Source organism: Zootoca vivipara, chromosome 3 (assembly GCF_963506605.1).
Source record: "Zootoca vivipara chromosome 3, rZooViv1.1, whole genome shotgun sequence".
Classification (NCBI taxonomy): Eukaryota; Metazoa; Chordata; class Lepidosauria; order Squamata; family Lacertidae; genus Zootoca; species Zootoca vivipara.
The window spans coordinates 27,349,707-27,487,409 of NC_083278.1; the positions used below are offsets into that span (position 1 = coordinate 27,349,707).

The following is a 137,703-nucleotide window of genomic DNA, read 5'->3' on the forward strand; positions in this document are numbered from 1 at the left end:
GCAACTTTTTATTATTATTCTTTTCTTCCTGCCTGTCAGCCAACACAGAGGGAAATCCATAGACGGTGCATAAAAGGCACTAGGCTATGTGAATATTATTTGATGTTAAATATGATACCTAGCATCACTCATGACACAATGGGATCTTTCAGCAGATTTGCATGTAAGCTATGAGCTGCCCTGATGTTTTCTAATATTTGTGTGATACACGGTAAGGAAAGTCAACTGTGAATGAAACTGTTGTCTGTTGCCTGCCTGATCCTGTGTGGAAACCAGCTGAAACAGAGAACACTGCAATATGTTTTCGAGGTTTTGGCATGCTTTATTTTATTTGGGGTGTCCAAGGTGGCTCGGATTTATGTAATCCATAAACACAGCAATGCAACCAGTTTGGTTTGATTGTGAGTGAAGTGGCTGATCTGGTGTGTATTATTGAGACCTGGGGTTTCTGACCTTCCCAGTTGTACCCACCTAAGTATTCAGTGCAGCAGCAGTCAAGGTCAGAATCATTCTCACCAGGAGGCCAGTCCATCAGGATGCTGAATTCAAGGGTTTATACTTGGTGTTGGGAGGCAGGGACAGAACCAAGACATAGCTGTCAACCCTCCCTTTTTTGCGGGAAACTCCCTTATTCCAGTGCCGTTTCCTGCTGCTATCCTGGATTGTTAGATATACCGTAGACCAGGCATGTCAAACCTGCGGCCCTCCAGATGTTTTGGACTACAATTCCCATCTTCCCCAACCACTGGTCCTGCTAGCTAGGGATCATGGGAGTTGTAGGCCGAAACATCTGGAGGGCCGCATGTTTGACATGCCTGCCGTAGACTGTTCCTGGGACAGGTGAGGCTGCTGATCCCTTATTTTCAAATCCGAAAGTTGACAGCTATGAACCAAGATCTTGTTAGTGTACTGTCCATACTGCTGCCCAACCACCTCCCTGACTGAGCTGGCAGAGATGGTCTCTGCTATGGTGTTGGAGAATCCCAGGACTGAATTTGAAGAGATTCTTTATTCTTTTCTACCTTTCTATTAGGCTGTAAGGGATGCCGTATCTCCAACTATATGAAACTAGTACAGTGGTACCTCGGGTTAAGAACTTAATTCTTTCCGGAGGTCTGTTCTTAACCTGAAACTGTTCTTAACCTGAGGTACCACTTTAGCTAATGGGCTGCGCCACCGCCACGCAATTTCTGTTCTCATCCTGAAGCAAAGTTCTTAAACCGAGGTACTATTTATGGGTTAGCGGAGTCTGTAACCTGAAGCATCTGTAACCCGAGGTACCACTGTATATGAAACTATATGTAACAGTGTACCCCCTGCTGCGCCGTCTCGCCTTGGTGCCACTCAGTGTGGGTGAACCAGTCATGCTCCCCTAAATCCAACTCTGGGCTGGAGGAAATCAAATTATTTTGCTGATGATGTCACAATGCTTTGTCTGGCATGTTGAAGTCATGGACCAGAAGGTCCCCAACTATCAATGAGGGCAAAGAAGATGAAAAATGGCAGGATCCAGGGAAGCAAAGGGGCACCAACTGGCACTGGAACAAAGCAAGTGTTCGGTGCTGTGGATTTCTTCTCATAATTGGTTGGGCTGCATCAAAGATGCCACTTTTGAAGTGAAAGTCAAAACGCAAAAAAGATTGGCACAGCCTACAACCGGTAGATCTCACACAGCTCTCAGTTCAATTTCCTAATCTCTGTCTACCTTGCATTTCCTCTGCCGTCACATATTTGGCCCTTCGGCTCTTCATATCTCCTAACTTTCTATTACATGTTTGATTGTTTATGGTATTCACACACTACTTTGCAGGCAAACCTCACAAAGTAGTTAACATAAGGTTATTATAACAATAAGCACTATATATATATATATATATATATATATATATATATATATATATATATATACACACACACACACACACACACACACACACACACACACACAATAAAATGAGAAAGACCACTGCAATTGCTTCTTCTCCATCCTCTCAGAAACCCTTGTAGTGATAGTTGGAAGACATTTGGAGGAGGAGGAGGAGGAGGAGGAGGAGGAGGAAGAGGAGGGATAAAGCCCAGCAGCCATTGCCGTAAGGCATATAAACAGGTCTCAAAAAAAAATCCAATGCTGGAAGCTAAGAATGTTTACTCCCCTTCCCCCCCCCATCCACCTCACATTTCTGCACTGGGTTTCTGCTAGTTATGGATTCCTGTTACCCCTCCAAGTAGGCATGGCCTCAAGGCCTCCAAAAATAGGAGCAGCCATTTCAGGGAGAAGGGGCCAAAACCCTTCCACCCACCCCTCTGGTCGCATCTTTTTATAAAATGATTTAGAAGAGAAAGAAAGAGGAAGCTGCCTCCTACCAACATTACTCTGGATAAGGCACCCTCCAATCCCAAGCCTTGGGACAAAAACAAACAAACCAAATGGCTAACCCAGTTTGTCACCTGCAAGCAGAGGCAGCCATTTCAGACGTGCGTCCCTACAGAAATAATTTGGAGGGCAGGGGTTCTGAAGTAGTTGAAAACATCCACAGCTAAGCAAATAAAAACAGCTCTGCTTCTTTGCTTTCTTTCTCTAGCAACCTTATGCATATCACTTTCAGGGCCGGCCCTACGGCCAGGCTGGGTGGCGCAGGGTGCCAGGGTGCCCGCCGCCAGTGGGGCGCTGCGCAGCTGTGCAGCTGTGCACCCCCGGCAGCCGCGCTGTGCGTCGCGCCCGCCCGCCGGCCCAGCTCCGGCCACGCAGCTCCGCCCAGGAAACAGGGCAGGGCAGGGGAGCCGGAGGATCCGTCGCGCCAGGGCGCCAAATATACTTAAGACGGCCCTGATCACTTTGTGCCTTTCTTTCAACCATTCAAAACAGAAGCAGTAAGCTTCTACTGCTCAACAAAAAGGATTTTCGCTACCCCTTTTCTGAGAGCCTCGTCAGCACTTTTGGTTTCTTTTCTGCTGGGTTACTTTTGGCTTCTACTCTTGGCCGCCACTCACCCGGACCTCATAAGAAGAGAAGAAGAGGAGTTTGGATTTGATATCCCGCTTTATCACTACCGGAAGGAATCTCAAAGCAGCTAACATTCTCCTTTCCCTTCTTCCCCCACAACAAACACTCTGTGAGGTGAGTGGGGCTGAGAGACTTCAAAGAAGTGTTACTAGCCCAAGGTCCCCCTGCAGCTGCATGTGGAAGAGCGGAGACACGAACCCAATTACGAGTCTACCGCTCTTAACACTACACCACACTGGTTCTCATAAAGCAGGGCTGGTCCTGCAGCAGCTTGAAGCTCCTCACCTGATCACCAAGAGCCAGCACAACTCCTTTGTTTATATCATTTGAACATTTGCAGAAGCAGCATCATTAGATCAGAAGCAGTGGCTTACATCTCAGCTCCTCGCTGGCCCAGGAAGGCTTTTCTCCAGAAAAATGGCACCGGCTCTCAATAGAAGTGGTCTCAGAGCTCACTCTAAACCTCTTGTTGGCTGGCTGTAAGTGTGTGTATCTCTGTGTTTATATACGATCCCAGTGAGGCAGGGCTGGTGCCCTCTGTTGCCCATTCCCCCTGCTCATGATTTCAGGTTAGCTCAAGTTTATACCTACAAACTGGAGAATGGAGCCCAGCAATGCTATTTTGTTTCCAGACCTGCTTATGAGTGAATTGGAATGGCAACGTCAAAGCATTACTCAGCACCAATGGTTTTATCAGAATGTGTTTGTTGTGTTACCTTACGAAAACCCTTAGGGATGTGCATACTTTCTATTTTAGATACTGTCACAATTTCTTTTCACTGAACTGAAAAGCATTTTTCTTTTCTTTTTTGTGTAACCAACTTTATGGCTTGGTCTTATCATATATTCATACTTCCGCATGGCAGTGTCCCCCGGGGCACTTTCACACAAAAGTCAGGACTGAAATGCAACCTATTTTCTTTGTCTAGCTGTGCAAGTTCATATCTCACGTGTGTCATGCTGGATGCATGAAAAAAATACACAACGGTGGCTATTCTGAGAACTTTGGGAGGGAAATGAGGCAGGCAGACATTCTCGGCAACTGTGCACTATAAAGCATTACCACGAACACTGTATTTTTTGACTGGCAATCTTTTACATTGTGGATAATGTGGAGTTGACTGAAAACATTACGTCTTAGCATAGATCCGGTAACATTTCGTGAATCCTCACAGAATCTTTGGGAGTTTGCAGAGATGTGCTTCAGGTATGAAACAATAATAAGACCCATTGAGACTCTACTGTTAACTAATTCACTATCATGCATATTTAACCTGTCATGAGAAGCAGCTGGTTTTCTGGGGGAGGAGAAATAAACACAACACATCTGCTCCTGTAACCAGATCTTAAACATATTCAATTGTAAGCAAGCCCCATTCATTTCAGTGGAATTTACACCCAAACAACATGCTTGTCTCTGCTTGCAAATGGAAATTTTGAACTAAATAAAATAAAAATAAAAAAGTCCCAGTAGCTGTTTCTCATCTGCTGTCAAACAAATGATTATTCAGAAATCCCGCCTGCCTTTAGCTTAACTGATAAACTACAAAATAAAAAACTTCCTTCCAGTAGCACCTTAGAGACCAACTAAGTTTGTCATTGGTATAGAGCTTTCGTGTGCATGCACACTTCTTCAGATACCTGAACAAAGTTAGAACTTAGTTGGTCTCTAAGGTGCTACTGGAACGAAGTTTTTTATTTTGTTTCGACTACGCCAGATCAACACGGCTACCTACCTGTGATAAACTACAGCTAGACACCAATTCTTGCACTAAACTAACATTTGCTGTCTGATCAAAAAAATCCACATAATGCAACTAGCATCTCAAAGACCTATTTATGTACACTCTAATTTCTAAGCCCAGGTTAGCAATCCGGAGGGATCAGGAAGTGCTGAAGAGCTGAACTGAAATGGGCAAAGGTTCAAGTATCAGCATCTGCTACCGTAGCAGCAAATGTCAGGCATTTTTGTTAATTTACAATGAATACCCATCTAGTTCTATTATTTCAGGAAAATATTGCCCCGCAGAAGAAAATGGTGCTTTTAGGACAGACTTTATTGAGATTTCCCCAAATACCAGCATTAAAGATGAATGCTTTTGACTTCATTGCACTAAAAATGGGTTGATTACCTCAACTGGTGATGCTGATTGTCATGCATTTAAAGTCTCCCAGAGTATCTTCCTTTAAGAATTTTGCATGAGCAATCTGAAAGTAGGAAGAATGATCATTGCAGATCAGACGGTAGTAATGACGATGTGATTAAAAAGTGGCAACCCCCCACCAAAAAAAATGCAAACCATTTCATTCTTCATGACGTGAAAACCCAGGTTTGCTGCTAACTGTACAGTTTAGCAGGAAACCACAATCTACACCAGTTGCCAAATAATGTACAATACACATGCTTGAAAACACATTCATGTTTTTATGTATACTGCACATTTCTTAAAAAGCAGCTTGGCCCTCTTATTTAAATGAAGCATACCTAGGATGACCCCTGCACTGTAATTATTTTGGTGAATACAGGAGGACCAGTCGGTTCACATGCTTGGAGCCAACGGACCAGTGCACATGGAAGAGGTGGCTGACTCAGTTAAAGCATAGTGACTCCTTCAGTTCGCAACTGAATTAGCTGGTCAATCAAATAAAAGGGGCAGAGCGCTATAGAGATTTGGAATTAGAGGGACTCCCCAAAACATATTATTTCCTGCACTCTGTATGGCAATGCTCAAACAGAAACTGGATTATGTGTAACTCTTCTATATCTGTGGTTCATTCCATGTGTCGCCCCACGGACACATGCACTTCCACTTCAAACTTTACAGTGTTTACCATGGAAACAGTGGTTGACACATGATCAATGGATGCAGCATGTGGGTGTGATAGATCACCATCTATGGATTCAAGAAGAAATCCCTTTTCCTTACACACATCAACTAGCCTGTGTGTGTGTGTGTGAGAGAGAGAGAGAGAGAGAGAGAGAGAGAGGTGTGTGTGTGATGTGTGTGTTTGTGTTTGCCTTCCCTTGTTCTGTAAGAATTCAGAAAAGGACATGCAGGATCAAACAAACAAGAAGGAAAAGCCAAAATACATGCATTTTACATTACTAATAACAACAAGAACTAGCAATAGATCCAGTTACAGGTAGGTAGCCATGTTGGTCTGACACAGTCAAAATAAAAATAAAAAATCCTTCCAGTAGCACCTTAGAGACCAACCAAGTTTGTCATAGGTATGAGCTTTCATGTGCATGCACGAAATACGTGTGCATGTATTTGAAGGTATGAGCTTTCGTGTGCATTCACGAAATACGTGTGCATGTATCTGAAGAAGTGTGCATGCACACGAAAGCTCATACCTATGACAAACTTAGTTGGTCTCTAAGGTTCTACTGGTAGCAATAGATCCAAGAGTCTTTAACCAAAAAGCATGCTCTTCTAGTGACTAAATCCAACCTCCATTTGTTTATACAACAAAATTCTATTAATATTACCATTGTAGAGAAACACACGGGCAAACATCCATTCATGGAGAGGTCCCTGCTGGCTAATTTGTCAGATCTTATCCTGGCTTGCCAACAGCTTCAACTCACAACTCTAGAAGAAATATAACAAGAAGGTATTGGAACAAAACTTAGAGAAGGTGGCCAGTTTCTTTTTCTCTGTAGCTACTACAGTAAGGTTATATAATGATCTTCTCTTTTAAATACATGACTTTCCTCTGATTTGGTGTATACTTATTTTAAAATAAGCCCTGATGGGTTCAGTGGAGCTTACTCCATAGGATTAGGTTTCATTTCTGGTATCTCTCTTTTCTACACTTTCAAAAAAATAATAATCTGATGGTTACACAATAAGAAGAGAAGAAGAAGAGTTTGGATTTGATATCCTGCTTTATCACTACCCGAAGGAGTCTCAAAGCGGCTAACATTCTCCTTTCCCTTCCTCCCCCACAACAAACTCTCTGTGAGGTGAGAGGGGCTGAGAGACTTCAAAGAAGTGTGACTAGCCCAAGGTCACCCAGCAGCTGCATGTGGAGGAGCGGAGATGCGAACCCGGTTCACCAGATTACAAGGCCACCGCTCTTAACCACTACACCACACTGGCTCTCCTATATATTCATTACAGTATAATCAAACCAGGCTCCATAACCTCCATTTCCCCCCTTCCTCTGCCCTGGCTCTTGATGGTATACGGCCAAACAGTTCTCCTTTTCAAGATTAGTCTTGGCATAATTCCTCTTAGCTATAGCTACTTTTGCCAAATAATCACAATATTAGTACCGAGTGCTCTTGATTATATACAACAGTTTAGATTGCTCTAATTTTAGAAAATGAGGGATAGTGCAGATGTTTGGCTTGTGATTCTTTGATAGTCGCATGTATGCTCCACATGCCAAATTATTTTGCAAGAGGGCATTAATTTGCAAGAAGACACTTTTCAATTAAGGGTTGCATTCAGGCTAATTTTTAAGAATTGCATTAACCTTAGTCGTGCCTATTAACTTCGTTGGGTCTACTCTGAGTGCCACTAGTATAGGATTTGTAGGGGGGGAAATTTGCACAAGAAAATTTTCTGATACTGGGATTATCGAGGTGCATATAAACAACTGAAAGCAAACATCCCCTTCTGAGAAGTGGTCTTAACAAATGTCAGGTTTTAGATAAAATTTGTTTCTGACAGAAGTTTCATTAGATGATTTCATGCCTTATATTTCAAGGTGCACCCGAAGCACCGCAGACCTGTGCAAAGTCCCCTCAAGTTCTCTTTCTGTCCATACAACAGCTATAATAAATTGTAGGTTGTGGTGCTGCCAGAGAGGAGAGCCAGCAATGTGTGCAGGGTGAAGGGGCACGAATCATACCATATTTCTTTCTGAGTGCTGCTTCCTAGATAAGTATAGATAGGACTGCTACTGACCTGCCTTACAAGATGATTGCAATTCCAAAGCACAACTGAGGGCTGTGAGGCAAGGAAGTGTACAGGCCTTCACAACAAGCCTGCGTATATGATGCTGAGTTAGCTTGTAGACAACCTGTTTATTGAACATTCATCATTTGCACAAGTTTATGGGAAGGTTACCTGTTTAGTGAACATTTATTCTGATTTGTTTGTAGGGGAGCTAGCTGTATGACATTGTATCAAGCAATTGTTATCCCACACTTTCCCATCACTTTCCTTAGTGCAAAAAAGTCTGATTTTGGCCGGGGTGGGGGTCGGGGAGAGTGGGTCTGTTATACAGGCGCACCATATCCTTTTTAATTAAGCAATGTGAATTTGCTAGTACCGTAGGTAAAGCTAAAAGGTAAATGACCCTGGACGGTTGAGTCCATTCAAAGGCAACTATGGGCTTGCGGCGCTTATCTACCTATGGGACCGCCTCTCCTGGTATGCCCCGCGGAGGACCTTAAGGTCCACAAATACCAGTAACAATATTTTGGAGATCCCGAGCCATAAGGTGGCTAGATTGGCCTCAACTAGGGCTAGGGCCTTTTCAGTATTGGCCTTGACTTGGTGGAACACTCTCTCACAGGAGACCAGGGCCCTGCGGGATTTGACATCTTTCCGCAGGGCCTGCAAGACGGAGCTGTTCCGCCTGGCCTTTGGGCTGGACTCAGTCTGACCACTATGTTTTTCCTCCCTTATGGTTTTGATTTGGACCATTTTAAAACGAGGCTGCATTTTTTTAAAATAAAAATAAATTGGGATTGTATTTTAATCCGCATTCTAATCGATTGTTTTTCTTTCTTTTACATTTTGTTGTGATCTTGTTGATGTCAGCCGCCCTGAGCCCGGTTCTCGCTGTGGAGGGCGGGGTATAAATAAAAATTTATTATTATTATTATTATTATCTCGCTTTCAGGCCGAGGGAGCCGGCACTTGTCCACAGACAGCCTTCCGGGTTGTGTGGCCAGCATGACTAAACCGCTTCTGGCGCAACAGGACACCGTGACGGAAACCAAAGTGCACAGAGACACCGTGTACCTTCCTGCCAGAGCGGTACCTATTTACCGGTATCTACTTGAACTGACATGCTTTCAAACTGCTAGGTTGGCAGAAGCTGGGACGGAGATATGGGAGCTCACCCTGTTGCGGGGATTCCAACCACGAACCTTCCGATTGGCAACCCCAAGAGCAGGCATCCCCAAACTTCGGCCCTCCAGATGTTTTGGACTACAATTCCCATCTTCCCTGACCACTGGTCCTGCTAGCTAGGGATCATGGGAGTTGTAGGCCAAAACATCTGGAGGGCCGCAGTTTGGGGATGCCTGCCCAAGAGGCCCAGTGGTTTAACCCACAGCGCCACCCGTGTCTGCTAGTATGCGAGCGGGAGACAGAGGAAATGTGTCACTGTTAATTCTCCTTTACCTCTCAGCAGCTTTTGATACTATTGCCCAAGGTGTCCTTCTGGAGCAGCTGTCCAAGTTAGGGGTGGGTGGCGCCGCTTTGTGGAGGTTCCAGTCCTACTTGGATGGACATTTCAAAAGGGTGATGCTTGGGGGGGGGGAGGGTGCTTTGCAGCCTAACGGCGCCTTCAATGTGGGGTTCCTCGGGGTGATAAGAGAAACATTTTTGCCTGGTGCCTAAATATATGCTGGCTCCAGTGACTGAACTGGTCAAGCAGATCTATATCTATATCTGTATATCTAAATAGTAATGTGATCCTTCAAGTAAACTAGTTCCGAGCTGTTGAGGGCTTTTATATACGGTACTAACAGTAACACCTTAAATTTGGCCCTGTAACAAAACTGTCAGCTAGTGCAGATGGCTGATTTACGCAGTCAGGCGGTAAGGTGTCTATTCTTTGATTCAGTGTTCTTGGCATTAAATTGCCAGCCTGCTTGTGCCCATAATTTAATCCAGATTTACCCTTTCCAGGAAAAATACAGTTAAGGGTGCTTCCAGGTGACCTGTTTATTCATTCTGATTTGTTTGCAGGGAGCTTAAATGCTGTGGCTATTTAATTCCTTCTGATTCGTTTGCAGGATAATGTGTCAAAGCAGGTATGACCTCACACTTTCTAGTGCAGTTATAACAAGTCTGATCTGTTGGGAAAGCGAGTTCGTTGCACGAGACCTCCCAATTGACTACAATTGCAGAACCTGACTTTGCCAGTGTATTACCAAATCCCACCCCAAAAGAGTGACAGTCTGGAAGCACCCTAAGTTGAGAAAAAGACCTGTTGCCAACCACCCATTTTCAATATCTGACCAACCCTTTTACAATATTAAGCCCCCTTCTGGAAGCCCCATAAGGGTATTGCTTAACAACTAGGGAGATCTGAGTTCTGATCCTCAGCTAAACTTAAGACAGCTTTTGGACAGGAGCTTAATATTTTAAGGGAAGTCTGGATACCACAGGCAAGTGGTTGGCCAAAGGTTTATTTATTTATGAGATTTTCCCCAGGGGAATTGTAAGTCTAGGGATTAAACTGGGTGGGCAGAAATACTGCATCTGACTGTTAATCAGAAGGTTGGTGCTTGGGAGTCCACCCAGAGATGGTTGTGGACAGGATCCCTGTTATCGCAGAGTGTTGGACTGGATGACCCTCAGGGTCCCTTCCAATTCTACAGTTCTACAATTCTAAGACTCTGCAAAAATATATAAAATAAAATGTGCATGCAGGAAGAACCCACACCCCACAATAAGCACCCTGTAAACCCCAGTGTTCCAAGACTACCTGCCATGCTAGTCTTCATTCTGATGTGTTTCCACTTCCGCAGGGTTAGGGTTGGGAACAATAAGTGCTCCACTGAATTGAAATTTCAGCCTTCACGGCATAGGAAAACAGCCAAGTAAACAGCTATTTTTGTGGAGGAGAGTCAAGATATTAATTGACATGCATGAAATTTCATATATAGCTATATAATCCCTAGTGTAGTACGATAAGACCTTTGGAGCAGGCTTTTTTTTAAAAAAAGTTTTTTTTACGAACCACCCTAGTAGGGCAGTAATTGTTCCTTGATCATTTGTCACCCACCTCCAGGATGGCACCTGGGGTGACCCCCATCCCCCCTTCCTATGCTCCTGGTTTTCTTCGGGTAGCAAAACAGGACACAGTGCCCTTGCATAACTTATCATTTCCCTTTTGTTGTTTGGCTGCTTCTTTTTTTTCAAAAAAGGAAGGTGAAACACGTGGAGCAGAGTGGGAAGTAAACATGTAAACCAGGGATGGGGAACAATCTTCATCAACTGTATGTATTATTGCCTGTGGTACCTTCCCCAACCTGGTGCCCTGGCAGCCCTGCAGATGTTGTTGGATTACTACAGCTCCCATCATTCTTGACCTTTGGCCATGGTAGCTGGATCTGATAGAGCATAGCTGCCAAGTTATCCCTTTTTTAAAGGGATTTTCCCTTATGCTGAATAGGCTTCCTCGCGAGAAAAGGGAAAACTTGGCAGCTATGTGATGGAGTGGAGAGTTAAAAACATGGAGGGAGGGGAAAGGAATGACGACAACAGATTTCCCATCCTTATAAACAACTGAGGGTGTGATGTTGCTCGTGAGCTGCAATAGAAAGGCTAACAGCTACTGCACTACAGAACCGTTTCTGTTTTAATTGCCGTGCAGAAATGTTAACTTGAAACCGTCGTCCTTACACAGAACGGGAACAGCTCAATAAAGAAGCATCATTAATCCTTCCCCATTCAAGTAGGAGAGTAACAGGGCATGGGCTGACATAGAATCATAGAACAGTAAAGCTGGAAGGGACCCTAAGGATCATCCAGTCCAACCCCTGCAATGCAGGAGTAAGCGGCTATCCCATAATACGAGATCAAACCTGCAACCTCGGCGCTATCAGCACTGTGCTCTAACAAACTGAGCTATCCAGCTGGCAACCTTAACGAGCGAGGGAGCTACAGCCGTTGCACTGGGACTCCGAGGCAACGCAGCTGCCTCTGCACGGAGTCGAAAACAGCCGGGCTAGTTCCTGGGCGCGAGCCGAGCTCACATTGTCGCCCCCTCCGCCCTTGCCCGGCCGCTTCCTTGCACATTTTTTCGCCACGCGGGCACCGGCGCACAAACTCCCCTCCACTCGAGCGGCGGCAGCGAGTCACTTTTGTTTTTCTCGGGACTTCCTCGCAACTTCCTCCCCGCCGTCGGGCAGGGCAGCGTGGTATCTGCGGGGCGTGGAGGGCGATACCAAGCGCGGCGCAGCAGCGGGAGGCGCCAACTCGCTCCAAGCCCGAGCCCGGCCGCTTGGCAGAGCCGCGCTTCCCGTTCCTGTAGGCGAGCCCACCCGCCGCCCTCCACGGCGGAGGAGACACGGAGGGCAGGTGAGGAAAAGGCGACGGGGAGCGGGCGCGTGGGAGCCGAGAGCCGCCTTGCTAAGCCGGTACCCCTCCCGGGGCGCGCGTGGTCCGCCCCCTAATCCAATATGAGCGCGGCTTCCTTTCTCCGCCGGGCGTAAACCAGCGCGGAGGCTGCGAGCGGCTCCCGGGGGCTCGGCGCGTGGTAGTGCTTGGCTGTGCGCGCTATGGGGAAGTGAGCGCTGCTGGGCGCACGGCCCTTTTTACGCGCCTGGCAACTTCTGCCTCACACACGCACTTTTCTTTCTTTCTATCTTCCTCCGCTTCCTCCTCCCCTCCCTCGGCCGCTCGTTTCCTTTCAGGCTGCATTTGCTGCCGCTGCCTCCTCGCCCTTCCCGCTCTCCCTCGCTCGGCTCCCTTCCTCGCCGACGCCGAGGCGCGGCTGCAGCTGCGAGGGAGCAGAAGCGAGCCAGCGAGAGAAAGGCGGACTCGCCCGTCGCAATCAACTCCCATCTTCCCGGTCGGTCTCGGAGCCCCACCGCGCACCGCGCCCTGCGAAGAGTGAGGAGGAAGAGCGCGAGTCCGGTAAGGGGGCTTTGGAGCGGGCTAGCGGGGTCTTCGTCATCTCTCAGCTCGGTTGTTTTCTGGACCAACCTCTCCCTCGCCAAAGCGACTCTTAGAATCGAGTGGGGAACTTTCCTTGGTTTTGCAGCCATGTCACGGGACTCGAACCGGAGGCATTGCATTTTTGCAGGTATCCTCGTGCAAAAAAGAGAGAGAGAGAGATGCCCAGACACGTAAGACGAGGCGGGGTTGACCGCTATGGAGCGAGGTGTGTGTTTTTTCACACGCCTCTGGGCCAACTTGAATAAATGTGAGTGAGCAGTTCGGGGAGAAAAGAGTTTTACACCCTTCTCAGGCTGCCTTCCAGGATTCCTGGCTGCAGCCCCGGTGTGTGCTTGGTTTCATTTCATTTTGAAACAGCGCTGTGGTGATTTTGTTTTTGGCTGCTGCTTCGAGATTCGTGGTTGTTGAGGCAAACTCTTACATTTCTCTCGTGCCTGAGAAAGAGAGAGACTTGGTTCACTGGGGAGAGAAACGGCTCTTCCAACTCCCTCCTGCACCCGGGGTAGAGGGAAACCTGTGGCCCTCCCGATGTTATTGGGATTACAACTCCCATCACTCCTGACCGTTGACCGTGCTGGCTGGAGCGAGTTGGAGAGGCATATAGGTTCCCCACTCCTTTCCCTTATAGACTCCAGGACTTGCATGCACTTCCTCTTACCTTTCTAAAAGGTGACAGTACTTTGCTTTGGGCTGTAGGAAATAGAAATGTGTGGTGTTTTTGTGACTGCGAGCATGCAAGCTGTCCAGTGCCGCAAAAGAATACTAGCATTAAAGTTATTCAGTACCCACAAGGCTTGTGTTAAGGGTAGTTAATATTTGACTTGCCAATGCACAAATGCATAAATATTAAGCTGCTACTAACTTCAAAACAAAGACTCCTAGCTGCTATTCTCCAAACTGTCCTGTCAAAACCTCTTGTTCCCTCCCTTTCTCTTAAAACACAGAATCTGACTTCTTCCAGATGTGTATATTGATAAGAGAGACAGTTATAAATCTAGGGTTTGAGAGGAAATTTCAATGAACCCTTGTAAACTGTTTCTGGTTGAATTGGCTATATAGTTTATGGAGACAACATACCTGAGCTCCTGAAAAGATCTTTGACATTTGGAGTTTCTTAGGGAATGACGTGTAAAATAATCCCCTTGTCCTTTTCAAACAACTTTCCATACAAACAGATTTAACAACAGAATAAGCAGCAAAATGTAGCCTGTCGGCATCTGAAATAACACTCTCCTCTCCTCGTGAGTTCAGATAACAGATAGATGACTTTGCATCTCTCTTGAGGATATATCTCTAGCTTGAACTCATCTGCTTCTTATAAGTAGCACTAATTTCAGTGGAAACTGTTTGAACATATCTGTACTTAGGATCATAGCCATCAAGACTTGTTTGTTTGTTTTAAATGATTTCTATGCAGCTTTTTATTTACACACAAAAAAAAGTGCCACGGTGCTTCACATTATTTAAAAAAGAAAACAATCCATCAGTAGTTGAGTAATTTTACTCAGTAGTAAGTCCTGCTCAGGTCAGTGGAGCCTGCTGGCAAGTCTGTGTTTATAGCATTGTTATCCATAATACGTGTTCAGGAAATATTGGCAGCAGCAACAAAAAAGCTTTCAATGGGCATGTCAGGCAGCGCAAATGCTTCTTGCAATGAAAGGGACTGGGGGGAGCGCACCACTCCAGTCCTTACATTAGCAACACATTCTGCAAGTTAAGGCGCCATCTTGAGCTCGAACCTCCCAGTGTTTGAATTTAAGCTACAGTATAGTGTTGGGAGCACAGGGAATGTTCTTTAAACCATTATTGTGATAAAGCTTGCCTTGCATGGGTTCTTGCCAATGTCCCGTCAGTGCTTCCTGCTGCCACTAAAAAAGAAAAGCCGGTGGCAACAGTTAATCTGCTATGACTTTGAAGTGCCCTGCCTATTGGTCTTTGAGAACAGCTTTCTGGCTTGTATGACTGACTGACCCATGCCTGTGGCATGTGTGTGTGTGTGTGTGTGCTTTTGCAAGCTCCAGACTGTCTGGGTGCAAGCCAATCCAAAAATGGCTTTAACTGACTGAGTAGTCAACATCCTCCTTTTATCAGGGAAAATCCAACCTAGGCTTGTCCCACCTGCCCCTCAGTTGTCTGGATGTCTCTCCCCCCCCTCATGGCACCTGTTCCTCATAAATTCTCAGATCTTGGTCTAGTTCTAGTCTTCATGTAGATTGTGAAGCCTTCCGGGGAAGGGTCTCTGTCGCGTGTGAGTTTTGTATAGTATAACTGGCTCTAAACAATTCTTTTGCAGGAGAGACACGAAGAGGACCCTGAGATTCTCAATTTTAGTGTGTTGATAATTCGGTCTGTCAGTTGCCTTTTGCACTTAGTGGTTGTGGTGCTTCTGTGCATCTCGTACAAGCAAATTTAAAAATGACTTGAGTCCTCTTCTATCAAGGGGGACATGATTCAGTGGAAAGGGAATGTTCTAGAAAAGTAGACCTGAGCTATAAGAAAGAAATTAGTTTGCATCACATTTTTTTTTCTGACAGAGGCAGAAATGCTAGTTAAGAAGTATTTGACTCATATTAATGTGATGCTGACAAGCATTTCCAATACTTGGAAAATTGTTTTTAACTGCAGGAAAGTAACCATTTGAGTTTAATGTGACAGAATATCTCAAAGCATTGCTTATGGATTTGTAATTTACTTGCTGAAATAAGATGATTTATCCTAAAGCAAAGTCAGTTAAAGGAGAAAATAGTTTAGTGTCAGTTCTTTCCAGCAAGGGAAACGCTTGCTGATTATAGCCCAACAAACCTGGAAAGTACCTATTTTGGGAGAGAATCAGTAGTTACATTGCCCATCCTCCCAGTAGTTACATTGCCCCCCCATTAAATACTGTTGTAATTTTCTAACTTTGGAATACTTTGAAAAACTCTTTGTAATAGTGCAGTCCTATGCATGTCCACTCAGGAATAAGACCAAATACTGTAAGTTCAATGAGACTTACTCCCAGGTGAATGTGTATTCGCTTTGTAGCCTCAAAGTGTATTTGTAAGCATGTGTGCTCGGCAGCAAGTTGCATTGAATTCAGTTCCGTTTACTCACATGCAAGTAGGGTTAGTGTCTGCTTAATGTGGTTTTTATATCCCTATGATCTTGCTTAATTTTACAAAGGCTATAAATGAAAGCCTTGCATTCTGCTCTGTTCACTTACTCCCACTGAAACAAGTTTGGGTTTCTGGTATATACGGTAACTGATTATAGAATTCCAGCTTGCAGAAAGTATTAATGCCTTAAGAAAGAAGATTTTGAATGTTCTGGGAAGTTGTGGTGTATTATGGGTGTTAATTCATAGTAATTGGAATTGTTTCTCATTACTGGATTGAAAGATAAACTATTTTGTTGTTACCCGGCAAGCTTTTAAGTTTCTGATATTTAATAATACTTTATCTTGAGTCAATATATATATATATATACCTTTAGGGCATATGAGGCAATGAGTTGCTAGGGAGCTTAACCCTCAGTGGAGTTAATTTCTGCTGGCAAGATGTCATTTATCTCTTGCTCAGGTTGACCGTATTAGTAAGGTAATGTTGGCTACCCCTGGTGGCTGAGCTATAAATTCTTTACCAATGCAAAAAGGCTTTTGCTTGCAGAAACCCATCAATTAAACTTCAATGAGTATTGCATGTTTCAAGTTAATTCTGGATTTTTCAGTATTCTGCCTGTTTGCAATCGAACAAATGTGCAAGACAACAAATAATCCGAACTCTAGCAGCTTATTGCTAATTGCAAATCTCTGTTGTCATATTGATTTTACATGTGCTTGCTTGCTTTGATTGATGTAGTCCAAAGTCTTTCTCCAGTTGTCATCTTCCATACCCTGTTTCTCATATTTTAAGACATACCCATAAAATAAGCCATAGCAGGATTTTAAGCATTCAAGGAATATAAGCCATACCCCGAAAATAAGACATAGTGATAGGCGCAGCAGCAATGCCGGCCGCGGCAGGAGGAGGAGGAAAAAAATAAGACATCCCTTGAAAATAAGCCATAGTGTGTTTTTTTGAGGAAAAAATAAATATAAGACATGTCTTATAATATGAGAAACACGGTACTTCAGAGAAAAAGCGAAAGAAAAAATTGTGAAAGAATATTAATGGGGGTGGAATGCTTTCCTCCCCTCTTTCCAAGAGTAAAGAAAAAAGCAAACTCTAAAAAGTAATGGGAGGGAGAACTATTGATTGATTGCTACACATGGGACATGAAACCTTCAGGTGCCTACTAATTTTGGCTGAACGTGCTTCTTTGTGATCTCTGAATTCATTAGTGCTGTGGCATTCATGTCTGAAAACTAAGTAGCTTTTTTCATAGGGGAAGTACATTAATTCCCCCAGAGTGCACTATCTAGGGCAGGTAGTTCCAGCTAAAATATTACGTATTACTCATAATTGGAAAAATGAGGCCTGTCAGTCTTACAGGAAGCCAGACTGCCTACCACAATGTGGGATAGCACAGTCGGTAGAGCAGAAGACTTTTAATCGCAGGGTCTTGTGTCCAAGCCCCATGTTGGGCAAAAGATTCCTGCATCACGGGGGGGTTGGGCTGCTAAATGGCCCTTGTGGTCCCTTCCAACTCTACAATTCTGTGGGCTCTGATTTCTAACAAACAGAATACTTTGTTTTCTAGACAAAAACGGGCCCCTTCCCGGTCAATTCACTCATCCTCTAGAGGCAGGGTAGGAAACCTGTGGTTATTCAGATTTTGCTGGATTAAAACTCCATTCATCATGACCATTGACCGTCCTGGCTGGGGCTAATGGGAGTTGGAGCATTTGAAACTTCCTTACAAATGAATTGTACTGAGGAAAACACATTCTCCCCTACAGTGTGGTGTAGTGGTTAAGAGCGGTAGACTCGTAATCTGGTGAACCGGGTTCGCTTCCCCGCTCCTCCACATGCAGCTGCTGGGTTAACCTTGGGCTAGTCACACTTCTTTGAAGTCTCTCAGCCCCCCCTCACCTCAGAGTGTTTTTTGTGGGGGAGGAAGGGAAAGGAGAATGTTAGCTGCTTTGAGACTCCTTCGGGTAGTGATAAAGCGGGATATCAAATCCAAACCCTTCTTCTTCAAATGACTATGGTGGTGTTGGGAACCATTCTGGTTGACCAACAGACTCTCCAGTCATGGAACCACTGTCATGTGACTTTTAAACACACAAGAGTATGAGTAACCTACTTTACTTGACCACTCAGTTCTAACTGCTTCACTCCAGTTATAATAGTAGAATATACTTTATTTTAATTATAGTAGCTTTAAGAAATAATGCTAGGGTTCTGTGCACATTCCTCGGTTACTCTAGGTGGCTTTCCAAACCACTTGAGCTGTGACCCTTTTTCTCTGTCATATTGGAAATAATACATAAATAGCTCAAAAGGGAAATGTATACAAGCAACAAAAGACTTTGCAGGAATCTGAGTTCTGAATAACTCTGGTCCAAATTTTTTAAAAAAATACTGGGGGGGGGAATATTTATTTCAGAAAACCAGGGCACAAATTAAAGGCATAGTTGAAAGTTTGACACACACACACACTCCTGCAGTTTCACACTGTCCTATTTTAGACATCAAAGGCTGGAAAATAAGGCAGACAAATACACAAGTTTGCAACATTCTTCCTTGGCTCACGATAAAAAGATATGGGGTTTGCCTTTGCTTCTCAAACTTAAGGGGTTTGGAAGTACATTCATCTGATGGGTGTAAAAAAAGCAACAATATTGACCAAAGCAGGAGCTGTGCAAACCTCTGTGCTTAAAATAAGATGAGATTAAAGGGGCTGCTTTAATCTTTGTGGTCTTGCGTCCTAATTGGAGTATATCCATCCACAAGAAATTGTTTGACAAGTCTTCCTAATCACAACAAGTTACATCTTATTTAGACAAATTAGATAGGAGATTAGGTAGAAGAAGGTGCCGCCACTGTAATGGGCAGGAAGGCATACCACTGTATTTCATAAGAGGGAGGAAATCTTCCACTGTGGCTTTAAAGTGATTTCATAATCAAGATAAATATTTTTAAGTAGTATAAGTGCATGCCACAATTGTTTGCTGATAAAGAATTCAAATTAAAGCCAAATGCGTTGTGTACCAAGTGCAGCATCCTTAGTTGCCAGAGCAACACCCTGTGGTGTACTTTGTGAGTTGGAAAAAATTAGAACCAATAACCCAAGAAAGTTTGGGGAGAGGCACTTTTAAAATGCCGTATCCTATCTTTGGAACATCTGGTGCTTGGTTAGCCTGGGATTTCAGCCTTCCGTGTAAATATACAGCAAGCAGGCCAGAACATGAATTGGATTTGTCTTCAAGATGGCAGTAGGTTTGCTTAATGCAGTATAATAACAATATGTTTAGATATTCAATGTGTGTGTGAAGACTTCTGGGAGTGACTGATAGGAATTTCAACAGTAAGTTGAAAAGTTGTGTGCAAAGAATAAGCTGAAATTCGCTAGAAAAGTTGAAAAATGGGAGACTTCTGTATCTAATGGTCAAAATGCACAGCAGACTCTTAAGTAATAGTGCACGCCACACGTGCAACATTGAACGAACCAAACCATATGGAACACAAAATGCCTCAGACTTTAGTAGCAACCCAAACACCTAGATTTTAAGACTGTCAGTAATATTTTCTAGTACTGTATATTCCGCCGTATAAGACGACTGGGCATATAAGATGACCCCCAACTTTTCCAGTTAAAATATAGAGTTTGGGATATACTCGCCGTATAAGAAATACGACCCGGCATATAAGACGACCCCCGACTTTTGAGAAGGTTTTCCTGGGTTAAAAAGTAGTCTTATACGCAGGAATATACAGTAGTTCTCTATATCAGTGCATGCACTGTTGCAAGCACATCCTTTAAAAGGGGGTGGGGGGGAAGGAGCCGTATTATGAGCAGACCTGAATAAGATTCTCTTCACACATTACGCAGAGCTGTGGGGCCATGTGGTTGCTCAGCTCCCTCTTACCCATTACATGTTGAGTAATTTCTGAACTGAGGAGCATTTTCTATTCCTGTAGGCTCGCTGTGTGATTTAGGACCCTGTTTGAGGATTCTAAACATTTCACTGATAGAAAAAGCTTCCTGCTTCAGAAGCTATCCTTCAGCCCTGGAGGGGGATATTGAGAAGGTGTGCAACCTCAGGGGCAGAACTAAATGTCCAGACTTATTGCCCCTTATAATCTGTGTTGCCCGTTCACTCAAATAACACACCAATGTGTAGACAACAGCATGGGAATGAAGAGAAAGGGAAATCTTGCTGGGAGAGAGATTACCTGTATGCTACTGTTGGGTAGAGTGAGGCAGCTGAGAATAGAGGAGAGAGACGTGCATGTTCCACGCATAGCCTGGCCTGCATCTGATGCCATGAGATGTAGTAGATGTCTCTCTCCCATTAGCTGTGCTCTCTGCATCAAGGCAAGGCCTGACCCTGACTGGGGTATTGGGACAAGGTTCCTTACTGGAGGCAAGGTAGGGCTCAGGCTGTGCTCTAGGGAAGCGAGGAACAAACTGAAACTGAACCCTGATACTGAGCGGTAGAAGTAACAGTAGCAGCAGTCACCTGTTTGTTGGCAGCATTTATGCTGTAAGCTGCTGCTCTGTATATGCGGGACCCAGCCTTCTCCTACTGCAGGTCTTCCTGGGTCGTCTTAAGGTCCTCCGTTCGAGTCCTATGATTCAGAGGATGGTGGTGCCGCATCTCCCTACCAGCGGGACACTCGCCCCACAGGTTCATCCAGGGGTCTGGAGCTGCATGCCCTCCCGGTTCCAAGGCATAGCTGCCAACCCTCCCTTTTTTTGCGGGAAACTCCCTTATTCCAAGCCACAGCTGTCAACTTTACCTTTTTTTTTTGCTGGAAATTCCCTTATTCCAGCACAGTTTCCCGCTGCTATCCTGGATTGTTAGATATACCGCGTAGACTGTCCCCGGGACAGGTGAGGCTGCTGATCCCTTATCTTCAAATCCGAAAGTGGACAGCTATGTTCCAGGGTCATGACACCATGACCAGCGTTGAAATAAGATTCACAGTGGTGCCTCGCTAGACAAATTTAATTCGTTCTACGGGTCTATTCTTATAACGAAAAATTCGTCTAGCGAATCCCATAGGAATGCATTGATTTTTTTTTGCCCATAGGAATGCATTCATTGAATTTCAATGCATTCCTATGGGAAACCGTGATTCGCTAGACGAATTTTTCATAAAATGAATTCGTCTAGCGAGGCAACCTCCGTTCGTTAAGTGAGGCACCACTGTATCTGCCAGGCTGGTCAGATTCTGCACATGGAACTGGGTGGTGGGCAGCACCATTTCACCCTTTGCCTCAGCAGGCAAAATTTATTGGGCTGTCCCTGATTAAATTTAGCACACATTACAACAGGCTTCAGTTTTCGTCTCGGCGGTGGTGCTTCCACATTTGTATTGAATATGATGGGACATACGACCAGAGGAGCTTCTTGCAGTTTCAGTACACTGCTTCAGTGTTAAACTTGAGCAATGGGAAGCAATGCCTGTGAACAGGAAGCAGTCCATGGGACGAGGTGTTGCACAACCACCTTCTGTTTGGGGTGTGACACCCATACTGCCCTGGCAGTTTTTCTGGGCTGCTATATAGACGGGGAGGTGGCATGTGTGAGTTGCATCAGATCTGCATGTCAGGTCCTGCTGAACCCTCTGCAAATGAGCTGTAATGTCTGATCTCTTCTAAGAAACAAAAAAACAAAAACTTTTTTGCTGCAAGCCATCTTGGCAGCTAGATTTCTGTCAAAATAACAGATACTATTTTTCAGAGATCTAGGGAATGGCCAAGGTAAGGAAATGCATTTTGCCGAGGTCATTCATTTTTGGCATGTATATTGCATAAGCTTCATTTGGAGTTTTTGGTTGGGAATATGGGCAGAGGCAGGGAGGAAAGCATCTTCTTGAACCACAAATCAGCTATGTGGGTGGAAAGCAAAGTCAGCCTGGCCTTCCATGATTTTTAAGTTCATTTTGGGCATGAGCATTCATTCTGCTTTACTCCCTTTATTTCAGTTTTACATAAGTGTGTTAAATATAATTCATTTGCTTACTGTTCACATGTGTGAAAGAACCCTGGTTGGTTTCCAGCTGCTATACTGTAATATCTGCAATCAGTCTTAACTTCACTCAGCTGGCTATGTTGTTGTTATTTTGTCCCTTTAAGTAACCTTTCTGTAATAGTGTATTATTAGAATTTGCTTCTGCATCTTGTTGTTGGCATTGCATTTTATATCTCTGCACGGTAAAAAGCAGCTGTTTCCACTTGGTCTCCTTTGGAGTTCCGGTTCACTGTCTTGTGTATGCGTGAGGGATGCCCACCATTTCACCCTCTTGTTCATTGCATCTTCTCTGGCCTTCTTCTATAGCTACATTGTGGCAGCCTATCCCATCCACATAATCCCAGCTTTTCAGTTTAGTCTACCCGAAGCCTTTGTCTGTACAGCTTTCCATGCCTCCCAGGGCTCCTAAGATGTGCGCTAAATTCACCGTAGGTTACAGAATGATTTGGAATGTGAGAGCGTATAGTAGAGCAGTCTTCAACCTTTTTATACCCAGGACTCAGTTCTAATCCAAAACTGGTTTTAACCCAAACATGCGTTTGGGGGCCCCCCCCTTTCTGAATCTTTCCCCATATATCTGCATTGTCACAGTGTTCCTCTTGCAACCCACCTTTAGATCAGGCCATGGCTTAGCAGTGTATCCTGACCTACCAGTTGAAGACCAGTGAATTAATATTTTTTTAAAATTGCAATATATTAAATCTATGAATGCACACCCACTTTCCCCACTGAGGATTCCATAGCATCACAAAACCTTGCCGTGACATGGACATCACAGAATAGGAAGGGAAGTGAAAGACGGGTGGGAAATTGAGAGGAGCAGGCTCCTAGAACTCTGCTTGCACTGCAATCCCATGATATTTACTCATAAGTAAGTCTTGCTGGGTATAGTGGAGCTTACTTACAGATAAACGTGAATAGGATTATAGCCCTGATAGATAAATAGGTAACAAAATGTGACATTCACCATTTTCACCTCTCCTGTTCTAATTTTCTGCAATTGGAGCTTGTGTGTGCTTTTTTTTTTTTTTTAAAAAGGAGGCAATGGAACACGAGCATATGTTTTCCTAAAAGCCACAAATTACAGTATTTGTAGTGTATACAGTATCTGGGTTTGTATGTAATGAAGATAATTAAGCAATAGCACCCCTTTCTGGCACCCCCTTCTCTGATGGTGATAACACTGTTAAAGAGTATGAATGGAAAGAGCACAAAAATCAACTGCCTTGCAAAACAATCCATGTTGAACTGCTGAAAATGAGTGGATTGAGAACTGTGGACTTGGTATGCTGTGACTTCAACATAATGGCCTCCTCCACATACCCACGATGTTGAACAAAACACTCTTTATAATGATCTGGGTTCTCTTTGCTACTACCTCCTAAATGTGTAGGCATGTAAAATCTTAAATGTCTACACTAGATGATTTAGTTGTTGAGACAGTATTTTCAGAGCACCGGAGCCAAGAGCTAACTGCTTGGCTGTCTTCCACATGATATTCTTGCAGAGAAGCTGGTAAAATTTGGTCTGGGTGTGGTAACTGGTAGGTGTGTTTGTAGCTTCTTCCTTTTTAACATGCAAGATGTACTTGCATGTAATCATGAGGGATGCATCCTTCTAGGCCAGTGATGGCCAAACATGGCCCTCCAGATGTTTTGGGACTACAGTTCCCATCATCCCTGACCACTGGACCTGTTAGCTAGGGATGATGGGAGTTGTAGACCCAAAACAGCTGGAGGGCCAAGTTTGGCCATCACTGTTCTAGGCGGTTCAGGCAGTTGCGACTCACATTTATGTATGTGAGTTCTTTGTCCGCACAGAAGTATTTGCTAGGGGGAAGGGACAAATCTCAGTGTGGTTTGCATGCAAAAGGTATTGCATTCAGTCACTGGCCTCTCTGGGTAGGGTTGGGAAAGACCTTTGTCTGAAATCCCGGAGAGAGCTTCCAGTCACTGTAAGCAATACTAAGCTAGAAAGTCTACTGGTCTGACTTGGCTTAAGGCAGGCACCCCTAAACTGTGGCCCTCCAGATGTTTTGGCCTACCACTCCCATGATCCCTAGCTAACAGGACCAGTGGCTGGGGAAGATGGGAATTGTAGTCCAAAACATCTGGAGGGCCGAAGTTTGAGGATGCTTGGCTTAAGAGAAAGCTTCCTGTGTTCCAAATATTGTTGGGGGGGGAATGTGGCTGATAGGCCCCTGTGTTTCCACAGCATATACTTTTTATTGTCATGTGTAAAATGGTCCCATGGTTCAGTATTAGATTCATTTTCACCCCTTGTGCTATGCAGTGTTCTGCCTAGAATTGCAATATGCTGTTTATTTCAAGCAATTTCTCCTTATTTTGGGGTCTGTTCCTTATTTAAGAGTGGCATCAGACATGTCTGTTCAAATTAAATTTGAAATCATCAATTTCATAGGGCAATCTGAATTTGGGATAGGCGACGCAGGATAGGGTTGTCCAAAGTTCTTACTGGTTAAGCTGAAAACGTAGCAATGGAAGCTGTTGAAATATTTAGTCTTATTTGTTTTAAAGTTAGTTTCGGCCGCAACCTTAAGGGTCATGCTACTTGGCATCCTGGAGCAGAAACTGTCCCAGTGGCCTGGAACATTTTACAGCAGCTGAGTTAAGTGACATGTGTAAATATTTCAGCATGTGAAAAGTTGGAAGGCTACTCCTGACCCAGTTAATGGCTGTTTTAGAAAAGTTCTTGGAATTGGCAGGCTCTTGCCGTCGATCCTATGCCTCTTAGACGCAAGCACCATGTAAAATGGGATTTGCTCCTAATTAATAGTGGTTGCTTGGGATGAAAGCATTTTTAGTGCAGAAGCCAGAAAAGAAAACGTGGCTGGAAAGGCGTATGGGAATATTTTTCCCAAAAGAAAAAAGGCAGAAGAAAGCCAGAATCATTGTTTTGGGTGTCAATATTCATTTACGGTATTAGTATCTGACTTTAAAGACAGTACAAATGCTACTATATTGCCAAGTAATAGTGAATTAAGTCAGACCTCAAGGAGGAAGAGTAACCTTTTTTTCTTGCCATGTAATAGGAAAATTGTGGTACCAGAAGGTAATGAAATGTATTTGTGCTTTAAATTAGGAACTAATTAATTCCTCCTTCCCTGGCCTTGGAGAAAAAATTGTTTTTCCTCAGAGTGATTTTAAAAAATGCCCTGGACAAGTGTGACCTGCTTATTCACCTTATTCCAGTTCAGTACATTGGGTTGCAATAGAACAGGTATGGCTAACCTGTGCCCTCCCAGGTGCTTATGGCCTACTCCTCCCATCATCCCTGACCATCAGCCATGTTGTCTGGGGCTGATGGGAGTTGGAGTTCAAGAGCACCTGTGAGGCCGCAGGTTTCCCCATCCCTTCCATAAAACTCCGTGGAGACTTTCTGGGACGGATGCAGTCCCCGCAACCCCTTTCCCCTCCTTTCTCCCTTGTTTGGGATTTACCGCACAGACAGAGAAGAGAGGACTCCAATTCTGAAGTTTTTGACGTGGGAACCCTAAGCATTGTGCTTCCACCTCTTCTTGTCCCTCTTGCCATGCTTCATAGATTATTCCCCAACTTGGGTAAAAAGTATAATCCAGGGGTCCCCAGACTTACCGGGCTTCGGGCCGGAGGGCAGGGGAGTGCGCGCGCAGCGGGCCGGAGGGCGGGGGAGTGCGCGCCCGTGCACATGCGCACACGCACACGGTCGGGGAAAAAATCGCCGAAAATCGCTTGTGCGCATGCGTATGGGCCTCCCCCGACCCGGAAGTGCACCGAAAATGACCTCTTCTGGGTCGGGAGAGGCCCATACGCATGCGCACAAAGGATTTTCGGCGATTTCCCCCCGATTTTGATGATCGCCGCCGCGCCGCGCGCCGTAAGAGCGGGCGGCGGCAGCGGGCGGCGGGGGTCATCGCGGGCCGGATTGGGAGGCCAATTGGGCCGCATCCGGCCCGGGGGCCGTAGTCTGGGGACCCCTGGTATAATCCATGTACGGAAAGCCTGCATGTTTGCTGCAGTGTAGATTTTGTATGGGAAGTGGCTTTTGCAATGCTAGTACTGACCAGCTATTGCACTCTGATTGAAAACTGTTTTGCTGCATGCCTTGTTAACAGTATATTTGGGTTTGCTTATTTCTCTTCTCTGCCTCATCCCATTTCATCTTCCATTTATCTTTCTCCTTCAACCTGCTTTTCTTCAGTGATGGACAAGTACCTTCCGCCGTCAAAAATATCAGTTCTGGAATTGGCTTCAGTATTTTAAAATGAAGAGCTATTATTTCAGAGCCTCTAGGGAATTTCATGGTCCTGTTTCTCCTGATTGATAGCAAGGCCTGATTGATGAAAGGACGTGGCCCCATCAACCCAGTGCTTCAGAAGGGCTGCACCGCTCTTTCCTTTCCCTTAAAACTTCCATGGCACTGAGGACAGCAGAGTCTCGCAATAAGGAGGGCTGACCCAGAGCCTCCATTATGTCATAGAATGCTGCTGCTGGTGCTGCAGCAGCATCCCAAATGTTAGGACCTCTGGGAAGTGTAATGAATTATATATTGTTTTAAATTGTGCTGTTTTCTGTAACCCTGCCCTGGGACCATTTGGTGAAGGGAGGATAGTAAGCATAACTTGTATATAAAATAAATAAAGGGCACCCTAGCTTCTTTCCCAAAGGGCAAAGGGATACACACACACACACACACACACACAAAAGGGACAGCTGTAGATTATACCTTAAAGGCTTATATTGATGAGCTTCTCAAAACAAACAATTCACTGCTTGGATCAGCCCCAATGTGGTTGAATTTAATAGAGCCAAATAAAGCTGTTCAGCCAAATAAACTGGCCTGAAGGGTGTAGCACAAAGGGTTTTGGCTCTTACGCACTCAGGTTTGGCCAGAAGGCTGGTGCAATGTGATATTACAAATGCGGAATGAGAGTGCTACAGAAAGGTCAAGTCTTATACAGTATAGGCAGAAGCTGCGGGAACTTCCTCTCACAGAGGTAGCTGTTTCTACCGGTAGCTCTTTTCTCCTTTCTTTGGGGTTTGTTTGTTTTTTAAAGATGTGCCCATAGCAGCTGCTGAACCTGACACAGCATGCAGGGGCATGCAGCCTGCTCTTCACTGAGCAATCCTGACGATGTCTTAACCCCCCCCCCCGGGTGTAATACAGTGGTACCTCGACTTACGAACGTCTCGACAACAGAATTTTTTGACTTACGAATGGGGCTAATGGCCGCGCGCTTACGAATGTCTCGACATCCGAAAGGAAACCATGACGGTTTTAGATAGGGATTTTTCAGCTTACGAATTTTTAGATAGGGTTGCTTCGACTTACGAATTTTTCCGTTTCCAATGCATTCCTGTGGGAAATCATGTTTCCAATGGCATTTTTCAACTTACGAATTTTTCGACCTACGAAGGTGCCTTTGGAACGGATTAAATTCGTAAGTCGAGGCACCACTGTAATGTTATCCATTTCTTGGCTTTTCAGACCTCCCATCATCACCCCTGTCTGCTTTTGGTTTCCACAGCAGTCTTAGAAGTTCAATTGTGAAATGCATGTTCCGACTAATTGTCGGAAGGATTTGAGAGAAATAATTCTACAGTGGAAGATTTGGGGCGCCTTTATGAACTGGTGCCCAAACAATTCCCCGAAACATTTTCTGCTTTGGAGCAGAAAAATACCAGTAGAGGCAGAGCTGCCCATTTGTACCATACACAATGTATGGTAGTGAGAGCTGGACCATAAAGAAGGCTGATCGCCAAAGAATTGATGCTTTTGAATTCTGGTGCTGGAGGAGACTCTTAAGAGTCCCATGGACTGCAAGAAGATCAAACCTATCCATTCTGAAGGAAATCAGCCCTGAGTGTTCACTGGAAGGACAGATCGTGAAGCTGAGGCTCCAATACTTTGGCCACCTCATGAGAAGAGAAGACTCCCTGGAAAAGACCCTGATGTTGGATAAGATTGAGGGCACAAGGAGAAGGGGACGACAGAGGACGAGATGGTTGGACAGTGTTCTCGAAGCTACGAACATGAGTTTGACCAAACTGCGGGAGGCAGTGCAAGACAGGAGTGCCTGGCGTGCTATGGTCCATGGGGTCACGAAGAGTCGGACACGACTAAACGACTAAACAACAACAAACAACAACAACAATCATACACAAACCCTTCCTAGACAGTAGAGCAGTGTTTCCCAAACTTGGGTCTCCAGCTGTTTTTGGACTACAGGTCCCATCATTCCTGACCGCTGGTGCTGCTAACTAGGGATGATGGGAGATGAGACCCAAGTTTGGGAAACACTGCAGTAGAGGGTCCACCTAACTGGAAGACCTGGTTAACAAATCGTCAATTTTATTACAAATACACTTTCCTCCCTAAAAATTTCACTTAACGCCACAAAACCTTTAGTAATACTGTGTCTCCTTAGTACAGCATCAGTGATACAGATATTGTGTGATAGCATTCTGCTGCTGCTTCCTCAGTCTCTTCCTTCCACGAAATGCCCCCACTAATCACACAAACCATGCTGACACCAAATTGCCCTTTTCTGCAGATTCAGCCAGGACCCTCTGACCAGTGTCCTACATGTCTGTAGTTTCCAGATCGCTGGCCTATAGCTGTGAGCCAAGGGAGTGTCCATTAAGTGGCCTATCAGCACTTGACCTTTGGAATTTTCCTGTCTAGAATGTAAGCCGATAGGTTGGACTGTAAACCAGTAAGGCCTGCAATAGCTTCCTTATAACTGTAGCAACTGATCATTAGCAGGCCACATACAAAGTAACAGCCAGGCTTCAGCTACAGGAAATGTTTTTGCCTCTCACTTTTGTCAACAATATCACATTCGTAACATTCATTGTCATGCAGCTGCTGAGATTATTCTCACCCATCTCTGCAGGTTCAGGGTTAAGAGAGTACAAGAGTTCACAGAAATAGTTGATACACTTGAAATACGCTGAACCGCACCTGCATTTCTACAGAGTTGGACGCTACTGTCTTACAGCCATACAAGTTTTGTTTAAGAAGAGAATTCCGTGATAAAATCAAGATTGTAGAGCACAGTGCCATTAATTGCACAATCATTACAGTTAGCACTGTGGAGTACTTTAATATATGTTTATAAATGCATGCGTGCTATTATACTGCAGGTGAATAACATGCCACAAACATTTTCTAAAATCATCTTCTGTTCAGCAGTTCTCATCTGAAATGTTCTCTCTGGTTATTTTTAAATCTGTTGCTTTCCAGATGTTCCAAGCTATGAAATGGCTGTCTTTTTTATGACTTACCTATTCATGTTAACAGAAATTCATTTATACATTTCAATCTAATTTTCAAATGCTATTTAATTGAGATACTACTTGGAAAATTCTCACTGGTCTTTGACTGTATTAAAGATTTATTATTATTACTTGGAAAATTTTATGGTAGCAGATTAATTTCCTCCTTTCCCTCAATTTCTCCCTCCCCACAAAGCTGTTACTACATTTTGTCTGCTGAAGAAATAACTGTGGCAGTTAGGTTCCTGGACAACTGGAAGTGCAGTTGATTGGGAAATGATAAACTTCCTGAGTAATTAATGTGCATAGATATAATTGTGTTAACTTTATTGGAAATGCTTTAACATTAAAAAATGGAAAATCAAATTAATGGGCACAGTTCTATTGTATGCTGCGTATTTACTCTCCCACTGCCCCCACCTCCCCCCTTTCTTCCTTGGTAGTTGATCTACCGTATTTAACAGAATTTGAATTTACTTTAAATAAAACCTCTGAATGGTTCACGAGGAACTACAGTATGCTGCCAACTGCCAACTAAACAAATATATTGTAGCCTTAGTAGAGAAAGAAGGAAAATAATAAATCTCATGTGTGATCTTCAAAAGTTGAAGGAAGTATTAAGTTCAGTATATTCTACTTGGTGTAGTAAGTGGCTTATACATTTATATTTTATGTAAACCTCTTACTACACCGAGTAGTAAGTGTATAGTGGCTTATACATTTATATTTTATGTAAACCTCTTAGAAGTTTTGGTGATTAAGGGTTACAGAAACATTGTTAAACGCAAAAGTGGAGGGTTACCATAAAATATATTGAATCAGTTTTCACATAGTAAAACAGGCATAGAAAGGTTCTTGGTAGTTACTGCTAAATATTTAGAGACCAACGAGAAAGGTTGGTAGGAAATGAGGTTTTTTTTTTTAGTTGGTGGTAGTATTAACATATGTTTACTCCTTCTTGAATTATGGTGCTGGAGGAGACTCTTGAGAGTCCCATGGACTGCAAGAAGATCAAACCTATCCATTCTTAAGGAAATCAGCCCTGAGTGCTCCCTGGAAGGACAGATCCTGAAGCTGAGGCTCCAATACTTTGGCCACCTCATGAGAAGAGAAGAATCCTTGGAAAAGACCCTGATGTTGGGAAAGATTGAGGGCACTAGGAGAAGGGGACGACAGAGGACAAGATGGTTGGACAGTGTTCTTGAAGCTACGAACATGAGTTTGACCAAACTGCGGGAGGCAGTGCAAGACAGGAGTGCCTGGCGTGCTATGGTCCATGGGGTCACGAAGAGTCGGACACGACTAAACGACTAAACAACAACAACTCCTTCTGTAGCTCTGCTTGACATATGAATAGATGAAGTGGGCTTACTCCAAGTCAGACAGTTGGTTGAGCAAGCCCCAGTGCTGTCTACTCTGTCAGCAGCTCTCTAAAGTCTCATTCAGAGAGATCTTTCCCTGCACTGTTCCCTGAGATGCTGGGGATTGTACCTGCATTTATATATGCAGTGCTTGTGCTCTACATCATTGAGCTAAGTGCCCAAGAAGCACCTGTTTTCCCCCAATGAACATGTTTGAAGACTATGCAATCTATGTAATTCATTCCATTGGCCGAGTTTGCTAACCATGGTGGTATTGCACAATGTTTGAACCACGCCAGTTAATGTATAAGCAAGTTCAACTTACGTGGAGGGCTCCTCATTCCCAAGGAGTTTACATTCTAAACAATAGGGAAACAAGTGGGGTTGGGAGGAAGAGATAGACAAGGATAGACAAGGGCAGGAAAACGTGCAAATTCCATTACATGTAGTTGAAACATGTCCCTAAAGATTAGAAAGATAAGCTAAAAGTCACACAAAAAATGTGGTTTTGAGGAGGAATTTGAAGGAAGCGGGAGAGGTTGACAGAGCTTGATTCCTCCTGAATCTCCTGAATATTTCTTTTTTTAAAATGTATTTATTAAAGGTTTTTTTAACAAACAACAAAAACATACAAAAATACAAAGCACAAAAAGAAAATACAAAACACAAAAAATACAAAATACAAAAAATACAAAAGCAAAAGTTCTAACTTACAACCCTTATTTCTAATCTATTGACTTTCTCATTCCACCTCCTTCTGCGTTTCTTTACAGATCATCCTTAGTAAACTCTAAATCTTATATAAAGTCTAATTATTACTTTAATATTACCCTATTTCTCTATCTTTTATATCTTATCCTTTTACACTCTGTATCTTACCTCGTAATTAAATTATAATTATCTTCTAACAATACTTATTTCATACCATTATATTATCTACAACCTCTTTGTATCTCCCTCACTTCCATTAATTCTAATCTATTGAATCTCCTAAATATTTCATCTTGCTGTGATGATGAATTGAGAGCAGCACAGAATTTCATTACGTAATGCAGGGTTGAGGAACCCATGGCCCTGTAGGTGCTGGACTCAAACTCCCATCAGCGCTTGCTAGCATGACCAGGGGTCAAGGATGCTGCTGCAGCCAAGCAACATCTAGAATGCGTCAGGTTCCCTCCCCTCCTCTTGTGGGGTAATATCAGTTCCATGGTAAACAACAAGTCAGCCTACCCTTCTGTAGCATAAGAAAACTGTATATGATGTCAGAGCATGTCTATTTAAAATGCTGCTGTGGAATGTCTGATTATACAATTCAACAGTCATGAGTTATGCAGTGACTAAAGCTTGCCTAAATCCACATGTCTGTCTTAAAGGATTTGTTGCTGTTTCTTATGGGAGTAGTTCCATAAAGCTGTGTAATCCTATGAATGCACTCTTCAAAGAGCACTCCAATAAATCCTTGGGCCATACTTCCAAATAAATGTTTCCCACGGGATTTTTGTAATTGGTAAACATTTTAATAACATGCTCATTTAAAAATGGGTGGTTTTTCCTAAGTATGAAATGTTAATTTTAGACTGGGGGCTAAATGCCCTGTACAACAAATATTTTCCCTGGGTGGCTGTAACACATTGAGCATAAAAGGGCGGTTACGTGCTAACCTTTTCTTCTTCTTAAAGCATCTGTTAGTAGTGTTGAATCAAGTTAGTAGTGTTGACTCAAGTTATCTTAGAGTAGCTTAAAGAAGCAATCCTCCCCTTGTAACTTGAAGGGCTTCCTGCCCAAGTTCATGAAGCTAAATGTGGATAAGCATCAATATGGCACTTAATTTGAGCCTGACCAATCAGGAATGTTGCTAGTACAGTGGTACCTCTACTTACAAATAACTCTACTTATGAATTTTTCTACTTACAAACGGAGCTCCGTCCGCCATCTTGGATGCAGTTTAGATAGGATTTTTTCTACTTACGAATTTTTAGATAGGGTTGCTTCGACTTACAATTTTTTTCTCCCAATGCATTCCTATGGGATTCGACTTACAATTTTTTTCGACTTACAAATGTGTGTTCGGAACACATTAAATTCGTAAGTAGAGGTACCACTACTTCTCTTTGAAGCCATCCCTCTTTTCCTTTTAGCTGCATGTTGTATGAACTTGTCAAAGATGGGGAAGGTTCTGTGTTTTTATAGCAGTATTTAGAAGTACAATTGAAAGCCAAGGCTTGTTTCATTTTTAGCAATGTTTGGTTGACCATTGATTTACAGTATTTTAGTATTGTTAGCTAAGAAGACACCACAATGTCTTATTAGCAAAAATCGAAAGCTAAAGACAAAATAAAATTGCAAATGGCCGTGCACTAAAACAAAAAAAAAGTTAAGCTCCACAATCTCAGCGTGATCACTATAAAAATAACAGTGCCAGAAAATGGCCTCAAAGTTGCAGCAATAAAATAAACAATTAAATGCCTGAGAGAAGGTATTGATGCTGGTGCTGAGATAGTGGCAAAGATGGTGCCAGGCCAGGCCTCCTTGGGAAAAACTTTCCACATCCAAGGAGCCCCCTCTTGTGTCCTCAAGAGCGGCACTTCTCTGGAGGGAACATTTTTGCAGTAAGGGTCTTAGTCTAATTATTAAACTTCCTGTGTACTATGACTAGCTTTTGATATTTTCTTAGAGCCTCTGCAACCTGGAGCATTTGCTTGCAGCCTCGAGACAGTTCATGAATCATTTTCAGAAGCTTTGGTTTAAAATTCATTAACACTGTACTTTTGCTTTCGAAGAGCAAACAGACTTGAATGAGGTATATTAGATAGGACATTTAAAAACAAGATTTGGTGTTGCTGAAATACTGTGTGAATCATACTGTTGTCTGTCTTTAAGCATGTGCACACAGAGAGAAATATAAAATAGTCATATGCCTGATACCTTTTAGATTTCCTCTTCTACACAACTGTCAAAAACTACAGAAAAATTACTCATTGGTTATGGGAATATTGTATATTCCAAAGGTGCATTGGTGGACTCTGTACCCAAGCCTTAATAGTTGGTTTATCTTACTGGAAGCCAGTGAAATACTAACACTACCATTTTCAAGAAGTTTTGTTTTCCTCTATGGCATCTGCTCTGGAGAAATAACAAGCATGCAAATTGGTTCTGCCATCTGATGTTAACTAATAATTTTATAGGAACAAATTGTATCACTTGCATTATTTGTTGCTGTTGGGAAGACTGTGTTTTCTTGATTTTGTGTGTCCCATGATGAATTGGTTAAAATTGTATTGCACTTGTACACATGAGATATGTGTGTTGTGCCTTCATATCCCTCTGATTTCAAGAACAATATACTTAGTTCATTGATACTGATATCTAAAGTAAAAGGTTTACCTTCCCACCACAGTGGTATGTATTTATCTACTTGAACTGGTATGCTTTCGAACTGCTAGGTTGGCAGAAGCTGGGAAATAGCAACGGGAGCTCACCCTGTCACATGGATTCGAACTGCCGACCTTCTGATCAGCAACTCCAAGAGGCTGAGTGGTTTAGACCAGGCATCCCCAAACTTCGGCCCTCCAGATGTTTTGGACTACAATTCCCATCTTCCCTGACCACTGGTCCTGCTAGCTAGGGATCATGGGAGTTGTAGGCCAAAACATCTGGAGGGCCGCAGTTTGGGGATGCCTGGTTTAGACTAAGGTTACCAGACTTCCTCATTTCCCAGGGACAGTCCCCGGATTTACAAATCAGTCCCCTGACAAAATCCATTGAAGTGTCCCCGGATTCATTGAAAGTAATCTGGTAACCTTAGTTTAGACCACAGTGCCACCTGTGTCCCCATTGATATTTATGTCCATGGAGGTGGGTTAAAAATACCAGAATTTATTTAATTCCCTGGCAGTGAAGTGTGTTAATAGGACATACTTTTCTGTGAAGGTTGTTATTGTTCTGTTGTATTTATTCTGTGTATTTGATTTTAAATGGTTGACATGCTGTTTGGTATTTTATATATTTGTGTTGCTTTGAGGCATGTTACGTAGAAAGCAATCACTAAATGCAATTAGTAATAATTGGGGGTGGGGTGGGGGGTCAGTGAAACTGACAAGTACACTGTTGTAATGTAACATGAATATGGCTTGTTAAATATTAGGTTATAGGAATTTAACAGCCTTACAGAGTTTTTAGCCAACTTATTTGTTTTGTTTTGTTTATGCTATTCATGTTTACACAGTCATGCCTGACAAATTGTTTTGTAGTGTCCTAGATTATTGCATTTTAAAATAATACATAATGAAGCTTTTGTGGCTAAGAGATTTCTTCCCTACATCATTCTTTGCGGGTTTTCTTTGTATAGCTGGCTGCAAACAAGAAGTGCAATTAGAGTGTGCCCTTTGGGTATTTGTAATGTGTTTCAGGGAAGCACTTTGTAGTGTCATTCATTCAGGTAGCAAGCACATAATAATGCTCAGCCATTGCAATAAGCAAGTAATGTGAAATGGTATGAGTAGATTGGAGAGAGGGGAATTTGAGGGGACCAGAACAAGCAGCATAAGGTAATGATAAAAACTGACATGGGTTTTTAAAAAGTCTACAACATCTCAGTTGTCACTGTGATGAGAAATAAGTATCAAGATGGCTTTTAAGCTGCTCTGCAGGTTTACGCTTGGCTCTTGAAATAGTTTGTATTTGAGACTACTGCCAACAGGGTAGATGAGTAGGCTGACAAGCAAAAACTAAAGTAAGTATTAGAAATAATAGAAATAACTTGGAAACTTGGGATATGTGAACAAAGTTGAAGGCTTGGAAAAGAGAGGAGAGTTTTTGGGGTTGGTTTGTTGGTGTTTTTTTCAAAAACCCTGAAGAATTTTCATACGTGGGAAATCGGACTGGCCGGGTTGTAGAAAGAGAAATTCATTATAATGAGAAGCAGTGTCTTACAAGTAACAAATAGTTGAAGAAACCCGAGGCCTGTTGTTTAAAAGTGAGATAGAGCATGTAATAACCTGAACTGTGTGAGATCCTCTGCATCATAACAAGATTCTGTTTTGAACCAGGTGACTTCATCTGGGTGTAGATAGCTTAATATGTCAGAGATAAAGTACTTAGGTGGGCACCATGTCTGTGAAGATTGTAGAGCCCAACTTAAGTAAGGCATTGGGTGTGGGGAATGCTGCAGGGGTAAGATCTGTGCTGCCTTGGAACCATGTATCTTGAGCTAGTTGTGACTCACATTGCCTAAATTTCCTATGGAATTTTATATAGCAATGGAAAAGGGGGTGTAAAGTATGATGAACCATTGCACTGTCATTTAATGAATCCTTGGAGGTTACAGGATTTCAGGTATTTTTACTAGATTTTTATACAAAAATGAGACTTGAGCTTTGAGTGCTCTGTCCCACCCTTTCTTCCATGGATAGAGATTGTAAATTCTACTTTGCATTAATAATAGTTCCCTGTTGTACTGTATCTGAACTTGAACTTAGGGAATTTAGATGGTGGTTCTAATGATGGTTAGTTTTAAAGAGACCTGGATATTAAACCAGAGGTTTGCTTGTTCAGGAACATGGATGCAAAAAATAGAAAATATAAATAGGCTTTAAAAACAAGTCCACTCCATTCTTAATCTTTGTGAAGCTGTATCTGTGCAAAGTTGTACGTGTGTGTGTGTGTAGATGCTTGGAGAGGAGTTGGAGACATTGCCACTAATTCTCCATCACTTTTTTTTTTACTTTTCTACCATTGTACAGTATTAGCATTCCCAAGTGTATTTATGACTGAGTACTTATGCATTGCAAAGAACAGGATGTGATGGACAGGCTCTCCTGGTGATCCAGCAACCTATGAGATCTGGTGAGACCATCAGCCCAAACGGGAGAGGGTGTGGAATTTAAGTTAGCTGCTGACGGTTTAACAGTGGGATAGGAACTTTGTTTGGGTGGTCTGGCTATCTGAGTGGGATCAAATATGGACTTCCTGTCTTGAGACAGTGTAGGCAGGGGTTGTCTGTGGGTTAGCCAGGGAGCTGGGATCAGAAAGTGATTGGCTCTGTTACAGATAAGGATTGCCTGTGGGCAGGCCAAGTTTTGATTACCTGAGTGGGGTTAGCTAGGCAGGGCAACCAGGTTTTGATTCCCAGTGGAGAGGTTAAATCCTAGAAGGGGCTGGGTGGGTGTTGCTGGTTAGAACACAGATAACCCGTGAGAAAAGTCTACCTGAGACTTGGTTTGATAAAGTGCACTGTTTAAAAACTTACCTGTTTTTAACAAAGTTTTGAGCCTTACTTATGAAACCATCAAGCGTCATTAAATAAACATACAGTTCTGTTCCAGAAGTGCCTCCTCATACTTTGAACCTCTGGCTGGGGGAGTGGATGCTGGGCATCCTTCACAGAAGTTTAGAATATTTCTGCTGTGAAATCGTACTTGCTACCACAAACAGTTAAATGAACTCTGCTTTGTGAATATAGGGGAAGTTTTATCTATTAACACACCCAAAATATTGGCCAGCACCCATCTTCAGTGAGGGATGTCTGTCCCACAAGGGCTTATGTTGTAACAGGGAAGTATGGCGAGGAAAGACCATGGTTGATTGCTATTGACCATCTTTGATTGCTATTCTACAGGATGATTTCTAGCTTCAATTTTAGCTTTTTATGTTTGGGGTCCTCAAGCGCATGCATAATGGCTGTTTCATCACATTGCTGCATTAGGAACTGTGGCACAGAATAATAGAATTGCAAAGGTGGAAGGGACCCTGAGGGTCATCTCATCTAACTCCTGCTATGCAGGAATTGGCAGTTAGGGTGTTGGAATGCTACTTTTCTTTCATGTGCACTTTTTATTATTTAGCATTACCTGGCATTTTCAAAAAGGTAAAATTAAAATTCTTTGCTTTTCCGAAAGGAGTTTATAAATCTTGCCCAGTCACAAAAATAATAGCAGATCTGAATTTCTCACATCTAAAAACGTATTTTTAAAGACCCCTCCTCCCTGAAGAAATGTGTAAAAATTAAATTTTGCCCCCCAAAATAAGGTGACTCACTGCAGCAAAGTTTGGAAGCCTGTGCTTTTTACACAACTCACCTGTCGCAATTCTTGTTTGCTGCTCTACCCGTCTGCATATCATTTATGCACAAGTTTCAGTGGTGGGTTTATGTCTGTAGAGCATTTTCATGGTTTATTATTAGTGAACACTGCTAACAGTACTTCTTAAAATAGGGCTAATATAGCAACTAAATATAGACCTCTGAAGACTTGAGAGTCTCCTTTCCACTTAACCCCAGTTACTCAAAGATAGTTGCAAAAGAAAAGATTGGACCATTCCACTTCCTAGAAATGCATGTCTGGTCTTTTCCCAGGTGGAAGCAATTCCCTAACTGCAAGTTTAGAAACGTGAATATTAAAAAGGGGCTCCTGGCACATTATGGAGATGGCAGCAAGTCATAGAGTAGATAGCAGTTTCTTAAGTCCTATAGATTCTGAGCTATTCAGGGTGTCTGTAGAGCAAAACCTGCACTTTCCCCAGCATCCTTAGTCTTATGGATCTCATGCATACCATACAACACAGTGGTACCTCGGTTTAAGTACACAATTGGTTCCGGAAGTCTGTACTTAACCTGAAGCGTTCTTAACCTGAAGCGAATTTTCCCATTGGAAGTAATGGAAAGTGGATTAATCCGTTCCAGACGGGTCCACGGAGTACTCAACTTGTGTTGAGTGTACTTAACCCGAAGTATGAGTGTAATTGGTTCTGGAAGTCCGTACTTAACCTGAAGTGTACTTAACCTGAGGCAAACTTTCCCATTGAAATTAATGGAAAGTGGATTAATCCGTTCCAGACGTGTCCGCGGAGTACTTAAGCTGAAAGTACTCAAACCGAAGCGTACTTAAACCGAGGTATGACTGTAAAGGGTAGCTGACGCTCCAGTGCATTTATTATATTCAAACTTCCTGGAATCAACATTTACGACCAGTTCCATTGTGATTTTTCAGCCCCTCTGAGGTTTCAAAATAAAGGAAAGTAATATAGTGGATAAATAGAGCAATTTGTACATGTTTTAATTGCAGCATCTTTTATATTGGTAGTTTTGTATTTACCCAGCTTGTTTTTTTTCGTGTGTGTTTAAATGTTGCATCCTTTTATAGGCAATTTTGTACTTACCCAGATTGCCAGAAAGTCCATAATTTTATTGACTTTTTCTGGTCTCCAAAGTTAATTGTGCAATAAATATATCACAAATTGCTTTGGAAAGTCTCAGAGTTTCAAAAAGCAGTTTTCCATGTGAGAGTGGGAGCTACTGTTTCAGAATGTAGCCCAAAGTTCCCTTGTAGGCACAGAAATACTTGTGGGATTCTCAGGATCATTGTCATTATAAAAACAGAGCATTTATTGTGCTCACAATGTATTTCAGGTTCTCTAATTTCTCTCCAAATTCCCCCCTTTTAAAAGGCATTATTTCATATAACTTGAACATTTCTGAGGAAATATTACATCTCTTGGACACTGTGTTGTTTTTCAGGAGACGTTTACAAGCAAAGGTGACACAACTTAGGCTTTGGAATCTTTGAATCAACATATTTGTGTATATAGAAGTTTTCTAGCTATTATCCTAAAATTGTCTACTTGAAAGCAGTTCCCATTGCTCCTCGTGGGAATAGTTTAAAATAAAAATAAAGGCTGTTTAGAACATAAACTTCTGGTTGTTCACTCTTGTTATAAATGCTCTAAGTTTGGCAAAAACCAAACATATGGGATTGCCTTTTGCCATATACTGATCATTTTCAAAACTGAGCATATGAGATGGAAGAAAAGGATGAACTCTGTCTTCCTGCAGCCTTTGCTGCTGTTTCACTGCTATTACAATGCTCATCCTTTAATAGCATGGGATTACACAGTATTATCATCTTCAGATTGACTCAGGTGGCACTATTTTTATTTAATCTGTATTAAGGTATCGCTGGGCATCTTTGGTCTTGCAGTGTAGTGGTAATGCGATTTGCTATTTTTATAAAAGTGAACATGGCTGAATAAATCCAGCCACTACCAAGAACTGAAAAGATTATAGGCATGAACGTAGGGCTTTCGGTTTCTTTCTGTTGGTGAGAAGTTGCACAGTCTCAGAACAGTCTAATCCCTTTATGAAACTGTGGTGCCGCATTTCCTCCTACCGGAAGTGAAAACTCCTTAAGATACCCAAACAAGTGTATATAATTTTTGAAATACATGAAAATGAAAATTTTCTTAGCATTGCATAGATATAAATGCATGGTTTTTAGGCAGTGCAAAACTGCTTAACATCCATTGCAAGTATTCATTTGTTTGCATTAAGTAAAGAGAGGTAAGTTACTTGTGCATGTCCTTGCAGCGTGACAGCCTTAACTGACCTCTTGAACTGTATCCTTTAAGTATAGGTTTGCATTGTGTTAAATGTTTCATCAGTCTTTATTTCTTGCTTAAATGAACTCTGAGCAAGAAAAAAGGATAATGTAAACCCTCTGGTTATAAGACTCCAAGGGCTTTCCTACATGGATATCTTTTTCAGTGTATTAAAGTTTAAATTGTATGTACCCAAGATTGAAATGGATCTAAATAATCCAAGAGAAATTGCTGTTGATCCACTTTATCACCTTGCTCGTGAATGAAATGTTTTGAGCCTAGCATTTAATTTCCAATATCTTACAGAAAATCCAAGGAGGGTTTCTTCAAACTGGGTTTTGTTTCTGCTTCTGCTACTGTTTATTTATAAGCCGCCTTTCCACCAAAAAGACCCCCAAGGCACAAAGGATAAACACACAATCAAATACAAATGATACAGATTTTAGAAAATTCAAGCTAAGCTTCCTTAACTGTGGGGCCACCCCTTCACTGAGCCTTCTCTTGGCTTGTTAGTACTGAATGGCTTGTACAAGGGCCTAAAACAAAGATTGTGGATTGGCAAGCTGCATCAATTGAAACTCAAGCAGTTTTAATAGAACGATGCCATTGACACCCAGTTTGATGCTACTTAATAATTATCATGAAAAAAATAATAAGAATAAAGAAAAAGCATGTTATTATTAATAAGCACAGTATCAAAATCAGAATGGATTTTAACAATTTTATCCATGTGTCCTAAAATGGAATGGAATCTGTCTGTCTGTCCCCAGTCCTACACTAAAAATTTGTACTGAATTCTGGCCCAAACGTTTATCGTTCACAATAACTGAAACTTGATGACATAGCATCACTCATCAGGCTATGGTGAAGAGGTATTTTCTGGGACAGAAACTGTCTAGAAATTGGTGCCGGAGTTTTGATTTTGTTTGTCCTCTTTCCTCGTTCCTTTTCCCCTGTGTGTTGTGGTTTTTAGATTGTAAGCCTGTGGGTAAGGAGTGGCTTGTTTTGATTTAATGTGAGCTGCTCTGAGACCCCTCTTGGCTGAAGACTGGGGTACGAATTCTGTCAGTAGGTAAATGTCTACCCTTAAGGAAGGCGTAAATATAACAATGGTTTGTTATATTTGGTTTTCCCAGTAGTGATGTATGGAAGTGAGAGCTGGACCATAAAGAAGGCTGATCGCCGAAGAATTGATGCTTTTGAATTATGGTGCTGGAGGAGACTCTTGAGAGTCCCATGGACTGCAGGAAGATCAAACCTATCCATTCTGAAGGAAATCATCCCTGAGTGCTCACTGGAAGGACAGATCCTGAAGCTGAGGCCACCAGTACTTTGGCCACCTCATGAGAAGAGAAGACTCCCTGGAAAAGACCCTGATGCTGGGAAAGATTGACGGCACAAGGAGAAGGGGACGACACAGGATGAGATGGTTGGACAGTGTGTTCTTGAAGCTACGAACATGAGTTTGACCAAACTGCGGGAGGCAGTGGAAGACAGGAGTGCCTGGTGTGCTCTGGTCCATGGGGTCACGAAGAGTCGGGCACGACTGAACAACTAAACAACAAATTATAACAATGCTGTTTTTCTCCCATGGTACTATTGAAAGGGTCCTGGATCTGAGTGGATCCATGCTGGAGAGATTTCAACAACCTGATGCATATTTTTAAAAGTCTCTTCGAGCTTAAGTGGAAGCAGTATTTCATTAACAATTCAAAGCATGCTTGCACATTTGTTGCTAGTTATACTGAGCTATGTTCTGCCAAGTTGTCTGCCTTTGCACCTGCCAGTTCAAGGGGTGCTCACTCCTCCTCTGGTGTATGATAGTGGGAACAGCAGTGCCAAGTGGATTGTAAGTTGCTCTCATAATCTATTCATTTTGTCTGTTAATGCTGCTCCTCACCCCAGTTAAGATTGCTTTATGTTTGTATATTAAGTAAAAATGCTGCTTTTATTCCCCTCCGCCCCCAATATTTTAAGTGCGGCAGAATAGTTAATTCACAAAGGAAACTCGGATTTGAGCATTCTAATGAGAACTGAGTTGCTTTCAACCAATCCCCTTGCAAGTGTTTGGGTTCCATTGTTTATTAACAGCATTTAAGAAATGAAATGCACACCTGGTAAAACCTGGGAATAGTTTTTTGAAGTATACCTGAGAAGGGCCCATAGTTCAGTAGAACATCTGCTTTGCATGCAGAATGTCTCTTTCTCATCCTGTATATATCCAGGTAGAGCTGGGGAAAACTCCCATCTGAAACCCTGGTAAATCATTAGCATTCAGTGTAGACAATGCTGAGCTAGATGAACCAATAACTTCACTCAATAAAGACAGCTTCCTGTGTTCCTATGCACAATGCTTTCATGTACAACGATGGCTTAGGAGTGGGTGGTAGTATGTCTCCAATCCATCTTGTATGTCCTACCTTAATATGCCAGCTGAGATTCAGGCTTCACTTTGCTAGGTAATAGACAGGGAATATGGATTAGAGAAGGGGCATTGCTGAGTGTCATTGACTAGCTGGGCACTGAGGAATGGTGGGGGACACCAGCTGGGCAACCTCCAAAGGAAGAATGCCTAGAGCCTGGGAGTTAGTGGTGCGACAATGCTGAGTAGTCTGAGGGAGGAGGAGGAGCCTCAGAGGAGGAGGTGTCAGAAGCTGAAGAGGGTTTAGTGAGCAAGGAGAGTCTATGGCACAGAGAAGTCCAGAATCAGAAGCTGAAGCAGGAGAGGAGGGAGGCCAAGAGGCAGAGATGAGTCAGGCTGGTGAGGGTGTCTTCCCCTCCTGCTGTGACAAGCTCCCCTCTACTCTGGTCTCCCGGGACCAGGAGATGTATGAAGAGAGAGTAGCAGAGATTGGCATGTTGGCATAGTCTCAGATTGCTTGAGAAGGTCCCAAGGGAGAAGGAGATTTAGACAACTCTGGGAAGGCAGGGATCTTCAGCCTCCATAACTGTCTCATAGGGATTTTAGAGTAGGTTATATTGAATATAGTGCAATGCTCCTGATAATTTTTGTCAGTGGTTCTTTCTCCTCTCTCCAAGTGATATATGGAAATGTACATTAGTATTGCAGCACTTGAATGAACACATGACAGGATTCATCCCAGTTGTATGCCAACAAGCATTCTTCCAGGAATACCCTATCGAAGCTTCATTTTAAGGAACTTTTAGTCAATAAGTAAAATGGCAATAGAACAATAATTTAATTCCTCTACCACCGATGATTTCCAGAAGGTACTACATTATAAGGAATGCCCCATGCGCACGTTATGCTGGAATACAAATAATCCAGCTATGGGAACTTCCTTCTGCCACTCAGCACCATTTCACAACATGCATTTGGATCATTCAAACGTTGCTCATGTGGACTTCTTGGGGTGATACTCTTGATCTGTTGATCAAGAAGAAATAATAAATATTGTAAAAAAAATAGATATAAAAAGACAGTTCTCTTTCTTAGCTCAATAGACTCAGTCCTCCAGGACACCTGAATTTCACAGGAGTTGGAGCTATTGAACCTACAACTCTTGTGGGAGTTCGCTTTGAAGTGTTTGAAGTTTTGTGGCCTGGGGCCTTGAGCGTGTTTCAAAGTCTTGTAAATAGGCTGATCAAATTCATAAAGTCTTGATAATTGATAAGATTTGGTTGCGTCCTGAAACCCCTGGATGATGAAGGCAGTAATAATATATCTTACAACATTCCTCTTTCTTTCTTTTTTGCATTGATATTCTCTGTCCTCCAAAAAATGTTCCCTAGAGTATCTTACTTGGAAGAGATGAGGAAATGTGATGTCCTGTACTACTTCAAAGGGGGCGGGGAGACACCCCCCCCCCAGTCACGTGCCAATCTTTCAGTTCTGCATAAAAAATCTGTAGATTTTTATATGAATTCTGTGAATTAAGAAAACCTATTCATTTAGTGAATCTGCTTTAAATTATAAGGGAGAACACTGTATTAAGTCCTGATTTCCATCTCACAATCTGAAGAAGTTCTGCTTAAACTTTGCTCTGGTTCCCATACATTTTTAAACCTGTGTCTCTGTGCAGTGATGGGGGGGCTGAGATATTGTATTTTATATGCTAGATTGTCTGCCCAAAATAAAACACCATGCTTGTGCGGTACAACAGGGCAGAATGAACATGGCCATGAAAAAAGACTTTCAGTGTGATGATGCCCAGAGTTCTATGAGCTCTGACCATTGAAGAATGAATCCAGCACTTGTAGCACAATTTCAGATTGCCATGGATGCAGTATATCAGGCATGTCCAACCAATCGATTTTTTTTGGTCCATCCTCCACCCAAAAAGTGCAACAACTCTGGTCCATCCTTCCCCAAAAGAGCTAGTGGGGGGGGGGAGGTGATGCACTGAAGAATGCTCGTTCTAAAAATATTTAGAAGGGATCAAAGCATTGTCAGTCATCTTGCAGGCGTTCAGTGGGAGGTGCCCATGACATTCATGCAGCCACATTCTACATAGCACTCAAAAGTACTATTCCCTCAAACAAAATATTGTGGTTTGGGTACTGGGGGAATATGATGTTGCCGCAGCAGGAATATTTTTAGGGAAGGATGTTTCAATCACCCCCTCCTTGATGAATGAGTAACTGATGCACAATTACCACACAGCAAAGTTAACAGGTATGTTTCAACAGATGGTTGATCTTTTGTGTTGAACTAGAATTTAATTTTAGCGCATGAGGCATGATCTGAAAAAGAATAGTCATCAATCTCATTTACTGTAAATATTCTGCTCTTCTGGGGACCTTGCCCTAGATTTTTTTGTTGCCTTATTAATTTTGCCTGGAAACAACCCCACCACATTGGCTTCTAGAAATCTTCAGTGAAAATAACCTGGATGTTTGTTGATGGGCCCTGATAGCATGGATGAAGGAAACTTTTAAAAGGGAAGGTTTTTGTGTGTGGTTGTAATATGCTGTTGTTGGCATCCATCTGTCTTGGGAGACAATGGAGGAGTCTTTGGGGGTGAAGTAAAACCACTGGAGACTTACAGCACCTGCTGTGGCTGTAGAGACCGATATGGGAGTGACATGTTTTGTTGAGCTGGGGCAGATGAAAGCATCCAGCCTTCATGTCATGTTTGCAAACATGCACCATTCAGACACCACTTCCTTTCATCACCTATTCCCGCCGTCTCATATTGCCACCTTGCTGTGTGACAGAGCCTGTCTGTTTCGATCTCCAAAGACCTTAAGAAACTTATCTGATTGAAGCACCCATGGTTTTTCCAATCAAGAACAAGCTGCAAGATCTCCCTCTCTTGCTCGATGCCCTCCAATTGTTGCTGCTGTTGTTAGGTTTCAATTTCCATCTGCCCCAGTAAGCATGTCCAATAGCCAGGGGTCATGTTAGTTGTAGTTCCATATAACATGTGGAGGGCACCAGGTTGGGGAAGGCTGGCATAAATTAACAATTGCATCTAAGGACATCTTGGGGTCAGTTCCCCCTTATTATCTCCATAGCTCAATTTGACACTGAGCATTGACTCGTTTGTGAGTGAGCTTACAGATCAAACACAGCAAGCAGGGCTTTCGAAGCCCCCTGGGAGTTCCTCAAACACTTCATTAATTAAATTAATAAAATTTATACACCGCTTTATTGTAGTAGTAGTAGTAATAATAATAATAATAATAATAATACATCAAAGTGCTTTACTGAAAGGTAAAATACAGAACACAGAAAAATTCACAGCCTTACCTTAAAACACACGAAAATTAAAATGCTAAAACAAATTAACATTACTTCAACTTTGTAAGCACCTGGGTAAACTTGTCTGAACAAGAATGCTTAAGGAGGTGCCAAAAAGAGTACAGTGAGGGTGCCTGCTTGATTTCAGAGGTTGGGGAATTCCAAAGCGCTAGTGCTGCCACACGAAACAATCAAATTCTTACAAATGCGGAATGGGTATGGTACCTGTAGGTAGTGCCAATTCTGCTGATCAAAGTGGTTGTGTGGGCCCATGCAGGGTGGGTAGCCACTTTCCTTGAGCCTTGGAGGGCTAAGCTTGCTGGGGAAGTCACCAGTTACCTGCCAGACCTCTGCAGTGTGGCCTGGTCAAGACTCCTGCCCCAGGCCTCAGGCAAACTCTACGTGGGCCTGGATGAAGCAATCTTATAAGTAAACTGGTCCCAAGTTGTCAAGGGCTTTACATGCTAATAGTAACACCTTGAAGCATATCGGCCACCAGTGCAGATCTCTGAGCGCAGGTGTTACCTGTTGACCAGGCCTCACTCCCGACAGTTGTGCTGCAGTATTCTGCACTAACTGCAGCTTCTGGATCAAGCACAAGGGAACCAGTTCACATGCCCACCTGCAAGTTTGCAATTGCCAAGGTGCTGAGGGATGTTCACCTGTGTGTCAGTTTCAGGTTCCAAGACCCAACTGTTCCATTGTTAGGTGTACGTGATGCATTAAAAACAAATTATGTAATGACACATCTGTTTGTAATATATGGCTTAGCGCCGCAAATAAAACAATACTAATTTGTTTACCTTCCTTCTCAACCAAAGAAATAAGTTAATACACAACCATTAAATAGTTACTTTATAACATTTACAATTGCCAGTTCAGCCAACTTTCCAGTTGTGTGCAATAAGTCTCCATAAGTTAAGTTTCCAGTCAGCAACTGGGAAGTCAACAGGCGTTTTAAAAGAGAGATTATATGTATTTACATTTTTTTAATCAGATAGTTAAAAGTGCACCTAAATAGCTCTAAATAGCATCCTTCAGCATTGCTGTTTAAAGAAAAAAAAATCCTACCTTCTATGTTAAAATACAGCCCTATTATTCCATAGGCTTGGAGGGAATTTAAATAGGATCAGATCCAATATCAAAGGAGAACCAATTCTCTCTCCAAGATGTGCCCTTTATGGTATGAAATATATTTTCAGCATTTGTCAGTGTTGGAAGAACACGTTGAGACAGCTAAGCCTATAGCATTATTACTTTCCATTGAAACTAAGATGACAAATTCTATTTCTACTAACAATATATATACTTTGAGCATGCAGCGCATTACTGAAGTGCATAGAGCATGCAGCACATTTGAAAACAGGGTGTGGCACAATAATATCTACTGGTTTAGGTTATTCTTGCTATTTTTACACTATTTGGGCTAAAATAATGTTAGAAAAAGAAATGCATTCAAAGTCTTCAGTTTTGTTTGTTTGTGAGGAGGTATGATGACGTTGCATCTAGTCTACCTATTTCATTGGTACAAATAAGAACATACTGAACAAAGGTATAATTTAAATTGAGAACTGGCAAAATTTGAAAATTTAGTAAGGAAAGGGGAAGAAAATGTTTTCTAAACTCTACAAAAGAATAACAAACAGAGGAAAAAAATAATCTGCAGAGATTACAAAAAAATTGTAATAAAGAGCATCAAACAATCAGAAGAGGTATTGGGTAATCTTTTTACTGTAGGATCCACCTTTTCTAAATCAACCAATTTTAAAGAAAACTATAAAAATGGCTTTCCAGTGCTTGCCCTGGAAGAAAAAGAGGAAGGTTGGAGATGGGGAATGTTGGTTTTGTGAAGCTACAAAGAGAGTTCTTCCATTTATGGTATGGGTGAATTAAAGCAAAGTGTTTTGGAACTGTGTACAGTAGCTGAAATGATAAGAAAAAGCTTGCAAATTGATCTCCTGTTAAGTCCCCTAGTCTGCTTATAAAATTTTGCAAAACGACAGTCCCAATATTTATATAAGATCCAGAATCTACATGTTTTGACTGTTGCAAGGCTGTTACATGCCAAAGCATGGCATGCAACCAACAAAGCAGAATATCATCAAAAATATCTGGGAGCAGCTGAGCTTGATTAAATTGTCAGCAATTTTAAAGTACGCAGTTAATTAGCAAGAAGAATTAAATAAATGGAGTCAGCTAGCTACTTATGTAAAAAGAGAATTGGGTATTTCCTGTGTTGGAGTGGACTGCTTGATTTTATAAAAATATATAGAGCAAGGCAAGGATAGGAACAATCACAATGTTAGCATTTGAGATGTATTTGATAGTAACTTGTTATATTATAAAAAAGATTTCCCTCTTTGTTGTATATATTTTATTTGTTAATAAAGTTTTAATTAAATGAGAGAGAAAGGATAAACAAAGAATTGTGTTTCAGTGGAAAGGATTTGAGGAAGTGTTTTTTCCAGCCCTACAGAATTGACAGGTGGGAGTCTGGTTTTCTGTATAGCTAATTTGCTTGAACTATGTTGAATTGCAGCTTGTTCACTCAAATATTTCTTTAGGAGCAAAATAGCTCCTAAGCACAGATGGATGTGTTTTAAAAAGAAAGAACCCTGTTGAGTTAAATATGCTTTGTAGCAACCATGCCAAAGATGCTTAAACTACTGCAGTGTGTGGATTTAGCATATTGGTACACCAGCTAATTATGAATGGAGATAATCCTTTCATTAAAGAAAATATTCTGTTGGATCTATATAATTCATTCACAGAGCCATTCACTGGAGACCAAACTTTGCTAAAAGTATTGTGATGTTCTTCATAAAGAACCTTATCAGGCTACAGAGCCGAAGAGGGCAGGGCAGGGAACATCTTTGCAGTACTGTACTACAATAAAAGCATGTATGCAACATGCTTAATTGTTTGAATTGTATTCTATTCTATTCCAGCTGGTATTCTGTACCAGTTAGTTTGCTTTATAAAATAATTGGCTAATGTACAACCATGTATAACTCTAGTGACAGAGGTTGCATGTCTTTCAAAGAGTTGATCAGTCATCGTAGTAGACAGAGCATGTCTGCAAATAAAACCTTTAAACCCATGTGAAGGGATTACCACTGAGAAAAGCCCCCACAATAGTTCCAGGAAGGTGGTGTGGCATACAGTTTCTCTGCATTGTGCCATTCAACTGATTAGCCTCTTAATATACGGTCAACGACCATTTTGTATGGGGGTTCTGTTCCTGGCCCCTGTGTGCATCAGGGAACACATATAAGTGTGCCCTGCCCTGTTACGCCCCCGTTACACCCTTTTTGTGATGTGTTGAGTGTAGGGTTGCCAGACTCAATAGAGGACAGGACTTCTGTGCCTTTAATTGCCCTGCTCTCTTTTGAGTCTGGAAACCTTAAAGAGAAACCAGCAGACCCTTTGTTTAATTTCCAAGCAAAGGGTCTGCTGGTTTCTCTTTAAGGTTTCTAGACTCAAAAGAGAGCAGAGCTATTAAAGGCACAGAAGACCTGTCCTCTATTGAGTCTGGCAACCCTAGTTGAGTGACTTTTTGGTCAATTCTGAGTTTAGCACCATGCCCACGTGCGTCATCAATTGTCTTTCAGACATGCATTAATTGGTTGTTGCCTGTATGTCATGACATCTTGGGTGGAGGCGTTGCCATACAGAAGTGTGTGTGTGTGTTTTGTAATGTATATACCACTACCACAGTGCACGAAGCAGCCTTAATTCTCCAACCACAAATCATTTAATATTTAATGAATATATTATCACTAATGTTCTCTGTAGGGTGCTGATTTTATCTCGCCCTTTTGGTTTGTCTTGGTGTATTTATACCATGCCTACTAACTAGAGTTCTTGAGTTGGCTTGCAATCTCTATAAAATCCAACAAAACAGAGAACAGTTAATTGGGAAGGGGAAAATGTGATCACAGGTTTACCTCCAGTCCTCAGATGTCCCCAGGTACTGAATATCTAGTCCTGCAAGAAATATTCCCAGCCCAGAAATGGCTGTCGATTTGACACTGTAATGTTGAGTGAGTGGAAATTAGAGGAATAAAGAGTTGGTGTAGTAATTCAGTTATGCAAGTATTTTGTCTCTAGCATAAATTCACTCGATGGCCTTAAGAAGCTGCAGCTAACCGTCTGCAATATGGCGATGATAATGATGTTGGCTTACTTCAGAGGGAGTGCTCTGAACTTTCTAAAGCACTATATAATTCTCGATTTATTAATTAATTAAATTGTTTTTTAATTACTCTATGTTTAGGCCATAGTTTCAGTCCATATATTGCTCAAGTTTCCCACTATTTCTCTTTATGTGAAACTGTAAGAGTAATATAAATGTTCCTGGCATGCAAGGTCCAAGGGACACTGGTTAGATTGTTTTGTTGTCTTAAGTCCTGAAGAAAAGTATGCTTAATAAGAAACAAATATTGGATCCTATTAGCCTATTGGGGAAAGAGGTTCCAGGAAAGCAATAAGGCTCAAGAGTTCCTGTTTCTTCTCTTATGTGCAAGAGCAGAGAACCTTATTGCTTCCTTGAAGCAGGCTGGAATCAAGGTGAGGATTCTCACCATCATGCTATCCTTTACTGTACTGTTTTTTAAAGGGTGCTTTATGTTTTATTGAATGCACATTGTTGTACACCACCGTGATATTTTCTGACATGGCAGTATACAAATACTTTTTAAAATGAACATTGAGCTTCTTGTGTCTCCTAATAGTCCCTAGTTGAAAGACTACTTAATTCCTGTACCTTCTTGTCTTATTTATAAAAAAATAATACTTGTTTTGAGGGGCGGTATGACTCATTGGCCTTCCTGGAGCATGAGTTCACTTAGTATACAATACAGATAATTTCATTATCAGTCAGAAAAGTGCTGCTGTGCTGAAGTGGCGTGTAAATGGCATGGCATTCGCCTGCCTCGTTTCCTTCCTTGAACAGAGGCCAACCTGAAATCTGCTGTAACTGGTTTGGGCTACCTAGCAAATCCTATTATGTCTGAAGCGTCTTTAATACAATGTGTATAAAACTTCAGTTCAGATGGGTCTATTTTTAGCCCTGGTTTAAGAGTATTGCAGACACACAGCTTCCCCTTATATACACCTACGCGGCCTAGGGCATTTGGAGTCTTGTCCTTTTAACAAGTCTGGGTTTGGGCTACCTCTAACGTGATTTGTGAACTATAATGAAGGTAGTGGATGTACTCTGCAAAAAAATCGGGGGGGGGGGAGCAATTGTTCTTACTAATTTCGAACATCATAAATGTGTGCTTTGCATTTTAAAGCATAAAACCTTATATTTTGCATGGGTTTTCAAAGAACACAGAGTATTTAAAAGAATGAGCTAGTATAATTAAAAGTCAAGGAGAAACTATAAATGGAAGGAGTCAATAAGCATTGATACAAAGGTAGCCACACCAGCTGAACTCAGCAAGCCTTCCCAGATAACTTCTCGCTTCTGAAGGTTGATAAAGAATATGCAAATAATTCCAACACACATGCCTCCATATCTAGTAACATTCCACTTTAATATTTTTAAGGCTGATATTTTGATGGCAGCTTTCTCTGAAATACAGTGTTACCTCAGAAGTCAAACGGAATCCGTTTCGGAACTCCATTCAACTTCCAAAACATTCAGAAGCCACGGAAGTCACGTCAGATGTTCGGGTTCCAAATAAAGTTTGCAAACTGAAACACTCACTTCCGGGTTTGTGGTGTTCGGGAGCCAAAACGTTTTTCTCGCAAGGCGTTCGGGATCCAAGGTACGACTGTACCGCACAAGAGTCCATACTCACACAGCAAACTTAATGGACAAGGAAATCATCATATCATCATATCCCTAAATGGAAAAACCCTAGAAGTGATCATTGAAAACAGATATTAAGAGCCAAGTCCTTTGTCCTTCTCTTTGATATGTTGATATGAAGTACGGGGAGCCAGCATCTCTCATAGGTTGTGCATGTCCATGGAGCTGCCGTGGGGGTAACTTGGGGAAGCGTGGGGAACCAAGAGATGCATTCCCTTTTGTGCAACCTCCTAAGCTCCACATGCCAGCGGTGGGTGGGGCTGGACACAGAAGTGGGCAGAGCAACAAATGTGAAATTTTACCTAAGCGCAATAGGCTAGTTTCCACGCACACTCACAACCCCATTGGTACCCTTTATCCGGAAACATCCAGCCAGGCAAAAATGTGCAAGGAGGTTGCAAAGCAGGGCCAGGAATGGCTGTGACCTAGAGAGGATCTCCAGGGGGAAAATACTGACACCCAGGCCTGAGGTTCACTTTCCGGGCCATCTTCCGAACTCCTCCTCTTCCACTGCTGTCACGAAGGTAGTGCAGCAAAGCACCCGAATGATGCAGCAGATGGATCATCTGCTTCAGCTGTAATAAGCTATAATAAAAATGGTGCTAATAATGTAAATATAGTGCACAGCTTTATCAAAAGAGGATATAGAGACCAAAAGGAAACCTTTCTGAATGCCAGTGTTTAGCAGTCTTCCCACCACACACACAGAGTTCAACATGGAAGCAAGATGTGTGTAAACTTCCTCCTTCCACAGAATCTGCAGCATGCAGATAGTATGTCCATTTCCTCATTCTTGTAATCTCAATTCTGAAAGTCATGCCCTTTCTTTTTTTAAAAAAAAAAAATTCAACTGTATATTGCCATCTGTGGCAGCAATTATCTTCTTCCTAAGGAGTTCACTTTTGGGTCAGTAGCATAGCAGGAGCGGCTGTGAGAAGAGAGACACTTTCTACAAATTGCTTTCTGCCTAAAAGGGTGCCTTGCGGTTTTAAAGTTTGTAGACATCTCTACAAACAATAGTGTTGTTCTTACTTTTGAAACACTACTGGAAACTTGAGGAAATTACTGCTGTGATTGAACGGGGAGAACTTCTTTCTTTCCCTTCATGTTGCTTCATTGTGATAAAAGGAGGAGGGAGATTTTCTTATGGCAACCTTCTCAAACATTTGCTGAATTATCCAGAGTGTTGCGCTTCATGAAGAGACTTTGTACTACTGGTGGGCATGCCTAGTCAAAGTTCTAAAGTTTTGTGGAGTCTCCCATAAAGCTTCCTCCATGGGAGGTGGTGGAAGAGTAGCAGTAGCCCCATTGGGGCTGAATGTGAGAAAGACCCAGTCGGAACAAACGTGTTATTTTCTACAAATTTTGTGATTTTCGTTTTGAATTACTTCCCAGGAATTGACAGTTTAAACCCACTTTTGAGTTTTGATGGATGTAGAGTTCTGCCTTTTCTTAGCTCTGTTAAATAATATTGGAAATAGTGAAAAAGTTTTTTTCTGACATTGACTTGCCATGTGTGGCCTGGGGCAAGTCACTTTTTCCTCTCAGTGTCAATTCCTCATCTGTACATGAGAATAATAATTTCCAGGGTGTTTTTAGGGGGGCAGCAGGACGACCGAAACTGGAGGGAGAACAATTTGGTTGTGAAGGCATTGCTTTTATTTTGAACACTGGGTTGTATGTAACAGCGCTACATCCAAGATTCTGTCAGGGCAAGGGTTTCCTCTTGTACAACAGATTGTCTTTTCATTATCCTCCCACACATTCCTCCTAAATCTGTTCTGGGGGATTCCCCCAAACCTTGGGATCAGATTTGGGAATGGCATAGGGCACACATTGGGGGAAGAGAGATGGGAAGTCTTTGGACTGGCCTGGGTGCTGCTTCTGTTTAGATAAAACCGAGTATAATTAGGATTACAGTCATAAATATACTGATCAGAAAACCAGTCACTCTAAATTTGTTTGCACCGGGCAGTCAAAACTGGGAGTGTAGTCGGTGGTGGGGAGAGGGACTGTTTAATGCTTTCCCCCACCCATTGCCCTCCTCCAATGTTTGGGGCTGAAGAAAGGGGGACTATCCCAGGCATCCCCAAACTTCGGCCCTCCAGATGTTTTGGACTACAATTCCCATCTAGGGATCATGGGAGTTGTAGGCCAAAACATCTGGAGGGCTGCAGTTTGGGGATGCCTGGACTATCCACTTGGCAACTGAGAGTTGTTAGTCTGAAAATAGAGTTGCTGTTTCTCTTTCAGCTTAAAGCAGAACGGCGAGTGGGTGTTGCCAAAAAGCCATGTATGGATGCATCCCGTGTGGGATATATTCCTGGGGCAAAATAATTAGGATCAAGGTGTTAAGTGAATTGCTTTACTGGTGTATTTGCCAGGTCTAAATAGTTGAAAGCATTTCTACTTACACAATTTGTTTACATGGCCTTTTCACTACAAAAATGCCAAAGAGTTGTGTGAAAGTATGTTGGGAGCCAACTGTTCTTGCTGAAGGGCATTGAGTGTGCTCAATATTAACTCTGGTTTGTGTCCTCTCACAAGGTTTGCCTCCTGGGTAAAGGTCTCTTAACTGGCTATAAATATAAATATAAAAGTTAAATAGCATTACTTCTTTGAAGTTTACTGCCATGATAGTATTACGTATTTCACTTTTTATATAAAAGATAGGGCACATACAGAAACCTGATTAGTTCATGCATACAATTTGGCATGAAGTGAATGGTGCTGGAGGTAGGAAGCTTCTTCCCGCACCCACTTAGCCTAACTAGCCACATATGCCGATTTGCCTCCCTCCTAGCTTGCTTGTGGTAAAAACCAACTCTAGCTTCATATTTTAAAATGTTTATGGCTGGCAATATCCCTTGCATTTTATTTCTGCTTCTAACTCAGTGTCTAGGGCAGGGAGAGGGAACCTGCCTCACACTAGATATTGCTGGACTACACCTCCAGTCAACTGCAACCAGCATTACCAGCGGGAACTGTAGCGCAGCAACCTGTTGAGAGAGACAGGCTCCCCATTCCCAGGCCAGGGTTTCAGAACACCAGGAGGTCCTAGTTGTGGGATAGATAATATATCACCTATGTGGGACAATAAAAGAACTGACTGAATCCGTAGATCCTAAGTGTAGGGCTAAAAATGCTCTTCACCCAGTAGAGCCCCCGGCAGAGTTTGAAAGTACAGAACCATGCAGCACAGTGAAGCCCAAGGAATATAGGTCGTTAGACCTTTTAAATATCCCATTCTGGCAGTGACCCCACCATCATAGCAGCTGCACTTTATGAGCATTCTTGAGAAACCAGCATTGCCAAATAATAGACACACCCTGTTTAGTCGGTGAACTGGATGCTTCCGTCCCTTTTCCTTGCTGTGTAATATCTCAAGGTAGAGTAGAAGGTCTTTCAAAGACATCAGTCCATCCAGTTTCAAAATATTCAAGAGTGGCATGCAGCTTAGTTGTTTACCTAGGAGAACACATCTCACCATTTTTTTGTGTCTTGCATTCAGGGAAAGTTCCATAATCCATGCTTCTCTTGTCAGATTGCCACATAAAGTTGTCACTAATTGACACCTGAAAAATCTAGATCCCCTCCATTTCAGAATTACGCCTATGATTTCGTTCCAGGAGGGCATAAGAATCAATCTGTCAGTCACCCAAGGAAAAGTTCCTGGGGTTGTGGTGGATAGTTCACTCACTTAAATGCTAATAACCAGTAGCAATAAAAAAGGCAAACTGCATGTCAGAAGTTATTAGGGATAGGATTGATAATAAAATTTCCAGTATCATAATCCTTTTCCTATTACTTAGAGCACAGACACATTTGGAATACTGTGTACAATTCCGGTCACCTCATCTCCAAAAGGATAAAAGGGCTACAGTAAAGAACAGAAAACAATTCATTGGTTGGAACATCTTCTCTTATGGGAAAAGGTTAAAGCTTTGGGGGGACATGATGGAGTTTTATAAAATTATTAAAAGGATAGTTTTTTATATTAAAAAAAATATCCTCCTTATAAAGCTAGAAACTAAGAGTTATCCCATAAAATTGTTTGGCACTGGATTCAGGATAGATAATAATATAGAATTGATTCACACAAGACATACTGTAATTAAATATGTTTCCTGACAGTATTGGTATTAGGAGCGAAGTATCTACTTGCAGCCCTGCATGATGGTAGATATGTTACAAAATAATCTGTTATAGCCAAACAAGCTGTTTCTTTCTTGCTTTTCTATACACACACAAGCTGTTTCTTTCTTGCTATTCTATACACACACACACACACACACACACAGAGAGAGAGAGAGAGAGAGAGAGAGAGAGAGAGAGAGAGAGAGAGAGAGAGAGAGAGAGAGTTTTATCTCTTCTGCATATCTGTCCTATGTACTTTTACCTTTTACCTATCTAATTTTCTTTCTGTATATCTAAAAAGACTTCCTGGCAGTTCATTCTGTAGTAAAAGGGCAAATGGCTCAGGTATGAGAGGTCACAAGAACTGCCCTTCTCGTGCTTAGCTGCATACTTTTTCCTAGTAAACTAGCAATGACCTTTCCTGGCAGAGGACTCATCCAAAGCAGAGTTTAATGTGGATTTGCAGTTGCTGGTTTCTCAAAATACACAAAATATTTCAGCCAGGTTGCTGACTTGGGGCTAGGTGTCCAGAACATACTGCACCAATTTGCTCTCTCCACACTGCCTGACAATTCGTGTCCAGGCTCAATTCAAGGTGCTGGCTTTAAGTGATAGGTCCTGAATGGTTGAGAGCTGGGTATTCAAAGGCCACTTTCTTAACATACGTTTCTCCCTGCATAATGTGTTTAGCACCTGAAGTCTTACTCCGGGTTCCACAGCTTAACAAGATAGAGTGGGTACCCACCATAAGTAGGATAGTTTGGGTAGTAGCCTTACTTTAGTGGAATGCCCTCCTAATTGTTTTGCATATCTTGCCCAAACATGTGTGTACCAGAAGGCTTTTAGTTTATTGTTCTCTTGGCTTTGTTGTTCTAGTTTTGTTCCTCCATAATTCATGTTTCGCTTGGGCTTTTTTGTCATGTTTCTGGGGTATGGCTTTATGTACAGTAGTTATGTTTAAGCTATAAACCTTGTTGAGTTCACTTTTGAAAAAAAGGTAGGGTATTAAGTTTTTTAAACAAGTAGCCACATGACTCATCTTTGGAAACTGATTGCTCAGTAGTCCCCATGTTATTAGTCTTTTTCAGGAGAGAGTGAGAAGGCAAGTTCAGTAATCTTGGTAAGCAGTTCAGTAATCTTTACTTTCCAGCTAATAATCTTGATTCACAGGGCTGATTCACAAACTTTTTTTTTATTAGTTGGCTTACTGACGCTGGCTTCCCACTCATTTGAGTGAAGACTGTTGTTGTTGGACTACAACACCCACCCATCATCCATTGGCCATGCTGGCTGGGGCTGATGAGAGTTGTAATGCACCAGCATCTGGAAAACACCACATTGGCTACTTCTATAAGAATCCAATAAAACAAAAACAATTGGAGTCAAATATTAACATGGGGGGCTGTCTTAAAACTTTTGCAAGTCTCCCTATGCTCCCCTTTTAAACCTTGAATATCAGGAGCTTAAAGAGGTGGCAAGGGGTGGCTTGCAAGGCTGCACAAAGGTGGGCACCCCCTAACCACCTGTCATATTCAGCCCGCGAGACTAATCTTGATAAGGATCTGGCCCTTTGAGCCAGAATAATGATGCAAGTGAAGTGGGCACTGCTTCTCCATGTTTTCCTATACTACTGTAATGGGAGACTTGAATACAGGAACCCCTTGGGCAGGACTGATCTGGTGGGACAAACTGGTGTAATTAGCCACTCCCCTTTGGTTGCTGTGTTCAGCTGTTCACCATTGTAGCACTAGTCATACCTCAGATGCTTCAGATGCTTCAGGTTGCGCGGTTTTGGGTGTGCACTGCGCCGAACCCGGAAGTGCCGGAACTGGTTACTTCCGGGTTTGGCCGCTCGTGCATGTGCAGAAGCGCCAAATCGTAACCTGCGCGTGTGCAGGCGCGGCGCTGCGGGTTGCGAACGTGCCCCCCGCACGGATCACATTCGCAACCTGAGTGTCCACTGTAAAGGAAAGTCGCTCCCATGTTGTTAGAGATAGTGTGAAACTGCTAGCCATAATGATAGTCTGTCGAGGTCGGGTAGATATGGACATTCAGATGATACCCACAAAAATACTTTGTCACTGCCCAGCACAAGTAGAGTGCACAGCTTGTGAAATTTGGTGCTTTAAGAATTATGTCCTTTTAGACTAAAGCAAGGGTTCCCAAACTGTCATCCATGGATCACAACAGCACATAACAATTGCTACAACAGACAAAAAACATCAATAAGTGGTTCACCAAGACCCTCAATAATTTTTCAGTGGTGCATAAGTTTAAAAGTTTGGGAATCAATGGACTAAAGTGGCTGAGGAGCCACAAACCACTTGTGCTAAGGCATACTGGCCCTGCTTGTCATACTAATAGTACATAAATAGTACAAAATGAAGACAAAGGACAGGGTAGGTTTGAAATTTTTTACTATGGATGTTATTGCAAGCTAGATACCCTGTTCTGCTGTGTGTTGACTGAGCAAGGTATGAATGCTGAGGTATGAGGTAATGTTTTTGGTTTGTCATTCTGTTCGTAATATGACTCCAGTTAACATCAATATCCAAATGTAATTTACCTGTTATGTGTATTTAGGATAGAATTCTGCATTTCATGCTTCAACCTCAGCCATGACCTACCCATTTTCCAAGGTGGCCAGGAAATATATTTTTAAAAACTCACAAAGTGCAATGCCGTATTTGCCTTGAAAAATAAAATATATAAATGAAACTTCTAGCCTGTTTTTGACCCTCCATTTGAAGTTTAAACACTAGCTTGATCTCTGTACCCATGCAAATAAGCAAAGTGGTATAATAATAGGGTATCTGAAACAAAATCTGTCAAATACTGTAGTCTGTGAAGGACAGTAACCACTTCCCTTCTGTTTGCAGTGACTGATTTAGCACTGTAGTTTGCTCTAAGTGTCACTGCTGCTGCTGCTGCTGAATTTGGCAGCTGGCTTCCGTAAGACAGGTGGGCTCTGTGTAATATGTGTCGTGTGCATAATTAACCTGACAGAGTAAAATTTAAGACAAGTTGTTAAACAGGGCCTGAATGAAAGAGGACTGAATCTATATTTTCTTCCCTCCTTCCCCTAAACAGAATCTTTATGTGAAATCTCAGTTCAAGCCGAACTGGAAGGGAACCTTTCATAAATAAATAAATCAGGTTAACTGTTCAGACTCAAAATTTCCCTGAAAACATGGGTGTGGTGGTATACTTAGTGGCTCTAGCTTGAATGAATCATGGACGTTGGCTCCAATTTTAATGAATCATGGACACACAAAGCAAAGATCTGAAAAGGGTTGAACTGCTTTTAATTTTTCCAGGTTTTGGTACTTCATCATCTTCAGGAAGCAGACATGATGGAAACCTGTTTTCTCAAGGCTATAATCCACCATAGAGCAGTTTGTGAAGTTAAATGGCATTTGTGCCTTAAGAGTTCCTGCCCAATGCCATAGTGCTCAATGAACAGCCTTGCTTGGACAATTGTATCTTACAAGTCAAGATGCAAGCAGGCCTTGTGTCACATGAGCCAAGCCAAGAAACAGCCTTCCAAACATGGCCACATCTCTGTAGCTGCTTTATTTCTAACTGTGTGTCTTCACTTAGCAGTCTGCCAAGAAATAAAAGTACTGATGCAGATGTTAAGAGGTAGCTTTGTTTCTGGGTTTTTTGTTATATCGTTAGGCATCACAGGCCATTGTTTTAATCTGGGTTAGTGGAATCAGGAAGATCAGGCTGCGATAGATCCTTCCGTGCACATTCCATTTGAAATCATTGGTCTTTAGTTAAAAACCAATGAGATATTGCATTATTCGAGCATACCCTTTGGTTGAAAGACTGGCTGAAGAGAATAAAAGGGCAGACACAGCATTGCAGGAGCTAAAAAGCAGCCAGAAGAAGAAGCTGTGGCAGGGCTAGTGCTGAACTGTTATTGTTTGTTGTTGTTGTTTCAATTTATATACCACCCTTTCTCAGAAGATCCCAGGACGGTGTACAACATTGAAAACACATTACAGAACATCAATGAAAAAAAAACCATAATAACAACATAATAAAAAGCATAAATAGTCCTCATAATAACAGTCCTCTCCCCCAATCTTTCACAAGCCATAGGCCCTGGTAAAGAGGAATGTTTTTGCCTGGCACCTAAAGACATATAATGATGGCACCAGGCAAGCCTCTCTGGAGAGAGCATTCCACAATCGGGGAGCCACCACACACAGAAAAGCCTTGTTTTCTTGTTGCCACCCTCCAAACCTTTCCCAGATGGCGGACAAAGAGAAAGGCCTCAGATGACGTGCAGGGTCTGGGTTGGTTATAGTGGCAGCAGGTGGTGGCTGTCCAATAAATAAGAAATTTGCACACCAGGGCTGGAATTGTAAAAGGCTGATGTTGAAACAGTCTAGCAGGCATCCCCAAACTTCGACCCTCCAGATGTTTTGGACTACAATTCCCATCTTCCCCGACCACTGGTCCTGTTAGCTAGGGATCATGGGAGTTGTAAGCCAAAACATCTGGAGGGCCACAGTTTGGGGATGCCTGGTCTACAGGAAAGAAGGACTCCCATGAGGCGGGTGTGTGGGTGTGTTGTTGTCTGGGCAGCCCAGAACATCCATACACACTGTCTTGGCTTGCGCCCTGGTGAGGTCACTTTGGTTCTACAAATGCAGCAAAAACAACTCAGGAGGCAGCAGTTATGAATTTTTATGTGCACTGGACATATGACTATGTTAAGACAGCATTCATGAGGTTCTACTACAAATCCTTAATTGTTTTCTGTATGGAAGACGTTGGACTTAAAATGAGTAAAATCCATAATAACGAATCACAGAACACACAGAAAAGCCTCTCCTACGTAACACATAGAATGAATATACAGTTACCGTGAGTGCATGCTGAGCATTTGAAAGTACACAACAACACTATATGCTGGCGGCTCCCAATAGTTTTATGTGTGAAAAGATAAGCCAAAGCCAGTTTTTGATGCTCTGTTATTTTAAGGCATTAATGTACTATTTGTACATTTGCCAGTAACCTTATCTCGCTGCCGCACATGATAATTACAGCAAGGTCCTTACCACCAGAGACTGTGAGCATGGCTTCACTTTCAGTCTTATTTTTGCAAGACTCCTCTGGTTCCAGTAAAAGCTCTTTATGAGCTTTTCACAGCTCACACTTCAGCTGTTGTTCAGATATGTGCTGTGGTGGTTCTCCTGCCCTTTCCCCCTACAGCTTCTTAGTTACATAAGCGACTTAAGCCATGCATTGCATCAGTCGGAGACATTTTGCACTTATCTCTTTATTTCATTGTTGTTGAATCAGTACTCTGTCTTTGTGGATGTAATTAAAATACTGTTTTATGAGAATGAAGTTACGCACTTAAGGACAGGGCCCAGGATAGGTGGGTGCAGGGAGTACACCATACCGCTGCCTGGGGTCAAAAGAGGGCCAGGGAGCTGAAGGAGGGGAGCCAGGAGTTTTCTGGGACCTCAGAAAATGTTTGCATTTATTGTGTGAACACTAGCATTTGCATTTTGTGTAAGACTACGTAAAGAGCCACGGCCCTTATTTCCCCCACCCGCTTCCTCTTCTGCCAATGTGCCGCCACTTACTTCTCCCAGGCAATCCAGAGAGGCGGCACTGAAATCCCAGGAAAATATAAAGCGAGTGAGCAAGGGAAGAAGGTGGGCTTGCCTTGTCTTTCATGCTCCACCTACTGAGGGGACTGCCATCTGCCAGTGAAGGGCAGCAGGTGTTGTCGCCAACAGTGGCCCAGCTTCAAGTAGAGGAGGGCAAAGCGGCTCATTGCCACCACTATCATCATAAACAGATGAAGAACTGACTACATTTTGCAGGCAACTCTCCTAAGAATTAGGAGATTAAATTGAAATCAGGAGATGGGTGGGGTATAAATATATTATTATTATTATTATTATTATTATTATTATTATTATATTTGCATTGATTCAAGATATATTTTTAAGGTATAATAAAAGGGGGGGAACCCACTCAAAAAAAGAAAAGAAACCCACCCAGGATATTTCATAGTGCTCTGCTTCTTTAATACTATGAATAGAAGGCTGGATCATCATTCATCTCTGTGTATTTTAATTTGGACTATCTCTGACAAAAGGAGTAGTTGATTTGGAATTATTGGTTAAATTGAGAAACAGTGTTGCTCAGATATAAAGTCTTTCTTACAGCTGAGCACAACACAAGCTATTTCAAAGTTTGCAGGGAAGCTCTTGCTGCATTGTTGTCGTTTTGATCAAACGAGCACAGCTAGGAGCTGCAATTTTTACTTATATTTATAATATTGCTTACAAATCTGAAACTGACTGAAAGAATGGTGAAGACTGGAGAACATTTTAAAAGTTGGAACAGAGGGAGATCAGTTATAGCATGAGGTAAAGGGCAGTTTAAGATGGTCAGGATTAGTTCTGTACTCTGTTAACAAGTTCAACAGATCTAATGGCTTTAACTGTGCATTTACAAAATGTGTGTTATGTGCTGTGGGTAAAATGTTTCATTTCTTTCCAAAATCATCTCCATTAAGGTCAGCAGGATATTGCTGTGATAGAGCTTCTCTCTCCGCATCATTTACGGACATTGTGAGACATTTCCACAAGAAATCTATTCTTTCTGTCAACTGCTTAACAGTATTGAAATGAACAGTTAATCCTGCTATAACATAGGCTATCAAAATGTCAAACACACACTTTTGGAAGCAGGCCTCTTCTGGAGTATCATCTGTTTCATTCCTTTCTTGCAAGTTAGCATCAGGTGTGCTGTCGATATTCCACCATCACATACAGTGGTACCTTGGTTCTCAAACCTAATCCGTTCCGGAAGTCCATTCCAAAACCAAAGCGTTCCAAAACCAAGGCATGTTTTCCCATAGAAAGTAATGCAAAACAGATTTATCCGTTCCAGACTTTTAAAAACAACCCCTAAAACAGCAATTTAATATGAATTTTACTACTGTATCTAACGAGACCATTGATCCATAAAATGAAAGCAATAAACATTGTACTGGAGTCACACAATCAATCAATCAATCAACCACACGGATGACATTATCACACAGGCAAAAGATGTCACATATAATAAAACTCCATGGACTTCATATATTGTTTTGTCCATCAAATTTAGTTCTAGGAGATATTCCAGTGCTAATTTCATGCCAAGCAAGTGAGCTGCAAGAGGTTTTGCACATTCAACACAATCTGGTCAACATGTTTCAGACATACAGTATTTGTCAAATTCCTGTATACAGGTCTACCCAAAGATGTAAAATGGCTGTTCTTTTCCAAGAGAACAGTTAGGCTGAAATGTGTTGAACATACTAATTGTAAGGCATAGCCCTCTCAACCTCTTAGCATTTTTTCTATATCCAAACCGTAAACTTCTGCATCTGTTAAAAGGAATTCTCTTTTTTTCCACCCCCGCCCCCACTGACTTCTCCCCTGCCATTCTCTCTATTTGTTTAAAAACAGCCATTGTGAGATTGAGAACATTTGTCTTGGAGGCTGTGCTGTATTCCAGGTTGGTGTAACCTAAGGAAGTTGCCTGATAAAAGATGTCCTCTGTCATCTGACCCGAAGGATCTGTCAGCAGATCAGCTGGATCTCCCTGTATTGACAAGATCACAGATGACTGAGCATGGAGATATGTAAAGAAATAGCCATGCCCTCTAGATACATCCAAGTGTGCCTCCCTTTCATAACAAAATCTCTGTCATCGTCACCCAAACAAGGCACAGTGTCTATTGTGCTTTTTCACGCCCTTTTAAGTGTTCTCTCACTGCAAGTCTTTTCCAGCGATGCTCTTACTGTAGTAATCTTTATTTGCCTTCAGCCGGCTTTTAGAAATTACCTTCCTTTTAAAAAGCTAGCTGCCAGATGGTCTCTTTTATATTTTAGCTTAATTTAATCTTGAGGTCATTACTATTGGAAAATTCTCTCTTGTCAGTTTCGCCCCCTCTTCAGCAAGACAGCAGAATGATTCCACTGTCGGTACATAAACATGAATGGCAACTCACTGCGACTGCATATCCTCATCTGCTCTTCAGGACGACTTTGTGCATTAGGTTGTATATAGCTCCTATTGGTTAATTGCGCAGGATTTTATTCTAATTGTCAGATATGCAGTAAATGATTTCTTAGTTTTGTTTTATATTGCTTGCTTTGAAACACTCTCTGCAGAACTGGGTTGTAAATCGTTGCAGAAAACTATTAAATTTTGATTTATACAGATAAAAGAGGCGATGGCTAAATTAACAATGGCTTTATTGTAATGTATATGCAGCTTTTTTACTCCCTTCAGGATTCTCGTTTCAGTACCAAGGGGTGGTAGTTTTATGCATGTGTTGGAAAAATACTTAGAATATTGGGGAGGAAACCAATATTAATATTGGAGGATGACGTATTTTGTAGCAAACGTGTGCCTGGCCTATTCCAGGTGACCTACGTTTAGGAAAACAGCCTAAAGGGAGGTAAAGAGATGCACATTCATTTGTCCCTGGATTGTTGTTGTTGTTTAGTCGTTTAGTCGTGTCCGACTCTTCGTGACCCCATGGACCATAGCACGCCAGGCACTCCTGTATTCCACTGCTTCCCACAGTTTGGTCAGACTCATGTTGGTAGCTTCAAGAACACTGTCCAACCATCTCGTCCTCTGTCATCCCCTTCTCCTTGTACCCTCCATCTTTCCCAACATCAGGGTCTTTTCCAGGGAGTTTTCTTTTCTCATGAGGTGGCCAAAGTATTGGAGCCTCAGCTTCAGGATCTGTCCTTCCAGTGAGCACTTAGGGCTGATTTCCTTAAGAATGGATATGTTTGATCTTCTTGCAGTCCATGGGACTCTTAAGAGTCTCCTCCAGCACCATAATTCAAAATCAAAAGCATCAATTCTTCGGCGATCAGCCTTCTTCATGGTCCAGCTCTCACTTCCATACATCACGACTGGGAAAACCATAGCTTTAACTATATGGACCTTTATCGGCAAGGTGATGTCTCTGCTTTTTAAGATGCTGTCTAGGTTTGTCATTGCTTTTTTCCCAAGAAGCAGGAGTCTTTTAATTTTGTGACTGCTGTCACCATCTGCAGTGATCATAGGACCCAAGAAAGTAAAATCTCTCACTGCCTCCATTTCTTCCCCTTCTATTTGCCATGAGGTGATGGGACCAGTGGATGCATATGTGTAATTCAAGATGAAACCACATGGTTTATGTTTGTTACAATTAGTGAGGAAGGAGGGTACATAATGTAGATATTTACAATGAAACAAAACCAAAGATGTGTTTTTAACTGGCTCTTTTCATCCTATAGTATTACTTACAGGTGTAATGGGTCGAAATAAATTTAAAAATTTAAAAATTGTCCAGTAGCACCTTAGAGACCAGCTAAGTTTGTTCTGGGTATAAGCTTTCGTGTGCATGCACACTTCTTCAGATACACTGAAACAGAAGTCACCAGACCCTTATGGGAGAGTGGGATGGTGTAATGGGTATCATTCACCATCCATAACCTTGTAGATCATGCATAGGCAAACTCGGCCTTCCAGATGTCTTGGGACTACAACTCCCATCATCCCTAACTAACAGGACAGGTGGTCAGGGATGATGGGAGTTGTAGTCCCAAAACATCTGGAGGGCCGAGTTTGCCTATGCTTGTTGTAGATTATATTTGTTTCTTCGAATTCCTTTGTATGCTTCTGGCATAATAAAATCATGACTTTGTTCTCAGTGAGAAACTCTGGGCGTTTGTTCTGTTAATCGTGAATGGAGTGCAGTAAAAGTAAAGATAGAAGAACCCAAAAGCCCTTGATTATGTGTGATGTATTACTGTTTTCCCTGCATAAAGTAGAAATTGTGAGAAGCTTCTTCTCCTTGCAACCCGTCAGAAAGTACCTGTATATCACATATCTTTCAAGGCAAAGCAATAGAACGACATGGTGGCATAAAGCACTCAAGATTGAGACTTATTTAAAATTCTTTATTCCATTCAAGTAACAAGGGAAGTATGAACTATTTCCTTTCAGGAGGTTTTTCTGCCCAAATTCCATTGATTCCCGCCCCCCCCCTCTGTTTTCCTGCCTCCTCCAGCCCTGCTTGGAATTTTTCCAATATCAGTCTCTACGGAAGCTCCAATGGGTAAATAGTTTGTCCTAAGATTTATGTCTTCTCTTGTCTAAAACAAAATGTTTTATAATGCCTATTGGAACATTGGGCTTAGCTATTTTGAACAACAGTGTAATTTCCACCCCTATTCTCTTGCTTCTTTCTTCCCTTTTGAAATTAAGGAGCCAGCACTCGTTCGGAATTTCCCTACATTACTTTGTGTGCATTGGAGTGCTGCCATTCTTGAAGGGAAATGTGCAGCTTCCGCTGAGTCTCTATTTCTGGTTCTTTGTTTTCTTTGCATATTTTCTATAATAACAACCACCACCAAACATCAGGCCGTTGAACTCATATACCGTGTTTCCCCCTTTTTAAGACGTAGTCATAAAGTAAGCCATGGCAGGAGTTTTAAGTATTTGCGAAATTTAAGACATACCCCGAAAATAAGGCATACCTTGTTGCTTTCCTTTAGAGCCTCAGAGAGGCTTGAGACCAGGTGGGAGTGGGGTGCATGAATTGAGCGCGTCGCCAGGCAAGCCGCGCTAGGAGGACTCCCCCCCCCCGCTCTTCCCAGGACTTTTTTCCACTCCGGCGGAGTGCCTGGATGGGGAAACCCCTTGGTGTCGGGAGGCCTGCTAGCCCCTTCCGTGCCGCCGGAGCGTAGTGGGCTGCATGGCCCAAAGCTGAGCGGCGGTGGGAGTCCCGCGGGCCCTTCCGCGCCGCCGGGGCGACGGATGGCGACGGGAGCGCTGCTGGCCCATTCCGCACCGCTGGAGCTTCGTGGGAAGCATGGCCCGAGGTAGAGCGGCGGCGGGAGGCCTGCAGGCCCTTCCGCGCCACCGGGGCGACAGATGGTGGCGGGAGCGCTGCTGGCCCCTTCTGTGCCACCAGAACGTTGTGGGCTGCATGGGCCAAGGCCCGCGCGATGGACGGCGGAGGGAGCACTGCTGGCCCCTTCCGCGGGCGAGTTGGTGGCTGATTGACAGGCGGCCTCGCCAATGCCTGGAGGGAGAAGGGCGGCGAGGAGCAAGCGAGGGAACCCCCACCTTGCTCCGCCCGCTAATGGAAACGGCCCGGGGTGGGGAGGCGGGAGTGCGTCAGGGAGCGCGGCTACGGCGCTGCTAGCTGTGCCTCAGGCACCACCGCCGCCGCTTTGCCCAAAAAACCCACGGGGGTGCTCGTCGGGTGGGCCACGACGAACTCGCCCCGTTCCCTCTGGAGTCAGGGTGCCACCGCCGGCGCCTCCTCCTGGGGCAACTCCGCGGGACTTCAGTGTATCAGTGTAAAAAAAGCGCGCGCGGGGGCTGGCTGGCTGGCTACTCGACCTGAGTTTAAGGGCGCAGAGGAATCCGTGCGCGCTCAAGCGGGAAAGGAAGTTTAGCTCCTCGAGCTGCCGCCCCTTATGAATGCGTGTTTCGGTGGTGTGGACAAGGTGTGGACACGGGTCTCGTTTCCCCCTCACGGGACAGGGCGTACACAGGCATCTTTCAGACGACCTGCTTCGCGTCTCTCTCATCTCTCCCCCCCCCCCGCTCTCACGCCTCGATTTCGTGCCCCTCGGCTCCCATGTTAGCGATGGGATGGATGGCAGCACCCCGAGCCAGTAAGGTACCGGACTGTAATAAAAACCTAATAAAAAATTAAAACATCCCCTGAAAATAAGACACCTTGTGTTTTTTTGAGGAAAAAAAGTTATAAGACGGTGTCTTAAAAAAGGGGAAACACGGTATTGTGATAACCAACCAGTACAGTGGACACTCAGGTTGCAAATGTGATCTGTGCGGGATACATGTTTGCAACCCGCAGCATTTGCCACCCACGTCTGCGCATGTGCAGGTTGTGATTTGGTGCTTATGCGCATGTGCAAAGCGCAATTTAGCACTTCTGCGCATGCACCGAACCTGGAAGTACTTCCGGGTTTGGCGCGGAGTGCAACCCGAAAGAACGTAACCCGCAGCGGACGTAACATGAAGTGTGACTGTAATAGTTCCGGGCTGGTATTAAGGCTGCCTTTTCGGAGCTCGTTGTGGAATGTTCTTGGGAACCATAGGGATAGCTACAGGTTAATATTTTTGTCAGCAAAATGTAGCAAGAATATCTCTCATTACTTAATCTCCTTGAGAAGGCAGTGGGTGCCATTATCTGCTGGTATTTTCATTTTAAAAGGAAATAATATCAAAAGAAGACTTTTTCCCCATTGCAAATGGACTCACTGCAACTTAACTTATAGGAGTCTTGTTAACTAGAATGTCAGGTCCTACACACAAGACAAGATCTCTTAGCAAATGATCTAAAATGTCCATTCTATTTGCACTGCTAAAAATTAATACAAAGACCTGTTGAATATCTGGCTACATGTGATCAACTCCTGCCCGGAAACCAATGTCCCCACTGTGGAAGGACGTGTGGATCCAGAATTGGCCTGCACAGTCATGTACGGACCCATTGTTAAAACGGTGTTTATAGAAGACAATCTTACTCTGATACGAGTGGTCGCCAAAGAAGAAGAAGACGACATGTGAACACACATATGCATGAACCCCTCTGAAAACATCTGCATGTGCATTATCATAAAATGTCTCAAGTGTTCACTTGGTTGCCCTCATTATTTTGTACTGAATTTCCCTTTTACATATTTGGATATGGATAGAGTCTGCCATTTTCAAAATGGTGTAAGTTGTAAGTTAGACCAAGTCCTCTTCTAGACCTATGTGTTGAACTAGCCTGAGGAATGAAGTGTGATTAATCTGATTCTGATTCTAACCACCTTTGGCCATCAATTTCTCCAGATTTAATTTCTCTATTTATAACTAGCAACTTAAAGAGTTGAGATACAGTCAGACACACCACTAGTCATTTTGAACATTTCTTGGGAACCTTTTTTGGCCAGAAGGCTCAACCCCTGTCCCAACCTCTGGCGGACCAAGTTTGACAAGTGAGCAGAGCCCCGTGTTGCCTTTTGAGTGCTGTGGTTTTGGGGAAATGACCTCAAGGGCCAATCGTTACCCTTAGCAGGCCAAGTTTGGCCCATGAACTAGATATTGTGCACCCATGGTCTACACAGTACAGTTATTCTGTGGCTGAAGTTGGTAGAGAAGGTGATACTCATTTGACATAGGGAAAGCTCATTGGAGGTTGCTACTTGGTTTGTCATGCTTTTCCTAAACCCTTCTCAAGATGTTGTCACATTATGCAATGTGTTGTAGGTGGGGCTTTTTTTTGAAAATGATCTAGAAACTTCTGTTTGGGATATAGTGGCAAGACTGTTAACTGGGACTGGGTGATACAAGCACATCATGCCAGTGCTTTGCCACCTTCACTAGCTTCCAGCCGGTTTCCAACCCTAATTGAAGATTTTGCAAAGTTGTTATTAATTGTTATACATAGGGTATAGTGCAAACGTAGCCATGCTCTGATGTGATCAAGGTGGATTCACCTGTGTGACTTTATGCCAGGGGTTGTCAACCTGGTCCCTACCGCCCACTAGTGAGTGTTTCAGGATTCTAGGTGGGCGGGTAGGGGGCTCTATGGCACAAGCTGAATCCCCCTTCCATCAAGCACTGGTGGGCGGTAAGGAAATTTTACCATCAAGAAAGACGCATTAGTGGGCGGTAGGTATAAAAAGGTTGACTACCCCTGCTTTATGCAATGAAACAAATGACTGTAAACAACCCTAATTGTGTAATAATAAGCAACTTGGCTCCCTCAGCTAGGAAGACTCTCTTTTAAGACAGAGGAGTTTTTAAAGGCAAGGGGAAAATGGTAACTGACGGCTGATGATAAGACTGTGTACACATGTAACAAGTAGTTCTGGGGAGGAGTGTGTCATAGTTATTTTATCACAGTGAACACACTTGGAAGTGTATAAATATAAAATATGAAATGTGCCTCTTAGAACAAAGCAGGGAGGAGAACTAATGCGTTTTATATATCTTCATGCTCCATGGTACTAGATGGTGTGGCACAGCACAGAAAATCTCTTACTAATGCACAGTGTATTTTGATGTGTGTTGCTGGCAACTCATAGATACAACATACACAGTGAGCAGAGCTCTTCCACTGACCCTGTATGCAAGACTGCTAAGCCCTAAAGAGGCTTTGGTTCTGACAGTTAAAGGACATCTGGCATGGAAAGAATATGAACACTGCCGTGATCTAATGTAACTTGTATTGAACATATGTGAGAAGCAAACAACAGAACTTTGATTCGGATTCACTTTCTTTTATTGTGCATTTACTTTTAGCTAATGCTCCTTTTCATGCTCTTTTCAATAACGTCAAAGGCAAACAAAAAAGTGATAGGAGGATCAAATATTTCTGCCCACTTTGTAATGTGACCTTGTCACTTTCTTGAAATCTTTCAAACAAAATTATATACTTTTGAATGGCACTTTACAGTAAAAAAATGTTTAAATAAAAAGTGCAAAAGCTTGGGGCACATCCTTGGCGTATTTGATTCTGTCCTCAAAATATACTCAGTGGTAAGCCTGCTCCCCCAGCTAACAAGCATTTCTTTCCTTTTGAACTGTGTAGCTCACAAAATAAAACAGGAAACCTTAACCTTGTTTTTAAGCAAATGCAGTACATGAAAAATGGAAGTATTTTGCAATATTCATGTACCGGTATGTTCACTGAACACTTGTATAAATTGTACTTCAGAGCAGGGATAGGTGTGTTCTTCCAAGGGTTGCTATGGGAAAGTCAGAGAATGAGACTCTGGGAAGTGATTTGATCAAAGCCTTTTAGAGCTATTGAAGGAAATGTTAACTTGGATGCCAGCAGCAAGACTTCTTTTCTTTGTCACAATTAATGAGATTTGGGGGCATTTAATTTCGTAGGAACTATCTGAAGCACAAGTTATGCTCAAGGGCATGACATGTGCCTTAATAAATTAATTTAAATAACAGTTATGGGTTAATTTCTCTTAATAAATTGATTGTGCAACAGAAGGCTTATACTAAAGCCCATCCACTGAAAGAACCAGGGCTTTTAAAACAAAACACTGAGTACAAAAGTTAACAACTGAAACAATTCAGTTGTTAGGCATTTTCCTCACCAGGGATGGGGAACCTGTAGCCTCAGATGTTGTTGGGCTACAGTTCCCATCAGCCCCAGCCAGCGATGATGGGAGTTGGAGTCCAGCAATATCTAAATGGCCATAAGCCTCTGATCTAAACAATGAAAAGTACACTGGCTGTTATTCCTGTTTCTTTAGATTACAGAGTCTTCCTGTGACCAATCAGGCACACAGGGAGCACTTTAAATATTATGTAAGATCATTGGAAGCATACTGCTCAGGTGAGGTTGCAAGATGTTCTTAACAAGCTATGCAGAATTCTTCTTTTTTCCATTAACACAAATTGCATCTGAACTTGTGACTGCAGCTGAGTCAATATTTAAAATGGGGAGCAGCCCTTTGGTATTCAGGTAGCGGCTCTTATCTATTTTGTGAATTGAGTGAAATGATCTAGCAGGTCATTCCATGTAAGGACTGACATTATTTTTGCCAGGTAGCGAGGTTTCTGAAAATGAAGTGTTAGAAATTGCCTTCTTGAACATGTGATTTCTTTCCGAACTAAAACACGGCAAAATAAAAAAATTCCTTCAGTAGCACCTTAAAGACCAACTAAGTTTTTATTTTGGTATGAGCTTTCGTGTGCATGCACACTTCTTCAGATACAGTGAAATAGAACTCCCCAGGCACTTATGTAGAGAAGGGGTGGGGATGGGGAGGGGAGGGGGGATCACTCAGAAGGGTGGTGGAAGTGGGTGATTGACTCCCCCCTCCCCTCCCCATCCCCACCCCTTCTCTACATAAGTGCCTGTGGACTTCTATTTCACTGTATCTGAAGAAGTGTGCATGCACACGAAAGCTCATACCAAAATAAAATAAAACTTAGTTGGTCTTTAAGGTGCTACTGAAGGAATTTTTTTATTTTACTTCGACCCAGACCAACACGGCTACCTACCTGTAACTAAAACACGGCAGTGGGGGATGTTAGGTGTGCAACATCACACATGCACAGTGCATACTTATTGCAGGTGTTGGAATTGGATGAGTGTGCCACACAGTGCAACCATTGCAAGAGATTAAAAATGATTACAAAAGCCAACTGGGAAAGTGTGTGTATGTTTGATCTATGAGGAATATCCTAAGTTATTTTGCCTAACCCCTGTGTTGGAAAAGGGAGCGTGGGAAAAGCAGATAATATAAGACCAATGCGTTTTAACAATGTGAGGCAAAATTGGAACAAAATAAATGGGATATCCTGCAGCGGAAAAAGTCTTTCTCATAGACAGATGCCCATTTCAGTTTCCATTGCTTCAAATAGATATCATTAAACTGGGTGAGTTTCTTCTTCCTTTCCCATTTCTGTTCCATGATTTCGGTTTCATTGGACATGTAATTAGATAGATAGATGATAGATAGATAAATTTCAATGTGGTTTACAAGTTGCTAATGCACACAGTGTACATCTTTCACAGTGTTGCTCCTTGGATCTAAAGATTTGTTTGGAGGCTTGTTCCACCATACTTGTGGAAAAACAAGCATGAGTTCTAGTGCCTCTTTTGCCATTGTTTCACCCTCAATTTGCCCTCCATTGCACCCCTCATGTGGCCACACTCTTTGCCTCTGCTATGTCCCTTACAACCACACCCATATCCCATTGAATCGCATCCACAAAGGCCTTTCCCTTCAGAAATGATGGGAGTGTAGCCAAGCAATGTCTGGAGAGCCCCAACTTCCCCACCTCTGACATGGGGCATTTTTGCTCTGATGGCCTCTGGGCCAAATCTGATCAGCCTAGTGTGGAAGTAAGTGGCATTGGTAGCAATAGATCCTGTTGGCAGGCCATTGTGAGGCATTGCTGTTGACTGACCCAGGGTTTTATGCTGCATTAGGGAGAAAGAAAAAAAGACAGTTTTCTTCAGAAAGTAAATTGGGTGTGTGTGGAAATACAAGATGCCAATTATTTGTCTTTTTAAAGTAGCCTCTCTGATAGTCCCATTCATGCAAAGTTTGTCCATGTTTCCATAGTGAGGCTGGTAATTACAACTGCCCTTTAACATACTCGAGAATGGAAAGGGTTTGGCTTCCTTCTTTCTTCTCCCCACCCTTTTGCGCAAACAGTACATCTTATGTAGCATTCTGAAATAAGGATGGAGAGCCAAGTATTTGCCTAGATGTCAATGTGTGCAATTAGCAGGAGAGTTCCTCTGTGCTCTTTACATGGCTTATGGCTCTACCAGCTGGGAGCTCAGTTTAAACATTTCAACATTTGGGAATCAAGCAGGGCTCCATTAGAGCAAACAGTGAATAGAAATAAAGCTAGGAGGCTGGGATGTTTATGGTTTCCTTCAATGCAGAAGTAGCTAATGATATAAACACAGGTTTCTGTTTAAATCTGATGTGTTTTATTAATGAGCAGCTGGCTGCTTTTTCTTTTTCTTTTTCTTCTTTCTGTTTCTGAGCAGGATGAAGATTTTGTATCGCCAATGCTGTGTAGAAAATGAATGGAGTATTAATAGCATATCAGAGTGTGTCGTTTCTGAGAACTCTGGTTATGTCACCATTTCTTGATAACAGTCCTGCCCCACCCCCACCCCCCACTTTTGATGCTCATATGCAACTTGGCCTGAGAAACTACAGGCGCATCGGTCTTGGGTTGCTTGTTTTGTCCGTGTTTGTGAGATTCTCAGGCCTATAGTCTGTTGCCAATCCCTCCGTTAGTCAAGAGAAACTCAGGAGGTGGTGAGGAAATCAGAAATAAAACCAGGAATGTGTTTCTGTAGAGATCCTCAAACTATACAAGCAAATTCACACGATGTGTATGTAATCTAAAAACATTCTCTCTCTGCCCCCCATCCGCCCCAAATCCCAGTGGAGGCACAGTAGCACTGCCAAAAAGCTGCTTCCAAATATTGGCAGCAGAAGAGCACACAGGTGCAAGCTTTCAGATGGCCAAGCCTAAGAGTCAAGCAGAAGAGCGGCTTACTGCTTGCCAGCCTGGGAACCAAATACATTAGAAGGGTGCTTCTTCCAGACCATCCTGGCCATGTCTTAAGATCTTCTACAGGAAACCCAGTTGCCTTCCCTATCCAAACTATGTTATCCAGCCACAAAAGAGGGTTGTTGTTTTTCAGTGACGACACTCTGGCTTTGCTAGCCAGGTACCCACATGACAATCTCTTGGCTTCCAGGTTAAAAGACTTTATTTACCCAGTTATGTTGTTTAAGACAGGAGTGACTAACCCAGGAGTGGCCCTCCAAATGATGGATTCTGATTCCCATCATCCCTAGCTAGCATTGCCAGTAGTCGGGGAGAAGGCGAGTTGTAGTCCATTAAAATCCAAAGAGCCACAGATTAGCCACCCCTGGTCTAAGGTTTAGCTTACAGTTTTAATTGCTGCCTTTCTCATATTTGTTGTGGATAAATTATGCATTATTAATTTTTGTTGTGCACTGTCATAGGGTGGATCTAGACAATGGAAAACCCCGCTATAAATAAGTCAGAAATTAGATCGTTATAACAAAAGAAAGAATTCTCTATGGAAAATTGTGTTTTAAAATTTTCTGCTCTCTGGCGCCATCTGGTGCTGCATGTTTTTAGCGCATGCAAATTGCTTAAAGCTGAAGCTGCATATTGTGTTCTGTTGTGTACAGAATTGTGGTATTTTTAATAGTGTAATTTAAGCTTATGTTTTCTGTGGTGTTTATGATGAAAAGCTGTGTAGGGTGGTTTTTAGAAAAGGTGCTAAAGTAGTCTTTTAAATTGTATTAAACTGTATGTAAATAATGGTGTGGTAGTATGTGTGAGAGAGTTTGCATTCTTTTGCACTTGTGTTGCATTGATAAGCGAGTTCTAACAATATCAATAACCATGGAGTGGTTATCTAGATTGTTAAAATCACAGCCAAATCATAAAAAATAAAGAGCACAACACTGGAGATAAGTGTTAGGGGAAGTGATTTGTTCCATTCAGAAGAAGACATGGACTGTTAAAAAGAGAGAGATCTCACTTCCCAACTTGCTTTTTCTGCTTTTAAGGCTTTTCTCGAGTTTCTAATTTAGGTGTATGTAATAGTTGGATTGGTCCCAGCTCCTGCCCACCTAGCAGTTCGAAAGCACATCAAAGTGTAAGTAGATAAATAGGGACCGCTCCGGCGGGAAGGTAAATGGCGTTTCCGTGCGCTGCTCTGGCTCGCCAGAAGCAGCTTTGTCATGCTGGCCACATGACCCGGAAGCTGTCTGGGGACAAACGCCGGCTCCCTCGGCCTATAGAGCGAGATGAGCGCCACAACCCCAGAGTCGGACACGACTGGACCTGATGGTCAGGGGCCCCTTTACCTTTTAATAGTTGGATGCTTTACAATCATAATGTTGCACCCAGCACAGTATGTGTTCCTTCTCGATAGCTGAATTACTTGCCCTGAAGAGTTCTTTGAAATAATGATACATTGTTTAATGAAAAACCTTAAAAAGAGATCCAGGTTAAAAGTATGTGTTTCCAACACACTCCCCACTCCCCCCCCCATGGAATGGAGTATACATCAAAATTTTGACTGCAGAATTTACAGGCAGCTTGCTTTTGTTTAAAGACTCATTTCTCATGAGAGACTTTATATTTCAAATATGGTTGTGCATGTGTTCACTTGTGATATCTGAAGGAAGGTATCCTTTGTTGTTGCTTGAGGCTCAGGTGGCCCACAGTGGCAGCTTTGGCTAGTGTTCCAGCTGTGCCCCTATCTGGACAGGGAGTGCTGTTGTTTATGCTCTGGCAACCTATAGGTTAGATTACTGCAACGCGTTATACATAGAGCTGCCTCTGAAGATGGTTCAGAAACTTCAGCTGGTGCAGAATTCGGTGCCAGGTCGCTTTGAGCCTATTCCCAGCCTGACTGTACCGGCTGCCATTATCTTATGATTCTACTTCACAGACAAACTAGCCCATTTCTACACATCCCTTTTGAAATAAAGGGTTGCATTCAGATTGCAATGACTTGTTATTGTTTTCTTCATGCAGGCAATGTTTCCCTAACATTCAGTTTGCATATTACCTTGGCTGCTTGCTAATGCGTATGCAAACTTTATGTAATGTCTTTTTTCAAATCTCTGCTCTCGTGTCATTGGGAAGAACAGTTGCTTTTAGCATCCTAAAGTATTTAGCTGCTTTGACAAGACTCATGACCAGAGTCCATTCCGTCATTGTTTCCAAGGATTCCAGTGTGTGGATTAAAGCTCTCTTTATTTTCCCCTCTCCAAATGTAGCTCAAGAGTACTGCACTCAGTGCTACCCCAATCTATATTTAGTGGGGTTTTTAAACAAATGATTCATGTATAATGGTTTTGCCAATCACAAATCCCCTTGATGTTGCTGAATGGACTGGATTTGGGAATGAGAGGAACATAGCAAATTTTCACAGCTAAGAGAGAAAGAGGTGTTTGTATCTATTTGTAATCCTATCTAATGATAGTGGCCTTTTCCTTTTGGAGATATGTATGAATCATGTTAACCCTTAGGAAAAATGCTTGTTCAGTATAGCAAGCTACTAAAAGTTTATTTTGTGCTCTCAGTCTGTTGTTATGACTCTTCAGATTGGCCCACTGCCACGAACACTCCCCAAAACCTGGAAGCAGGCAGAGTTTGGTTTCTCACAGATCCTTTTCAGAGAGGTTTTGATGCATGGGATTTGCAAATTGACACTGCCCTCTTGCAATGAATGATAGTACGGAGAGTTACTGTTTCCTTTTCAATAAATGCTAGTGGTCGCATTGAAGCATGATGGATAGATCAGGTCCTGGGCTTATTATCCTGGCTTGTTAAATTCATGTTAAATCAGGTTAATCACTTTGAATGCTCACAAATGAATTTTCCTTGAGAACTTCCGTGTAATGTGATAGTGAATGTGAGAGAGATGCTCCTCTAGAGTAATCCCATTAGACATAGGGGTGGCTGTTAGCCCAGGCCTCCCAGTGAATTTATCATATTTCCTTCTGTTCTTCCTGCATCCTGCTTATTTGTTTTGGAATTCTTCAATCAACTTTCAAAACATTTCTAAAATCTTTGGCCTTCCAACTGTGTATGCTTGTTTAGCTAGAACGGAAGGTTGAGAGAAAAGAAAGCCCAGTGTTCAATGTCTAAATTATACAATATTTTTATGATGGGAGGAAGGAACTTACATGCTAAAATGGGCACCACATTGACCATATTGGTTGATACCTTTGGGTATTAGAAATACCTGTAAAATATTGTCTATTGCCACTTTGTTTATACACCTGAGGTGATAAAGATGTACATGTAGATATGAAATTGGGCTTGGATATAATCATGACAAATATGGGAAATGATTTCAGGACAGATCTGATGAACCTGCAGTAAGTGCATCTACAAAATATTGTCCTAAGAGTGTTAAAAGTAATAATAATAGGTCTCCTTTTGGAACCCAGTATTTTTTACTTCCACTATTGACATACACAAATATTACAATTAGAAAGTGGCAAATGAGAGTACAAAATCCTCTGCTTGAGGAATAGTTTGTTATAATAGGTTTTGTAACTCGTTACACAAAAAATAAGTTTGTATGGCCAACAATTGTGCTCTTCTGTTTGTGAAAAGGCTTTTGACCCATTGAAGCCTTCCACCAATGGAAGTTGTGGGAAGGTGATTTTTGCTGGTTTCCCCCTCCTTCATTTAGCCATGTGTTTCTCAAACTTGGATCTCCAGCTGTTGTTAGACTACAACTCTCATCATCCCTAGCTAGCAGTATCAGTGGCCAGGTATAATGGGAGTTGTAGTCCAACAACAGCTGGAGATCCAAGTTTGAGAAACACTCATAGCCCCCCCCCCCCAAAAAAAGAAACCAGCTCCAGGGAGTTTTGGAAACTTTCCAGAAAAGTGTAGGAGTGTGGAAAGTAGCAAAAAAGAATGTCACCTCTTGGTTAGCAGAAGCCGTCACTAAATCAAAGGAGGATTATTTGATTTTTATGGATGCAACTCACAATGGAGGGGTGGACTCAGAACTCTTTATGGTTTAGTACAAGTAAAGGTAAAGGGACCCCTGACAGTTAAGTCCCTTATCTGCTTTATTGGCCGAGGGAGCCGGCGTACTAAGCCGCTTCTGGTGAACCAGAGCAGCGCACAGAAATGCTATTTACCTTTCCGCCAGAGCGGTACCTATTTACCGTGTTTCCCCTTTTTTAAGACACCGTCTTACAACTTTTTTTCCTCAAAAAAACACACGGTGGCTTATTTTCAGGGGGTGTCTTTTTTTTAAAGTGCCGGTACAACTGGGTCCCACTGGCTCAGGACGCTTGGCGCTCTCTTCCGCGCACATTTTATGCCTCTTCTATTCTCTCCGTTTCCCCTCCTCCCCATCCTGAATCAAGGGCTCTCCTTCCTTGGAGGCTTCTAAGCAGAGGCTGGATGGCCACCTGCCTAGGAGACAGACACCTCACTCTGTGAGGTGGATTTAAACCTCGTAGGATGCCGGAGCAGGAGGTATACATGAAGCTGCCCACTGTCATGTCAGTGTAGGTGGGACTGCACTGGTCGCAGTCGAAGCACTTGCGGTTGGGTGGGAGCACTGGAAGGCTGCTCATCTCCCATGGCTTTGAAGGCGGCAGCGGCTGGGTGTGTGTGCGCGCGGAGGTATAGAGGCTGCTCTCTCACGCTGGCCGGGGAATGAGGAGGGAGGCCGGGACCCGTCCCGCTCCGAGACGCTCGTGAGGGAAGCGCGAGGGGGACGAGGCTTGGGCCTGCGCCTCTGGCGCGCGCAACCCCAACTGACAGACTGACAGAAGGAAGGGAAGGGAGGGGGAAAGGGAAGGAGGGGGAGAGGAGCGGCGTCAGCTCTCGGCGAGGAGGCCGGGGCAGCTGAATGACGAGCCAAAGAGGAACCTGCGCAGCACCCTTTCTCTGTCGGGGGGGGAGAGAGAGAGAGAGAGAGAGAGACGCGATCACAAAAATACAGAGAGAGACAGGCGCGCACACGGGGAGAGAGAGAGAAAGACGCACGGGGAGAGAGAGAGAGAGACGTGCACGCGCACAGAGAAAGGGACGGACATGCACATACAGAGAGTGTGGCGCTGCTTCGCGCTTTGTCAGCGCTGTAGCCGCCGCGGCTTCTGAACGCCAACGCGACCTGGCAGGCTTCCTCCTCCTGCCACGGCCGGCATTGCAGGAGCTGGGTCCTGCTGGCTTGTGCCCTCAGTGCTCCGTGCGGCACTGCTGCATGCTTTATCGGCACTGCAGCAGCCGCCGCCGCTTCCGGGCACTGACCCAACCCGGCAGGCTTCCTCCTCCTGTTGCGGCCACCGTGCTGGGTCCCGCTAGCTGGCTGGGGCGCTCGGTGGTCTTGCTCCGCACGTCGCACAAGTATGGCTTATTTTCGGGGCATGTCTTACATTTCTCAAATGATTAAAAACCCAGCCATGCCTTACTTTTTGACTACGTATTAAAAAGGGGGAAACACGGTATCTACTTGCACTTTGATGTGCTTTCAAAATGCTGGGTGGGCAGGAGCTGGGACCAAGCAACGGGAGCTCACCCCATCATGGGGATTCGAACCACCAACCTTCTGATCAGCAAGCCCTAGGCTCTGTGGTTTAGCCACAGCGCCACCCACAATCAAAATGGAAGAGAAAGGAACTATTGGATAGTGATCCACATTGTGCCACTGTGGAATATGAAGGAGATACAGTCAGCAGAAGTAAACTTGGGCAAAAGTGGAAAGGATGTTCTTCTGAATTTTTTTTTTAAGAATCGTGTCCTCTTTGCATGAAATAATCAATTTTTTCTTAAATTTGGTATATATATCTCACCCTTTCCTGCCATCCCATATGTTTAATATCTGTGTTTAAAACACAGTGTTTTGTATGTCACCAGTGGCTTTATGAATGACCGGATTTTTGTTGTTGTTGCAGCTCTTAGGCATTAACCAAGAACAGAATGGGGAAACAGAACAGTAAACTGAGACCCGAAGTGCTCCAGGACCTCCGAGAGAACACAGAATTCACAGACCATGAACTGCAAGAGTGGTACAAAGGCTTCCTAAAAGATTGCCCAACTGGCCATTTGACTGTTGAAGAGTTCAAAAAGATATATGCTAACTTCTTCCCCTACGGCGATGCCTCAAAATTTGCAGAGCATGTGTTCCGCACTTTTGATACCAATGGCGATGGGACGATTGACTTTCGGGAATTTATAATCGCACTGAGTGTCACTTCTCGGGGGAAACTTGAGCAGAAGCTGAAATGGGCATTTAGCATGTATGACCTTGATGGCAATGGCTACATCAGCCGTGCAGAAATGCTTGAGATAGTGCAGGTAAGTAAATCCATACAAGAAGGGCACACAAAGTTCATTCAGTACAGTATAATTCATTTATCTTTTGTTAACCAACATACATAATACATATTTTAACACTTAAAAGTGTGCATAATCCTGATCAGTGTGCCACATGCCTGGAGCACATTCCAGATTAAATTCTTCTCATTTTGTACCAGACTACCAAACAGAAAATATTCAGGTAGTTATTATATATTTTACAAACACAAATCTTAGACCCAGTTCCAAATGTGCAGCCCTTTGCATTCATGCATCATTACTCCCAATGGGCAAACAAAACACACACAATCTATCAAAATGATGGGCGTTTTCTAGGAAAACATAAGGGCTGTGTATTTGTTATGCCTAAAAATGTAAGTTGGCATATAAACAAGCAAATGCAGTATATGGAGAATACATTATGTACATATCATAGTGAGTGTGGTTATTTTTCTTTTTCTTTTTTGCAACAGCATAAACGACAACCAACATGTTCTGCTTTTTGTTTATCACTTATTTCCCATAACTTGCAAAATAAGCTTCCACTACTTCCTTCAAGGATGCAAAACTGACTTCCTATATTTTGCTGTTCCTGTAGGCTATCTACAAAATGGTGTCTTCGGTAATGAAAATGCCAGAGGATGAATCCACTCCAGAGAAACGAACAGACAAAATATTCAGACAGATGGACACAAACAATGATGGTATGTTTTTTGCAGCAAGTCACTATAACAAACATGATTGGAACACTGGTGCGTCTATGTGCATGCTCATCACTCCTTAATCTCTAGGGTCTAGAGATCTACATGGCCACAATCTGTGACACATACATTTTTTAAAAAACAAACAAACCTGAAAATCTTACATTTCCATTTTTTTAAACCAAACCATGTTCTAGTCGTTTGGCTGCAGAAAAAGTAGTCTGCTGAAAGCAGCATTTGTGATGAGTGACGCCTGGACATTAACCCCTTCTCCATGCCCTAACTCATGGGTCCCCGAACTAGGGGCCGGATGTGGCCCAATCGCCTTCTATATCCGGCCCGCGGACGGTCCAGGAATCAGCATGTTTTTACATGAGTAGAATGTGTCCTTTTATTCAAAATGCATCTCTGGGTTATTTGTAGGGCATAGGAATTCGTTCATTTTTTCCCCAAAATACCGTGTTTCCCCTTTTTTAAGACACCGTCTTATAACTTTTTTTACTCAAAAAAGAACACGGTGTCTTATTTTCAGGGGATGTCTTGTACGGTACCTTAAGGCCTCCTCGGAGGGGCCATGCCACTGGTTCGGGGTGCTGCTGGGCGCTCTGCGCGGCACCGAGGCGGCAGGCTGCTGGCTCGGCGCTCCGGGCGCTCGGCGCTGCAGACCGCTGGTTCCGGCGGCGGGGGGCAGGCCTCGGGCAGCTCTCCCCCCAAAAGAAGAGGCCAGGCGCTGCAGGGCGCTCCGAGCGCTCGGCGCTTCGGAGCGCTCCGCTCTGCAGCCGCCGCTTCCGGCGGCGGGGGGCAGGCCTCGGGCAGCTCTCCCCCCAAAAGAATGGGCCAGGCGCTGCAGGGCGCTCCGAGCGCTCAGCGCTCCGCCCTGCAGTCGCCGCTTCCGGTGGTGGGGGGCAGGCCTCGGGCAGCTCTCCCCCCAAAAGAAGAGGCCAGGCGCTGCAGGGCGCTCCGAGCGCTCGGCGCTTCGGAGCGCTCCGCTCTGCAGCCGCCGGCCTCGGGCAGCCAAACAAAAAGAGAAGAGGCCAGGCGCTGCAGGGTGCTCCGAGCGCTCGGCGCTTCGGAGTGCTCCGCTCTGCAGCCGCCGGTTACGGCGGCGGGGCGGCAGGCCTCGGGCAGCTCCTCCCCCCCAAAAAAAAGAAGAGGCCAGGCGCTGCAGGGCGCTCCGAGCGCTCGGCGCTTCGGAGCGCTCCGCTCTGCAGCCGCCGGTTACGGCGGCGGGGCGGCAGGCCTCGGGCAGCTCCCCCCCCGCAAAAGAAGCCAGGCGCTGCAGGGCGCTCCGAGTGCTCGCTGCTTCGGAGCGCTCCGCTCTGCAGCCGCCGGTTCCGGTGGCGGGGCGGCAGGCCTCGGGCAGCCCCAAAAAAAGAAAAGAAAAGAAGAGGCCAGGCGCTGCAGGGCGCTCCATGCGTTCTCTGCAGCAACAGCAGCCGGTTCCAGGCCCCTCTGGCTGGCTGGGGCACTCGGCGGTCTCGCATGGAGGTATGTCTTATTTTCGGGGGGTGTCTTAGATCTCACTAATGCTAAAAAATGCTGCCATGGCTTACTTTCTGACTACGTCTTAAAAAAGGGGAAACACGGTATAGTCCGGCCCCCCACAAGGTCTGAGGGACAGTGGACCGCCCCCTGCTGAAAAAGTTTGCTTACCCAAGCCCTAACTTTTCCTCTTGCACAGTATGTTTTCTCCTGACCATAATACTTTTTTCCTCCAGGACCACAGTCCCTGCCAAGCAATGTTTTGCAACTGAAATAAATTTAGGGGATAAGTAGAACCGTATTTTTCCGCTCCATAGGACGCACCTGACCAAAGGACACACCTAGTTTTTTAGAGGAGGAAAACGAGGGAAAAAAATTCCCCTGGTTTTCCTCCTCTAAAAGGCTGTGTGAGGGGGGGCGTTGGAGGGGGAGTGGAGGAGGCAGCAGCGGCGGAGGGACCAGTCCAGCAAAGGGGGCAGGGGAGGAAGGGGCAGCCCAGTAGCGATGCTGTCGGGCTTCTCCTGCTGACACCGGCAAAAGGGAAGGAGAAACGGGAAGCCCCGTAGCGATGCTTCACAGACCAGGGAAGGAGCAGCTGCCACCCGCCCCTCCTTCCCTGCTCCGTGTCAAACATCTGCCCGCCGCCCTTAAAAGCAGGCTTTTGCAAGCGGCGGAAGCGGCGGAGATGCTTCACGGAGCAGGGAAGGAGGGGTGGGTGGCAGCCGGCTGCCACCACCCCTCCTTCCCTGCTCCCTGTCAAACTTCTCCCCCCCCCCTGCTCGTAAAAGTAGACTGTCGCAAACGCGTGCTGCCACCCGCCCCTGCTCCCTGTCAAACGTCTCCTCCCCTGCTCATTAAAGCAGGCTTTTGCAAGTGGCGACGGGGGGGGGATGCTTCACAGAGAGGCATTGGGAGAGGCGCGCTGCCCCAATGCCTGCTCTTGCCAGCGGAGGAGGCAGTGGCAGCGCAAGAGATTGGAGCCTGCGATCAGGGGAGACACAGCATAGTAGTGCTGTGTCTCTCCCGACCACAGGCTCTGATCCCTGCTCTTCCGTGCAGCAAAGGCGGCTGAAAGGAGTGCCCCTGCCTCTATCAAGAGCAGGGGTCAGAGCCTACAGTTGGGAAGGGCACTGGCTCGGCGGCAGAGACATCCCTCCGCTCGGACTGCAGCAGTAGCCGAGGAATCCCGCTGCCGGAGCCATGGCATTTGCTCCATAGGACGCACAGAGATTTCCCCTTTCTCTTGAGGGGAAAAGTGTGTCCCATGGGGCAAAAAATACGGTACTTTTAACCTCATTTCTACATTTTATTCTCACTGCAATATTTTGAGTATTTTAGCACATATATTTAGTTAGCTACTCTTTTGCATAACACAGCACTTGTACAGGTTAAAATAGTGTGTCAAATCCATTTTACCCAGTGCCGCACAGTTAAAACTGTCAGTGTGCTGCATCATATGAAAAGGGTAACAATTCAGTCATAACTTTGAGTCAAACAATATTACCTAGGAGAGCCCAACTGCATCACCAAGTGTCTCTTTTTTCACTCTTAAAAACTGCTATGGTGGAGGACTCCAATTCTGATTAAGAAGTGGGGCAGTCTTCTTCCAGGTGTTTTGTTAATGACTTGAAGAAAAGGGGGAAGATGTTATTTGACAGTTGCCACTTAGTTGGACTCTTACCCATCTATAAAGAAGTGAACTGAAATTTGATAGGACTGCGGGTGTGACTGCTCTGAGCCCCTGGTTTGAGACCAGCCTAACCTCAGGGGAAATTTGGAGCCGGTCAGGGCCGGCTCTAGGGGTAGTCTGGGTGGTGCGGGGCGCTAGGGCGCCGGCCCGGTAGGGGGGGCACCGCGCAGCGGAGGTGGGTGGAAACTGTGCTGCATGCTGAGCCCGCCCACCAGCCGCGGCAAGAAACGGAGCGGGGCAGGGACGCCGGAGCGATCTCCGCACCACAGCGCCAGGGCGCCCGACGTGCTTGAGACGGCCCTGGAGCCGGTCTTTAATTACAGACAGTGGGATCTCAAAATATATCCCCAAATGGGGTTTCTCCATCCCATGGCTCATATCCCAAACTGTGGAGACATTCTCAAATACTGGTGGTGCTTTCAGGCAGATTGTGACCATCAAGAAATACTTATAACATGAGCATGTGGCTAATACAGCAATTGCTGAATTATTGCAGCAGGACTTAGGAATAGCTAAGATTTTCATTCCATGAAATGTTACCTCTCTAATAGCATAAGAGAATGCATACAAATATAGTAGTTATCAAAATAGGAAGTAATATTTATAAGGTAGGAAGAACATAAACCTAACTGTGATTATATTAAATTGGGGGTGGGGTAAAATCCCACAAGGGTAGAAGTGTCCAAGCCTTGCAAAGATTTAACATCTCAGTTGATAACAATGGCATGAACAAAGCCCCCTTTCATGCTAGGTATTACATGACTTCCAATATTAGTAACCTCCCCCTCTGGCAAAATAAATGTGGTGGAGGTTATTATCATAATAGGAACAATCAAAACTGGGATACAAAATGCCTTAAAATGTGTTATACTTAGTGGGTTTTTTAAAAAATTGTCTCCAGAGGCACCAAATGCAAATGTGCATCAATGATTCAAATTGAATATTTTAAAATAAAAGCTACCTATTAGTAAACACAGTGTTCAAACAGCTTTGGAAAAGGAAGAACCCTACCTTATGCAGTACGTAGACATTGTTAAGAAACAGTCACATTTTGAGAAGGGGTGAGAATATTAAACTGAGGCGCTCAACCATGAAACCACCCCTGCTCAAATCACTGTGAGCTGAATTAAACCAGATACAACCTATCTCAAGCAGCCTCCCCAAGTTTTCTGCTTCATCCCAACCCTCCCAGCTCCTACCCCAGGGGTCAGCAAACTTTTTCAGCAGAGGGCTAGTCCACTGTCCCTCAGACGTTGTGGGTGGCCGAACTATATTTTGAAAAAATATATAAATGAATCCTATGCCCCACAAATAACCCAGAGATGCATTTTAAATAAAAGGACACATTCTACTTGTGTAAAAACTTGCTGATTCCCGAACCACCCACAGGCCGGATTTAGAAGGCGATTGGGCCACATCAGGCCCTTGGGCCTTAGCTTGGGGACCCCTGTCCTACTCTGTTCCCAAATGACAAAAAACACCCCAACTTCAGCTGGAAAGGGAGAACACTGTAGCAGTTATTGGAGGACTTCACCAAAATCAGGAGAGTAGTAATTATGCCTAGAATGTCTTTTCTTTTCCCTGCTAGGAAATCATGGGATGAATTACAGGCTCTGTGAGTTTCCTGGCTGGCAGTTATGCTATACCTTTCATTTGCTGACACCCCCCAGTTTTCACTGAAGTCCTCTGCTGGCTGTTACTCTTAGAAGAACATTTACCCTAGGAGAGGTGGGGTAACAGTTGTTGGGTGTATTTGTACTCTTTGAATGCTCGGAGAGCTTCCTCAAGGTTTTACAAGCATTTCATTAATACTTCAGGTGCCAGTGCATTTTGGAGTAAGCACAGTGCATCTTTCTCTCTCTAGCAGCATCAAGTGGTGGGAGAAATTAATTGAAGGGCAAGTATAACAATTTTAAGTCAGAGATCCTGCTACTTTTAATTTTGACCTTCTGAAAGGCTATAAAAGAGAGAAAAATGGATGCATGTTTCCATTGTGTAACTTCTGTCCTGCTGTATCCCTGGGATTTCTAGGATGATTTGATCCAGCACAGATGGCCTCCGCAATACATGGTGTCTGTGGAGGTTATATCTGTGTTCAACCAAATCATCCAAAACCAGTTTGAAGTTCACATCATGATAAGCTTCATAATATTTGACCTGGCAATATATTGTGAACCACAATGCATGTGAGGTTTAGGTGATACCTGGTTTTCAACATCGCACTATATCCCCCAGCTAAACATTGTAATCTACCATAATGTCTGAAATAAGGATGGAACTATGCAGAGGCAAACAAGCTAATGTCCTGGCAACTGCTACTGCTTAGGGGTCTAAAACAGATAAATGACAATATTATCAATCACCACACAATTTCATCAGCAGGCAAGCCAAAATGCATCCAACAGGACTTTTGGTTTGGGGCTTGGCTACCAAATGGTGGTATTCAGGACAATCCAAGGTATGGCAATGAGTCATAGTGAATGCAAATAATCTGGGACTGCCAGCAAGGGTGTCACTTTCAGAGGTTGCCCTGTGTTTCTCATAATGTGTAGTTCTGCTCTAATTTGGAATTAATGAATTAATTGAAGCACAAATATTTCCATTGATGCAGATAGCCAAGCATGCAAATAAGCTAAACTAGAGTAGTTGGTTTTTATGTCTACTTAGTTTCAAATAGATCAGGCATCCCCAAACTGCGGCCCTCCAGATGTTTTGGCCTACAACTCCCATGATCTCTAGCTAGCAGGACCAGTGGTCAGGGAAGATGGGAATTGTAGTCCAAAACATCTGGAGGGCCAAAGTTTGGGGGATGCCTGAAATAGATCAACATCATTGGTTTGTATGCCATAGTCCAGGGGTCAGCAAACTTTTTCACTGTCCCACAGACCTTGTGGGGGGGGTGGAATATACAGTGGTACCTCACTAGACGAAATTAATTCGTTCCAGGACTCAATTCGTCCTACGAAAATTTCGTCTAGTGAGGCACCGTTTCCCATAGGAATGCATTAAAAGTCAATTAATGCGTTCCTATGGGCTCCGGGGGAACTGGTGGCGGCAGTAGCGCTTGTTCTCTTGGCTCGGGGAAGGCAGGCAGGCGCTTCCCCGAGCCAATAGAGCAAGCGCCGCTGCTGCCAACAACAGAGCCGGATCGGACGAAGCTTCTGAAGCTTCGTCGGATCCGACTCTGTCGGGCGGGGTGGGGGAAAGGCGAAGGAACGATCCTGCGCCTTCCCCCCACCGCTGCCAAGCCCCATGCCGGCGAGAAGCGGCGGCGGAGGAAGACCTTCTCCCGCCGCCGCGTCTTGCCTGCCTCTCCCAGCACTGAAGGCAACAGAGGTCTCCGAAGTTGCGTTCAGTGCCGGGGGAGGCAGGCAAGACGCGGCAGCGGGGAAAGACCTTCCCCCACCGCCGCGTCTTGCCGCGAAAAGCCGGCACTGAACGCAACTTCAGAGGTCACCGAAGTTGCGTTCAGTGCCGGGGGATCCCGCTTGTCACACAGCGGGGATCTTGGGGGCTTGAGAAGCCCGCTACAATCCCCCGCTGCGTCGGGCGGGATGTGGGGGAAACGCAGGAAAGATCCTGCGTTTTCCCCACATCCCGCCTGTCACACAGCGGGGGATCGTAGGGCGCTTGCCTTCCCCGAGAAGGCACCGCCTTGGCGAAGGCAAACGGGCGGACACCTACAGTAGTTCCTCCCCCGCTAGCTCCTCTTTGTGTTCTGCTGGTCTCTGCCGGGGCAGAGACCAGCGGAACACAAAGGGGAACCAGCTGCAGCAGGGAAAGAAGGCAAAGGAAGATCAGCTGAGAGGCGGTGACAGCTGTCAGCGCCTCTCAGCTGATCTTCCTTTGCCTTCTTCACTTGCTACAGCTGGTTCCCCTTTCGCTAGATGAATGCCCTGATTTTCTGATCAGAGGTTTTTATGGCCACGCTTCGAGAAAACCTCGTCGTATAGCGAGGCAACCTCCGATCAGAAAATCCTTTCGTTAAGCGGAATTTTCGCCTAGCAGGGCATTCGTCTAGCGAGGCACCACTGTATTTTGGAAAAAATATATGAACGAATTCCTATGCCCCACAAATAACCCAGAGATGCATTTTAAATAAAAGGACACATTCTACTCATGTAAAAACATGCCGATTCCCGGACCGTTCATGGGCCGAATTTAGAAGGCGATTGGGCCGCATCCGAGCCTTAGTTTGGGGACCCTGCCAAGTGCAAGAGCAAGGGAGATGTTCTACATTTGTTTCAAAAACATCTATGTCTGAGTGAGATTCAGCTGCTATCTGGATTTATTCAGGTTCACACCTCTGCATGGTGTCAGTTCAAGGAAGCAGTGAATCACTGTTGTTGTTGTTTAGTCGTTTAGTCGTGTCCGACTCTTCGTGACCCCATGGACCATAGCACGCCAGGCACTCCTGTCTTGCACTGCCTCCCGCAGTTTGGTCAAACTCATGTTCGTAGCTTCGAGAACACTGTCCAACCATCTTGTCCTCTGTCGTCCCCTTCTCCTAGTGCCCTCAATCTTTCCCAACATCAGGGTCTTTTCCAAGGATTCTTCTCTTCTCATGAGGTGGCCAAAGTATTGGAGCCTCAGCTTCACGATCTGTCCTTCCAGGGAGCACTCTGGGCTGATTTCCTTAAGAATGGATAGGTTTGATCTTCTAGCAGTCCATGGGACTCTCAAGAGTCTCCTCCAGCACCATAATTCAAAAGCATCAATTCTTCGGCGATCAGCCTTCTTTATGGTCCAGCTCTCACTTCCATACATCACTACTGGGAAAACCATAGCTTTAACTATACGGACCTTTGTCGGCAAGGTGATGTCTCTGCTTTTTAAGATGCTGTCTAGGTTTGTCATTGCTTTTCTCCCAAGAAGCAGGCGTCTTTTAATTTCGTGACTGCTGTCACCATCTGCAGTGATCAAGGAGCCCAAGAAAGTAAAATCTCTCACTGCCGCCATTTCTTCCCCTTCTATTTGCCAGGAGGTGATGGGACCAGTGGCCATGATCTTGGTTTTTTTGATGTTGAGCTTCAGACCATATTTTGCGCTCTCCTCTTTCACCCTCATTAAAAGGTTCTTTAATTCCTCCTCGCTTTCTGCCATCAAGGTTGTGTCATCTGCATATCTGAGGTTGTTGATATTTCTTCCGGCAATCTTAATTCCGGCTTGGGATTCATCTAGTCCAGCCTTTCGCATGATGAATTCTGCATATAAGTTAAATAAGCAGGGAGACAATATACAACCTTGTCGTACTCAGTAGTGAATCACTACTGAGATTAAACATGCTTTTCATGTCGGTTCCATTAAAAATATCTGCATTTGTCTTGAGTGTTTGGGATATGCAAATGGATGTGAAAGTCTTATCTGGTTCACACTCTGATTATTGTTCTATTGTCTACGTCATATCAAGATTTCCTTACACAGCCCATCCCAAGAACAGTCTGCTAGGATCTTTGGAATAAGGATTATTAGGAGGAACTAGAAGTATTGTTAGTACCATCATTTGGAGTGCAAAGTTCACAATCCTATCTAAATGCACCCTGAACTGGGAAATGTTAGATCTGTCGTAATAATTGCCTAGCTCATCTTTTCAAGATTTTATATTTCATCTTAAAACACATTGGCAACTAATTAGGTATATTAAAAGCCAATAATTGACAGGCTAAGTTTATAAGTTACTTTTGGCTGCCATTTATTGGCAGAGAAAATGATTTGATTTTGTATCTTTCTCTTGTTTCCCTTCAAGGTAAACTATCGCTCGAAGAGTTTATTAAAGGTGCCAAGAGTGATCCCTCTATCGTGCGGTTGTTACAATGTGATCCAAGCAGTGCAAGTCAGTTCTAATTAAACTCTGGACAGTTTGCAAAGAAAATTACTGGCTTGTTCAAGCTTTACTCGTAAATGGATGCCTTCTCAACCATTCCTCAGTGGCTAGTGGATGAGATTCCACTGCCAGATTGTCTGTGTATCCAAGTGAAAAAGAGCCTCACTCCTCTCTCACCAACATTGATGCAAATTCCTCCTTCCACTATCCCGTCCTTTGTTTCTTCCCCTTATGATTCACTCTACACATCTAACATAACTGAAGAGTATGTTTACAATGGCAGGTTAAAGAGGGGTTTATTGCACATCACTTGGTTAATATGAACAGATGACTTTCTAGTTAGCTCCTAAGAAAGAGATGCCATGTGTTCCTTTTGACCAACACAAATGGCAGACATTTTAATTTGCTTCCCAGGAAACGGATATAAAATGTGGAGTAAATTGAGTAGAATTTTCTTAAAGAGCATGATACCAGTTTCCTGCTATGAGGAAAATTGCTTGCACTTACTTAATGGTCTTTCCATTCATATATATATATATATATATATATATATATATATATATATATATATATATGGTGAAGTAATTTTTTTTATATTTAGGTCATATTTAATATATCAAGTAGAATCCATGCTTCATTTCTTCTAGTTGTCTGTGATTATTCAAATCTCTCTTTTTTAAAGTGATATTTATGCATAGCAAGTTTGCCATTAAGGCACTGCATGACTAGCTGTTTGTGGATAATAACACTGTTTAATTACCAATTGCAACACTTTGTTCATTTTTACTGTTGATTGTTCAAGCATTTTACTGTGTTAATGAAATTTAAAATGAATATTTTTCCTTCTGTGTTTATCAGTGAAGTGCCACTTTACTGTGGCTGCAGCGTTTCTAAAATGGCATTTGAGTGAAGTGAGGTGATTTGACACACACTTGCTATGGCCGTCCTACCTTGTTGCGGTCCATCTCTGTTAATAGTCTTGTGCATTCCAGTGTTATTTAATATCTGCCTAATGCCAAGAAATGTTAATTGAAATAAAGACTTGATTTTCTTGTCTCTCTGTGTCATACTTCAATGTTTCAGGTTTGTGCATGGCAGGGTTTCTCTGGAAAGCAATAAAAGGGCCAGTTGTGAGGAGCTAAATGCTTGGTTTAAAATATCGTTCACCCAGTTGGCTACCAGCTTAGGAAAAGTGTGTGGGGTAGCCATAGTGCTCAGCAGAGACCTACATTTTAAAGCCACAACAATATTAAAAGACAAAAAAAGGCAGATTCATTTTTGCCAAGGGATCACTAGATGGAAAAAACAAACTGACAATTGGTTCCATATATGCCCCAAACTCAAAACAGACTTCATTTCCTTCTCTGAAGGGAAGCAATTCTAGGAGGCAACCTCAACTTAGATGGGAGAGGCATCTTCCTGCAAGACATCCACTACACATCCCCATGGCCAACATTCCTCTGAGGAACCCCCCCCCCCATCAAAAAATCCTATAGACTACTAAAAATGCTTTTAAAAATAGGAGACCTATATAATATATGAGGTCAAAGAACCCAGACAACACCAGCCACACATTCCAATCTGGGCACCATGGCCAGACTGGATAGCATTTTGCTCACACCAGGTCAGTAACATTAAAATCACAGCCCATGCCACAGTAGAAGCTACCCTCAAAATAGGGGAGTAAATACAAACCACCCCATCATGGTTCTTTAGCCCCATACTGACCACAAATCAAGTGAAAAGAAAGAGTCTCAAAGACCCTCCAAAACAATGGTGTAGCCAGCATAACAACCCCCCTGTATAAAAGGAGCCTGTATAAAAGAAAAGGCATCCCTTAAAAAACAAACAATTGTAATTAGCAAGCTAGAACAGGGTATCAGGGCCCTCTCAACATGCTACAAACAAACAGGAGCAAAAAAAAACAACTCATTAAAATCATAGAACAAAAAAGAAGGGAGTTTCACTCATTAGAAATTAATAAAACAACGATCAACATCCTATACTTGAAACAACACTTTTACGAATATGGAGGGGGAAACTCCAGACTATTAGCAAACAGGTGCAAGGGGGCAAATCACTCCAAGCATACATTACCATCCCTTTTGGTGATGCAATGTAACATTCTCCTCCAAGAAATAATAATATCAGATTTTGCTAGATTCTACTCTAACCTATGTACCTTCCACAACCTGACCAAACAGGAAATAAAAAATTTCCTAACAGGACTGACCATCCTAACCCTAACTGCGGAGAAACAAGAATTCCTGGACAGTCCTACTACCACAAAGGAAATGGAGACTCAAAAACCAAAAGCCCCAAGCACAGATGGCTTTACAATAGAATTCTACAAGAAATTCAAAGAAATCCTGATGCTCTACATGATCCGCATGTTTAACATCATAAAGGGGCCCCATCCCTAAAACTTGCATGTCCTCCGAAACAGTCTCTATCCCAAAGCCATTCAAAGATAGCCTCAAAGTAGAATCATACTACTGTACCCAAGCTCACTGATAAATCAAGACTCTAAAATATTCACATCAATCCTGGCCAACTGTTTAAAATGCTTCCTACACAAACTTAACCCGAGACCAGCCTGGATTTGTCCCCGGTTGCAATATAACGGACCCCATTAGGAAATTAGTGGATTTGATTGAACACAGCAAAACAACCAAATCCCCACTAATGATCATGTCCCTGGGCTTCCTTAAAGTCTTTGCTTTTTTTGGAATGGAAATTGGAAATACTGTACCTAATTATTAGGTATTAACCAATATGAAATTTGGCCCCAACTTACAAATCCTTAAACAATTTTACGTTAAAGCTTCAGCAAAAATCAGGATTAAGAGAATGGACTCCAATACCATAGCAATCCAAAGAGGCACAAAACAAGAATGTCCATTATCTCCCTATTCATCCTAACCCTTGAACCATTAGCATTCTGACTCTGAGCAACCCCTGACATCAAGGGAGTGGGAATAAAAGGCAAAACCCATAAACGAGGGTTCTTTGCAGATAACCTGATGGTCACAACACCAGACCCCATAAACACAGCAACTACCTTAACCAAAGAACATCTTCACAACGGTGTTGCGCTTACAAGTGAATTTCACAAAATCTGAGGCTATGTGTTTCAACACCTTCACCCGCATATCCCAAAAGAATTCACTGACACCACAAAGATAAACTGTGCTGCTCCTAATTCAATACCATTGGGTACAAATAACCAGAAACCTCATCAAATTACGGTATACCACTCCCTAGGGCTGGAATCAACAAAGACTTAAATAAATGGAACAAAACCAACCTCCCAGACAAGATAGCCATTGATCAAAATGATAATTTCCCCCAAAGTGACCTGCTTATAACAAACCCTTCCAATTTGGATTCTCCCAACCCAACTCTGTAGGTGGCAGGAAAAAAAATACATTTATCTTCTCACACAAAAAGCTATGAATAAGCTCCCTCAGAAGAGAAGGAAGATGGGGAATTCCCAGTATCGCCAGCCAAGTGTACCACACAATCCCATACATTTTAGAAGACAAAATGAAACAATGGGTGCACATAGAGATCAAAATCAGAAACACCCCTTCCACAGTGTACCCATTCCTCCAAAACAAACTAAGGAAAATTTCCACAACATTAAGCAGGTTCACACAGTCCATGGATGGAAAAAGTAGAGAAAATGTCCCCCAACCCTCCCCACTAATCCCCTCAGCCCACCCCCCATTATTCCATCATGAAGCCCAAGCTTCCAAATATAAACATGGCAAGCCAAAGGCTTACACAGCCTAACAGACTTCTACAAAAATGGCAAACCCATGCCGACACAAGAAATACAAGACAAACTAGGGGGCATCCAAATATTCTGGCTGATACATCACCAACTATATGCCTTCTTAAATAATCCAGCAATAAAAGCAGCAGCCACCAGACTCCCAACCACCTTCGAAAAACTTCTGATACAACAGAGGGACATAGTAAGGGGTTGGCATCAACAATATACAAAATACTAGTCCAAGACCCCACAAACCCAATGGTCTAAACTCTGGTCTAAGCCAGTGTTTCAAAACAACAATCCACACTCACACTGTAAAGAACTCATGAGCCACCTACTCTCAGCAGCTAGAAGTGTCCTAACTAGACACTGGAGGGACTCAAGAATGAACATAGACCACTGGTACCAAACTATATGGGAAACAGCCATACTAGAAAAGCTAACCAACCAATTGAAACTAGCACGGGGACAAGAGGATGCCTTCACCCTAGTGTGGCTTCCTTTTATTACATATATAGTACAGCCCAGCAAGACAACAGCATAACTCCCCTGACAGTATACAGATTGGTATGGATAATTTGACCCAACAACTCCCACCCCCTTACACAAATAAACAAAATTGGCTGCAACCAACCATGGTTCTGGGCTCCCCAATTTCCCACAGCACCAACAAAAATAAATGAATAGAGAACCTATCCACGCGACGCTGACACAAAATTCCATACATACATTATGCAAAAGATGGAAACAGAACTACCCCCTTCTCTCCTCACTTCTCACTCCGCCCCCAAACTCACAGTGCCTATAATAGCAGTATCTCACACCAAATGTAACTGACTTGTAGAAAAGACCCTATGACCTGAAAACAGAGGTGCTATAAGAACCTTTGTTATCCATGAAAATCTTTCAGTGAGTGGATTGTTCTCCATTCTTCCACAGATCTTGTTCATTCACTTGCCATAGCTTGACTATTTTATTATTCTAGTGAGGAAACAACCTATCAGGCTGAATGGTGGTCTCATTCTCCATTTGTAACTCACAAGCAAGGAAAGAACTAGACAGGGGAAATTCAAAGAACACCTCTTTCTACAGCCAACTGGGAGGATTTTCTACGTGGTGACTCACTGAGGCAAATGTATGGAATGAGTGCTGATGTTGATTCTAAAGACTGGTCATATTTAGGAGGCTTCCTTCATAAAGTTGCATGGCAACTGTGCAGAGATGGTGGACAATTGTTTCTTTTCATTATCAGCTGCATTGCAGCAGTCACAGCAAGGTACATGAATCAGTCGTTTCCTGCAGTGAATTGCAGGTTGGAGCTTCATTTTCCTGCTTCCAGCCTCCATCGCTTGGGTGGAAAAATATAAATAAGATGTTTTGACTTGGACTTAAATACAAAAAAAAATAGCTAGAGCCAATACTGAGTCAATGGAGGGCACCACATTTTAATATCACTGATCATATGGCTAAGCCTTATTTCATGGAGTTTCTGCAATGACATCCTCAGCTGCTGTTAGCCACATTCAGTGTAGACAACTGGTTTGCATATGTAGCAGCTTCCATGTGTAGGCACAGACCAAAACTGCTCAGAAACTGCTCGTGCCAATGAAATTCCCTGTCGCAAAATGCATCTAGAACAATGGGAGTTTCGAACACTGTTTTCAGTGTATTTGTTTATAATCTGTTATAAACTGTTTGGAGATCGTTTGAACAAAAAGGTTACACAATTTTAAACAGACACTAACACCATGCCTCTGAGTGGCTTCAAATGTGCAAATAACAGCAAAGGGGTTAAAAGGAAAAAACAAAGCTCCTAGTACAGTAATGCCAGTGAACTAGGAAGACTTATTTGTTGTTTTGCCTCATCACTTGCACAGTGCAGTTGGAAATCCAAGAGATGCAACCACTGAAGTTGTATGAACAAAACTCACCACAATAAAATCTCTGCATAAATCACTGCAATTTCCCACAGGCAGAAGAGATGACAGATTTTGTAGGTAATTTCATAGTACTCTCCTCCATACTTCATATTCCAAGGTCAACCTATTCTCTCCATTCTTGAGAGTGATGCTGAGGGCAGGAATCAGCTAACTACTCCTGCTAGTGGAAGCCCACACAAAGACTTGTGCTAGGTCAATGGGACTTCCCACCTGGCACCCGACCCCAATTTCCTCAGGGGGTTTTAAGCAGAGGTTGGTGGCCATCTGTCAAGGATGCTTTAGTTGAGATTCCTGCCTAGCAAGGGGCTGGAGTAGATGACCCCTGGGGTCCCTTCCAACTCTATGATCCTATGATTCTAAGGGGTTATTTGCAACTTAGTGGTAGTTGTCATGCACCTCTGGATCCACAGTCTCTTTAAAGGCTGCAGACTTTGGGCACCACCCCATGACGTAAGGAGAGTCAACCCCGAAACCCTCCGCAACATCAACTAGTGTCAGATTATAGCCAATATTGGGAAATCCATTAAATTAAATTAAGTGCATGTCATGCAAAATCTACCAATGCTAACATTGCAAATACGCCTATAAAAGTTACCAGCTTACTAAAATGTTCTCTAGTTTTACTGCCAATGCAGACCTACTATAGTCATATATGAACTGTGGTGCTTTGGTCAGAGGTAGATTTAGAGCAGCATGACAGGTTCCCCCCGCGCTGGGCACCAAGCCAAGGGACACACCACAGGGCATCACAACTACGACATAGTGCACATACAGAGCAGAAGGCGAGAGGCGGGGACCAATACAAGTTTCTCTCTACAGATCTGTCCTATGCAATGCTGCATAGTTCACTAGTAGAATATTTGTTTTGTACATGATATTACTAAGAATAAGATGATTGGCTGAGTTAGCCAAGTCCAGCAGCCCAAAATACAGCAACCATTAACACATCACCCCCAAAAGGGAAATGCATTACCAAAAAAGGGGGGCAAAGGGGGATTTAGATTTGCATATGCTGATGTCTGTGCATAGCAGTAAACTGAAGGGGAAATACTGTAATTAAAACAGAAATATAATTCACTGCATACTGGGCAAGACAGTGACCAGCTGATCTGTAAATCTGCACAGGCTGCTGTTTAGGTGCTAACTGTGGATGGGCGACTTCTAGGCCCCTATTCCTCACTGTTTTTATAGTTCCTTATCTTTAAGACTTGGCCTGGACATCTCTTTAAGCAGATGAGCTTTTCAAATAGAGAAGTATCCCCTAGAAAGTAGGACACAAGGACAAGCTGATCATTGTAGTCAATAACCTCAACTGGATTATTGCAATGTGTTCTTTGTTGTGCTGTCCTTGGGTCTGGTCCGGAGCTTTAGCTAGTGCAGAACACTGCAACTAGACCGATGGTGGTAACAGATGGCCTCCAACACATTACATCAGGGTTAAAAGACCTTCCCATCTGCTACCAGGCTAGGTTCAAAGTTTTTGTACTAGTCCAGAATACCTTAAGCCCTATCCAGGAAGGAACACCTTACTCGTATGTCCCAGATCAATCCCTGAAATTATCAGGGAGAGGACTATGAGTGATCCCTCAAGACCAGAAACACAAGTGCCTTCAATGCAGTGGGTGCAACTCTATGGAACTTATGGGTCAACGATGCAAAAAGCTCCATGAATGATTCAGCACAGGAGCCCTGTGTGCATTCATGCATGCCCAAATGCCTGGATACTATGGATTTTTAAATATTCATTGTACACATCTATAAAATACACAATGCATAATGTATCATTTAGATGGTTTTTTCCTGAACTCTTCCAACCAAAAGTTCATTCAGTGGCCACCTTTGCTTATCATGCCACCTTCTTCTATGGGACAACATTTGAGGCCAGATAAAAGTGAAAAGGACACATGTAATCCTGGCTCCAATATAGGTCTGGGAATGGAGTTTTACATGTTCTAAGTACATAGAAGACACTTGCCAGATCAGACCAAAGGTCCTTCTAGTCCAGGCATCCCCAAACTTTGGCCCTCCAGATGTTTTGGACTACAATTCCCATCTTCCCTGACCACTGGTTCTGTTAGCAACTCTATGGAACTTATGGGTCAACGATGCAAAAAGCTCCATGAATGATCATGGGAGTTGTAGGCCAAAACATCTGGAGGGCCGCAGTTTGGGGGTGCCTGTTCTAGTCCATAACAAATTGTGGTAACCAGACTGCTATTCAACCTGATATACCTACAAATCTTAATGTAGTGCCAGCTAGCATCCTAATTATAAGAGTAAGATTTATAGTCTCTGGTTGAAATGCATATATTTAAACACTCTTGTTCCAGGTACCCTAGCCAAATACTCCAGAATATATACTTAGTTCCTTGCTATGTAGCAGTATAGTGTCATTATACACGGTTAAATAATGAATGCTTTTTGCTCCAGTGCTGATTGCATTTCACTGGTCAGTGGGCTGTATAGTGCTTGCTCAGAGTTTTACGTTTACTCGGGGCCTGTGTATGCACGCACACATGTACGCCATTTCTAGCCCTGCCAGGCAATTCAAACATTGCAACTGGGTCTCTACTCTTCTTGTTGTTCTTTCACTTTAGTAAACCACTAACTTTAACCATCTCTTCCCTGTGCCTTCAGTAAGAAGTAACTTTTTTTGGTTTTTTGCAAATGTGAACAAATAGCACATAGTCTTCTTCACTGTATTGTACCACTCTTTGCTTCCCTGGTGGCCTTCAGCTCTTTTGAACTACAGCTCCCATCAGCTCCAGCCATTACAGCTGTGTAGGCTGTGGCTGATGAGAGTTGTAGTCCAAAACACCAGGTTGCCAAAGGTAGCGCTATACAGGCGTCGGCAACATTTTCTGCCCGTGGGCCAGATGATTCCCACAGACTATCGTCCTTGGGCCGTACTGGCACAGAAGCGATTTCCAGTGCCGCACTGCCCATGTCCGGAACACTGGAAATGGCTTCTGTGCATGTCCGCAGCTGCACAGAAGCGATTTCTGGCGCTGCAGACATTTTGGAAATGGGCAGCGCAGCACAGAAATTGCTTCTGCGCATGTCCGCGGCTGTGCAGAAGCGATCTCCGGTGCTGGCTGCCTATTTCCAAAATGTCCGCAGCGCCAAAAATCGCTTCTGCAGCTGCGTAGACGCGATTTCCGGCGCCGCTCGGAGAGTCTCTGCACCGCGTTGCACCAGTTTACCGCAGTGTGTGGGGGGCTTGCCGAGCAGGTGGCTCGGTTCACCGGCGGCTCGTGGGCTGGATAAACGGCCTCCATGGGCCATATCTGGCCCATGGGCGGGAGGTTGCCGATCCCTGCGCTATACCATTCAGAGCACAGGTGGGAGGTCCTATGATTGAATGCTCACTCCTGTAAAAACGTTTTTACATATGATGTGTGTAACCCCACACCCAAAATTCCAGAGAGTAAAATGCTGGCCAGGCCTTCTTTTTGACATACTAAATATGAACACCTTGATGTACCCATGAAAAATTCTTTTTCCTGTTTCATGTGTGGAGTTAGTGAGGCAGACGGAAAGGCCCCACAAAAGAATTGAATTTTCTGCCTGGCTCAGTGTGTACCTGGACAGATTAGCAAGATTGTTAGCACATCAAGAAAGGGCAACAAAGAGGTTTAGGGATATGAGTGAGAAGTTTCAGTTTGAACCTTCTAATACTGGGGTAACCAATAGGGTGCTTTCCAGATGTTCTTGTTTTCATCAGCCATAGCCAGTATGGCCAATTGTCAGGGGTGACAACATCTGGAGGGGACCACAATAAAAATGTAACACAGAGATTTAAAAAAAGTACGTAAGATGTTTGAATATTATCCATTAGCTCTGATGCACAGCTATGGAACATGCTTTCCAGTATTTTCCTTAGGACAAAGCTAAGGCTTCTGTGTGAGGTTGTGGAACAATGGAGCATGCAACTTACCTTCTGCATTTTTTATATGCAACCACCACCCCTCAAAAAAAAAAAACCAGCAAACAGCTTTCACCTTTACCAAACACAGGGTGTTTTTTTGCATTGCATATTAATGGGATTGTTGCATCACGTGTTTTTCTGCATGAATGCAGTTTTCTTACTTTCTCACAGAATCACACTTTTACAGATGGATGGAACAGTCTCCAGACAAGCAGTTGGCAAACAACATATGAATCACTAGAAATGTTTAATGAATATATTTTCAATGCCCTAGGTTTAGGCTGGAATCTTAAAAGATTTAGAGCCTAATTGTCATCTCCCATGTGTGCACTTTATGCTACTGTTTACCACAGGGTTGGCCGATGTGGTGCCTTCCAGATGTTGCTGAACTACAACTCACCTCACCATTGGACATGCTGCCTGGGACTGATGTGAGCAGCATCTGGAGGGCACCACATTGGCTGCCCCTGGTTTACTACTGGACCTTCCATTTGAAACAGCAGCTTCCAATGAACTCTAGTAGGAGCTGGTGCTTTCTGCTGAAAGGCTTTCTGTTTTAATATTAGCATAGCTGTCGAGTTTTCCCTTTTCTCTCGAGGAAGCCTATTCAGCATAAGGGAATTTCCCTTAAAAAGGGGGGGGGACTTGACAGCTATGTATTAGGATTCAGCTGTACATCTAGAAATCCTACTGTGGACTCCACATTCATTCTACAGATTATCTGGGGATTTGGATAATCTTGCATTGTTTTCTAAAAGTCTGATAAACACACGACTGCTATGAACAGGCATGCTGGTGCCCTAAGGATGAGAGCCAATACATTTTATTCTTTCTCCCTCTATGCAGCTCTGAGTTATGAGAGTTCAAGTGGGCTTCTGAATGTGCCACCTGCATTCTGACATGCTGAAGTGCAAGGGGCATTGTAAGACATAAGGGACATTTGCATTTGGTTTAGGTCTCAATGGACAGCTGGAAAGTAGCATTTTACAGGGGTTTTGGGAGAAGTTATAGTTCAATGGTAGGGTGCTTTATAATGGCAAAGATCACCGGTTCAATCCCAAGCATCTCTAGGTTGGGCTGGGAAGGGCTTTTGCCTAAAATAAAGGAAACCTGCTGCTAGTCAGTTCAGACAATACTGAACTAGAAAGACCAGTGGTCTGACTTATTGTTGGACAGATTCCTAGGCTTCTGTTCATTTTATTTGTTTGGAATCAGAGTATTTTCCCATTCTGGTTTGTAGAGGTGATAAGCCAAGCTAGAAATTCAGATAATACTACACAACTCTTTCAGTGGGTCAGCTTTTACTTATGTAACACTAGTTTAATTTATAAACCATTACTGATGCAGAAAATTGGTCCCTTGAAAGTTGTCGCCTTAGCTATTTTATCTCTTCACGGTTTTCTGGGACTAATGTGGCAACAGTTTTTTTTATACAGTTACTTTGCTTATTGAATAGTTGACCAGAAAGCAGTATGCAGCTCCCTGACCTGAGAACAGGTGAAATACGCCCTGTAAACTTGCTACTGTGTTTTGCACAAATTGTAGTTAATAAAAGGTCCTTAGCAACAGTCGTAAGTACAGCACATTGTCCCAAGTGCAACACATTGTAATAATCTGAACAAGATTTACCATGGCATAGATAACGGGGACCAGGCTATCTCTATCTAGCAGTTATTGTTCTATGCAGACTACTGAAAGATATTTTATGCTACAGACAAACCCCACAAGTTTCTGTAGATAAGGCTGCAGTGAACAGGTGGTATGCAAAGACATCCAAAAACAGGTTGAACACTAGATGAACCCACAGAACCTCTACCTTATCTGGATTGAGCTTCTGTTTTCTGGTCTCCATGCTGATCACAGACAATTCAGAATTTCCACAGCTTCATCTGTATTTAATGAAAAAGAGAAAAAGAAGCAAGTGCCATTAGCATACTGATAATACCTCACACTGCAACTTCCAACATAGAGCCAATGCTCCCGTTCCACTTACACAACAGACTTTACTTCCTCCTCCTCCTCCTCCTCTGTAGCCCCATCGCCTCAAAATCACTGGAAAGTGTAGAATAACACTTGCCCTCCAGCCCTGAAGGAGCTGCTCCAGATGAAGAACTGTGAGAGGAGAGAGACTTTCTGCTGCTCATCAGGCAATGGCTTTTTCCACCTGCCTTGCCCCACCCTCCAGGCCTAGGAACCTTTCTCATGCCATTACTTTGAGAACACCAGAAACAGCTGGGAAGAGAGGAGTTCAGGGACATAAAATAATAAGTTGTGTGCCCTTGTTTCTCAATTTGATCCACTTACATGGTTTTGTACGGTTTGTGTTATTTTAGAAACTGTGTCTTGCTGTTATTTTTATTGATTATAGTTTAGTAATTCTTTATTGTCATTGATAAGGGTAAACTGTTTAATTATTTGCCGATCTTTAATTTTACTGTTTACTATTATATTCTAATGGATTATTGAATGTTGCTTTATTTGACATAAATTTAAAACTATGCCCTTTTAAAATGTTATTGGGGGGGGCTATTGAGTTGTTTTATTTTTATTGTGTATTTTGTGGTTTTATATCTTGATTTTATTCTGTGAACCGCCCTGAGACTCCCGGGTGTATAGGGCAGTATATAAATTCAATAAATAAAATAATATAAATAAATAAATTGTTTATTTTAAAGCTACCCTTTTTTGTAATGGATCAGATTGTTATTACATGTGTGAACTTTGCTGTCTTGTTTCTTCAGCTTATAAACCACCTTGCCTATAGTAATGTAGAAAGGCGGTATATGAAATGAAATGAAATATCAGTTTATCTCCCTGCAAACCAATCAGAATGAATGCTCAATAAACAGGTTGTCTGGAGCCATCATTATTGATTTACATCCTGAAAGGATAAAATGGGACAAAATACAAAGTGGCACTTTAATGACAACAGTGTCATGTAGATGCTGCAAAAAAAAAAAGTATGTTTAAGAAAAAGCCATCTGACTTTGCAGGGAGTTGGATTAGACAACCCACAGGTAAAAGATAAAGGACTCCTGGACAATTCAAGTCCAGTCAAAGGCAACTATGGGGTTGCAACGCTCATCTCACTTTTCTATGATAAAAAACACCCATGTGGAATTACCCAAAATTGAATTTCTTCAGCTATGTTAAAGCTCTTGCCTCCTCATCTCCCATCATTGGTGAGCTTATCTGGCTCAAGATATGAACCGTGGGAAAACATGTTTGTGATTCCAAAAATGTAGCCCATAGCTACCATAAGCAAGGAGCAGACAGAAAAAAGTACTGCATGTAGCACTGCTGCCACCTAGTGGCAAATGACGTCAAAACTGCATGAGGAGCTTTTAAAGTTGTTTTATTTTAAATTAAAGGGTTCTCAATATTTTCCTGCCCTAAGACAAATTTTGTATGTTAAGTCTACTCTTCCTGGTGTTCACCCTCAGACCCAGATGTAACTCCTACACTTTTGAGTGTATCTAAAGTTTCTGGCCATGTAATAAAACCAACAGATGAAATTAAGGATTTAATGTTGGAGCCTGATATTATTTATGGTTTTGTTTCTGAAATGTATACAGTACCCCGTCCTTAAATGGCCAATTACCATTCCTAGGACAGGTCTGGCAAAAAGAAAAAGTTATAAATACAAATATTACAAAACAGCTGAAGCAACAATTTAACAACTCACTGCAACTTAAAATGGTTTTGTTTTGTTTTTTAGTCAAAGCCTCTATGAAGCACTGGGCAATAGATATAGGACACAATATAGATTTTAACCTCTGGGGGAAACTTTGGAAAAGCAATTTGAAGTTTAATCCTTAACACACAGCTCCAGAACAACGATGGCTAAACAGTTCACACTGGTGTTTTATTCAATATCCACAGTTCTTTAAAATGAGTTGAAGCCTACCTAGGCAAGACAAGTCCCTGTCTCTATTTCAGTCCCAGTCCACTTCCCCCCTTTTAGCATTCCAGTAAGGTAAAGGTAAAGGTACCCCTGACCATTAGGTCCAGTTGCGGACGACTCTGAGGTTGCGGCACTCATCTCGCTTTACTGGCCGAGGGAGCCAGCGTTTGTCCGCAGACAGCTTCTGGATCATGTGGCCAGCATGACTAAGCCGCTTCTGGCGAACCAGAGCAACACACAGAAACACCGTTTACCTTCCTGCCGGAGCAGTACCTACTGTATATTCCTGCGTATAAGACTACTTTTAAAGCCCCAAAAACCATTTCAAAATTGGGGGGGTCGTCTTATACGCCGGGTCCCCCGTGAACCGAGCTGCCCGCTCGCCTAACTCTATATTTTAAATAGAAAATGGGGGGGTCGTCTTATACGCCCAGTCGCCTTGTACGCCGGAATATACGGTATTTATCTACTTGCACTTTGACGTGCTTTCAAACTGCTAGGTGGGCAGGAGCTGGGACCGAACAACGGGAGCTCACCCCATCACGGGGATTTGAACCGCCTACCTTCTGATCGGCAAGCCCTAGGCTCTGGTTTAGACCCGCGTCCCAGTGTCCTTCAATTTCCCCCCTTAGTATGCTTCCTCCATCTCTCCTCCACTGGCTTTACTGCACCCTTTCTCTCAGGCACCTACTTTATTATTTATTGAATTTATATACCATCCTATACCCGGAGGTCTCAGGGCAGTTCACAGAAACCTTCCTCTGTTCCCTTTCCATTGCCCCATCTTTCCCTTCCTTTCCTACGCCCTCCTTCCTCCACCTTTCCTAGACTTCCATCTCCACCTGCACCCCTTTCCCTCAGGCCCTTGTTTATATTATTATTTTCATTTAATTTGTTTGCCTCCCTCCTCGCTTTTCTTTATCCCCATTGAGCTAACTACGGTCCACCCCAGTTTTATACACAGTGGTATTTGTGAAGAAACCCTGTTTAGCTGAAATGGTTAATGGGCATTGTCACGTGTTCTTTCATTTGTATTGTCATGTGTTTGATGGGGAAAGCCGAGGGAAATTCGGTTTAACTGCCACTGAGGAACCTCAGCTGACAACTGAGGTGGCGTTGGAGATAGAACTCTCCGTATGCAAAAGAATAGAAGGCAAGACACATTCCGGTTGGTTAAGGGCAGGTTTAGAATTTTCAGTTCCACAGCGTGATTGGCTGGGGGTAGACAATGAGAACCAGAAGACGGTAATAAAAGCCTGGGAGCAACACAGTCCGGGGTCAGTCTGTGTTGGTTGGTGCTTGATGTTTGTGGTGGGCAGCCAAAAGTAGACAGCAGCAGAGGAAGGGGAATGAGGAACACGACCTGAAAGGAAGCAATTGTGGCTTGGTGGCCAAAGACTTGCAAAAGTAGACAAATCACTTGGCTCAGAAATAATGGGAAAACCAGCCTCCAACACTAAGGGAGAAGAGAGCGAGTCTCAGTTTGGAAGGCTAGGCTTGTTGGGATCCTGAAAGCCAAGTTTGGGGCAAGAACTCTTTGGTGAGAAAACCACAACAGATATTTAACTTCGCAAAACATGCAGTAAAGAACAAAGTGTGGAAATATAGGCTGCAAAACCTTTAAAATGTGCCCTGGTACAGAGGTAGGTAGACCACCCATTTGGTAAGTCATAAAATGGTTTACTTACAAAACTCTTCCAAGGTCAGATCCATGTGTTTTTCCATACAGCTGTAAAACGTTGCTTAGTTACAAAAGGTAAAAGTTCCTAAACTATTGGCATAGAAAAAAATACTAGTTTCAAACTCCATTCTTGTCTGAAACAAAATAAGCTGGTTAAAAAACCATACAGCTGGCTGGCTTGCTGAGACCTCCTCACATGCTGAATTCCACATGTGGAGTGGGATTAAAAAAGGCTTGATTACCTATTTCCTCCCAAGGTGAGGGGAAGTGACATAGGCTAAGCCTCACAGGGCAGCTTGCTCTATGGTTTTAACCCCTTTATGCACTAATTAAGAGTCAAGCATGCTAGCTTTCTGAGACTGCTTACCCTACAAGGCTCTGGTGTCTAGTAGGAGAGCCAGAACAAAATTTCAGGATAGGATAGCAGAAGCAGACCTGTGCTTCAATAGGTCAGTAGGGGTTGAAACAGAGATTTTAACACAAGCTACAGTGTTGGTGAGGCATAACTGGGATAGGGTAAATCTGGCAAAAGAGTTTTAATAAGGTTCTTCAAATCTGTCCAGACTTAGTAAGAATAGTATAAAATAAGCTTAGGGTACAAGTGATATCAAACAGCAGCAGCAGTATGGTTTAGAAAGTTGGGTTTTGTTAATAAGTATGGAAATAACCCCATTCCCTCCAGAATAATTGTGCAGATGGAGCAAGGGAATTGGCTTGCTGCAAGGGCAGAATTCCAGTGGGCATAAGGCAGGCCTGAGTTTTCCTACACACCTGTGTACTACCGTAGCTGCTGGTTTTATGAAAAGTACTAAAGCAAGCCATGAATTAAGTTTTCCTCACTGCAGTTCATAGTAGGAAGCGGCTCTGGGCACTGGCGGAGGAACGGGAGTGCGGAGGGAGCGGATCGCCCCCGGCACCACTATTCCAGTAAGGTGCCATTGTGGCGCCCCCCCCCAGAAACGCACTGCACCCCCAATGCACCACACCCCCACAGGTGGCACGACATGCCCCCAGAACACGCGTCACGCCCCTACGGGCGATGTGTCATGCCCACAGGATGTGCACCGCACCTCGGAGGGTGCCAGCAACACCCCTGCCTGCTCTCTTGCCCCCAGTAGCAGAGCATACAGCTTCGCCACTGGCTCTGGGTGGGCCTTTCTCCCTAGTGGTCACAGATTCCCCAAAATGGCGAGAGATATCCAACAAAGTTATACTTTTATAAGGTAGGCTTGGTTTCAATAGGTCTACTCTAGAGTATGAGTTGGATATGCTGCCTCCAACATCCACATATTGGGTGAATGTAGAGTTGGCTATACTAATGGAATGGGTACTCCTGTGATTAGGACACGGAATCCTCCACAAACGTAGGTTGGTTGTTTCTTCAGACCTTTGCCCTAGATGGAAAGGCAAAGAGGCAGATGCACAACAGCCTGTTATGCCTTCTTGCGGAGCACTAATGATTGGAAGGGACTCTGTAACCCTATGGAGTGTAGCCCAAGGCACTGTCTGACCCAGCACTTGAGGAGCCTTAGAAGCTGCTATTAACATCTACAGGGTTTCCTGAAATTTAGTTGAAGAGATTCAGAGAGAGAGTGCTAAATTTTGGAAAATAAAGATACTGAGAAAGAAGAAAAAACCATTTGGGCAGCAGCAGCCCCACAGCCATAGGAGTAACAGAGATGGAGGTCTACGATTGATACTTTTAATGTCTACGTATCTATAGCAGATAACACCTATGGAAGATGGAATGCATTTTTAATTAACCTTGTCCAATACAGATGTTTGGGTAACTGCAATGCTGCATAAAGTAGGAAGCAACTGCTTTTGGCAGCTGGATATAGTTTTTGGATAATCATAGCTCACTTTGTAAGTCTAAGGAACAGAATGCACCATGCGGGACAATATGCTATTATGCTACAAGTACTAATCAAGGTGACTTTGACCCTCAATATCTCCAGTTTTAGGTTATCAGTCTACTTTTCCTGTTCCATTGTATTTTAAAACTGAAATAACCTCTTCTCATATAATTTATACTCAATTAACCAGCAAAGCTATGCATGACTCACTATTGCAGAACTCCACTGCCCTAGAAAAATCAGAATTTGAATACTAGTGCCAGCTCTAGTGGGCTCTTTCCCTGCAGGACACCCAGCTCCTCAATACTGCCTGCTCATCCTCAGGAGCACAGGTAAAGCTACTTCTCTACCAGCTTAATAGCAGTCCTGCTAAGTATGTTCTGTAAGTGCCTTTGGGCTTTAACCCATCATTCATAGCTGAAATTAAGGAAAAACTGTGTTGCAAATAGCTTGCTTTTCAAAGTATTTGATTTACAGGCTATAATTCACATCTTGGTTTTTCTAAAACATACTTTAGTAATTTTGTTTTATAGCTATTATACACCATTCAGAACACCAGGAATCATAGAATCTGACTCAAGTATTAATTTATACTTTTAAGTATTCAAGTTCCTGCTGATCAAGATGACACTTGTGCAAAGCTCCCCCCACCCCCGGCCCATTTTGTGGTGCTACCACCATGAAAGGGTGAGACATACAAGAAAAGCCAGAATCTGAAGCCACAGAAACAGTGGCAAAGGCAAAACCAGCATGTCATTTACACTTAAGCAGTCAAAACCAAAACTCACTTCTCACGAGGACTGCAAACCTGCTGTTGTGCTCCCAAGTCTTTGAAACCAGTCCCGCTGAAACAAGATGCATTTACTTTTAAGCCTATGTTTTATAGTGGAATCCAATTCTGAGCTACAGTTCATACAAATCTTCAAAAAAAATACCTGCCTTGAAGAACCAGTTCAGCAGATTCTTAAAGTGTTCTCATTAGCAATATGCTACATACGGGCCATTTTCCCACACAAATGCTTTGCAGAGAACATTTTTATTGTTCAACAGAATAAACCAAAGAAACCATACAAGTTTATGTGCCTGTGCAATTTACAAAGGTTCTGTATGCAAAGTATAGTTGACTGGCATTTCTGTAATTTGAGAGAAGCAGGCTTGTATTGGATTAAACTTTAGATAGCCAGGAACTAAAAGATACTTCGTATACTTTAAATGGGATGTTACAGGTATATACGTAATTACAACATGCAAGCCTTATCTAGAGTCCCTTCCCTTCATTTTGTGTGTGTCTTATAATAAGTAGTTTTAAAAAATCAAAGGCAAAAAACAAAAGCAGCACACAGTGAAAGCCAGCTTGAGGGGAACCACCTTAGTTGCTTTCTGGGAAGGCATAATTATGTAGAAATATAAATAATATAAATATGTTCAAGCCCAGAGCTGATGACAACGCAAGATCTTAAAATCTATTCAGCCCAGGCTTTTGTTCATATATAGACAAAAAACAGCTACCCAGTTATTTCAATAGACTTTATTGTAAAACAGTCAGGTCACAATACTACGTCCAGACCATTCTGCCAGATATGCAAGCTACAATGCTTGACAGACAGAAAGGATCAGTTTTAGTAGTATACTTGAGAAGTGAATAAAAATCCATATAAAACAATATTCAAATAGTTTCCATAGGAACACAGATAAATGTGACCTCCCCGTCTCCTAGTTGTCTATTCAGTTACTTTTACGCCACCCTAGCCATTCAAAAACATTTTAAAATTCTAGCAAGAATTAAGTTAATGGTCCCAAAAGCCCTAAAAATCCATTCCTAAACTTGCATGTTAGCCAAAACTGTATCTATACATTAATGCTAGCTGAAGCACAAGCTGCTGGATAGTGTTCAATCCCACTTTCCCAGGCACATGAGAGTGGCAAAGTGACATCTTGCTCTTCCACTTCAGCTTGAAAACCTTGCTCCTTTATCCGCTGCATTAATTGCCTAATAAGGGGGGGAAGAAAGAGAAATTATGTAACCATGGCTGTGTGTACCTTCTACTAATCTCTTGCTAGATTCTGCACCAAAAAAGATTGTGAACAGTACAAATCCGTGCTCTTCCTAGCTATGGGAAAGTGAAGAGATACGCACCACAAACCTTATTTTGAAAATGCTCTGCCTTCTGAGTTTTAGCCAAGCCCTGCACTCACACCCTTAATTTTTAAGATTATGCTGAGATTCTCAAACAGGTGAATTCTGCACTCAGTGTGAGTTTTTGCACTAGCATAGAATTGTGATGAAGTCATCATGATAAAACAAGCCTTCCAAACGGCAGCCCCCCCTAAAAAAAAACTAGAGAAAACATGACAGCAAAATTGGCTGTCCAGTTCTCTCACAACGTTAAACTATGATTTATGCATGAGAGTTTTGCTCCTCCCCTGCTCCTGACTGCCATGTGTGGGAAGAAACAAACATATCTTGTTTGTTGTGAGATATGAACCCTGGCTTGCGTTTAATTTTCCTCTACAAACAGAAGTCAAGGTTTGTTCTTAGCTTACCCCTCATGCTGTTTGGAAGACACAAACCACAACTCCACAGTCACAACTTGTAACAAACCAAACTGGCTTGTTCCCTCCCCCCCAAGGCAGTCAAGAGTGGGGGGGGAGAGTAATAGTAATTATTATTATTATTATTACCCTGCCCATCTGGCTGGGTTTCCCCAGCCACAACTGTTAAAATGAACTATGGATTAAAACTGCATGCAAACCAGGTGACTAGCTAGTAAGGCAGGCTATTTAAGTAAGTCAACCAAAGAATCTCAATGTGTTCTGTGCACTCAGTGTGGGATTATTAGCCCCCGTCTATTTATATTGTATCCTATCATAATAATCTACATAACCTTTTTCAAACAAGAGTTTACTCACTTTACTTAAGTCAAATGTAAGAGTGTACTTTCATTAAAAGCAGAACTACTAACCATGCTGGTCTTGACATTACATAGTGTATTGTTGGCCTCTGGAATCCATTGAAAGTAGAAGCAGCTGCCACTGTGTAGGCACCCATGTTTTCAAACAACATCCAGTCCCCAACCTGCAACTCTGGCAAGCCACAGCGCTCAACAATGCGATCTAGGCCATCACAGGTTGGTCCCCATATGCTGCAGGAATAGTACCTCTCATCTGGCTTAGGTCTCTGGACAGAATTAAAAATTTAAGTGGTTATTGCATACATACTGCCACAGCAGTCAACAATACAATAGTGAATAATATGGTATTTAGAATGTGCTCCATTACTACATAATGCTGAGATCAGTTAGAATAGGACTGCTCAAACTGTGGTTTGTATCATTTGTAGATTTTCAGCTGAAGATGGGAGGTGGCACATCCATCACATTGAATTGTCATACTGATGTTTAAATTGTATTTTATTGCTTTTATTTCTTATATTGTATCTTATTGCATCACAATTTGAATTCTGTGGAATTGCAGCTGTTACAACAGGCAGAACAACAACTGAGATCCACCAAGACCCATAGCAATTTCTAAAAGGTCCTGGGGGATGTGGGGAGTCCGAGTGTCGCTGAGTTAGATCTGAAAGAACCCATGCCCTTTTGTTTTTCCTGTTTTAAGTATCTGGCATAGATAAATGACAAGTAACAGTTACCTACAGCACAAATGGGCTTACATTTAACAGTATACAGAAATACATTATATAATAGAATATGAAATAAACACAAAGTACCTTTTGCAAAACTGGTTTGACATGTGCATGATCATACAGGATGCAGTTAAAAGATCCATAAACCCCATCATTTACATAATACATAAGAGTTTTGTCACTTGGTTCTTCTTCATCTATTTGGGGAAGGGGGGGAGAGTATTAGAATAGAGCAATTGGCTAGATATTGAAAAGACAGTTCCCAACTTTGTCATGCTTTGCCATTACCAAGGAACAGAAAACCTGGGATAGTGCTGTGCATGGTTATTGTCATCAGGAAAAATTGCCCACCTAGCCCCTGCTGTTGAAATTCTTATGAAGAAAACAAAACACTAACTTTCACTCCAACAATGGGTGGCCCAACCCCCTCTAAGGACCTTTCCTGTTCCCACCATCAATTATGAGTATTTGCAAAACTAATGGAAAGACTTCAAGATAAAGACAATAGATTTTAAGGAGGACTGGTAACCATTTATGTTATATACAGTATACAGAATCAATGTAAAGAAATGGACTCACTTGCAGGGTTTGATTAAACACTTGCAATTTACAAAATAAATGTATAAATAGAAACAAGATGTTAAAATGATAAGTGAACAATAATAACAGGCACCCCCAAACTTCAGCCCTCCAGATCTTTTGGACTACAATCCCCATCATCCCTGACCACTGGTCCTGTTAGCTAGGGATCATGGGAGTTGTAGGCCAAAACATCTGGAGGGCCGCAGTGTGGGGATGCCTAAATAGTAAGAATTAACCAATAAGCAGAATGAGATAATATGCCAAAAAAGAGAAAAAAACAGAAAAGGAAGTTGAGGGAAGTCATGGGGGGGGAGCAGGAGCAGAGGATTTATAATGTATTTTGTTTTTGAAATAATGATTGTGATAATGATGATGAAATTGTTAATATCAATTTAAAAAATTTTTTTAAATCAATTATGAGTATTTGGCCCGTTAACGTGGAAGGTCCAGGATGTGATTTAAGTATTACATACCATCTGATCCAGTGTGTTCTTTTATTACTACTTTCTTTGCAATGATGTTAACAGCAAGTGTAAAAGCTGATGCAACATAGTATCTGCCAGGCTCTGCAATAATTCTCACTCCAGAATCAGAAGGAAAATACTTGTCCAAGGCAGGATTAATTACGTTAGTTATCTTTTTAAAGAGAGAGAAAAAAATGGGTTTAATAGAGTTGTTAAGCAACATGGATATCCAATAAACAATTAGCTTGCACTACATTCTCAATGCAAGAGATTGATGGATTGGAATCCAGCAACAAACTATTGGCTGTTTGCTGAATAATCTACTAAAAGCTTGGATATGATTTAGAACAGAAACATAGAACTTCCACACTAGGGAAAGGAGGTTGCTTTGAATTTGATAAATCATTCACAACAGTGCTCTAAACAAAGTTATGACTTGGAAAAATCATTCATGGTTTCCCAAGCAATCTCAACCCAATTTAAAGCCAACAGAAAGTTTTTGTGAACTTTCAGCTATGTACATTCCGGGTTGCTCCAATGAACTAGATTGTGAAGAGCTGACTTTGGCTGCAATCCAAACTCCGTTTGCACTGTTGGGGGGTGAAAATGGGACAGAGATGTCCCCTCTACCCTGAGCGACACCAGCATCACATTATGTTCACAGTAGTTTATACTGTGCCTCAATATTGGGTGTTTTGGTGGCAGGGAAGGACAGTCAGCCCCACTGTCTGCATCAGCTCCAGGCTAGCACTTCAGTGTGAACAATGGAGTTGAGAGATGTGGCAGCGGCTCTCTCCTTCCTTTTTTATCCCATCCCTCCATTCACCCTGCCCACTTCAGCTACTGTTAACTCATTCTAGAGCAGGCATCCCCAAACTGCAGCCCTCCAGATGTTTTGGCTTGCAACTCCCATGATCCCTAGCTAACAGGACCAGTGGTCGGGGAGGATGGGAACTGTAGTCCAAAACATCTGGAGGGCCGAAGTTTGGGGATGCCTGTTCTAGAGTGTGTATTCATTTATACTAGCTGTCTAATTTAAGACTGAAGGTTCAATGTTTTGCAGCGAAAAGCAGAACTGAAACAGCCATATAGGGAAGAGTTCCTGTAAACATTTTTTTCAAGCTGAACACTGGCTGTATTGCCACTTTAGCAGTATGGAGGCTATGCAACATAGCAAGTAAATTTCTGCTATGCTGTAAAATGTATCACGGTGTAGCCTAGAAATTGATGTTGCTGTATAGCAAAGTATTTCAACTTGAAAATCATGATGCAGATTTCTCTTCCAGAGAGGCAAGGTAAAAGTTATTCATGTAGGTAAAGCTATTACTTAGTACAAGTTCTTTTATACTTGTAAACTGCCTATAAGCTACGCCAATTAAGCAGTATAAGTAATGAAGTAAATATATATATATTGGAAATAATTGAACTGGTGGCTTCACTCTAAGCAATACTCTTAAATTTAGGCTGACAAACCTTTTTTGGACTCCCGGGCACATTTGCAAACTGGATAAGTTGTCATGGGCACCACACATGCTACAACCTGTTCTATTGGCTACAACACAAGGCCTCTTTCAAGTCTCATTTCAGTGGGAGAAGGAAACCTGCAGCCGCCATAGACTCATGTGCTTGTTGGTACTTCAAGAAACTTATACAAACATATTTTGCCTATAATAGTGAATCCCCTCCATGTCAATTGGAAGCAGATGCTGGGAGTTGTTTAATAAGATCTGGGGAGCAAAGTTTGAAGAATGCTCTTCACAAACAAAGCACTTGTTATGTACCTCTTCAAACTTAAGTTTCACGTCTTCGGAGCCAGGGAAACCACCACCAATATCAAGCAGGTACATGTTGAAACCAAGCTCAACCTAAAAGGCAGAAATATTGAAATGTGAATCAAATCATGTTTTTGTAGATAGTATTGATCAGTTTCACATCTGAACTAATGAAGCAAACAAGAATTTTAACTAATCTGAATTACGGTAGCATCTTAGACCAACAGCACAAAAATGCAGGTTTCCCAAGTTTAAATATTTTTTATTTCAGACACATTCTAGCAATCTCACACTACTACTAGTTAGTGCTATAGGAAATGCTCTTAAAATGTACTTACTCCCATATCAAAGACACAGCGGGCATCAGAAATAGCTTGCACAAACGTCTCAGGATCTGTACAGCCACTTCCAACATGGAAACTAGAAAAGATGGGTTGAGTTAGTGGGAGTTTTGCCCATCCTTCTTAACAAAAGCAGAATTTGTAAGTAGCAAGTGTGCAATTTCTTCCACACAACCCTGCTGCTCACCTCACTCCAATTATGTCGATATCAAGTTCTTTTGCTCGTTCAAGCAGCAACCTGCTAGTTTTTAGTGTAGCTCCAAACTTAACACTTAGGCGACAAACTGCCTTTGAATCATCTGTTGCAATGCGCAAGACCAGCCTAGAAAACATTTTAGAACATATAAGCACATGCACATGTATTTCAGAACACACATTTGTAGTTGCTCTGAGGAAAAGTAGCTTAATTGGAGGGGGGGAGCTACCTTTATTCTGTCAAAAACAGCAATGCCACCTGTTTCTTGTACAAATCTGCCTAAATGGTCAACATCTTTTATCTGGGACCTCACATTTACCTAGAGAGAACATATAGATTGTACTAAAATAAATTGTAAATGTTTCTTACTTTGCTTTTGGATGGGCTCTTGCAACTTTCATCAGCTCAACTTCACTATCAAATGTCATCATCTGCACACCATTGTTTGCAGCATGCTTAATTTGAGAGACTTGCTTGCATGGATTTGCATATATTATACGCTCTGGAGGCACACCAACACTCTGGACCAGCTGTATTTCAGTCTGGGGGAAAAATCCATTTTTTTAGTTTGCACATTAGTTACTAGAAATGATTTCTCTAGAAATAAGACAATTTAAATCAAAGGCAGACATATTTTAATTTCTAATACACAGTATTTAATCGAAACATTTAAAAGCAGTCACTTACTTTACTGGCACAATCAAATCCTGCCCCAAGAGCAGCCAGAGTTTTCACTAGAGCTATGCTATCATTACACTTGACGGCATAGAAGGGAGATACCCTAGGGAGGGCCTTGTACCACCGCAAATGTTTTTTGAGAACATCCCCAAGGTCAGCAACATAGAATGCATCTTTATCATCCTGGGAACAAAGAAAACATTCTTCTGTCAATATGCAGTTGCCTACTAGTGTATATTACAATAGCAACGAAACCTAAGAGCCAGTATGGTGTAGTGGTTAAGAGCAGTAGACTTGTAATCTGGGGAACCGGGTTCGCGTCTCCGCTCCTCCACATGCAGCTGCTGGGTGACCTTGGGCTAGTTACACTTCTCTGAAGTCTCTCAGCCCCACTCACCTCACAGAGTGTTTGTTGTGGGGGAGGAAGGGAAAGGAGAATGTTAGCTGCTTTGAGACTCCTTCGGGTAGTGATAGAGTGGGATATCAAATCCAAACTACTACTACTACTCCTTCTCCTAAATTCAGTATAAAACATTTTTATAAAATATTCAACCTATCTCATACTCACCGAGGAAGAAACTTCATTTATTTTTTGGTCTAGGATATCCTTTGCAGTAAAGCCTTCATCAAGGAAAGAAAAATTGAATTCCTCACCACTGAAGTCATTCATCTTGCTTGATGTTGTTATACCACCAAAGTGATTTTCAGTGAAAAACTGTAAAGACATAGGAAAGAGTTTATTAATTCTCTTGTCTCACCCGTCACAGTGAGACAAGGGGAATGGAAAATACAGCAATTTTAAAAGCCATCTCTCACAGTTCAAGGTGCAATTTTGAAGGCAACTACTTTTAGTTGTGCTCCAATGAAGTCTCTCTAGTAAAGCAAGATCCTGAAACAGGAAAGTAACCTTTATGCTCCCTAAGCAAATTTCATATGAGAGTTACATGAACTGTTCTGGATTATATTTTAGGCATCAACATTTATGCCAAAATGTGTCTTTTAAAGAAATTGGACCTAGGAGCTTCCTGAGTTAATCAGGACCAAAAGACAAACAAACTTTCTTGCAGTGAACTAAACATTGAGATAGAAGAGGCAAACAATAGGAAGACAGACAGGGCTTCCTGTGTTTGTTTCCGTTTTACTCATAAAAGAAGAAATCTGCCTACAGGTGCATGTAGTTGCTACAATTTAAGTGTCCATTTTCTTCCACAGCTTTCCAAAAACTCAAGTTCTCCATGGAGTTTAATTAAGCTACTACAAAAAGCCAAGTGATTTGTCACACTTGAGAATTTCATGTAGTATTGCTTTGATGCAACTAAAAGAGGGAGCCTAGAGTACGGAAAAAGCATGTGTTTGTGAGGAATCGCAAATACAACTGCCAAATACACAGTCCATGTTGGTCACTCAGAAGGAGTTTAAATATACCGTACTCCTGGCAGGAGTCCAGACAAGAGTGGGGAAAACTGGTTGGCAGAAAAATGGAGGAGAGAAGGCACTCTGCAGTAGCTGGATTGAGGGTCAAGAACTAGCAGCTGTGTGCACAAAGATCTGTATACCATGAGAGAAAACAGCCTGAATATCACTACAGATTTAAGGTGAAATCCTTAAGAGTAAGTTCCATTAAACACAGTGCAAACATGCTGCCTATACTGTAATTCTGTTGTCACTCCAAGTGAATAACAGCACACATTTTCACAGAACTTGGTAATAAAAAGCAATAAAAAGCTGAAATATGGCATTAAACAGCTTGACCCACTCTTGTTTGCCTTGATGCCAGACTCCTGCATGAATGCCTGCAGGGCATAATGTCAAAACATTCCTGCCACCTCCAGGCCCTTAACAGTAAAACAATTGGCAGATGTAGAGATCCTAGGGGAATGAATGGCATAATTGGGAACAAGGCAGCTAATGCAACATAGAAACAATCTGCTGTTGTGCTAGCACAATCTCTGCAGTTCTGCAGTTCAACTTGCTTCAAAGACAGACAAGAAACAATTTGTGCTTGAATTCACTGGCACATTCCACCATGCCTTTTGTAAACAGCCACAGGAAACAGAGAACAGTGATGTAAAAGTTTTAGAGACTTAAATATAAAATTCACAAGATACCAATTTTTATATTTAATAAGCATTTAATATGCATTGATTTTAATTATGTAATTAATAATCTTTTATTCTTTCATTATAAGTCACTTAGGGAGGATCTATGATTCTGAAAAACAGCATTAAAATAATTTAAACAGAGCAAAATGTACAGGCCTGAAATTTAACTCAAATTTCAATTTATTATCAAGGAACAGTAAGATGGATGCCATTAAAATGACTAATTGTGTTTGAATTCCTAATTTGCTTTCAGTTCAGTCTACTTTCAATCTCTGAAATCACCATTAAAAGATTGGGAGGGAAAGAACAGATGAGAAAATGTCTGAGATGTCACTAATGTGGTACATTACAGCCTGCACAAATGATTTTAGAACACAATATTCTAAAATACACCATGCTTTTCCAGTGTTTGACCCATATTTTTAAAGTATCTTAGGAACCAAGTACTGTATATTGAAAAGCAGTAATTTCACCAAAGAAGCAAGGTAAGCATTTTTTTTAGCATGTCCCTACTGGCTCAATCTTTTTATGCCTTTTCATCTATTATACAATCTTTTATAGCCTTATGCTTATGCTCCACTAATAACGTTGAACCTTGGGCATAACTGGAAGCTATTTCACTAATACCAATGGCTTGCCAATCGTATGACAATAGAATTTGAACTCTTAAATTCTTATGGTGGGCAAACCCATAGTAAACTGAACATATCTTTTTGCTATAGATACTGCTTAAGAAATACTGTATAGTAAATCAACAGAAATTCAGGAGTGCAAGTTCACATGCCACTTCAAATTCCACAGAAGCAAACCCTGTGCATAAAATTTTCCAAATAAATCCATTCATCATTTTATGGAGAATTCTTCAAAGTACCCCATACACAATAGTATCATTTATACTTGTTCAACAGCTTTAAGTAACAGCATACACATTTTAGTTTAATCACTAACTGTTCCTAGGATTGTAGTAGTCACTATTTACCACTATCAAGATGGCAAAGAGTCCATTCTTTGGAACAGAGGAGGGCCAGCCCATAAGCTTTATTGGCTCGCATTTGAAAAATGTTTACTCTTAAGCACTAGACATAACTTAAACCCGACAGGCAATTCATATAATCCAAGCGGCTCCCCCTCCCTCTTGCCTTAAAAATATGTCTAACTGTCACAACTTTGCCACATCTCCTAGCAAATTCTGTTGAGGAAGGTCAGGCTTTGTCTTTTGTATGTGTGGCTGCCAAGAATGACTAAGTGCTACCTCTCTCCTCCTTCCCTAACTGATAAGATAACTGTGGCAGGGTGAAGCACACCAGCTCCAACATGTGAAGGGGGTGGAGCAGAGAGATCGAGAAGAATAGAGCCGCATCTGCAGTTGCCCTTTATATTGCAGGGGTTGGCGGGGAGAGAGTGAGAGAGAGAATGAGAATGGGTTGGCCCAAGTCTGGGGCTCTGTAACCCAGTTCAAACTGACTTCTTGAGACCATGCCATTATTAATGCTAGCTTTCAGGACAGAAACATGCAGCAAACCAGCTTCTCCATCCCAGACCCCACCTGAACGGCAGCTGCTCAAGCTAGCACCTACCCCCATTATTTCCATTTCCGAAGGTTTCTCCCATCCCATCCCCCTCATTATCCCCATTACCCCCTCGTACCAGTGCTGAACTATCTACCGCAGTGAGACCGAAGAGGAAAAAGCACTGCAGTATTTTTCCTGTCTCCCTCCCTACCCGGCACAAATAAGGAGTAAGAGTCCGCAGTTCCGTATACACACCGTCTCCCCACAAGGCCAACCTCGGAATGGTAGTTACCCTACGAGGAACAGTAAATCATACTCTTTACCGCAACGACAATCAAGGATATTAGGGAGATTGGGGGGGGGGGGGAGACGGACGCAAAAGGGGCGCCGTTCAAAGCGGAACTTTCAATACATGACTAATCAAACGGGGGGTGCAAGTTAAAAAAAATATGCTTGGGGTGGGAGAGGAAAAAAAATACTTTAAGGCCAGCTTAGAATCTCAACGGGACGAATCTGCTAATAAAGTTAATTAGAAGACGGCCATTATGAATCATCCAAGCCCCTATTTATGGGAGCGCGGTGGGCTACGCTCGTCAAAATCCGCCACATTCACCCCTCCATTCGGCCCCACGCAGACCCCCCCTTCCTTCTCGCACCCCCGCCATCCACAGGGCGGCCCGGCCTGCTCGGCGGTTGCTCTTCCGCCCACGCCACCATCCACGTGGCCGGCTTGCCTGCTTAGGCCGGCCTTACCTCAAACTGCGGCGGCAGCGGCGGCGGGTTTCTTGTCCTTCAGCAGCAGCAGCCTCTCCTACCCTGCGCGGCAGCCGGTGGTGGGGGGACGACGACGGGCGGGTCGAGTCTACCCAGTCGCACCCTGCGGGACTTGAGGGAAGAACCGGCCGCTGTCGAGGAGAGAAGGAGCCGGAGCCCGCTGGCCCGCCGCGCAGGATAGCTGCTGCTGCTGCTGCTTCTGTGGCCGCCTCACTGACAAAGCCCCGCCAGCCCCGCCGAGCCTGTATTTATAGGCCCGGCGGTGTCGCCATGACGACGCACCAGCTCAAACCAGCTGCGTTCGGCTGCGACCGGGCCAAAGGCATTCGCCAACCGCTATTATGACGTCAGGCAAGAGGTGGCGAAGGCGAGCGTGGCATGCCAGGAGACATGCGGCCGTCATCCCCGCCCATCTTCAAAGGGAAGGAAAAAGTGTTGGCGGGGGGGGGGCGAGGAGGGGAGCTTCACTTCCACATCGTTCATATGCGGTGCAAGAGTAGTGGGAAGATGAATATACTGTATAAGGACCAGTGTAGACATATAAATTAATGTATTAATGAAATGCTACTAATATTTTTCCACACACACACACTTTATGTTTCATTTATAGCCTACTTTTGTTACTGCAAGCAGCCCCCTGGGAGCTGTGTAAAGGAGGGCAGTCGAAATCTTTTAAATACGGTGCTGTCAATAAAATAAGGAAAGGCACTGAGTGCTTTGAAACAGTCATTTCTTGGACCCTTAAGTTCAACCAGGGTAAGTAGTGTCCAGCTGGCAACATGATTAAAGCAACACATCACTTATTTGGGATTCTACTATTTGTAAGAGAGACATAAAAACAAGCAGTTACAAAGGAAAAAGAAAACGGGGGAAAATGTGCTTGGGTAGAAAAGGGGACTTAATTAGCTAGATAATGGCAGAACAGACAGAAATTTGACTGGTACAATGCTCCCTGCTGCCATATGTCATTGGCTGGGCTGCATGTGTTGCATTTTCTGACTAACACAATACACAGCCTAGAACAGCACAGGAGTCCGCCTCCTTCCCCAAATTTAAAGCCTATATAGGTTTGGGGGGGATATATGATCCTGTTTGTGGGGTGAATAACAAAAGAATTGGCTGGGTGCCTTCTGGAGCCACCCCACTTCATTCTACCACCTGCCTCTCTCCTCCTTAGTAAAACTTCAAGCCGTTGCCAGCACCATATTTAGGGTGGTGTGGGCGGTTCCCCCACACAGGTAAAAAGGTAATGGACCCCTGGACTGTTAAGTCCAGTCAAAGGCGACTGTGGGGTGTGGCGCTCATATCTATTTCAGGCCGAGGGAGCCAGCATTTGTCCACAGACAGCTTTCCAGGTCATGTGACCAGAATGACTAAACCACTACTGGCACAAAAGGACCATGGATGAGTGCCAGAGCGCATGGAAACGCTGTTTACCTTCCCGCCGCAATGGTACCTACTAATCTGGTCGTGCTGGTATGCTTTTGAACTGCTAGGTTGGCAGAACCCTGTACAGGTCACCAAGCTGACGGGTGCAAAATTGAGAATATCCATTACTGTGGAGATCCATTTGGGGGTGCAAAATTTTTGCCTCGCACAGGATTCCATTTTACGAAAGATTACACAAGTCGATCCCTGCCGTTGCCCTTCCTATGACTTTTACATTTCTACAATCCAATAAGAATATAGTATTTCAACACAATTTTGAATGTGTTTGTGCAACAGCCTCCTTTCAGCTTCCTCAGCTACAAGGTTAGTCATGCTCCAAATGCAGGAAACAGGGTCATTGGTTTGGGCCTAAAGCAAAGCCAACCACTTCCAGCTAAAATTGGCAGGAGGAAGAGTTGATGGACTTTGAAGAATCTGCACTCTCTGTCTTTTTTAGAGTTACTTACTGTATATATAGCTTTGGCCTGAAGTCAGGCTTTGAACAATAAATCTCCAGATCATTGTGAACGATATGCTGTGTTTTATCGTCCTCACCTAAGATGCTTGGTTGATTTCTAAGAATGCAAGTTACATAGAATTCTTTTTTAAGAATAAATTTTTAAAAAATTGTCCCAGAGAAAGCATTCTGTGCAAACATTGGTGTCACATTCCACAGAGTTACAAATAATAATTTCTTCAGACAGGAAATATTTAAAGGCTTCTGTGTAACTTGAAAGTTCACAAGACTGCTGACATATTATTTGTCTAAGCGCCAAGGTTGCAGGTTTGATCCCTGTATGGGAAGTCTGCATATTCCTGAATAGATAATTCTAAGGGTCCTTTCCAATTCTACAGTTCTACAATTCAATGATTCTATAAAAGCAGCACTTTTTCTGGAGGTACTCAACGATATGCAGTACCGGCACCTCCCCCCCCCCATGTTAAAGGTGTGGCACTTACAGTAACAACTTCATGGTGAGTACCAGCACCTTTTTTCTTTTTTTTTAAAAAAAGCACTGTATAAAAGTGCATCTGAAGCACTAGACAGAAATCTGGTATTGGGCCTTGCAGTATCTCCGCCGACTTTCCAGAGGCAATGGGATCAGACAATGCAAATCTCCTCACATGCATACCCATGAAATTCAAGGCAAAAAAAGGATAAAGAAAGCATGGATCCAACATTTCATGATGCTGCTACCGTACAAAAACATAGATGGGAAACGATTTCACCGTGAAAATCAGATTCAGTGTTTCATGGTACTGTGGTGGATCAAAAAATTAAGACCTGAGGCGCAGAGCTTTATGGTTTTTATAGTCAAGCCAAACAAATCCAGTTTCTAATCATAGAACACATCAGATGTGGGCTTTCGCACCCACAGTACAGTGGGCCTCTTATTTTCACCAGGCAGTCTGGGGGCACGGATGTAAGTGATGGCTAGATGATGCATTTGAAGCATCCTATTATAAGCATGAGGATCTACAAGCGTTTCCTACTTTAAATATTATACCGGTAGCTAGGTTTACCAGCCATGGCAGGCCACAATTTAATCCATCTGTGATTCCCATGAAGCAAAAGGAACTGTGATTAGCTGGCGAGTGTCCTTAGGGTTCGTGTTCTCCTACTAGAGCTGAGTTCATGTTATCCTAGTAGAACTCAGCAAGTGGTAGGCTTGAGACAAAACTTGAATGAATTGGCTCTACCTGTCATTCACTCTGGCCCTTGCCTACTGTTGGTCTACCTGCCTTTCCGCCCTACCAGTCCCAAAGACACTAGCCACTGCAGAGCTCTCCCCCCATGAAACAATGTTTGTCGACCATTTTTCTCCCCGTGAGGCTGGGTGATCAGAAATAATCGCCATTGGTGTGGGTGGAAAAGATAAGAAAATCAGTTTGGGTGGGTGAGTGTGGACTGAACTGCCCTGCTACCCATTCTGCTTTACAATCCTGACAACAGAGGATGCCCACTTGCAGCCTGAATCAAGCCTTTTGAACTCTGTGATTGGAACCAAAACATCCTCTTTAAGGCAAGAAGCAAGTCCAACTAATGAGAAAATTGGCACGGAGATCCAAATTTGATGAAGTTAACTTTCCTGTAAATTTCTGGCTCTTAGAAGTAGTCTAAGTAACACAAAATGCACAAATGTGGCCCAGTGTGTTTAATTCCCTTTTTACCATTTGTAGTGACTGGATTTCCCAGAAGTAGAATTAAAATGGGGGGCTGAGCAGGAGAGTGGTGCAGGTTGCATGGAGTCCTGGTTATCAGTTGCCTTTTGTGTGCATTTCCAGTGCTACCTGATCCTCCCCTTCATTACAGAGGAGTTTCAGAAGACAGGCTGCTTCTTTGTTAGGCGAGACGAGAGGCAACGCAGGTGAGACACATATTACTGGCCCAGTTCCTTTGGCAAAAGTTGTGTCGAACATCCTCATGTGGGGCAGTCCGCACAGGAATTCAGTGTGTCATGTAACACTTTTGGAAAGAACTTTCTCACCAATTTATTCCTTTAGTCCATCTTTATCTGATACTATCCATCCTCTGAGAATCTCACAGCAGCATACACTGATCCTCTCTCCCCACCCCCCTGCCACTGCCTCGCTTTATCCTCACAACTCTGTGTGGTAGGTTAGGCTGAGAAATTGTACCAACTGGCCCAGGGGTACCCAGTCATGGCTGGGGGGTGAACGTGGCTCTTGTTTTAACCTCTGCACCACACAGAAACTGTTAGGTACAGAGTTGGTGTAGTGTAGGGACTAGGCATATGAAGAAGATATCTGCTTCGAATCTCACTCCGCTATTGTCGGTTATGATGGATTGGAAGAAGAATTCCCCAGATCCCTGGATCCAGACGTGGGGCATGCACTCTCCAATAAGAGAGCATGAGCAGAGGTTTAAAATCACAAAAACATGCAGCAAAGTAAAGTGTGGAAATATAGTTTGCTACTAACATGAGTTTGACCAAACTGTGGGAGGCAGTGGAAGACAATTGCCTGGAGTGCTCTGCTCCATGGGGTCACAAAGAGTCAGACATGACTAAACAACTAAACAACAACAAGTACCTTTAAAATATCCAGTTTTTAGAATTGTAGAGTGGGAAGGGACATTGAGGATCATCTAGTCCAACCCCCTGTAATGCAGGAATATGCAGCTGGCCCATGTGGGGATCAAACCCATGACCTTGGCATTATCAGCACCACACTCTAACCAACTGAACCACCTTCTTTAAAGTCTCTTTCAAAGCAACTTTAGCATAGGAAAAACTACATAGTTTGGTAAGTAAAAAAATGGTTCAAAGGTCAGATTCATGTGCTTTTTCATACAGCAGCAGAAAACACAGGCAGAAAAGGTTAGTCTTGTTTCTAAATACACAGTCTGGGCTTGGAGTGATCTTCTCTGGTCAGATTCACACAGATGCAAAAAATGTCTTTAGGTAAGAGCTCTCAACCTGAGTTCTCTCCCTCATATCTGCAATAAGTCAGTAATTCCAATCTGCTCCACAAGATTGTTGTTGCTGGGACAAAGTATGAGAAGGGCTTCAAACGAATTGCCATTGTTTGATATTTCGTTACTTCTTCTTTTTAAAGGGAAATACCTGGCTCTGTGCATATTGCAGTGAGGAATGTCAGGCAGCTGCCATTTTAAATACACTCCCTATGGAAGCATGCCCATCAAACATAGTGCGAGTTGCTTCTAACTAAACATGTATGGGGTTGCCCTTTCTATTTTAAATTGCTCAGATGCATCCAGAAACAAATATTTATTCCACTAACCTCCTCATGTGCTTTCCATAAAGTTTTGAATCCTGGTTGTTGGGTTTTTTCCATTCCCTTTGAAACAAATGCAATTTTTGGTTTCCAAAAGTCAAAGCTGCCAGAGGGTGACTGGAAGTCTGCAAGAGATCAAATAACAGAGAAATGACTGAATCTGAAGCAGAAATTTTCACTGATGGTGGAGAGGGGTGGGCGGAGAACCCAGCTGCTTCACCTTTCCCCTTTTGCTGTGTTTCCAGTCACAATTGCCTCCCAGCTTTTTTCACCCATGGGGAAAAATATATAGGTATCTATGGATGCTTCCGGAGAACTGCTGTTTTCGGATTGTATACACACCCTTTAAAGTACATTTCAAAGCACATTCTCGCCTCCAAAGTATTCTGGGCACAGTACTTTACTTCTCCAATTCCCATAAACTGTTAACAAACTATAGCAACCAGAAGTCTTTGAGGGGGAAATGTTATTTGAAGCTGTGTAGTGTGTACACAGCCACTTACTGGCAAATTAAGGTCACACAATTAAAGTTGATGTGGTGCACAAGATACTTCCTCTCTCCAAAATCAGATGTTTCATGATAAGGAAAGTCTCTCAAGAAAATGCTCTAGAAAGCCTGGGATATCAAGTATCACCTCCTTGCAAACACTTCAGAATGGATGCTCGATAAACAGTTGCCTCACCTCTCCCCAGACTTTGAGCATATGAAACAGGATGACTACTCAAGAAATAGGTCATCTGGAAGTGTCCTGTATCTTCTGAGTAAAGATGCACAGGTTTGACTTGGTATAATGAGGAGGAGGAGGAAAAAGGTAATAAACAGCTTTATGAAGTATGACATGCAACATTTTATGCAGCATCATGGGGACATGGATGTAGATGTTCACTTGTTTGTTTTTCAAAAAAACATTTTCACAGTGAGAACTCCCCTACCTTTGTCTTGTGATGTAGGAAATTGTTGTCAACTGATTTTTTGTTTTGTTTTGTTCTGATGTTATAAGGAGGAGGCATGCATCAGATGGTAGAAGACTCTCGTATAGCAAACTAGATGAGGGGGGAAATCTAGGACAGAATAAATATGACTCCCAAGCTGTCCTGAAATCATACTGAATGCTGGGCGGGGTATAAATAATAAATTGTTGTTGTTGTTGTTGTTGTTGTTGTTGTTGTTGTTTGTTTGTTTTTTTGTTACTGTTACTACTACTACTACTACTACTACTACTAGTGTGTTGCTTGTATCATGAAGTCTTATTGGTGTACAGCAGCATTATTCTAGAGCTCAAGCAACAGGTAACCTTGTGTCTAGAAACCCCATGTGGATCCGAATTAGATTTGATCCAGAATGGAATGGAACTGGGCTTTGAGCCTTCAGGCTCCATCCTGGATTGGAAGGGGCTGAAATGCCCCGATATTTTTCCCCAGAGAGGATTTTCCCACCAGATTTCTGTAAGTTTCTCTCAATGGGTGTATCACATTTCCAGTCAGTGTGGTATTTTCCACACAGGATTTCCTTACCAGTGTCCAGTTTGTTGCTGCTTATTAAATAGAATTTTCCCTACACTCAATAATTCAATTTAACTCCACCAACCCTCCACACAAAAAATAAAATAAGAGAATTATGGTGCTGATATATACAACTACAAGTTCAGAGCACTATGAAGCCTACGAAAAGGCCTTACGCACTAGCAGACTGACTTCCCTCACAGAAAAAGCAAAAGTTGTTTTTAGGCCCATAAGGAGAATAATTGCAAAATCCACAGTTGGGCAATACTCAGACGTCTTGGGTCTTTTCACTTCCATTTCTTTAAATGAAAGTCTTAGGCATTTTTCTACTACAAAACGTGGCAAAAAAAAAAAGAGTAAGAGAGAGAGATTTGTGCTGACATCTGAAGTGTGAGCACAAGTGTAAATATTTTGGCCACAGGGCCCTTGACAGTATACGTCTCATCCACCGGAACACCCAAGGTTTGTTCTTAATTTCCTTAACAGTAATTCCCAGTGCTGACATATCAAATTACTTTTACTTTAAAAAGCAGGTCAATGGTTTAGTGGTGAGAGCAGCTGAGGTGAACATTAGAGGGAAAGCAGCAGGAGCAAGTTGGCACATGGTGAGCTATTGCTCATACAACAGGCTTCTCTGGAACATACCTATGTACGTCAAAGCAAATATCAATAGTTTCAGTATAACTTGCTTCTAAGGAAAGGCTTGTCACATTACCAAAAGTCCACCATTCACACCCTAAACAGACATGTGTGTGGTGGAAGTATCAAGGAATGAGTTTTCTGGACAGTCGGTGTGCTAGATTCACTTCTGGTGATCCTGTGTAAAGGGTGATTTTTGTTCCAAGTAGATCACCCCAAATCCTATTTATTTTGTAGTCTGTGGCTGTAGGTACACTTTCAACATTATCTGGGCATGAATTCACCATTACTAGATATTTATAATATTTATCTTAAAACGAGCTCATACTGCTGAAGTTCTAAATCGTATTGCCAGGGCTCCAAATAAATTTTTATTGCATAACCAGAGTTTTAACCATATATGAATAAATCCCACCCGAAAATAGCAACTGTCTGGAATAACAACAACAACAACAACAACAACAACAACAACAACAACATTATTATTTATACCCTGCCCATATGGCTGGGTTTCCCCAGCCACTCTGGGAGGCTTACAACATATCTAAAAACATAATAAAAAAACCAATCCTTAAAAACATCCCTAAACAGGGCTGCCTTCATATGTCTTCTAAAAGTCAGATAGTTGTTTATTTCCTTGACATCTGAAGGGAGGGTGTTCCACAGGGAGGGTGCCACTACTGAGAAGGCCTGGAGCGACCATTACTTTCAAGTAAAGATTAGTTGCTTGTGCATTAAAAATGAGCTTCTTGTGGATAAAGGTAAAGTACTCCTGACCATTAGGTCCAGTCGCAGACGACTCTGGGGATGCGCACTCATCTCGCTCTATAGGCTGAGGGAGCCGGCGTTTGTCCGCAGACAGCTTCCAGGTCATGTGGCCAGCATAACTAAGCCACTTCTGGCGAACCAGAGCAGCGCACGGAAATGCCATTTACCTTCCCGCTGGAGCAGTACCTATTTATCTACTTGCACTTTGACGTGCTTTCAAACAGCTAGGTGGGCAGGAGCTGGGACCGAGCAACAGAAACTCACCCCATCGTGGGGATTCGAACCGCCGACCTTCTGATTGGCAAGCCCTAGGCTCAGTGGTTTAGACCACAGCGCCACCCGCATCCCTTCTTCTTGTGGATAGTAGATAGCAAATTAATAACTCCAAAACTGGTGGCAGTGGGTTTTTCTTTTAAACGACTTTGTTTCCAGAGCATTAATCAACAATACTCCCATCGAACAGAGGTCATGATACAACTTTGCAGTTCCTGGTCTTCCGTTATGTTGATAGCTATATATGGAGCTTTGTGCTTAATAGTTGTTCCCCATAATCCACAAGTTGTGTGCTTCAGGTTTGCATTCAAAGAGATGCACACTTTTTCCTCCTTACACCATTTGTTAACTTACATTTAGCCACTCTTTCCCCTTTTTAAAATCTCTTCCTACACTTCCACAGACATGCCCCTATTTTTAATCATGTAAAATGTGTGCGGGCACATTCTATGCAAGGGGAGCTACACCTTCCATGAAAGAGAATGAAGATGCACATGCACAGATTAAGTTCAAGGCCATTGCTGTTGGGAGAAGGGTGGTTTAATTGTGGCAATGCTGTACCAAATCCCATGTGCCTGCTATGACGGTGGACAGCAAAATGAGGGCAGGTTTCGCCCAAGACAGAAAGATCTCACCTGGCACAGAAAGGTGAAAAATATACCTTGTCAGCAAGAAGTGCCCTTCAGCATGCATACATCTGGAACTTAACACACCCAAGGTACGCATAGACCTGCTGAATGACACACACCCAAGAGCGTCAAACACAGCTTATTAACTTATTTAATGGTGCCCATAACTTTTGAAAATAGAAGACATTAACAGGCTATTAATTCATGCAAGCAAATGGTCATGAAATAAAAAGAGACTATAAATATAAAAGCCTGTCATTAAATGCAAATGAACTCATAAATAATAAAAGACAGAGATGCTGGTGAAATCTGAGCTCGGGTCAAGAGCCAACGGAGATTAGGTTTCTCTTCTCTTTAGATACCTACTTTCACTTCACAGTGCGTGCAGTACCTATACTTGAATGACATAAGGATGAAAAAAGCGCTTTGCTAGATCAGCCCAACAATCTGTCTAGCGCAGTCTCCTGTTTATAACAGTGGGCAGCCCAATTCTCTTGGGAAATCTCACAAGCAGAGCGTGAATAGCAGTTGCATAAGCTAATTTGCTAGATGTGATTGCAATCCAGCAAGGCATCCATATGTATGTGCAGGTAGGGTCTTCCCTGTTGCCTGCTATGGAAATGAAAAATGCCTGAGGACTCAAAAAGCTTTGGATGGCATAACTGCCTCTACGATCTCCATTATATGTGCAATCACTAATTTCCACCACCACCTCCGAGAGCATTCCAAATTGGAAGTGGTTATGATGTTTCCCGATCACTTCCACTCATTATTGACTTGTGAAGGATCAAAGACATGCAAGATCATCCACATCACCTGTTGCTATACATTATTTAGACGATAACTGGATTCATTCCATTGGCAGAAAACTTGCAACCTTCTCCTTCACTGGTTAAATGGGCAGAGCATTCTCAAATGATTGGCTGGCGCTGTTCAAAAAATCGTTGTCATACAATATATCCATGAGCTGAACCAAGAGAAAGCTCAGCATACTTAAGGGCCAGTTCCTAACATCTCAAATGCGGAAATAACTGCACAAGAGATAGAACGCTGGGTTTATGCATCTCTAGCAAATGTCTGACATAATGTGATATGACAGGTGGATTCCAGGTATTATCTGAAGGCAAAGGAGCCTATCACTTTGCTAAAAGCTAAGCAGGTGTGAGCTTGGTGAGTGCTTGGATGAGAGACCTCCTGGGACAGGATCCAGTCCCATGGCAGAAGAAAGAAAAATAAATAAATGTACACTATTTAGAATATCTGTAACGCCACCATCCTCTTTTGAGAGGGAAGCATTGCTAAAGAGGTCTAGTCATTTATTTGTACAAGCTTAGCCAGGCAGATTTGTTAGAAGTGGGGGATTTGGCCAGGGGTAGGCAACCTAAGGCCCGTGGGAAGGGGGCAGGCTTCCCACAGACTACCGCGCTCCCTGGCTGGAGGTGACACCTTCAAGGGTGACTTGTGGTTAAATAAATGATCCAAATAAAAAGCTACTGTAGCCACACCCCTATCCTACAGAATGACGTTTTTAAAGAATTTCTCTTCTTCTTGGCAATATTGCTAAAAATGCTGCTCCATTTTTGTGGCCCGTGAAACTGAGCTGCAAAAGTGGGGGGGCATCTTTGACTCAACACTAACTAGTTGGAACATTTCCACATTAAGGACCTGGGAACTTAGGAACAGGGCCTTTTCGGGGATGGCCCCAGCACTGTAGATACGCCTCCTTTAGGAACTGGAACCATATACTGCACTCCTGATTTTAGATGGTTGTGGTCATTTAGGAGAGTCTTCTGACATTGAATAATTTCAAGGGAGCACAGGTAATTCTGGGTGGTTTTATTGCTTCTGTTGTGTGTCATTTGAGGCTTTATAAGGGCTTGTTTTTAGTATTGTTCCTTATTCTTTTAATAAATCTTGAGACTAGGAAATGTTTTATAAATGTTTTAAACAAATAAATTAAAAAATGAAAGGCCAACAAAAAAACTCACAATAGCCACCTTTATTTTCTTGAACACATCATCTGCTAAAACGGAAATGCTTTGTTGTTTAGTTGCACAGCACTTTGGCACCTGGTGAAAGGAACTGAATTGGCTTTGACTGATCTCTTTGACGGACAGAAGACCGTAAGCAAACGCAGACTAATAATATACTGGCAGGTGTGGGTGGCTGTGTCTTCTTTTTTTAAAGAGTGAGGCTTAGTGAAACATCGATGTCCTAATTTTAAACTTTCGTAATCAACTGCAAGCTCTCCAGTAATTTTGACTATATGACTCAACACTCCTTACTAACACACATTATGTAACTCTACACAACAAACTGTACCTTGCTAATCAGTCAGTGTGTATTTAGTGGGTGCCACTGAGATCCCCACAAGACCTACAGCTGCTGGCTACTTTACTGCCTTTAGGAGTTCCAAAGGTTGTTTAAACACCAAGGCAGATACTATAAGTAAAATTGGCATTTTCAGATGCTAAGAAAACTGGTTCAGTCATGGATTCCAGAAACTGGCCCATGATCTACTGCTGCTATAAAGTTTTCCAGTCATCTTTTATCCTAGTCATCGATTGTGTCCTCTATTCATGCAGTTGCATTTCATCCATTCATACTACTGTCTTCTGAAGTTTAGCCATCTGTTTTTACAGTGTACCTACTGAATACATTTGTACACATGTATATATTTTTTACTTTGTAGTTTTGTAAACTGCCTTTCAAAAAAACAAACAAAACAAAACAAAATTCCTTACAAGGCAAGTCACCCAAAATTAACACCAATATATGAGGTGTTACAAGACACACAATAACGCTGCAGTCAATAAATAACAGCATCCAGCACAGTAAAACCATAAACACATGAAAGAATGAAGCACCACAATAACATTGGCTGCAATTCCTCATGCAACTGGGTTTCAGCTGTGATGCCATATGCTGGCTCCTGTATAGGTGTGTGTTTCTTATCTCAGCTTTCCTGTTGCAATCTTGTTGTTGTTTAGTCATTTAGTCGTGTCCGACTCTTCGTGACCCCATGGGCCAGAGCACAGCAGGCATTCCTGTCTTCCACTGCCTCCCGCAGTTTGGTCAAACTCATGTTTGTACGGTAGCTTTGAGAACACTGTCCAACCATCTCATCCTCTGTCGTCCCCTTCTCCTAGGGCCCTCCATCTTTCCCAACATCAGAGTCTTTTCCAGGGAGTCTTCTCTTCTCATGAGGTGGCCAAAGTATTGGAGCCTCAGCTTCAGGATCTGTCCTTCCAGGGAGCACTCGGGGCTGATTTCCTTCAGAATAGATAGGTTTGATCTTTGATTAATGATCACACAGAACATATTCAAAGGTAGATAAAAGCTAGAAACCGGGGGGGGGGGGGCGGGGGGCGGGGAGAGGCTTGGGCAGGAATATCATTGTAACAACAGAATTTAACAGAACAAAAAAAGCTGTCACTCCCTGCTTGCTTGCCAGTCTTTCTGGCGGACAACTTCACAGTTTGGATCACAAAAGATGGTTTCTGTGTACTGTAGGCACCTCTTTGATGTACTGTAATTTGTATTAGAAAAGGGGGATCAAAAGCTTCCCAAGAAAGAAAGAAAGAAAGAAAGAAAGAAAGAAAGAAAGAAAGAAAGAAAGAAAGAAAGAAAGAAAGAGCCTTCCAAAATCCAGAGTTCTAAAATATGATGAAAATAGAAAATACCAAAAAGAAAAAGAAAAAGAAAAAAGTGGACTATCAGTGTCACAGTGTTACTACATTCAAGATCAGGCATTATTTTGGAATCAAATGCAAAATGAGAGGAAAAACCCATCCTCTGTTGTACGGACACACTCAAGCAATGGGCACAGTCCATAGGAAGTTAACTTTACTTAAGTCCTTAACATTGTTTAAGTGTTTACATACGATTGGTTTCACTGACGCTTGTCAGGATGGATGCTGGAAATTCACCAGCTCTCCAGGTGAGCTCTGAATAGTCCCTAGCTAAAAGTCTTTAGACTGAATAGTATGGATACGGTAAGCACCCACTTCTGTTGCAATGATACGCAATGATACGCAACTACAATGAAACCTAAGAGTTCCATGTGCTGACAATTGGCTGAATCACCAAATCCCATTAATACAGCATACCTTGGTTCTTGAATGCCTTGGTCCTAGTACGTTTTGGTTCCCGAAGGCCAAAAACCCGGAAGTAAGTGTTCTGGTTTTTTGACATTCTTTGGAAGCCAGACATCCAACACGGCTTACACGGCTTCAGATTGAGTGCAGGAAGCTCCTGCAGCCAATCGTAAGCTGCAGCTTGGTTGCCGAACCGTTCCGGGAGTCGAATGGACTCCCAGAATGGATTAAGTTCAACAACCAAGGCACCACAGTATTTGGGTACATGTAATCTCCCCTCCCCTATGGTGCTGGAGGAGACTCTTGAGAGTCCCATGGACTGCAAGAAGATCAAACCTATCCATTCTGAAGGAAATCAGCCCTGAGTGCTCACTGGAAGGACAGATCCTGAAGCTGAGGCTCCAATACTTTGGCACCTCATGAGAAGAGAAGACTCCCGGGAAAAGACCCTGATGTTGGGAAAGATGGAGGGCACAAGGAGAAGGGGACGACAGAGGACGAGATAGTTGGACAGTGTTCTCGAAGCTACGAACATGAGTCTGACCAAAATGTGGGAGGCAGTGGAAGACAGGAGTGCCTGGCGTGCTCTGGTCCATGGGGTCACGAAGAGTCGGACACGACTAAACAACTAAACAACAACAAACTCCCCTCTCCTCTGCAGCTGGAATTATGGGGAAATGTAATTCTCCTCCCCATCCCCTTCAAGCAGAAATGTTATCCTACAGAAAGATAGTCTGGATCCTACACAATATGTCAGTAACAATTAGGTAGCCATTGCATTAAAAAAAAAATACAGAGTATGATTCAGCCAATGGTAGGTGCTTTTAAATCCCATGGTTTTATATGGGAGGAATTTAAACAGATACAGTGGTACCTCGCGAGACGAATGCCTCACAAGACGAAAAACTTGCAAAACGAAAGCCTTTTGCGATTTCAATGGAGACTCGCAAGACGAAGTTTCCTATGGCGCGCTTTGCAAGACAATTTTTTTCGTCCCATAGGGTGCCTCGCAAGACGTCCCCCCCCCCGTCTTGCGAGGCACCCTATGGGAAACTGCACTTCAATGCGTTCCTATGGGAGCCGCTTCGCAAAACGAATTTTTTGCTATACAAAGCGACTTGCGGGACAAATTAAATTCGTCTAGTGAGGAACCACTGTACTTAACTCTTCCACCAAATTTAATTGGGCTTTAAAAATGTATAACTTGGCAGCATCATGCCTACTGTCTAGGAAGGTCCCTCTTCCCATGGTTGGTACCGAAAGCAGACTCATATGATACTATGGAATAGTAGCACAGATCATGATTTTTATCTTCTTTATATTTATGGCCCTTGCAGCTACAGAACCTTCCTGAAATAAGTAATCACCTTCTTATTAAACAGTCAGTATATTCTGTATTCAGTTTGTTGCCTAACCTAGAGAGCAAGCCATTAGGAAACTGTTCTGATTCACCCATGTTAATGTTTAAATATTTTACAGCTTGCTGCTTTGCATGCATATAATAAATCAGCCATCACTCTTGCTGCTTGCTGCTTTGCATGCTTGCTGCTTTGCATGCATATAATAAATCAGCCATCACCAAAGTTAATTGGTGATGCAACCTGATTCGTTTAAAAGAGAAAGAAATGTGCTTCCCCAAACCATTGTTATTAGAGATCCTGTTTGTTTTTCCTGACTCCCTTGTGTGGTACCTGTTCCTGTCTTTAAACAAGGGAATCCTGAATGGCAAAACCACCAGTGAGTTTTGAGAGTCAGTGACTAGCACCCCACAAACAAAATCAGGCCCTGTGAAGTTAGTGTCTGCCCTGCTACACCCAGGGGTGTAGGAAGAGGGTGAACCACCCTGAGTGCCCTCACTGAGGGGGGTGACATTCAGTGTGCCACCTGCCCACTACTCCCAAGCCTACCCCGAGCCGTCGAGGTACAGGGGGAGCTGCGCCGCTTTGCCGGCAGCATTCCCCCCTTCCCCCTTCGTTTTGACAGTTTGGGGGGAGGCTTGGAAATAACGAGTGGGTTGTGCGCCGAATGTATACCATAGGCGGCTTGCCCCGCCCCCATAAGCGGCTCACTCCGCCCTTGGTTACAGGGCGTGCACGCTGCTCCGAGCACCCAAGCAGCTATTCCGTACCTGGGAGGGCACCCTCTGTGCCACACTCCCCTCGGGAGCGTGCCTCTCCTGGGCAGCGCAGGCATATGCTCCACCGCTGGCCACACCACCCCTCCATTTTCCAGAAATGTCTATTTCAGTCAGTACAAAACAGGAAAACCTGTTACAAGGACGAGCAAGGCATCTTTTTTCACAGCCCATGCCTTTTCCCTTTCCTGCTTATACATGCCTGCCTTAATCTCTCTCACACATACATAAACTAGCGAGTGACAGAGATAACAGTAAGAGTACAGGGTGAATACTGTATAATGTCATCGAGACGCAGACAGAAAGTGTGTAGGGCCATTGCTCAGCTTCACAGATCTGTGGTTGCTGGTCCTTCCAAGCCTATTACAGATGAGAAAGAGGTGTGATGAGCACTAAGGCACCGCCATATTGACACATGTGCATTGCAGCAAAATCAGCATGTGTACAATTACCACACACGTCATGTGATGGAAGTGCTTTTTATTCACGAGGACTTTCACACCTGGGATTTCTTGTGTTGCTTAGGCAAATATCTGACCAGCGTCAACGTGGAGGAGAAAGTGAAAGAGGAGCCATTTGTAAATGTGAATGGGCAGCAGTATAGCATGTGGCAGTGCAGTATTCATGACTGAAGGAAGATGAGCTTTCAGCCTAATCAGTCGTATAGAAAGATTTCCTGAAAAACACTGGACCGCTGCATTAAGTTGGCTGCCAATAAGAAAGCAGCAAATGTGGAACGTAAGATCTGCCTTTGAGAGATACTGAGACAGAAAACAATCAGATTTGATGGCTTTCCACTCCTACAAGATGCGTTATGTGAGTTTGTTGAGTCTTTCGGCTGGATCCTGAGAAAATATGCCCTTATCTTGAGCTGGCTCTATAGCATCACCCACCAAATCTAGCCTGCTTCCACAGAAAGCGCAGCTCCGGCGCTATACGTCTGCTGTGCCACTTACAAGAAATCTATTTGCACACACACACATAGATTAGATCAGGAGCCAGCTTGGAGAGATCAGGGTCATTTGTTGCGTTACTAACCCTCAGAAAATACAAGGCAGGGTCAGCAGTTGGAGCACAGCTTGGCTTTAAGAGTTACTCACATCATTAAGTATCTCTTTGCTTCAGAGAACCTCTTTCTGAACAGGCATAACAAACCCCAGGAGAGCACCCCAAAGAGCATTAATTTATAAAACCCAAGCGAACAATATTTAGAAACACAATATTGCTCTTGAAATTTGCTATGTGTGTGTGTGTGTTTTCATCATCATCATTTATTATTTATACCCCGCCCATCAGGCTGGGTTTCCCCAGCCACTATGGGCAGCTCGCAACAGATTAAAAACAGAATAAAACATCAAACATTAAAAACATCCCTAAACAGGGTTGCCTTCAGATGTCTTCTAAAAGTCAGGTAGTTGTTTATTTCCTCGACATGTGATGGGAAGGTGTTCCACAGGGCTGGTGCCATCACCGAGAAGGCCCTCTCCCTGTAACCCTGTATCCCTGTAACCTCGCATCTCGCAGTGAGGGAGTTTTCTCCATTTAATATGAATACAATCCCTGGGTCAGTGATATATTTATGAGCACTATTTCTAGGTTCTTTAAGAATCCATCCAGACTGCAGGGTTTGTTTGTTTGTTTTGCCAGTGTGTTGTCCAGCATGTCACTGATGCAATAATAGTGTAATAATAGTGGATTTATACTAGACAGTGCATACATCATTCTGATTTATTAATTCGGTGGTGCTTCCTCAATATTATTGCCATCTGAACAAGCACTCTACAGTGCAACAATCCCCAGGAACATTTGTGGTAAAAAATATTCTGGAAGCTATGGGGAATGCACTTAATGGAAACAAAGCAGCATGTCTAGCCCAAAAAGTTTTGCAGGCTCAAACAGTATTGACAGTAGGATCATGTGTTACCATCGCAATACCATCACGAGCACAAATAATCCTGAATGTGCAATGAATGTGGAGGGGCCCTAAGGTTTTCCTAAGTGATGTAGAAGTCATATCTGGAGTAGAGAGAACCTCTTCATAAAATAACTAAGTTGCTGATTTATAGTGTTCTCAACACAGCAATCCTCCACTGAAAAGTGACATGCAGATCTGATAAAAGAAATTTAAAGTGTCTAGGTAGACAACTTTCATTATTGCTGTTGTTATTCTAGTTTTTCTGGTCACCATGATGGCATAATACCAGGACATGGTTTAAACTTAGCCTACAAAATGAATTCTGCCTTTAAATCTGCACAATGAAGTGAGCATGCCATGTTAAGGTTATATAATGCAAGTTTAAGACACACATCTGGACACAATATAATACAGTGCACGTGAGCAAGTGCATAGTGCCTTTACAAAACCTTTGAACAAACACAATCAGCAGCACCGCATCTGGATTAGACAGAAGTGTTTCAGAATCAATGGGAACAACTTTCAAGCAGGGTTGAGCCCCTGTTCATCCTGATCTAGCCCTGGTTTGTATTGACTTGAATTTTAAAACTGTTTATATTAGGAGAGATTTGTACTAAAATGCTGGTGAATTTTCATGAGGACGTTGTTAAAAAAATGCAAACTGATGTGGAAATGTGGAGGACTGAACCTGAGACTGGAAAAATGAACCAAAGCTGACATATTCAATTCATCCCCACACTAAAGGAGCTCTCTAAAAGCTTCCCATGAAACATTCCGAAATCAGTACTTAGGAGAGATCCAAAGGTTCTCCAAGAAGTGGCTGACGAGCACCAGCAGACCAATGCAAAGAAGCTTCCATGGCTGCAGATTGCTTCTGTAAAGAAATCCTAATCTCTTGCTTTCATGAGCATCAAAAGGCATAAAAAGGCTCTCACCAAGTTCACCGAAAAGAAAACAGTAAATTAAAACTGAAAAGGAGAAAGAGATCCTGAGGTTTGGCTCAACTCTGTACACTGTACATGTATTAGCTTTGATGCATTATTAGAACTGAAATAACTTTCACCCGTTTCAAGGAAAAGGGTGCTTTTTTTCAGGCATGAGATCAAAGCGAAAGGGGCTAAAGGGTATTTTGGATCTCAAGCACAAGGAACTTTCAAACAAGTGAGTCATGATTGTTTATGTACCTAGAAATGTTGTGATAGAGAAAGCTCTTTTTATGGGGTGCAGTAACAACAGCGTAAATCAAGCATTAACCAGAAGTAGACAGCAAATTCTCTATATTTTTCAAAAGACCTCTACGGGAGCAGAATTTTAGGGTAGGCCCAAAGTAGTTCTGTTTTTAGTAGCATAAAGGCAGTCAGACAAGAGGCGCCACTGTATCTTTGTCCCAAAGCATAACAGTGTTTAATATAAAAGAATAACCGAAACAATACAAAGCAGCTGATCAAGCCACTTGCAGGAAACTGGCCACGAAGTACAGTAGGCTGAAGCTCACGCCTGACATTTGATTGGCTCTTCAAGTCCTTGCATAAGGAAGTGATTTGGCTAAAGAATTAACATCCATATAGTGTACCGAGCTGCATGGGACTTGTCTACAAAGC

The 137,703-nt window shown here is 42.9% G+C and overlaps 2 protein-coding genes and 1 long non-coding RNA gene across 4 annotated transcripts; 1 reads left to right on the forward strand and 2 right to left on the reverse strand.

Moving 5' to 3' along the window:
• Window positions 1–11,901: 11,901 nt before the first annotated feature.
• HPCAL1 (hippocalcin like 1) lies at window positions 11,902–90,863 on the forward strand. 2 transcript variants are annotated; one of them, XM_035109859.2, is made up of 5 exons: window positions 11,902–12,282; window positions 12,618–12,840; window positions 79,708–80,110; window positions 80,709–80,814; window positions 89,730–90,863. In XM_035109859.2, exons 3-5 carry the CDS (start codon window positions 79,733–79,735, stop codon window positions 89,825–89,827), a joined length of 582 nt encoding a protein of 193 aa, XP_034965750.1. In that variant the 5' UTR covers window positions 11,902–12,282; window positions 12,618–12,840; window positions 79,708–79,732; the 3' UTR covers window positions 89,828–90,863. The 2 variants fall into 2 exon arrangements, with proteins under 2 accessions (XP_034965750.1, XP_034965749.1); XM_035109858.2 differs by lacking the exon at window positions 11,902–12,282 and having other exon boundaries at window positions 12,320–12,840.
• On the reverse strand, window positions 72,882–105,977 carry LOC118082391 (uncharacterized). The gene is made up of 3 exons (XR_004692258.2): window positions 105,046–105,977; window positions 101,270–101,342; window positions 72,882–73,283 (listed from the first exon to the last, which is right to left on the reverse strand). It is a non-coding gene; the product is annotated as an uncharacterized LOC118082391 (long non-coding RNA).
• A 1,937-nt stretch (window positions 105,978–107,914) lies between these two features.
• Window positions 107,915–119,262, reverse strand: ODC1 (ornithine decarboxylase 1). The gene is made up of 11 exons (XM_035109857.2): window positions 118,937–119,262; window positions 115,139–115,285; window positions 114,580–114,753; window positions 114,262–114,434; window positions 113,884–114,018; window positions 113,694–113,775; window positions 113,365–113,448; window positions 111,593–111,755; window positions 110,622–110,734; window positions 109,858–110,072; window positions 107,915–108,884 (listed from the first exon to the last, which is right to left on the reverse strand). Exons 2-11 carry the CDS (start codon window positions 115,238–115,240, stop codon window positions 108,743–108,745), a joined length of 1,383 nt encoding a protein of 460 aa, XP_034965748.1. The 5' UTR covers window positions 115,241–115,285; window positions 118,937–119,262; the 3' UTR covers window positions 107,915–108,742.
• Between the last annotated feature and the right edge of the window lie 18,441 nt (window positions 119,263–137,703).

Excerpts from the sequence above, each read along its gene's own strand:
- ODC1 (XM_035109857.2), bottom strand. The coding sequence starts at position 115,240 with ATGAATGACTTCAGTGGTGAGGAATTCAATTTTTCTTTCCTTGATGAA. Across the intron at positions 114,019-114,261 it reads AGAGCCCATCCAAAAGCAAA|GCTGGTCTTGCGCATTGCAA; the intron begins GTAAGAAACATT and ends AATGTTTTCTAG. Across the intron at positions 110,073-110,621 it reads TCAAACCAGTTTTGCAAAAG|AGACCTAAGCCAGATGAGAG; the intron begins GTACTTTGTGTT and ends AATTCTGTCCAG.
- HPCAL1 (XM_035109859.2), top strand. The coding sequence starts at position 79,733 with ATGGGGAAACAGAACAGTAAACTGAGACCCGAAGTGCTCCAGGACCTC. Across the intron at positions 80,111-80,708 it reads AAATGCTTGAGATAGTGCAG|GCTATCTACAAAATGGTGTC; the intron begins GTAAGTAAATCC and ends CTGTTCCTGTAG. Across the intron at positions 80,815-89,729 it reads GATGGACACAAACAATGATG|GTAAACTATCGCTCGAAGAG; the intron begins GTATGTTTTTTG and ends TTTCCCTTCAAG.